Below are 144,179 nucleotides of genomic sequence, written 5' to 3' on the forward strand. Positions count from 1 at the left end.
ACACATCACATGTATTGATAGTGAGTGATGTCATCTTTGCAGAAGGATACCCTGCCTGCTGTTCTAAACAGATCAGCATTAGGTAAGCAGACGATTTTAGGGCACCTTTTCTAGCCATTCCTCACACGGAGGTGAGCAATGTGGTCCTTAAAGGCTGCTCAGACACCCATGGGGCTGCTGAATCTCACTACTGCTTCCAGTGAGAAGGTGACCTCATGGCCTGGACCTCCTATGTGGAAAGTTGTGACTACAGCTCCCAGTGTATCTGCACCTGCAGCTTCATCATTTGCCTGTCACCACAAGACTTTGAGATAAGTAAAATGGTAAAATTGTAGGAGTGATGTCTTCTGATTCATGCATAAATTGGTTTTAAGTGAGTCAGAGCTTCACAAAGTTTTTGGCCTAACTCTCTCTTCCAGAGTCTCATCATACTTCCACAGTCACCACACAGGACAGAGTCAAGATGACGAGTGATGTCTTGGTCTCTTCAATGTCTTCTTGGAGCCACAGGTAAGTGTTGGGTGGATCAGGTAGAGACCAAAGATGGAAAATAGCCCCAAAAAAGGCTCAGTTGACCTCATACCAGAGGTACTAGGCCATAGGTCCTTTTCTTTTTTTATCTCTTTGGGGTACAGACCTAGTAGAGGTACTGCATGGTCAAAGGCTATACATGATTTTATAAACCTTGGGGCATAGTTTTAAGTTGCTCTACACAGTGGTTGAATTAGTATACAACTTCACCAACAGTGTATTAGTTTCTCAACTTTACTACATCCCCTCCAACATTTATCATTTTCCTTTTCTGTCATATTAGCCAATCTGATAGGTGTGGGGTGGTAGCTCAGAGTTGTTTTAATTTGTATGTCTTTCATCAGTAGTGATTTAGAGCATTTTTTTCATATGACTATAGATGTCTTTGTTTACTTTATCTGAACACTGCTTGTTTATATCCTTTAGCCATTTATCAATTGAGGAATGATTTTTATTTCTATAATTTTGACTCAATTATCTATATATTTTAAAAATGAGGTCTTTATCAGAGAAACTTATTATAATTTTTTCCCATAATCATGATTACTGTGTATTTCCTTCTACCCTATTTTCTACCTGTTTATCTTACTCCCTCTCTCCTTTCATCCTGTCCCTTCTCAAAAGGGTTTTGTTTCTGACTTTTTTCCTCCCCCATTCTACCCTCCTTTCTATCAGCCCCACCCCTTTCTTATTCCCTTTCCCTTCTGCTTTCCTGTAGAATAAGATAGATTTCTATACCCAGCAGAGTGTGTATGTTATTCTCTCTTTGAGCCAATTCCAATGAGAATAGGGTTTTCTGTTCCCACTTCCCCATTTTCCCCTCGACTGTAAAAGCTCCTTTGCACCTTTTTTATGCAGATAATTTATCCCATTCTACCTTTCCCTTTCCCCTTCCCCTAATACATTCCTCTTTCTTACCACTTAATTTTATTTTTTAAGATAATCATCCTATCATATTCAACTCACACTCATGCCCTCTGTCTTTGTATACTCCTTCAAAGTGCCCTAATAATAAGAATAATTTTAGGAGTTACAGTATCATTTTAACATGAAGGAATGCAAGCAGTTTAATCTTATTGAATTCCTTATGATTTCTCTTTCCTATTTATCCTTTTTTTTTCCTTCTCTCAAGTCTTGTAAGTCAAATTTTCTATTCAGCTCTAGTCTTTTAATCAGGAATGCTTGAAAGTCCTCTATTTCATTGAATATTCATTTTCCTCCAGAAGCATCATACTCAGTTTTGCTGGGTAGGTGATTCTTGGTTGTAATCCTAGTTTTTTTGCCCTCCAGAATATCATATTATAAGTCCTCTTATCCTTACCATAGAAGCTGTTACTTTTTGTTCCTGACTGTTACTCCATTATATTTGAATTGTTTCTTTTTGGCTGCTTTCTATATTTTCTCCTTGACCTGGGAGCTTTTGAATTTGTCCATAGTATTCCTGGGAGTTTTCATTTTGGGATTTCTTTCATGAGGTGATTGGTGGATTCTGTAAATCTTTATTTTACCCTCTTTCTAGAATATCAGAGCAATTTTCCTTGATAATTTCTTGAAAGGTGACGTCTAGGCTCTTTATTTTCATGGCTTTCAGGTACTCCAATAATTCTTAAATTATCTCTCCTGGATCTATTTTCTAGGTCAGTTGTTTTTCCAATGAAATAGTTGATATTTTTCATTCTTTTGATTTTGTTTTATTGTTTCTTGATGTTTCATAAGGTCATTAGCTTCCTCTTGTGCAATTCTAATTTTTAAGGAATTTTTTTCCAGTGAGTTTTTGTACCTCTTTTTCCATTTGGTCAGTTCTACTTTTTAAGGAGTTCTTCTCTTCAATGAATTCCTGTATATCTTTTCTCATTTGCCCAATTCCACTTTTGAAGACATTCTTCTCTTCATTGGATCTTTATGACTCTTTTGCTACTTTGTCTATTCTGTTTTTTTAAGGTGCTATTTTTTTCAGAATTTTTTGTGCCTCCTTTACCAAGCTGTTGACTTTTTTCATGATTTTCTATTCATCTTCCCAATTTTTCCTCCATTTTTCTTACTTGATTTTTAAAATCCTTTTTGTGCTCTCCCATGAGCTGAGACCAAGTTATATTTTTTCTTGGAGGTTTTGGATGGAGCACTTTTGACTTTGTTGTCTTCTTTTGAGTTTTTTTTTTTGTTTTCCTTGTCACCATATTAATTTTCTATAGTCAGAATCTTTTTTCTGCTGTTTGCTCATTTTCTAGTCTATTTCTTGATTTTAATTCTATCCTAAAATGGTGGAATGGAGAAGACAATTTCCCAAACTTTAGGGTTTTTTGTGCTGCTGTTTTCAGAGAAAATTCTTGGGACCTGTAAGTTTTTGGCTTTTCCAAAGTTGTATGATCTAGGGAGAAGTGTAATTATTACTCTCTCATGGCCTATGTTCTGGTCTGTGATTGACCAAGCACTATTTTCTGCTCTGCAACTGTGACCAGGATTCCAGGTCCCCTGTAGCCTCAAGTTCTAGTGTGCTAGTGCTCATCTTATCTCTGGGACTGAGACCTAGGACTATGACACAGATGTAAGTATAGGCAATGCAACATAGTCCTGTCCCCAGTACCAGCAAATGGATCCCTGTAATTTCTTTTTGATCAGTTGCCTGACCCCCTTACCCTCTGTGGGCTTAGAGGTCTGGAAACCACCACTGCCACCACCAATTCAGTGACTCTCAAGGTCCTACAGCTGTTTTTTTTCCTGAAATACCACCTGCACTGAACTGAGCTCCACTCTCACTCTGGTGCAAGGGACCTTTCTTTCCAATCTTCTAAATTGTCTAGGACTGTAAAATTGTTTCAGTAAGTTCTCCCACTCTAGAATTTATTTTGAGGCATTATTTAAGGATGTTTAGAGGTGTTTTGAAAAGAGCTCAGGCAAGTCACTGCTTTTTCTCCACCATCTTGGCTTTGCCTCCTTGTAACATCCAAATTATTAAAGGAAAAGTTAAATGAATTGCAGAAGGATATAGACAGTAAAAGTATACTAGTGGAGGACCTCAACCTTCCCCTCTCAGAGCTAGACAAATCTAAGCAAAAATAAGAAAGAAATCGAGGGAATAAATATAATCTTAGAAAAATAGAAATGATAGACTTCTGGAGGAAATTGAATGTGTATAATAACAAATATCTTCTTCTCAGTTTTACATGGCACCTTCCCAAAAAATTGACCACGTATTAAAGCATAAAAACTTTAAAACCAAATGTATGAAAGCAGACATATTAAATGCATCTTTTTCATGCAATAATGCAATAAAAAACACAAATAGCATATATGACAACCAGGTGGGATTTATACAGGGAATACAGAGCTGGTTCAATATTAGGAAAACTATCAGCAGAATTAACCATATCAATACCCCAAAACAATAAAAACCATATGATCATCTCAATAAATGGAGAAAAAGCCTTCAACAAAATACAATAGCCAATCCTACTAAAAAGCCTAGAAAGCATAGGAATCAATGGAACTTTTTAAAAAGGATAAGTAGTATCTATCAAAAACCAAGAGCAGTCATTATCTTTAACAAAGATGGACTTGAAGCCTTCTAAATAAGAGCAAGAGTGAAGCAAGAATATCCATTATCAACACTATTTTATTCAATATTGTACTAGAAATTCTAGCTATAGCAGTGAGACAATAAGAAACTGAGGGAATAGGGTCAGCTAGGTGGCATAGTGGATAGAGCACTGGCCCTGGAGTCAAGAGGACCTGAGTTCAAATCTGACCCCAGACACTTGACACTAACTAGCTGTGTGACCCTGGATGGGTCATTTAACCCCATTGCCTAACCCCCCCCCCCCAAAATTGAGGGGATTAAAATAGGCAATGAGAAAATAAAACTATCACTCTTTGCAAATGATATGTTGGTATACTTAGAGAATCCTATGGAATGAACTAAAAACTAATGAAACAATTAACAACTTCAGCAAAGTTGCAGGATATAAAATAAAGCCACATAAATCATCAGCATTTCTGTACACTACCAACAAAATCAACAAGGAGAGATAAAAAGAGTAATTCAATTTAAAATGACTGCAGATAATATAAAAGATTTTTGAGTCTACTTGTCAAGATAAAGCCAGCAATTTTACGAACACAACTACACAATATTTTTCACACAAAGACAGATTTAAATAATTGGAGATACTAATTGTTCATGGAAAGGCTGAGCCCATACAATAAAAATGTCATTTCTATCTGAGTAAATTTACTCATTCAGTACCATACCAATCAAACTACCAAAGAATTATTTTATAGAACTAGAAAAAATAATAACAAAATTCATCTTGAAGAATAAAAGGTCAAAGATATTAAGAGAATCAAAAAAAAAATTGAAGGAAGACAGCCTAGCAGTTTCAGATTTCAAACTATATTACAAACTATACAAACTAAATTACAAATCAGTAATCGTCAAAATAATCTAAAACTGGCTATGAAATTGAGTGGTAGATCAGGAAAATAAATTAGGTACACAGTACACTATAGTAAATGACCATAATAATCTAGTGTTTGATAAACCCAAAGGCCCAAAGCTTTTAGGGTAGAAACTCAAGATTTGGCAAAAATTGCTGTGAAAACTGAAAAGCAATTTGGCAGAAACTAGGTGTAGATCAACATCTCACACTGCTTACCAAGATAAGGTCAAAATGGATAAATTATTTAGACATAAAGGGTGATACCATAAGTAAATTAGGTGAGCATGGAAAAATGTACCTGTCAGACCTGTGAGTGAAGGAAGAGTTAATGACCAAACAAAAGAGAGAGGGAATTATGGCAAGTAAAACAGATAATCATGGTTACGTGAAATTAAAAAGCTTTGACACAATCAAAACCCATGCAGCCAAAATTATAAGAAAAAGAGGAAACTGGGGAGGGATACAGTAAGTTTCTCTGATAAAGACCTCATTTCCCAAATATATAGAGAATTGAGTCAAATTTATAAAAAATAAGAGCCATTCTACAGTTGATAAATGGTCAAAGGATATAAACAGTCAGTTTTCAGAAGAGGGAATCAAAGCTACTCCTAGTCACATGAAAACATGTTCTAAATCACTACTGATTAGAGAAATACAAACTAAAACAATTCTTAGATACCACCTGACACCTATCAGATTTACTAAGATGACCGAAAAGGAAAATGATAAATGCTGGAAAGGATGTGAAAAAAATTGTCACGCTAATGCACTATTGGTGGAATTGTGAATTAGTCTAACCATTCTAGAAAACAATTCTAACTATGCCCAGAGGTTTATAAAACTGTGCATATTCTTTGACCCAGCAATACCACTACTAGGACTGTATCACAAATAAAATTTTTAAAAAGGGGGAGAAGGACCCATTTGCACAAAAATGTAGCAGCTCTTTTTGTGGTGGAAAATAATTAGAAATCAAGGGGATGCCCTTCAATTGGGGAATGGTTGCAAAAGTAGTGGTATATGATTGTGATAAAATACTATTGTGCTGTAAGAAATAACAAGCAAGATTATTTCAGAAAAAAACCTTGGAAGACTTAAATGAGCTTGATCAAAATGAACTGAGCAGAACCAGAAGAACTTTGTGTACAGTAACAGCCATATTGTAAGGATGATCAACTGTGAACACCTTAGCTACTTTGATCAAGACAATGATCCAAGACAATTCCAAAGCACCAAGGTTGAAATAGTCTATCCACTTGAGGGAGGGAAATTTTAAACTCTGAATGCAGATTGTAGCATATTTTTTTACACTTTATTTTCATCATTTTAATTTATGTTTATTTTTGCAAGATGGCTAAAATGGAACTATGTTTTTATTTCTTTATTTTTTGGTGAGGCAATTGGGGTTAAGTGACTTGCCCAAGATCACACAGCTAGTAAGTGTCAAGTATCTGATCTGGGACTGGATTTGAACTCAGGTCCTCCTGACTCCAGGGCTAGTGCTCTATTCACTATGCCACCTAGCTGACCCAATGGAACTAGGTTTTGCATGACTTTAATTGATATCAAATTACTTGCCATCTCAAGCAGGAGAGAGGGGCAGGAGGGAAAGAAAGATTTTGCAACTCGAAAAATTTTTAAATGAGATTGTTAAAATATTTTACATTGAATTGGAAAATATTTAATGAAATAGACATTTTTTAAAAAAATAAAGGTATGGGGTGGAAAAGACGAAAAACAGATCCATAGGACTAAGCGTTTATAGGGTCTAGCAATTTATTTCACTTCACATGTGGAATTCACTTTAACATAGATCACAGTAACATTATGATTTATTAATAACTAACATTTAGATTTTTTTTAAATCTCTTTTTGTTCCCTTGCCTGCGACTTGACTCCTATAGGTTTGTCCTTGTTTGAAAAGTTATTTAATTATTTCTTCATTTTGCTGATCTTGTCGCTTCACAAGCTTTATTTTGTAACTCACTCACATCCAGACATATATAGTTTTGTGAACTAATTTTCCTAAACTTCTTTCTCCTCTTTCTGATCTCTTAATTGTAACATTAAGACTTTTCATCTCTACTGTTGATTTTGAGCATAATTAGTTTATTTCCCCCTTACATCATTTTGTCTTTTTGGTTTCATGTGACTTGATTTTGATCTTTAGAGTCATTTTGCACCTAGCAGGTGGCCTGTTTTCCCAACTCCCCAGATATCTTGATTTAAAACCAAAATGACCCAGGTAGCTCTTTCTATTAGCAAATGCACCCATACCTCTTCATAACAGTAATTCTGCCTTTGATTTATAACACAGTTGTCTAGTTATACAGCTTAGCTTTGTGTCTGGTTTTTTCCCCATAGCTCCATGTTAGGAAGAAGGCTGCAAAGATACTATTTTGTAGTAACTCCCAAATCTCTCTTCTGATCAGTATTCTGCAGCACCTTTCCATTAAGCTGATATTTCCTTTTTTTTTTATTCCTTACTCCAAAGCTCATTATTTCGCATTTATCTGCAGTGAACTATATTTGCCATCTATTAGCCCAGACACTTAAATGTTCCTAGGCCTGCTGTATCAGACTTTGGTGCTTCCTTTTGTTTACTTTTCTACTCAATTCAATATAATCTGCAAACAAGAAGGGTTGAAGGAATGGGGAGTGCTATCTAGTCTTGTTTGTGTTTTTGTATAGGCAGAAAACAAATTCTTAGGACATTCATTTAATAGAAAGAAAAGAAATAATGATGGATATAGATTTCCTGTCTTTGGCCTTCATGCATTTTTTTTTAAAATCCCCACATCCTGGTTGTAGAATAGTAATAGAATGTGAAGGTGCAAGTGGTAATTATCCATGTAATAAGACATAAATTAGCTCCACTTGATAAACATTGATCTCCATTTCCTGATTGCTGCAGCAAAGCATGAGTCCACATTCTAGTCAATTATCTAAAATATTTTTTTCCTTCAAGTTGTCTATTTGGCAACAAAGTGACATAAAATATTGTGGTATGATTTAGAGTAACATGAATTTTAACTCATTCCAGTAGCACTAAGTAGCACATGTATAATTATTCCCATTTTACAGATGAGTCTCAATGAGACAAATGAATTTTTCATTGTCTTCTAAGTAACATGTCAAAGCTGAAATCTAAACCTAGCCATTCTGTCTCTGCATACAGCACCCTTTCCACTGAATTGTACTGTCTCTCATATCTCCCATCGAGAAAAAAAAAGTTAGATTTAGGGCTTTTTGTGTGTATTGTATATGATCCAGATGGATTAAATGCCATTTCACTGTAAATATTCTTTAATTAAGTATGCATTAACTTTGTATGACACTTTGAAGCTTTTGAAATTGATATTCTATTTTACTCATTTTTAAAAATATAACACCATTTTCTCAGGTTTGAATTCAGTAGTCATCCTAAACTCCTTTTTGTCTTTCACTCCCTTTTTCCAAGTGGCTTTTGAGGCCTGACAATTTCACTTTTGCCATATCTGGAATACACCCACAGCTCTCCTTTGACACTGCCACCACTCTAGGGTAGGCCCTCATCACCATTCACTTAAATTATTGCAATAACCTGTTGATGGGTCTGCCTGGCTCAAGTCTCTCCCCACTTCAAGTCATTCTCCATTCATCCACTAAAGTGATTTTCTGAAAGTATAGGTCTGATTATGTTACAACCCACCATCCTGATTCAATAAACTACAGTGGCTTCCTATTACCTACAGGAGCAAATACAAAGTGATCTGTTGGGAATTCAAAGCTTTTCATAACCTAGGCTCCTCCTACTTTTCCAGTCTTCTTACAACTTACTCCCCAACAAGTACTCTTTAATTCAGTGAAGCTGACCTCCTAGCTGTTCCAGGAATAAGACACACCATCTCTTGGCTCCAGGTATTTTCTCTGGCTATCCCCCATGCCTGGATTGCTCTCCTTCCTCTACTTTGACTACTGACTTCTCTAGGGAAAATAGAAGAGTGGGAGGGTTTAGGGGAAAAGATAATGAGTTGTGTTGTAATGCTGTGTTTAAGATGGCACTAGATACCCAATTTGAGACATCTGAAACACAATTGGAGATGTGAGATTAGAGGTCAGTAGAAAGGTTAGGGAAAGATAGGTAGATTTGATAATCATCACCATATATATGTTAATTAAATCTATGGGAGCTGATGAGATCATCAAGTGAAGTAGAATAGAAAAATACAAGAAAATGGCTCATGACAAAACCTAGTGGGACACCTACAACTGGAAAGCGTAACTTGGATGAAGGATTAGGTTCCAGTAAAAAAGATTCAGAAGTGATCTGATAGATAGGAGAAGAATGAGAAGGAAATGGTTTTATGATAAACAAGAGAGAAGAGAATATTAAGGAGGTGAAAATGATCAACAGTCTTAAAGGTTGCAGAGAGGTCAAGGATAATGAAGATTGAGAAAAGGCTATTGTTGTAATTGGCAACAGAATCAAACCTAGAAGAGTTGTCACTAGTCCTAGGTCACACTGTAAATAGTAGAATCATGATACAACCCCAGGTTTTAGGATCAAAAATCTAGTGCTCTATTGACTATATAATGCAACCTCTCATACCATACTTATTTCATTTCCTTTTTCATCAATATTTTTTGATTGATTCATCTAAAATGTTATGGATAACAGAATCACAAGATTCTACCATTTATAAGTTAGAAGGGAGAATTAGAAACTATGTAGTTCAATTTCCCTCTCATGAGAAGACAGGATCTACTTTCCAAATCAATCTATTCCATTCATGGAAAGCTCTAAATATTGGACAGTTTTTCTTAGATAAAGTCAAAATCTGTTTTACTGCAACTTCTACATGTTACTCCTAGTTTAGTCTCCTTGGATCAAGCAGAACAAGGCTAATGGCTCTCCATCTTATCTAGGCATTTGACAAAGTATCTTTTGATGTCCTTTTGAAATAGATGGACGTATGTGGACTGGATGAAAATAAAATTAGATGGACTAAAAAATAGACGAATAGTTAGATTACAGAATGGAGGTTTTTTGTTTGTTTTAAATGGAATACTGCATGGCTAAGAACTGGAAATCAAAAAGATGTCCATCAATTGGGGAATGGCTAAATAAGCTATGATATATGATTGTGATGGAAGATTATAGTGCTATAAGAAATGACAAGCAGTATTATTTCAGAAAAACCTGAAACGACTTACATGAACTGCTGCAAAATCAAATGAGCAGAACAAGAAAGTATTGTACACAGTAACAGAAACATTATGTGATGAAGAACTGTGAATGACTTAGCTATTCTCAGCAACACAATGCTCCAAGACAATCTCAAAGGACTAATGATGAGCATACTATCTGCCTCCAGAGAAAGAACTGATATTATTTGAATACAGACTGAAGCATTCTATTTTTCACTTTCTTTCTTTCATTTTCTTTTATATGGGTCTTCTTGTACTAAATGACCAATATGGCAATGTTTGACATTATTGCACATGTATAACCTATATCTGATTGCTTACCATCTTGGGGTGGGGAGGATGGAGGGAGGAAAAGAGGGATAGAATTTGAAACTCAAAACTTTAAATAAAACAAATATTAAAAATTGCTTTATCATGTAATTGGGATATATATGTGTGTGTATAATATATATGTACATATATATACATAAATGAAGTAAAAGTCCTCACTTGTAACAATAAAGTTAAACTAAATAAATCTACACATTGGTCACTTCTGGAAAAAAAGTGGAATACCACAAAGATCTGTTCCTTCTCTTGTACTTGCTAACATTAAAAGAGCCCCTGATAATATGAATGTAAACCTATTTGGCACATAATCAAATTTGCATACGACATGAAGGTAAGAATGACAGTTAATGCCCTTAATAAAATCATCACAATAAAAATGTTTTGGCAGCATAGAATGATGGGTCATCATATCTAAATTGAAAGGATATGGAAGGATGAATGTGGAATCCTGTACTTGTGTTTTTTTTAAGTCAATTACACAAATTTGGGAATGTGGATATTTGCCTATAAATAAATCAATTAAAGTTATGGATTTAGAAAAATAGAAAAAAAATAGACAGAGATTATATAGGACTAAAAGCTCAATATGGGTCAACAGAATGTTGTGAGAGACAAATACTCTGTTGGATTGTAGGATGCATTGAGAGAAGGAGTTATTATGGTGGTGCTAACTTTTCTCTGTTTTGATTAGACCCTATCTAGAATACTGTTTTCACTTCTTGGTTCTACATTTAGAAACAGTGACACATTAGAGTGGGTCGAGTGGAAGCCAATAATTAAGGGATTTAAAGCTACACCATCTGAGGATCAGTGGATGGCACTGGGGATATTTAGCTTGAGGAACTTATGTGGAAAATGATATCAATTTAAAAAAATCAGGTTATATAGAAGCAGGAGAAGTTTCATTCTAATTGATGCTACAGGGCATAACTAGAAGCTTTAGGTAGAAGTGGAAGAGAGACAGATTTCAGCTGAATATAAGGAAAACAAAACAAAACAAAACAGAAAAAGACTTCCTAACAGTTAGAGATGTCCAGAAATGAAATAAGCTTCATTGGAAGGTTTTGAGTGTGTCTTCACTGAAAGTCTTCTAGTAAAAACTGGATAACCACTTCTTGGCATATTATATATGTAGATTACAATTATACAGCTAGATTATATTGATAAAGGTTTTAGGTAGAGGTAGAGGCTGGATGATATTTGGAGTTCCTCTATATCATAATCACTATGATTTTACTTTCCCATTAAGATAACCACTTGGATGATCCTACAGCAGCTGGGTTAGTCACCCCTCCCTGTATTGTACCCAAGCATCAAAATTGGAGTTGGTTCCATTCTGGGAAGCCTATCTTTAGTTAAAGGTAGTTTCTTTTCCCCATATTGTCAATTCTTTATTCTCATATCCCATTAACAACCCTCCAATTGTTATCCTTTGATAAGTATAGTAAAAGTTAGTGTCTTTGGATATGGTCTTCCATTCCCCAACAAAGGGCAACTACCAAGACACTCAATGGATAAGGTGAATCAGGTATGTGGTAGGTAATTTATTCCTACAAACAGGAAGCTATTTTTTTAAAATCACAACATGTGTTAATAGAACAACATAAGTTATAATGTGATTTAGTAATGTAACTAATATTATAATTTTCTGGAATGATAATATTTGTATTGCATTAGACCATAGAGCAAATGGCAAAAGTGCTAATTAGACATTATCTATTTCACCTCAACCAGACACCATCCAAGAACTACTAGTATATATCTGTTGGTAAAATGAGTTAGTCAAGCCAATCCTCATTCTGATGTCCATGCTCTCTGATGGAGAAGCTTCCTCTGTTACTAGTCAGTTCTTTGCTTATACCAAGGATCTTCACAACTTTCAAAATCACTGGGTCACCCCAAGTGGTGACATGTCTGAGAGAGAGACAGGATATAAAGAGGGAAGGAAGTAATAAAAGAAGGAAGGGAGGGAAGTAGAAGGGGGAGAGAGAGAGGGGAGAGAGGGAGGGAAGAAAGAACAGAAGGAAGGAAGGAAGGAAATAAAGAAAGAAAAAAAGAAAGAACCTTAATATGGATACTTGGAGACAGGATTAGCCACTGAACCTGTGTCATATGGGTAAGGGGGTAGACCTCTGCTGCAGTATGAAATCAATAATAGAACTTGCGGAAAGTTTGAAAACAGGTGATATTACTTTTTTCCTCCTAAAAGACAGGAAGCCAGTGTTTGCTTGCTAGTGACTGAGAAGTAATTCTTCCAGAAGCTTGGCTACATGACAAACATGAAAGTAGATTTTCCTTTTTCTAAGACCAGGAAGTCATATCTTGAGAATCTTTTTGTTCTGGTCAAAAGGGAACATTTAGGGTTTAAGGTTAAATGCTTTAATATATTTCAGTTATTTAGTAGTTGTTCTTAACAATTTTTTAAAGTGTTTTTTTTAATGATTTCAACATTTTCCCATTTAACATTATATATGTATGTATATGTGTGTATACATATGTGTATATATATAATTACTTCTTTATAAAGCTCTTCAGAAGTATATTTAAATTGTATTAGTTCTGAAGCAATTATTTTTAAATAAGTAAGTTTGTGATAAATATTAAATAATAATCCAAGTGAAAATCATCCAAAGTAGTTGAATAATTTTGCAAATGAGGTCTTGGATATAGGCAGATACATTAAAATACTATAAACATATAAACATATTATTATCAAGTCATTGTCCAATATTCCTTTCTTGCATCATTTTTACCCTACTTTTAGCATAGGACACTGGTTCTCAAATTTTAGTCTTCAGACCCATTTAAACACTTAAAGGTTATTGAGGAAAGCAAAGACCTTTTAATTTTGTGGGTTATATCTATTGATATTCATTATATTAGAAATTAGAGCTATTAATTTAAAATATATTTTATTAATTCATTTAAAATAATACTAAACTTATTATAAATGAATATAAATGATATATTTTTAGATAAACATATTTCCCAAAACAAAAATAAATTGGTGAGATGAATAGCATTGTTTTACATATTTTATAGGTCTTTATAATGCTCAGCTTAATAGAAGACAGCTGAATTCTCATATTTGCTTTTACAGTCAATCTGTTATGATTTGTTGTTTTCATTGAAGTATAAAAGAAAATCTGATCTCACACAGATATTTAGTTGGAAAAGGGAGCATTTTAAATAAACAAATTTATTTACTTATAACAAATAAAATTATAAAAATAGTTTTTACTTCCCTGATTTCCCTTAAAGGTTCTGAGGAACCTCCAGAGGTCTGTGGACCACACTTTGAAAACTACTGATATAGAATATGCTGAAAAAATATTATACATTTTTCCCAAAAGCACTCAGTATGTAAATAACCTTCTCCCCAAATACACTTTTCATCAGAATAATAAGGACTTAGAAATTCTCCCTCATTACCCCAGAATATATAACATAATGTAAAAAAAACCACAGAAATACAAAACTCCACAAATTGATGATGTGTTTAATAACCTTTAGATTTAGAATGGGTGGGTGGTAAGTTCATGGGACTCTTAAATAGAATTTATTGGTTTTACATAAATGTTCTTTCTTACAATGACTAAAGATTATTACAGGAATGGCATATCCAGAGCTGGAAGGGACCTTAGAAGTCCTGAAGTCCGACAATGTCATATTAGAATTAAGGCCCACATAGACTGTGACTAACCAAGGTCACTCAGGTAATAGCAGGATTTGAAACCACATCTTGGATCTCTAAATTCAACCTCCTCTCTTTCCACAGTATCATTTTGGAAAAGACTAGTTTTAGTCAGTGTGGATCAAGACTATCCACAAACAAGATAATATAAATTGCTTTTCAAATCCTATAATACTATAGTACAGTATAAAAAATACTGACTTGTCAGTATTTTTATCATTGTAATTCATTTTATTTTCTCAACTTTTATTTTAATGTAGTTAGCTTCCTGGAGCATCATTATCATGCTATTATTCTTTTACATAAAAATGACATTTTGATGATGATGATGATGATGATGAAATATTTCTCATATTTTCAGTGACACACCACATTATTTTTCACTTTTTCCTAAGATGTTAAGGCTTAATAATAAACTTACATCCTAGAAGCATCGTTAGATTTGGGGCATGATAGGATTTGTCTAGTCAGCTGTGTGGATGTCACCAGCTCTGACCAGGCTCTTTAAAAAAAGGACTAATTTTATTCAACCCCTTTTTATTTATATATTTAACAAAATTAAATTACAAATAATTATCCATGTAGTTGAAATTGTTAGAAGATACTATATTTTGAAGCCAATGCATGTAATTAATTTGCTATTTTCCTTTGCCATATTGTCTGAGAAGATAAATTCTCCCTGAAACCATATTTATATGTTTGTGGTGATTGAAAGGGCTGTTCCTTCTGGGATCATAATTTACACATAGCATGTGGCTGTGGATTAAGTTGTATTCCATCTAGTAGATTAGCTCTCCAATTACTCCACAACTTATGGCTCAAGAAGTAGACACTATTGCTCCATTGCCCTTATTACTCATGAATGTCATAGGTGCTAAATACAGAGAAGACCAGAGAGTAACTGAAGGACAAGCTACTTCTCATCAGAACATCAAGGGTCTATGGAGTATCTAACAGTTCCTGGTCCTTCAACCGTCACTGAAGGGAAAATAGAAGGAAGCAGAGATAAGAGAATAGGAAGAGACAGGTTGATGGAAATAGAGTAGTAAGTTCACTTTTGTGTTCTCTTCCCTCATATTAGCCAGTGTCAATTTAGTAGGGCATATTCCAGTGACTTAGCACCTCTTAGTAGTTTATCCAGACCCAATGCTTATGACATTGGCCAGGTGGGAGCCCAAAGGCTATGTCATGGTCATAGCTGTGTCCCTAACTCTTTTTAGCCATTTTAATGTGTCCTCCTAGGTACTAGGCAAGAGAAAAAAGGTAGCTCTGAGGAATACCTTATCACTCTAAGAGTAGAAGAGCATGTGTATATTTTACTCATATTTAACATGTCAAAAGATCTAAAAATCTTCACCTTTACGCAGCAAGGAAATCTACTACATCAGTCCCCCCAGTCATCCCTGCACTTGTGGCCAATAGCACCATAAAAGACATCATGGACTAGGGGCTAGAGTACTGGACTTGGAATGAGGAAACCTGTGTTCAAATGAATCAGTCAACAAACATTTATTAATCATCAGCTATGAATCAGCCATTGTTTTAAGAGAGGATAGGGATATAAATAAATGATAACAATAAATGAAACAATCTTTAATTGGACTCTCAGACAGTAGCTTGTGACCTCAGGCAAATCACTTAAGATTTCTAAGCCTCAATTTCCTCATTTGTAAAATGTTATTTTGAAGCTCAGATGAAATAATGTATGTAAAGTACTATATAGAGGGTAGTTATTATTGTCACTATAAAGGGATAAATAGAAACTGAGACAATAAAAACCTCCATAATATGTTGAATATACAGAATTACTTCATAAGCCACAAAAAGAAAGGGTAAAACGTTTAAAGAGGAAGTGCAAGTTTTACAGGTACACATCTTGGGGGGCCTTGTGCTGCAGTGGTGGTCATTGGCTAAAGTAATGAGCATCACAGTTGGGAATCTTTCCCATTCTCTCTTGCCTGAAGGTCAACAGCCATCTGGTCTGACTCATGCTGGCTCTTCAATTGAGAGAGTGAGAGCAGCTTTTCTATCATGTCCAAGAACAAAGGCCATGGCTGAATCTTCGAAAATGTAGATGATCCTGCTGCCTTCATCCAAGGAGTCTGCATCTCAATTTTCTGCAAATACATTCTTATCACTGACCCCTGTGGTCAAGAGACAGGAAAGGAGGGGCCAGAGAAAAGAGAGGAAAATGCATGATGCACTAGTTTCCCCATAGAGTGGTAAGGCAATTATGATCCCAAGAAGGTTTCGTTTGGGTAATGAATCCAAAGAACAAGCTTTCAAAGATGGAGAATAAATTCTCACCAAGCTCTCTAGTCAATGAGCTGCCCTTTCTTTCTTTGCAAATCCTAGGAAAAATAAAAATGAGTTGCCCACTTCACAACTGCGTTCTGTGAACCTTTTTTTCTTCTTCTGTGTTTTCATAAAGGCAGCCTGACTTACTAAGCCATACGCTGACCAATAGATCAAAAATACATACTATGTGTCCTTTTATATTCCTTGCAGGCCACATGCTGATGCAGCAGCATTCTATCTTTCCCCTTTTCCCAGACACTGTCTAACAAATATTACCTGGTGATAAAACTGTCCAATTTTCTTAGCATAAAAATTATGAATATTAAAAAATGCTGTGCTTATATAAGTTATCTTAGCTATGTTAAATATTCTAGATATATTACATAGCTTTATGCAGTTTGAAAAATGCTTAAAATAGTCAAATGCCAGATAGCTTGTTCATTTCAATTCATATGAAAGATATTAAACATGTTATAATTAATTTCATGTGCTGTATTAAGACATCCCATTTATATGCTCAAAACTACAGGGGTCTCTTTAACAGCACTAAGTAATTCCATTTTGTCAGTAAAAGGGACATTGTTAATGGCAAAAGATTAGAAAATGCAGCCACTTTGATCTTTGCTTTTGAAAGACAGTGTTTCAGATGCTAAGAAAGCATTATTCTCTTAAATGGTTGATGGTTGCTAAAAAAAAAAAAGAAGATTAAATGGAAGAAGTTTATAAGACACCAAAAGAATATCCAATATTTTTTAGCTTCTTTCATTCCAATATCAAAAATATTTGTCTTGGGATTCAAAGAGAGCCAGTCAATAGCCCCAGAATGATATGCCCACATCAATTTTTTGGTTTCTGCTTATATTTGGCATGCTATAGTGGACAAATAACTTGGCCTTGAAGCCAGGAAGACTAGTGTTCAAGTCGTGGTTAGGGAAAGTCACTTAACTTCTCAGTAACCTAAGCAACTCCTGAAGACTATGAATTGCATAGAAGATGCTGACCTTCATTTGTAAGTCTCCTCACCCAATAATTCCCTATATCAAATAAAGCACCGGCTCAGTCCCCATCTCCATATTCTTATAGAATCCTACCCTATGCTTATGCCTTGTAGATATGGCATTTTGCAGCATTTGATATAGTTGATAATATTACATATTAAGTACCTGTCAGATGCTTGAGCAGTTAATCAAATTGGGTTGTGACTTTAAGGAGGGGGACTGAACATTTGTGAATAGAAAATGACTTGGCCTGTTACTTCACATATCACTTGTGGGGCTTGTCACTGTTTGTAACTATTATTATAGTCTTAAGGTCACTACAGTTTGGTTCAGATTAATAACCAATTCCTTTATTGATTGCAGTTCATCAGAGCAGCCAAATGGCGTGGCTGGAGATTTGAGGCCCCAAAGCAAAATTCTCTGAAAGGGCACCCTTACCTTTTGTTAATGTCAAAACAAATAGAACTTTGCCCACTCTCCTTCCTCTCCCCATTGTAATGCAAAGACTATCTGGGCATGGCTACATCCATGGAAAAAGAAATAAAAAAAACAGCTACTGGCAAGGGTTGTCCACCTTTCTCTGACTTCTTTGTTCTCTGTTGTCTTCTCTATTTTTCCCATGTGGACATGCTGCTCAAAAGTATTTAATTCTTCCCTTTCAAGATCAGAGAGTTGAGATGATGCCTCCTCATTTATTGATTCATTTAACATTTTTTATTGAATTACCACTGCAGGTCCAGAATTTTGCTAGTGAGGATGGAAGATAAAAATTGTGTTCTACAAAGCCTTGGGAGTACTTGGCAACTTTCTCCCAAAATTCCTTGATAAGACAATTGAACTCATATGTAGATAAGATGTTATGACTTTGTGAATACTATTTAAAGCCTCTTCAGACTCCACCTAATCCTGTTTCTTTTAAACCTTGTAGCTAAAAGGATATAATGTGTTTCTTTATGAGATCAATCAATTAATAAACATTTGTTAAATACCTGCTATGTTCCAGGCAATGTACAATGTGTCAGGTACTGAGGCTGCGCATACCCACATACAAAGAGAATAATTATAAAACACCTCTTCTTTGAACCTTGAGCACAAACAATTTTTTGGAATGGTCTATATTGGAACAACTTGAATCCCTTAATGTCAGCTATGATTTTCATGTCATTACGCCTGCAAATCAGAGGATAATTTCAGTAACTATAGATTAACCACATTCTGAAAATATTTTTTGGAGAGCTAGTCCTAATATTTGATGGTGAGTATTGCACAAAGATGCTGCTTATAGAAGTTTTCTGGGGCTAAGAGGGACATCAGGAGTGATACTTTACATTGTTCTTGGGAAAAATATTTTGGGAACTGAAATACTATCACAGGGAACACAAAGCTCCATCCATATAGAACTGTATGTCTCTGATAATGATTGGGAAAATATAGTTTTTCAGAATGATTTTCTTAGATAAAAATTTTGCATCAAAGGAACTGACTAGAAAAATCTTTGTTGATGATCAAAAAATGAAAATTTAGGGGAAAAAACTGCCTGAAAAATTTGATGTTAAAATTTCATATATTAAAAAGAATCCGTGGTGTCCATGTTTTATTTTCTAATGACATGGGCTCATTGATACATATTAGCCATGTCTGTGTGATTCAAAATCAAGTGAAATATTTAGTAAAATGGTTCCTTTCCAGTCTCAACCAGTTCCCTGGTATAAAACTGCATATTTTAAACATTAATATTTTCTCAGAAATAGTATATGGTTGCAAGTCTTAGAATGCCACAGTCTTGAAAGAATGAAAGTTGTGAATGGCCCAAAAGGCAATAGAAAAACATATGGTTGGTAAAATTAAATGGACTGCAACATACTTCTGATGATGAGTTACCTTCAAAGTGACATAAGGGAAGTTTATTGGAAAAGGAGGTGGCCCAATAAGGTGGCAAGACATGAGTGGATTGTTTAAGAAGAATTTCACTGGAATAATGTAAAAAAAAAACCTTAAAAGAAGATTTTAACATGGTTGAGTAAATCTATCATGAAGATTTATGACAGAACATGGACAAGAGTTAAATATTGTGAGAAGGCAAGAATGGGTTGTGACCTTCACCAATCAATTCATTTATCCGTTACTTGGCCAATCAATGAATGAATCATAATGTCTTTATCAAATACTTTCTATGTGCCATAAGGGATTGGGATACAATGCATAAGCAGAAACAGTTTCTGTCTTCAAAAAGCTTACATTCTAATGGGAAAAACATATACAAATGCATACAGGATAAATAGAGAGATGATGCAAGGATCTGATGAAGTAACCACATCAAGTGACATCCTGGTCCAATTACAGTTGTGTCCTAATTAGTGCAAATAATGAATCCTCTGAAATCAAGATATTATTTAAACACACTTCTTATTTCCTTCAGATTGGAACCAATGACTATATTGTAAATTATACCTTAAATAGTGCAAATATGAATACATGCAAAAATTTCAGGGAATTCATTATTTGCTAATTGGGAACCAGATTAACTATTAAAGTATTGCTATTATCAGAGGACCTTTGGAGAAATTCAGATTTTTTTCCCCCAACTATAATCCCTACTAATTTGTAAAAGGGATTGAAATCCCACCATTAAAGATTGTGAATGAACAAAAATTCTTAGATTTGATGGCAAAATGAGATAATATTAGAAACAGAAGGTGTTGAATACCATGGGAGATGCCAAGTAATTCTTAGGAGCAAATAGCAGCAAAAGGACTTGGGAATATTTTTACGACCTAAGATAGATACGAAATGATGAACACAATATAGATAATAAAAAGTGCACTTAAAATTTTAACAAAACAATGTGGCTACAAATTTCACAGGTATGGGATGGGATGCATAAATGAAATATAAAAATGGAAAGGAATACCTTGTTCAAAAGAAATAGATATAAGATGGGGATGAGAGAGTAATACAATTCAGGTAGCGACACTCCTTTTCCTGGTTATTTAGAGAGGGAAAGAAGAAATAAGGCTTAGGGAAATGGATTCTGGAATAGTTAGTGTGTACAGCTTACTTATATGTACTTATATGTACAGCTTTGTTAGATAGAATCTATTTGCTAGATGTGGAGAACTAATTAAACATCTAACCCCTGCAGGACCAAGCCAGGTTTTTTTTTTCCCCTGATGACAAGAGATCATCAGAATCAAGGATGAACCACACAAATATGCAAGGCAAATATAACCTAGTTCCCAGAAAATGAACAACCAATATAACATTATTTATCCTAGAAAAGAGAAACACAATAACTTTCTTCAGCTATTTAAAGGATTGTCTTTTGGTAGAGGCAGTAGGTGTATTCTATCTTCTTCCTAAAACTAGGACAATTGGCTACAACTAGTGGGGACACAGATTTAGATTCAACAAGAATGCCCTTTCTATTGATTACAGCTTCCCAGAAATAGGCTAGGTCCCTCACCAAAATGTGAGCGGGGAAGGCTCAGGCCAAGTTTTTAGATTGTCAGTGATGTGTTTGGTGGAAAGTTGAATCAGATATGATCTAAGGTCCATCCCAACTCTAAATTCTGTCATTGTGTCAGCTGCCACTTGAATACAGGAATGGTAGAACTAGAGAAGATGAGAGATCATCTAGTATTACTTTCATTTTGATGATGTGGACCCTGAAGCTCAGATACGTGAAATGACAACTCAAAACCAACATGGATAAGAAGTAAAACTAAGATTTGAACCCAGACCCTCTGACACCAGATCTAGTCTTATTTTTTATAACCTCACAATACTCTATTTGCTCACAAGCTCTAGATTAGCCCCACCTAAAAGGCTGTCATAATTATGTAAATATCTGTGTGTATTATTTACATATGAGTACATGCATAAGTAACCAATCATTCCCAGAGAATATAACAAGAACATACTGTAGAGAAGTAATCCCAAAATAGGTTATTCTGATTTGACCTACCCCCTTTCCTGCTTTGACATTGATTAAAAAATAAATTTTTAAAATTTATTTAATTCACACGTATGCATGTCTTGAGCTACATGTAACTCTCAGGCTATACCAAAAGCCACAGCATTTTTAAATGGTTAAAGCCTTCCCTCCTACTCCTCTTTCACCTCTCCCTTCTCAAGTAGGGAAAAAACTGGGTTCGTATTTTGCATAATATAGATATATAAATGATAAGAACAAATTATGCCTACTATATAAAAAAAATAATAGTTATCATATATGCATTTAAAAACAAACGACAAAAATCGAACCCCTACAAAACATCACTTCCTCTTACATAAATCCAAGCCTATAATATTTTCAAGCAATGTTAAAATGTTTTCTTTCAAAATACAAGACTACAGTGCAATTGGAGGGTTACATGATGGACAATGTGACCACTATTGTCTTTTTAAGTGAAATAATTTTAATATATCTCCTGCAAAAGTAGTTTTTTTTTGTTTTGAAGCTTTCCTCTTTTCCCCATAGAAATATATGAACAATTTCTATTAAAGAGAGTAAGAAAAGCAAGTATATAGTTGACATTCCACAATTCCATGAATTTTCTATAAGATTTTATTTTCCTAACTAATTGTGACAATGGTTTGATTCCCCCACCCCCACCCTCATATAGTCATAATCTCAACCTTCTGAACATTCGGCAGATATAAATCATCTACAGAGCTAAAAAAAAGTCTTTGATTAACAACCAAGGGAATTGCAGGTATTAAAATTGCCCCCCAGAGGGAGCCCATATCGTTCTATGAATGCATTAGACACCTACTTTGAATTACAAAGAAAATTAATTAAAAATATATGTTTATTAAAACTGCACACTCTAACTAGCACGTGTGTCCCTTTGAATATGTGTGTATATGTACATTATATATAGACATATATATAATATATACAGAATTTCATTTTTGAAAATAATGATTACTATGCATTTTACCTCAATACCAAGCAAGAAAAAAATAAAACCAGATGTTATCTAGGGTTCCCTCTGATAGTCTGTCCTGACCGACCAGAATCGATTTTAATATATGACATCAATTGAATTAGGTGCATTTGTGTTGCCGAGCTAGGGAATAGTCTATCGGCTGCCCTATCAAATGTAATTCAATGCAGTTAAGAACAGGAAGGTCGGTTTCCTACTTAGACTTGAACTGCATACTGTATGCTAAGCTGTCCTTGTCATGCCCATACAGCTGCAGCAGAGATGGATGCAATGGAAAGATTCAGCCATTTTGATTTGTAAAGGATTACCTCTCCATCCTAGGCAATTTTGCAGATCCCTATAATGAAACCCACTGACTGAGTCTTTCTATTATGTCAGATCTTTCATGGCCTTAGAGGCTCCAAGAGTATATAGGTCTGGAGGCAATAAAAATGTTATGACATCCCACACTTCCCCATATTTTGTTTATTCCATATATATCTCATTTTGTTAGCTTTTTGTGCTTTTTTTAGACTCTCTGTGCTTTTTCCTCTTTAGTTGCCATGGAAACAATTTCCCTGGTAGGGGAGGAGCCTAATGGCAACCATGAGTGTAAAGTAAACTCAATTTATATCATGGTTTGTGGAATATTGGGGATTTATAATGGTTGTAATCCCCACATAAGGCAAATCAATCTCTCACTACAGTACATCTATAAATATTGATAGCTATATGTGAAAGGTAGAACTACATAGGACTAAACATTACAACCACTGGTGTGATAATCTTAAAAACCTCCTACATTACATTTTCCCATTATATCAAATAAAAAAAATTTGAAAGGGCCAAATTTTGCTATTTGGGGAATATTCATTTCTATTTAAATTTTGGGAGAGGTTATTCTTCGTAAGGTATAATTTTGTTTAATTCTATGAATTAGGAAGTACTGAATTAAACTACTTTTTATTATAAAGAACTGATATATGTATGTACATACTTGCACACATAAATATATGGGAATATTCATATATATACAATAAGCTAAGCATATATTAATTCATATGCATCCATGCATTCATCAGTACATACACATCCATGCGAACTTAAATTCATACAGTTACATACATGCATATACATTTTTATATATACATAGTTTTATAACTTGCATAACTTTTATACCAAACACATTTCGCTCTATGTGTAACTATATATTTTTGTGTATCTAATATAGCACAACAACCAGGGCTCTCTTCACTGTCGCTTCTGTCATTTGCACTACGAGTCTGGTGGTATTTGGACAACCATGCTAATTCAGAGAATATAGGCTTTAAAAGTGTGTCAAAATATGTGTGCTTCACAGTAGCAAGTATGGTGATTGCATTTTTAGATTTTTAAATAGGCCAGTTTGACCCCCTCTCTCTTACTAAATTCATTGATTTGCTTCCATGTGCTTATTTTGCTTACTGTTTTCCTCCAAAGAGCTGTGAATGATGAGACAACAAAATATTGGATTATTTGTACTCTTGGAACAGCTGCTACCTAAGTTGTGACAGGTATTCTGAGTATAATATTCTGCATTCACTCAATGCTCTTATTTGAATGATTCCAAATCCTGGGCATATATTTGTGAATTTACCACTGAAATGAATCATCTCTGGGGTCTAAAGAGCATCCAGGAATAAAAATAGAATGTATTATGCTCATGAAATGGAGAATACTGGCAAAGAGGAGGTAGAATTGAAGCTAATAGTTTAGCTATAACTAATGTATGCAAATGTATGTATGTTTGTGTATGCCTCTATGTATGTATGTGTATATATGTATTTATGTATGTATATATGGATAGATGGAAAAGGATGGGAAGAAGAATGGGGAGAAACTAACATAAAGTTGAATATTTTACTTAAAAACTATATGTTATGCTATTTTAAAGAAGGGGAGAAGGGCTAGAGTAGCTAACATTTTGTAAATGTAATATCCCATAGACATATCCCATAGCCAACATGGCTCCTTCACAAGTATCTCACCATCTCATGAGCTTGCCAGTTACTTCAATGGAATTCAGAGTATCATGATTCTTTTGTTCTACTTGAAGAGGTCTCTGTTTTTGCCATCTTTTAAAACTGAGAGGTGAATCTTTAGGAAGGCAAGAGGAGCAAAGAATTAAAAAGATATTTCTCAAACATGGTTTTTGATTTGTTTGTTTTAAGAAATTTGAAAGCAATGCTGTTCCTGATGAAAGTAGCATGAGTACAAGTCCAGTGTTTATGTTTACAATGTTTAAGGAGCACACTGAATCATACAAGAACGGAATAAGGAAGGAGTGATGAAAAAGACTTCCACTTTTCTTCTTCCTGTCTTTTCTCCTTCTGCCCTTCATGCTTCCTTTCTCAATTACCCCTTTCCCCCAGTAAAGGCTGGCACAATCTGTCTTCCATTGCTTTATTTGGAATCCGTGAGTGGGTTTTACAAGTGCCCCTAACCAAAGAGCTAATCCAGTGGTGGGTTTGCTGTAAAGGTAAGAAATATAACACGCCCAGAGAGCAAGTTCAGAACAAGGTCTGCATTCTGAGCAGCCTGGAACAGCGAATTCTCACACAGAGGAAGTCCTGAGGCTTTGCATGAAGCAGGAACTGCATTGCCCTGACCAATGCATAGGAAACAATCTGTGCCACTGAAGTCAGTTATTATACAATTTGAGTGCTTTGTTACCCAATTCACCTTTTACAGATGCTTGTTCCAGGGAAGCTGGAAAATAGTAATAAATGTGCTTGGCTGGCCAGCATCTCTATTGGCAGAAAGAATGAGCCTTTTCTCAGCATGATAAGGTCTAGCACAGAGATAGCATAAAATCCTTTTCTTTGTTGATTTTAGAATATAGATTTTGAAATAAGAAAGCTACTTTTTGTCTATTTTCTTTTTCACCCCCTCGATTGGTTCCAGTGTTAGAAGAAATTTCCTTGTATTGTTGTCTTTCCTCATCCTCTCCTTGGCCTGCTTTATTTTATATTCTTCATAAGCATGAACTTACTTCCTGGAGCTGGGAAGAGGGGTGTTAGGAGAGGGGTTGGTGTAATGACTGTTCCAAAGACCGAAAAGACTATTTGTCTCCCTCATTGGTATGTGCCAACTGTAGCAGCTCAAAGCTTCTTTTGTCTATTCCATAATATACCTGTTGCCTTTAAGGAGTACCTTTAAAATTAGTGAAATTAGTCTGGCCTTTATAGTGGTAAATGCCCTGTGGGTCTAAGTTGATTTCAAAGCACAGTTACTATTGGTCTTCATATGCTAATTACTATGAATAACAATGAAGTAATGTTAAGCTAGGACAGGATGGTAGATACTATCTGGATCATGGAGAAGATATGGGCTTTTATACAGGGAAAATGTGAACAGTCTTGTAACAGGTAAGAGCTAGCAAATCAGACAACTAAGAAGGAGATTATAAACTAGATAAAGTCTGCAGAGTTCTCAGGTTCAGTGCTTTATTTCAGATGGGATCAAAAGGACAGGGTTACAAGGGGTTTAAGCTGGCTTCGGACAGGATGAGTACAACTCCGAACAGGTTCAACCAAGAGTTCATCCTCTTGTTCCCAGTCCCATGCCTCCACCAATAGGGATGGGGAAGTGCCCTCATCAGGCAGGAAAGGGAGCTACTTTCCTTTTAAATTTTGTAGTCATTCAAGTTATAGAATCATAGAATCCCAGAAAGGAAATGGGCCACAGAGCTCCCTTAGCTCAAACATTACTTCAGCAATAACGTGATACATAACATCCCACAATATGGTCATTTAGGTCCTGCTTAGCATCTCTAATGATAGGAAACCCACTATCTCAATCAATTGATCAATCAATCAATCACCAAAGCTGTATTAAGTTACTCCTGCAGCCAAGTGTCTCAGTTGATAGAATACTGGATGTGGAGTCAAGCAGACCTGAATTCATGTCTATCCTCAGATACTTACTAGGGCAAATCACTTAAATTTTGCCTTTTTCAGTCTCCTCAACTGTAAAATGAAGCAAATAATAGCACTTACTCTCAGGTTTGTTGGGAGGATAAAATTAGATGGTATTTATACAGAACTTTTCAAACATTTAAAGCAATGGATAAATGCTATTAATTATTAGGTAATTTTTTATTACTATGTGCCAGCCACTGTATTACATGCCTCAGTTTAAAAGACAAAAAATTAAACTGTCTCTACCTTCAAGAAATTTACATTCTACTGGAGACAACATGTACATCTATAAGTATGTGCAAAAATGCATACAAGATTCTTCACAAGAGATTTCAATGCCTGTTCAAAGAGCTGTTCTTGCTTCTGTTTTGTTCTTTGTGTAATTTTCAGTTCCTTTCTCCTTGTCTTGAAGGAATCACATTCCTTTTGGAATATCCATGTCTTCCCATTGTTTTTGAGTAGTGTGGAAGGAAAGAGAAACTTCTTGTCATCATAAACCATTAACTCAAGAATAAAAATAAAACTTACCATATTAAAAAGCACTTTAATTTTTTTTATCAGATAGAACTATGAAACACTTAACTAACCTATGACAAAAATGAGAACAAAGAATATTGAATAGAATAATGTTTTTATTCAAATATTGTTGAGGAGTTCATTATTTTTCAGATATATGTTGGATTAGAGGGTCACATAGGATCATTCCATTCTGGAATTCTGTGAAATATCAAAATCAAGTAAAGTCAACAAGCATTTATTAACTACTTACGATATGTCAGCACTGTGCTATGTACTGGAGATAACAACAAAGGAAAAAATGATCATCTCTGTGCTCAAGAACTTACATTAAAATGGGGGAAGCCTTGAAATTTAGAAAGGAGGGTCATTAAGGGAATGAATGATGGCTGGCCTGAACATTTCCTCAAAGTGGAGTCCCCAGGAGGATCTCACCAATAGAAGGAGAGAAAGATAGAAGGAATCTTCCAAGATGAGAAAACATGGTGACTAAGTTTTGTGAGTGGGATGAGAAAAGTATGGAGAGTCAAAGGGGAGTAGGTGGGAAATAAGAACAAAAAATTTATTTGATAAGTAGTTTTTAAGCAAAGCCTAGATGACCACTCATTGAGTATATTACAGAAGATATTTCTGTTCAGGGATGAGTTTGAGTAGAGGACTTAAGAAGTCTCTTTCAGCTCTGAGATTCTATGAGTTGAGTATTTATTTATAAACAGTTATAGTTCCATGTAATGGGTATTTCAGGGAGTGGTACTATTAATTAAACATGTATTAGAAGTCAAAATATAAACTGTTCACAGCTGTTTAGCTTCTCTAATCAGTGTATTTTGGAACACTCAGTTCTGAATGTGATATCCAAAGCATCCCTAGCAAAAAATATACTCCTGGTTATAGAATCAGTCACTGACCAGAGAAATAACATCTCAAAGGATTGGATAAAGTTAAATCAAAAGCCGAGTCATACACCTAGGTTGAAAGCTCTCCACCATTTAGTCTAAAGAAAACCTATAATTCCACTAAGATTTCTGGAAATGTATTCCCAAAAGCAAAACAAACTATAATATTTATATTTTGGAGAGATTATGAGAGATCTCCCTGATTGATAGGTATAGGATTTTCTCAATCTGTTTCTACCTTATGAATAGTTACATATCCTTAGGAGCACTTGTGCAAGTCCTGATAGCTGCCAAGATGGAAATGGTCCTGTGACTCATCTAGTAAATTTATTGACTGTAAAGCTGTTTGGGAAGACAATGGATTTGGTTATATTCTAAGAAGTCAGCAAAATAAAAAAGCAAAAATGGCTCATGTCATAACCTAAGGTAGTGGAGAAAATCATTCTTTTAAATGCCTGTATATTAGGTACCACTTTTTATCCCTAGGGCCTAATTTGTTAAATTGGATGAAGTGTCATGCTGAATTTCTGAGTACACTAAATTGGCCACAGGACCAGAATTCTCTTACTGTAACACAGAAGTGAAAGATTGGATATAAGTGTATACAACTCCTGGTTTCACAAGCATATATTTGCTGCAACTAACCACCTAGAAACATAGGAAAGGATCATCAGTTCATAGTTGTAGATCTGGAATGAACCTCAGAGACCACCTCATCTAACTCTCTTATTTTGTAGTTGAACAAACCAAGTCCAACAGAGATTAAATGCCTTGTCCAATGTCATACAACTAGCAAGTGTCTAAGATTGGATTTGAACCTAGTCTCTTGACTCCCAGAGCCAATGTACTATGGTTCCAGCCAGAAAAGGTGCTGAAGGAATCAGTGTTTCAACAGAAGAGAAAGGGCAGAGGGAAGAAAAGAATGATATTTAGAAAAAAAATGAGACTTCAGAATGTCAAGTTGTGAGCCACGGTTGCACTATCAGTTATATGGCAAAGATCTCCCTTTCTTCTTTCAATAACTTTCTTTGTCCTTGGATAAACCATTTAACAATTCTGGGATCAGAGACACCTGCACTATAATAGCATTTGTGAAGAAACCTGGAAATATTATGGAATGAGATGAACAAGTTTCTTTTAGGTGACTCAAAATCGGGTTAAGTGAAACAGAACAACAAAAGAGAAAGATAAAATAAAGTCCTTCAAAGTAATTCCCATTGGGATAAAACAGAAATAGACTAGGATCAGGCTATGAGCTCAATTGCGGACCTGTCCTGCCTACTTTGGGCACCATGTTATAGACTCAATGTGGTAGCAACTTCAGTGATTTCATAGATTTATGTGGCTAAAATCAGGTAGAAGGGTTCAACCACCTAAGGCCTTTAACAGATACACTAGTATGTAGTGTAACCTTGGGCATTTCCCCTAGGAAGCAATTCAAAGAGATATTTTCACTTTTCAATAGGAAGGGAGGTCAGGAGCAACTTCCACAGGAAGGGAGAAAAGTGGCAGCATCAGAGAGATAAGAGAAATTAGTAAGAAAACTAAAGTTCCTAACACAATGAAGAAAATATAAATTCTATAATAACCATAAGAATAACCTCAGAAAATAGAATGGACCGGCTTAACAAATCCCCAGAATTCAAACCCCTAGGTTCAAAGGCCTATCAAAAAAATTGTTGAGAGATTAAGAGTGACATGAAAGCTTTTAATTAAAAACTCAAAAGGAGAATAGATAGCTTAAAACAGAAATTGAAAAACTTATCAAACCATAGATGCTAAGAAAAAAGAGGAAACAAAATTCAAAATTTCAATGGTACAACAAAGAATTAGCAATACAAAGCCAACAATCAGCAAAATTGAAAAAGACTATTTGAGATATCTATTACCCCAAAAATTTTCCTTGTAAATAGAGTGTAGGGACATAATTTAAAAATCACGAACTACACAGATAAAACAAAAAAAGCCTAAATAGTGTGCTTTAAGAAATTGTTTATTTTAAATGGTCAGAAGTATTAACTTGAAATCAGAGAGCAAAGGACAGATATAGAGAATCCATTGGTCATCACCAGAGAGATAGTTTAGATATGGCACATCCAGAAATGTGTTTGACAAGCTTCCAAAGCTCCCAGGTTTGAGGAAAAAACAAACAAACAGTGCTGCAAGTATGACACAGAGCAGGGAACCAAAATCTTCTGTTAAAATTTAAAGCCCTTAATTATTAACTGGGTCTGGGTTACATTTCTGATTTATTATACAGTAGTCTCTTTTATGAACTCTATGTTCCTGATAAACTGGACTACTTACAGTTGCATTTGTGAGATATTAATATAACTCCCATCTCCATGTCTTTGCACAGGCCAATGTCACTGCTTGCAATGCATTCTTTTCTGAACTCCTCCCTTTATAACCTCTAACTTCCTACAAAACTCAGCTCATGTGCCACCTCTCATAAGGTCTTTCTTAATTCATCCAGATGGTGTACCCCTTCCCCAAATACCTTGTATGTGATATACATATATACATATACATATATATAAAACCATATATTACATATAAGCTACAATATATGCTGGATTGGCTAAGTGGCACAGTGGATAGAGTGTCAGACCTGGAGTCAGGAAGACTCATCTTCACGAGTTCAAATCTAGCCTCAAACACTTACTAACTGTGTGACCCCACACAAGTCACTTAACACTGTTTGCCTCAGTTTCCATATCTGTAAAATGATCTAAAGAAGGAAATGGCAAACCATTCTGATATCTAGCCAGGAAAACCTCAAATGGGCTCATGAAAAGTCAGTCATGAGTGAAAAACAACTTCACAAACTATATATGCTACATGACATATGTGATACATATGTATATATATACACACATATATACGTACATATATATATACATATAAGCTACTATGAGAAAGAGATAGAGAATATAGACTTGTATACATGTTGTTTATCCTGAACGCCTATAGGATGGAACCTGGCTCACTTTTATTTTTCTATCTTCTTTGTCTAACATAATTTGGGGCACATAATAAGTGTCTTTAAAACTTTTTTGGTTAATTGAGACAATGTAGTTCAGTAGAAAACAAGCACTGATTCTTCATTCAGAGGACCTGGGTTCAAATCCTACCCATGATGCTTATTAGCTTTGTTACCTTGGGCAAGTCACTTAACCTACATGGACCTCAGATTCCTTACTAATAAAGTGAAGAAATTCAACTAGGTAGTCTCCAATGTTCATTTCTGCTTTAAATATGTGATCCTATGATATATAAATATATATATATATATATGTCACTGTCAATAACACTATAGAAATTGTAATCAATATGGGAAATATGAACAAAGGACTCAGAATTAGTGAAATAAATATAATGTTATTCTAAAAAGAGCAGCTAGGTGGCACAGTGGATAGAGTGCCAGGCCTGAAGTCAGGAAGATGCCTAGGCAATAATTTTACCCTGTTTGCCTCATCTTTAAAATGAGCAAGAGAAGGAAATGGCAAACAACTCTAGCATCTTTGCCAAGAAAACACCAAATGACTTCATGAAGAGATGGACACAACTGAAAATGACTCAAAAAAACAATAAATACTCTAAAGAATCAGTGAGTCAGAGAACAAATCATAAAAAAATATTAAATACAATAATTAAAAAAACCATAAAGTAGTCCCAAATGCATAGGTCACATATAAAACTTTCTTAGGGGATTTTTTTAATGTCTGAACTCAAATAAGAAAGAAGGATAGCACCAAAGTGGATATACAACTAGGAGCTACCCCCCCCCAAAAAAAACTAGAAAATCACTCAACCCATGATACCATGACACCAAAGAAGCATGAAAATTGAAATCCTGAAAATCAAAGAAGAGATAAAAATAAAAATAAAAGAATTTTAAGATGATAAAAAACTTAAGACTTTTAAAAAGCTCAATAAAATATCTAAACTATTATGCAATTGCATGCAACATAATAGAAGATGAAAATTACTAAAATTTAAAAAATACAGAATTCAAAAGAAATGGAGAGGAAATAAACAAAATTCTATCTCTGGTCATGCGCCAACAAAACCAAAGATACAAATGAAATAGATAAAATGATTACAATGAGATAATATTTTCACACAATGGGAAATAGGGATTCTAAATAACTCAATAATAGAAATAGAATTTAAGTAAGTCACAATAAACTCATAAAGGGTAAGAAGGAGAAAATATTTTCTAGATGGATTTACAAATGAATTCTGTCAAACATTAAGTTACATAAAATTCTTGACAGAAAGAGAGACAAAAAGAACACCATCAAAGTTTTCCTATGAGATAAATATGGACCTGACATCAATACTAGGTTAGAGAAAGGGGAAATTAAAAAACTGCAAACCAATATTGCAAATTAATATTAATATAAAAGCACTCAATAACATGTTAGCAAGGAGGTTACAACAATATATTAAAAAGTTACTCACTGTGCCCATGTTGGATTTATGCTAGTGGTATAAAAATAGTAAAACACAAAAAAAATAATATTAATAACCAAAATTTAAAGAAAAACACACAAAATACCTTATGATCACAGAAATATATATAGTAAAAACTTTTGATAAAATACATTTCTCCTTCACAGCAAGAGCACTGAAATCCAAAGAAATAAAAGGACTTTAATTTGATCAAATGTATCTATTAAAACCAAAAGCCAGTATTATTTGCTAGAGTGGAGAAACACTAGAAGCATTCCCAGTAACATCAGTGATGATGTAAGGATGCCCATTGGCTCCATTCTTATTTATTATAATGCTAGAACAGCCAGCCATAAAAAATTTTGACAAGTAAAAAGAAATTGAGGCAAACAGAGAAACAAGAAATATAGGCAAAGAGGAATGAGAAACTATCTCTATTCGCAGAAGATTTTATGATGAATCCCGAAGGATCAATGAAAAATAATATCTTTAGTAAAGTGGCAGAATATAAAATAAACCTTCAAAAAATCACCAGCTTTTCTATATATTATTTTTAAAATGCTGGAGAAATAGGAAAAGAAATTCCATTTAAAATACAAATATTAAATATTTGTGGCTTAGCATACCCAATCATGTCCCCTCCCCCACCAACATCATATCTTAGACAAATACAACTAAAATAAATTTTTTATAGAAATTCAAGAAGACCTAAAGCACTGAAAAGGTATACATGTTAATCATTGCTGAGTCACATAAATATACTAAAATGTATAGCCCAAATTACTTAACACATTCCCTGCTATAACAATCAAATTAACAAAAGAATGTCTTAATGAAATCAGACAAATTAGTAATAAAATTCATTGAGAGGACAAAACCAAAATGGAAACATCAAAGTATAGAATGAAAATCAAGGAAAGCAGAAACAGTTCTTGTTAGTACCAGGGATCCATTTATGCTATAAAGCATTAATTAACAAAAAGCTGTATGGAACTGGAAAAAAAGAAACAAAAGTAGATCAGTTGTATAGACTAAATGAGGATGACTTAGCAATAAATATAGCAGTCTAGTGTTTGGGAAACCTTGGAACATGAAATGTTAGAGAAAGGATTCCTTGTTTGACTTGAACTAGGGCCAAAACCAGAAAGCACTTTTGTGAAAAAAATAAGTCTTAACTCAGAATCTTACATCTATCACAATAAATTCCAATGTATATGTATCATATTATGTATAATATTAATATCATTCCAAATTATATTAATACAACACATATTAATAGATTCTATTAACATATTAATATACAACATGGGCATATATATATAGTAACACTGACTACCTTGGTCCCCACTGCCTGAAAGCCAACTATGTTACATTTCATCCATATGCTAGGGTGCACTAATCAATCCACTTTAAGGGAATGAGGACATATCTAGGCTCTCTGCAAATGACTCCATCCTCCACTGCTGATGTTCTCCCAATTTTAGGGGAGTAAGCCCCTATAATCTTATTCCACTTAACCACTTACAGTAGGACTGGCTTTAATAGAGAAATACTTAACTTCAAAACGTATAATACAAATATACAAACAGTTTAGCTAGTCCCTAAAGAGCAAAGTCCCAGTTCCATGATCAAAACTCGCCCTAACCTTGAGTCCCAGGTACCTCAACTTTTCAGGGCCCTCTACTTTGCTGAAACATCCTACTTGAAATCCTGGCTCCAAGGTCATTATGGATCTTGGATCACCACAGGTACCTAAGACTGAGAAGGACAGCTGAAGCAATACAGAAACAATTGCCCATTTGTTGCAGCCAGAGAAAAGGAGAAAGTAGCGCCTCTTCCAATTCAGTTAATGGTTCTCGCTGTGGAAGAAGCATGTGTAATCTTTACCCTCTGAAGGCAGTGGAAAGAGAGAAAATGTCCCAATCTGATCAGATATAAAGATGCATTTTATTCTGGCTATATAACCAAATCAAAGGAGGTCACTCCCAACCACATATTAGGGAACTCAGGGAAGCAGTGTGCTTCCGTGTTAGGTAATCTGGACAAACACAGGTTAAGCTCCCTAACACACACACACACACACACACACACACACACACACACACACACACGACAGTTCTAATTATAATACTGATATTTATAATTTATATGGTTTTCTCATATTACATTCACAGTAGCCCTCTGTTATTAGTAAGATGGATATTATTTTCTCTACTTTCTGTCTTAGAAAACTAAGATTCGGGGGCAGCTAGGTGACGCAGTGGATAGCGCACCAGCCCTGAAGTCAGGAGGACCTGAGTTCAAATCTAGCCTCAGACCAAACACATGACACTTACTATCTGTGTGACCATGGGCAAGTCACTTAAGCCCAATTGCCTAAAAAAACAAAAACAAACCATAACATTCAAAGAAACTAAGTGACTTGCCTAAAGTGACACAGCTAGCAAAATTGTCAGAGACTTGAATCCAGTTATTTTCCACTCTAAATCTAGGACTATTTTCACTATACCCAACTGTTCTTTTTTTAAAGGTAATATGATGACTAATTAGATAAGACAGCTATATTTACATTGGTACAGAAATCAATACATTCATCTATGTTCAGAAACACACAGTCATACAGTAACCAAAAAAAAAATAAAAAAGAAGCGGAAGGTTATATCATAGAAAGATCACTGGCTCTGCCACTAGAAAATCTGGATTCAAATTCCACAGCTATCACTGTTGTATCTGACAGACACTATCTGTTGTACCTTGAGTCACTTAATCTTCCTCAGTTTCTTCAGCTGTAAAATTGATGGGATGGTTTCTAAGAGCACTTTAACATGATTCAATGATCAAAGGTATAGATAGGGGGAAATTAATCACAAGGCAATGGAAGAGTTCATAAAATATAATAAAGGTTTTATCATATACAAATATATGTATGTATGCATATTTTAAAGTGTTTTTTTTACAAACAAATCAACCATGTAAGAATCAGAAGAAAAATATATGGATGAGAGAAAATATGCATTAACTCTGATAAAAGATTGACAGCTAAAATCTATAATTAACTGACAAATAAAATAAAGAGCCATTCCCAATAGATTCAAATTACCAGTAATCACCTGACAAAAAGTCCAGATTCACTAATAATTATAAAAGTGCAAATAAAAACACACCTGAGGTGACAGCACATGCCCACCAAACCAGTAAAGATGCTGAAATATGGGTAAACTTAGTTTTGAAGTGGCCATAGGAAGGTTGGGACACATTCACTACTGGTAGATTTATAAATTGGGTCAATCATTCTGCAAATCATTTTGTAATTTTGCAAGAAAAGTTATTAAACTTTTCTTACCCTTTGTCCTCCAATTCCCATTACTAAGGAACTTATCAAGAGCAAGAAAAGAAAGACCTATGTGCATAAAAATATGTTCATAGCAGCAGTTGTGATAAAAATACTAGGAAAAAATGACACTGCGCTTCGGTTGCCTTCTCACTCCATGACTACAGCCCTCCTTCTCTCATCAATCATTTGCTCCCAGAATCTCCATCTTGAAGAAGGACCCAGAATAGGGTCCTTCATTCTTTGGTCTCTTCCCCCATGCCCCTGAACATGTTGTTCCCCTTCTTGTTGTTGTTGTTTAGTCGTTTTTCAGTCATATCTGACTCTTTGTTACCCCTTTTGGGGTTTGTTAGTAAAGATACTGTAGTAGTTTGTCATTTCTTTCTCCAGCTTATTTTACTGGTGAGGATGCTGAGGCAAACAGGGTTACGTGACTTGCTCAGGGTCACACAGCTAGTAAGTGTCTGAGGCCAGATTTGAACTCAGGAAGATGAGTCTTCCTAACTCCAGGTCTAGCATTTTATCCACTGCAAGACCTAGCTCCCCACAATGTATTATCTTTCCCACAGCTCCATTTTCAGCTCCTCTTTATGCATTAATTTTTATTAGAATGTAAGCTCCTCCATGGCAGGGCCTGGTTTTCTTCTTCTATTTAGTGAGATCCCACATATTTAGCACAGTGTCTGACACATAGTAAGCTCTTAATGCTTGTTATTATTGTTGTTGTTGATTATGATATTAGTAATGATAACAAAAATGATGATAATGATATGTCCTCAGTATGTGGGAAATAGATAAACAAATAGAATATTATTACACTGAGATTAAATATTATCATCATCATTATTATTATTGTTAATTACAATAAAAATAGATAACATTTATATAGCACTACAATGGGCCAGGCACTATACTAAATACTTTGCAACTGTCTTATTTAATCCTCATAATATCCTGGAGGCAGGTGCTATTATTATTCTCATTTTATCTATGAGGAACCTGAGGTAAACGGAGGTTAAGTAACTTGTCCAGGGTCACACAACTAGTAAGTGTCTGAGGTGGAATTTGAACTCAGGTCTTCTTGACTCCAGGCCCTGCACTCTATCCACTATGCTACTCATCTACTCCATTTATCTAATTATTAATATAAAATTAATATCCATAATCTGAAAAATACTTTGGGTAAGAGCTATGTGAAGAGGCATAGCCTGAAGGAAGCAGAACCAAAAGAATCATATACAATATAAAGTTTGTGTGGAGAAGGAAAAAAGGAAATTTATGTTAATAATGGATATAATCATTCTGATATTTGCATTCGAATAATGTTTTATGGGCACAAAGTACTTTAGATTACTCTTTTATATAAGTCTCACAATAGCCTCTTGCTATTATTAGGGTAAATGTTATTATCCCCATTCTATAGACCAGAAAACTGAGGTTCAGAGACTTTAAGTGACTTGGCTAAGGCCACTCACCTAGTAAAAAAAGGCATGAGAGATTTGAATCTAGATTTTTTTCACTCCAAATCTTGGATTGTTTTCATTCTCTTCCATTTTTAAAAAAAAATTGTAAACATTGATTAATTAGACAAGATAGCTACATTCATATCCTGTACAAAGATCAGTGCAATTGTATTTGCATGCTTGAAAGAGAGTAGTGAATCATGAGACATGTATATTGTGAAAAGGTCGGGGTCAGAGCACAGGGTAAGGGATGTGATCACCTGTCTATTGTCTTAGGGCCTGTGATCATGCCATTTTAATACTTCATATGACTTGTGATACTAAATTAATTTCCTATAAAAAGAAGAAAAACTGCTTGATGTTTTCAGTCCTTTGGTTGGTTGATTGGTGTCAGGAAGGTCTTCCTTGATGGGACCTTTGTATGTTCCTATACTTACTCTATATTCTATTACAGCCTTGTTCAGCCAGGCAGTATCTTTGAATTATCATGGGTATGTGTTTATTTATTAAATTTATTAAAAAAAACATGCCATTGCTTTAGGGCCTCTGATGATGTGTATGAAATACAAATTCTACAATTAAATTAAATTAAATTAACTCCAGCAGCTGTAATTAACCCTTAAAAAGAGCAATCAGAATGCACTCTGTATAAGAGAACGCCATACTAGACATATTATTTTTGTGCGATGCCTTTATGCCTTTAATTTTAATGGTATAAATATTAAAATACTCCAATATAAATTTGAAAGTAAATGAGAAACTTTAGCATTTAAAGTATACATTCACTATCACCATTAGTTTCTTTTTTCTTTTTTTTTTCTAATTGGGCAGTACTTGATTCTATTAATATGAGGACATCAGACTAATTTTGTCCATGATGCTAAAGACATAAGGAATGTCGTTCAGTGGTTCTGGGCACTGATAGTGACTGCTTGCAAAAGCTGAAAATTAGCAAAGAAAAAAAAAGATCTCTGTTAACACAGTATGTAGGTTACTTGAAAAATAACTATATTACATTTATTATTTCATACAGATGACCTTAGTGATTAATTTATCCTTGGGAGTTATCGTTGAGTCTAAATATTTGTACCCAGCCAGAATCTCCATTGTAATGTACTCCTATTCCCCTCCCCCATTCTTTTAGTTTCCTCAACTCTTTCACACCACTAGGGTGCCATTTAATCAATTACCCATGCAATACGTTAAACAGGCTGCTTCTGGCCTGCAAGTAGTAAGGCATTTCCCAATCTCCCTAATGCATAACCAGAGACTAATTTATACCCAGTGAGATTCTGGCCAGTGTGGATTGTGCTATATATGGTAAATAGATTTACTTGTTCCTGAAATTTGTTTTTTTGTTTTTTGTTCTTTGTTTCTTCGGCAATACTATTGAAGTTGGATGTCAGCAGGCTTGGACTGTCCCCAGATCTGACACCAATTCATTCAGTAAACATAAGCCTGCCTCAATTTCTTTTTCTGTTGTATGAGCATAATGGACTAGATGAGTACTAAGGTTCTTTTTAGCTCTAACATTTCATGATTATGCAAGTTAAGGATGATAATTGATGTTCTCTTTGTAAATGTTAAAATTGAATATAGGGTAGAAAGCTGACTGGGGAGTGGTGGTGGGGAGGAATATGTGGGTTCAAATCCCATCTTTGACACATACTGTCTGTGCGAACATGGACAAGTCACTTAATCTCTCAGTGCTCCAGAGAACCCTCAGAAACATTAAATTACAGAGATGGTGCCAACCTACATAAGTAGAGCTTCAAGAGCTTCCTATACCGGTGAAATCATGGGTCTTGTATAAATGCTTGTACACACTTATATATACATACACATATACATATATACATGTGTCTGAACATGCACACATATACACATACACACATGGTGTTCCAAAATTCTTAGTGATGTTTTAAGTCAAATACACTTAAAAGTCAGGGTAGTTTTAAACTTCAGTAGCTTAAAACTGAACTAAGACTTTTGGGACATTGTATGTACTTGTGATTGTAATACTGTGCAGAATCTGCCTTAAGAACAGCAAGTATCTTGTGGATGATACCCCTGTCCTCTCAGGCTTTCACTTCTATATTGTTTTTTTTCCTCCAAGCAACCAAATTACACCAGGTCATCCTGTAGAAGATTAAAAAGGATATGCTCATTGACTTAACCATTTCCTTAGAGTAAACAAGCTTTTACTTGCATAAAATGATCTTTCAGTTCCTTCACTGATACCATTGGAAGTTATCAGACCTCTCTGCTCCCTGAGAGTAGTAGCTGGCATGAAGTAAGTTGGGCATGAAAAACACTCCCTTTTTTATTTTTTTTGTTTAAATTTGAGTCTTATTTGATAAAACATGACTATTGCTCTAGACTGCTACATGGTTCTTAAAATTGGCCCTTCAAAGGATATTGACTAAATTTTCCACCATTTCAAATGGAGAAATCTTTCATTTTTATGCATGAGAGTCCCTGGTGGTTGAAAGCAGGACTGAGCTATGAATCGCTTACCCCACCAGAGCAGAAAAAGTATTTTTTTTAATAAAAAAAGGCAGCAACCAATTATCATCTTAAATGATGTCTGAGTAACGATCCTAATCTGTTTCACCAAGGCATACTGAAGGACTTCTTGGAGCACCCTCTTTTGGCCTTGTGCTTATGTTTTACTGCCTTAAGTATTCCACTGATTGCTAGACTTGTTGACTGACCACATGCAGATTGTGGGTTGTCTTTTAGTTGGTGGTGTTTTAATTAAGCAGAAAGACCAATCGAGCTAAGAGATGTGTGTGTGTGTGTGTGTGTGTGTGTGTGTGTGTGTGTGTATGTACGTGTGCACCAAGGCAGGTGAGAAATCATATAGGCTCTTCTTAAAACAATTACTTGATGTAGTCTGTCAAATAAAATTTAAGCTAAATCTAAATCTTTTTTTTTTGGTAAGGCAATTGGGGTGAAGTGACTTGCCCAAAGTCACACAGCTAGTACATGTCAAGTGTTTGGTCTGAGGCCAGATTTGAACTCAGGTCCTCCTGACTTCAGTGCTGGTGCTCTAACCACTGTGCCACCTAGCTGCCCCCTAAACCTAAATGTAAAGCTTCTTCACTGAAGATAATGAGAAACACTTTTAGGAAGAAGAAGATCTGGCAGAAATTAAATTATGGATGCTGATATTGACAGGGAGTCTTTTTAAGCACCAACAGAAGAGGAATTAAATTGTTCTGTTCAAAATTTTGGAAAGATATATTATTTAATTATGTTTTAGGGAGATTGGGGTTTCCTTAGTGCTGGGCTACTGCTGATGATAGTGGCTGTCGAGGTGGAAAAACTTGACTGCTAACTCAGGCCCAAGCTTCTGATGAGTAAGCCAGAACCTAGGCCTCACTGAGTAAAAGGTCCCCTGGAAATGGTAAAATTGACATTTTTGTTTATAACCCAGGAACATCTATTTCCTCTTTACTCACTGTCTCCTAACCTGGCAAGGGAAAAGAGAAATAACTTTGTTGTCCATTACATTATATGAACAAAATAGAATATTGTTGTACTGTAAGAAATAACAAAGATACAAAATTCAGAAAAGCATGGGAAGATGTATATGAACTGATACAAAGTGAAGTAAGCCAAACCAGATAACAGTATAAAAAATGGTTACAATGTAGATTTAAAGAATAAATAACTAATAAAACTGAATACTATATAATTCTAATGACTAATCTTAATGCAAGAGAATAGATGAGAAAATGCACCTCTCTTCACACTGTAGATGGACAATGGGTATGGAATATTGGATATAATTTAAGATACGGTTCATGAGTTAATTTTACTGAACTTAAAAAATAATTCTTTTATAGATATTTGTTAATCTTTTATAAAGGAGGCAACATGGAACAATGAATGGAGCTGTGGTTTTGCATTCAAGAAGAAGTAAATTTTTCCCCTTAACTCCTGTGCAAATTCAATTCAATTTAATAAGTATTTATTAAACTCCTTTTATATACAAGGTACTATCTCTAGATTCTGAGGCTATAAGACATAAAGATACAATATAAAAATAAGAGTTGCTGTCTTGAAGGAGCTTACATATATTTAAATGGTGTTTGAGGGATGTCATATGACATGTATCCACTACATATAAAATAAGGTACAGTGAGGGCAAAGCAAAGAGGCAGGATTGAGGTCCCCTTTGGCCTGTGTATCAAGAATCATTTCTCTTAGCTTAAATAAAGAAAGTGAGCCTGATATATTCATTCACTTGCATTAACATGGTTATCCACACAACACAGTAGATTAGTGGATTAGATGAAGGAAGAAGTCAGACCACTTTGTAAGTTTGAGCACTGCCATTTCCAATTGAGATATTCAACATTCAGCTAGGGAAGTTGAGAAAAATGGAAAAAAAAAAAGAGTTTGTACCTATGCCTATGTATGTGAGTTGATCACACTTTCAGCATTATTATCCCTTTTTAGAAGTGTGATAGGCAGCTCCAGGCCATATTTCAGTCTGTGGTGACATATAGATAATATTTTCTGGGAAAACTGGAATTTTCTCTCTACTTCTCTCGGATTTATTCTATGGTTAACATGACCCATGGAGAAGACAGACAGAGAAATGATTTTAATGTGTTTGTGCTTCCCCATCCATTGAGCAGCTCATACACTGTGGTTGGCCTTAGTATATGGCACTGAAATCAGGATTATTTCTATTGTATAAGAAGTTCAGATTCAGCAGCAGGCTGAGTAAATGCTCTAAGACCCTCGCTATCCCTGTCCCTATTTCCATCCACAACCTGTTCCTATCCCCTAGTGGTATGGAGCCTCAAATATATCCATCTGGTAACCACTTGTAGTCATGCTCCCAACTGCTTGGTAATTAGTAATTACATTTACTTTAATTCATTCATTCATTAATTTGACAGTGATTTATTAAGCGCCTACTATATGCCAGTTACTCTGCTAGACATTGATGAGACCAACTAAAAAATGAAACAGTACTCACCCTCAAGGAACTTACAATCTAATGAAGGGTACACAGATGAATAATAATGAAAGAAACACAAAGTATTACAAATTAAACACAAAGTAAACACGAATTAAATACAAAACAATTTTTTATATTTCAGGATATTTCATATATTTATATTCAGAAATATATAAATATATTTCATATATTTATATTTATGTAACACCTATTCGTGTAAGGAAGATTGGAATTGGGAATAAGAGAAACTATTGAGAATATTGCCAAGGATTCATCATAAAGGTCTGCCCCCTTCATCCAAGTATTATGACAAATCACTTTCCCATAGCCCCACTGCAACTCTATCACATTTAGTCCTACATTTCTCAAAACCAACCTGGGGTAGGATTAAGTTTTCTATGGTCACACAGATGTTAATATGCACAGGGTCCTTGTCTTATATAACACATATTAATTACTTATGTTCATGTTTAGCACTTTACCACTTACAAAGTGCTTTCCTAGGAACAACCTTTTAAGGAAGTAGAGGATAGCAGAGTATGAGACCTTGAATCCAAAGATCCGTATTTGAATCTCAACTCTGACACTTACTAAATTGGTGACTATGGAAAAACACAGAAATTCTCTGAGTCTTAAATTCCTTGTCTGTGAATGGTGAATGGATGATATACTATATAATTCACAGTATTGTCATGGGAACTATTTGTTGAAAATTAAGAATTGCAGACATCTGAACTGCCATTTAATAAATGGGGGAAAAACTCAAGGGGATTAAGTGACATACTTATGGTTACATGGCCTTAAATGGTGAAACTAGGACTTAAACTTGTGTCTTCTAACAACAGGGTTAATGTTTTGTTTTCTTTTATTTTTCCACTGTTCTACACAAATGCAATGTGCAGTTCCCCCAGTTCCATAGGGTGAGTATGGAGAACTGGTTCTTATTTTCTTCTTCAAGAAGTAAAAGCAAAACAAAGCAAGAAAAGCCAAGAAATGATTGTTTCTTGTTTCCCATGACTAATATCTATGTTGAGGAATTCTTGGGATCTGTCAAAGGAGGAAGAGTGAGAATGCCTAGAAATATATTGCTTAAAGATAGCCAGGCTAGAACTACTCATAGGAGGTCACGCTTCACTACTCTGTTCGAGCTCTTTGCCTATATTACTGCCATGATAGATAAGGGAAATGCAGTGGATGTGCTATACTTAGATTTTCAAAAAGCATTTGACAAGGTTTCACATCGGAGATGAATATCTAAAGCAGGCCCATGGAATAAGAGGCAAAATAACAGGTTAGGCAGAAAAACTAATTTAAGTAGACAAAAGGCAGCCATAAAGGAAAGCTTCCAGGTTTGAAGGGGTTAGGAATATAGTACTTTCAGGAGCTCTGAGAATAATACTTATGTATTTGGGGACACATATAGAGAATAGAGATCATTGAGTTTGTTGGTGATGCTAAAATTGAAGTCTTAGCAAATAATATGGCACAATATTATCAGATTGAAAAGGATTTGAATTGTTGGGTGATTAAGGAAGAAGATGCCAAATGCAGTTCAGGTGCAAAGATACAAAACAATCAGTATAGGCTCAAGGAGGCAATTATGCAAAACATACACCCAGGAAGGGATTTGGAGGATGTTGTGGACAAATCTGCAAAACCATCAGCACAGTGCACAGCCGCATTAGAGGGAGCAACCTAGATTTAAGAGATTATCTTCAAAGGGGACAAATATGAAGAAAGTGAGCGATACTATAGATTTGTAAGGTATTTATTTGATTCCATCTTTTCCATCTTGGATATCCTGTCCACTATTGGACTGTAGGCAATAGGAAAGATAATAGGCTTTGGGAAGGATGCAGCAAAGGAAAACACTGTAATTGGGAATAGACAGGAGTTTAGTCTCACTGGGGACCAGAGACTTTACAGTGGAGTTTTCAACTCCAAAAGACATTCATAAAGCTGGAAGAGAAACTAGTTAGTCTATAACAGTTCTTAAGGAAAATTTTGGAAATAAAAAGTTGGACAACTGACAGTTATAACTTTCCTCAACTTAAATCTCCCTTAAAGGACTGCATTTAGTGTTCAACTGCCTAATAGCAGCTTAGTGCTTGCATATGAAGGTATGAAGTCTAGATAGATCCCAGGGCAGAAAACAACTCTTGTGGAAGCATTTAATGTTACATATATGGAGGGTGGGAAAGAGGACAAGACCATCCAGGAAAAGCTGCCAGAAGCAAAGTGTGCAAATGGATCAAAGAGCACTTAGACTTATTTTGGGAGAAGTCAACTGAAAGCCATTGTAAAAGCCCATCCACCCAGGAAAGAGAAAAGTAAAATAATTTTCGAATAACCAGATGTAACAGGACATCTGCGCTAGCTTTCCTGATTACATAGCATTCTAATATAGAAATTCAACAAGAAGCTGGTAGAAATGTACCTTGAAGTTGTTTGTTTGTTTGTTTATGGATGTGTGTGTGTGTGTGTGTGTGCTGACTTTAGGATTTTGCCTTAGGAAATATGGATCTGTATTAATATAAGCAGCCCAAGTTCATCCAGCTAAATTTATAATCCTTTCTAACAGATTGATTCTGCTGACTGGAGGGGCATAAATGGGCAGAAAATAAAGTTCTGGCTGTGTTTATACATGGTAAAGAGGAGAACCCGGGCAATTTTCTAGGTGACAGAGGCCAAATTGCCCCCAGCCAATTTGCCTGAAATATCCACAGGATTGAGACAAAATGTGATATTTATTCATTCTCCCTTTGAAATGGCTAGAAAATTTTAATTCTCTACTTCATTTTGCATACTAAAACAATGTAGGTCAGGAATTCTGCAAAGCAGGGGAGGGGGAAGCTCTGAAGTTGGAGTCACAGGGTCTAAGGAACAGGATGCCACATATTCCTGGGGTGTCCTTGGGCAAGACATTGAACCTCCATGGCTCTCAGTTCTTTCAACTCTACAATGAGGGATTGGATTAGCTAACATGTGGGGTCTCTTCTTGTCCTAAATCTGTGTTCCTATTATCTTAAAGAGCATCTAGTCCATCCCCTTAATTTTACTGATGAATAAGAAAAGGTCCAGGGAAGTTCAGAGAATTTTCCTAGACCAAATAACTGGTTAATGCAGAGTCAAGATTAGAACCCGAGATTATCCCTCCCTTTCCCCCCAATTCAATCCAGTATAGTTTAAACCAATTCATGCTAGCCATCAGCTCCATTTTGTTCAGCATAAAGACCAAGGCTACTCATTTAATGTTGAATGTATCCATCCAGTTACCTTTTTCTTCATATCTCAATTCACACCATTCCCATAGCAGTAAAAAGACATAGGAAGCAAGTCACTGTTGATTCTGAGTGAAGATAGGATGGTCTTTACTCATTCTGAGCTGTATCTATGATATTGTTGTCGCTGTTAAGTTGTTTCAGTCATATTTGACTCTTCACAATTTCTTTTTCTTGGCAAAGATGCAGGGGTGGTGTATCATTTCCTTCTCCAGCTCATTTTACAGGTGAGAAAACTGAGGCAAATAGTATCAAGTGACTTGTCCAATGTCACACAGCTAGTGTCTGAGGCTATGTTTAAACTCAAGTCTTCCTGACTCCAGACCTGGCATGCTATCCACTATACCTCCTAGTTCCCTCTCTAGAGCATCATAACAAAAAGACATTGGACTATGATTGAAAAGATTTGGATTCTCATTCTGGCTCTGCTACTGACTTAGGCAAGTCATATCATCTCTGTGGGTCTTGGTTTCCTCATTTGTAGGATGGGAGTGTTGAGAAAAAGGATTTCTAATGTTCCTTTCAGATCCATGAGGACTAATCTTGGGTAAACATATTCTTAGTAGAAGCACCTTCCAGATTGCATCCTTCAAGGTGTATTTCCTTGAGGAAACATGGTATAGCAGGTAGGGAGGCAAACAGCATAGGGAAGATTTGGGTTCAAATCACACCTTAGAAATTTTCTACTATGGCCCTAGGTGAATCACTTAATTTTTCTTTTTCTCCATTTCCTCATCTGTAAAATGGGCGACTTGGACTTGATGACCTTTAAGAACCCAAGTAGCACTAACTCTATAATCCCATGAGTTTTTGAGGTGGAGCCTTGTACAGCTGGGTCCCAATTCTTACAATTAGTGAATCCCCTGAAGTGGTCACATTATTTAATTTTATACTGCGTATTTCCATTGTATTGAAACAAATTGTCATATCTTGCATAAGTATAACTTTAAATAGTGAAAATTCTAATACATACAACCATTTGAGGAGATTCATTATTTACACTAATTGGGCCTAGACATGTGGTAGAAAGAACACTGGCTAGGAGACCTGGCTTCCATTTATATTTCTTAAAGAGGGTATCCCCAAATTTTAATGCAATTTTAAGCTAGAAATGCTTAAGACCTGTGGAACACCCTTTTTTTTTTTTTTTTGCTGTCTAGGTGTCCCTAGGCAAAATAGTATAAACTCTGTGAGCTTCAGCTTTTCCAACTCTAAAGTGGAGACATATACATACACATATATACATATATGTAAATAATTCATTTCAACAGACACATTTATTAATTACTTGATAAATGCAAGATAATATGTTGCACACAAGAAAGCTTTTTTAAACTATAAAGTGGTATATATGTAAATTATTATTTTTATTCATAACAATAACTTGTATTGTTGTTAGTAGTAGTAGTGCCAGTTGTTTAGAGGTGCCTAGATGAAACTAATGTCAATTTTTAGATTTGAAAGTCCATTTGGATCTCTAAGAAATAAAAATATCAATGTTAATGCAAATATAAAAGGTAGACTTAACAGAACAACTAATATTACTTTTTAGCATTGTACTGTAACCATCATTTTTTTTCTCTTACAGATTCTTTAAAAGTTCTACCAGTAGGACTTTGCTTTTGCTAATGAAGATCTCTTCAATTATTCAAATAACAGATTGGGATAAATTTTCAAAGCATGGGAGAAGGAGTAGAAGCTTACAAATGAAGTCTCATTATTTGTTAATGGATTGTGTGCAACTACAACCTCTGCATGACTTTGAACTTCACCCCATTTTGACTTGTCCTCTTTCCCATCCTAGGCAGCTTGAAATCCCTGCCTTCAGAGATCATGATAAGATGAGCAGCAAAGTCATGTGAAATTCTCTTGTGCTAACAAGCTGTCTACATCTGGGACTGTGTCTACCACTGGGTACATAAGAATGAATGGCACATTTTATCCTGTAACATTTTTGAAGACCGCTAAAGGATTTCACAAAATATTTAGGGATTTATGCCTCTTGGGCAATGTAATCTGAAATTAAATAGGGACTACTATAAGGCCTCACAGCAACCACTGTAATCATTTTTTCTCTGATTTTAGGAATTTAAGAGTCAAATCTTGTAGTACCCGCTGTTGCTAATGACAACATAAAAGTCATTGGACATTCTCCTTTATTTTCACACAATATTTTTCCCCTTTAATCTATGTTACTAGAGATGATGTTTTAGATATTGCCTGAGGGAATTTATTACATACTTTATGCATGGATGGGTTTGTATTTACCATGCCTACAGGAAGAAAATTGCCCCAGGACCAATTCAATTCAATTCAGTGCAATTCACTTATATTATAATTAGTTCATGATGTCATAGACTAAGAAGTGGAAGCAACCTAGTTTCTATCTAGGTCAGCCCTCTCATTTTATAAACCAGAGCCATTAAGTGACTTGTGTGAAGTTACATAGGTAATATGTGGCAGATCAGGAATTTGAATGAAGCTCTTTTACTTCAAAAACAATACTCTTTCTACTATACTACACAACTCCCTTGTTTTATAAATAAAGAATACCAGGCCCAGAGAAATTCAGTGACATATTCAAGGTCATGTAGTTGTTAAGTAGATCAACCAAGATTCCACCTTAGGTACTCAAATTATAAATCTTTAATTTTTTCATCAAAATCATTTTTTTCTTCAATTAAATTAAAAAAACATATATTGAATATAAGATAATGGTGGGAAGTTTATATCTCTACCACAATTAATGTAAACAGTAAAAGCCCAATCAATCAAAGACATAAATTAGGTGAGAACAATTCTTTAATCAGTTGGGGAAAAGTGAAGGACTTGGATGAAAACAAACAACACTATATGGGACATAGTTTGTGACTGGTTAAAAAATCAGACACATTTCTGGGTCTATGTATAATTCAACAAGCCACCTTTGCAGTTTGCAGTCTAGCATTGAAGTGGTAAGGCTTAGGGAGCTTTGGGGTTCAGGAGCATCTTGAAGAGATTGACCCTTGTATCTATACCAAAGGGCAGTTCAGGGACATGTGAATGAGTAAGCCTAGTGAGAATTACACTCCCTCCCCCGTTGACAATGTCATCAGACTACACCAGTGAGAGACAGTGTATAAAACTGAGAATAGAGAGACACTGAGGAAAAACTAAACACAATAATAGGGGTAGTTTCAGGAGTTGCCATGGCAGAGAGCTACAACTAACTGAAACTTTATTTATGTAAGGTCTCCATAAAGGGATAGAATGACTTCCAGTAATCTGGAGCTATGAATTATCCTTTTGCCACATATATATCCTGCATATGCCATTTACCATCATTTTGCTCTAAGTTTGAGCTCACTCTCCCTGAGGATCTTTGTATATTTTAAATAATGCAATATCATAAAAATAAATTGAATAAGCTATGAATGATTTTCCAAAAGAGAAAAAAAAACTTGAAGACTAAATGAATAAATTCTATCAAATATTCAAAGAGGAATTAGTTCTTATACTACACAACTTGTCTACAATAATAAAAAATAGAAGTTGCCATTTCAATCTCTTTCTATAATGCAAATATAGTCTTGATACCTCAACCAGGGAGAGACAAAGCTGAGAAAGAAAACTACACATCAATATTCTTAGTGAACATTGATGCAAAAATGTTAAATAAAATATTGGTCAGTTGTCTACAATAACATATTAAAAATTATACACTCTGAATAGTTTGTGTAAGGAAGAATATACATATGATTAGCAATGTTAACAATATAAATGATGAAAACTATATGATTACCTCAATAGATCTTTAAAAGGGTTTAGACAAAATCCAACATTCAATTCTATTAAATTCTTTAGAAATCATAGGAATAAAAGGATCTTTCTTTATGTAGCAAATCATATTTATATAAATTCAAGAACAAGCATTTTTGTAATGAAGAAAGTTAAAGAACTTTCCAATAAAATCAGGGATAAAGGTCATATAGTCATTGTCACCACTAGTATTTAATATAGTGCTAGATGTACTAGCTCTAGTAACACAAAAAGAAAAAAAAGGAAATTGAAGAAATAAACATATTATTAAATTTTCAAATGATATGAGGCACATAGAGATCCCTGAAGAGTCAACTAAAAGTATATAATAACATATATATAATACATATAACAACATTTCTGTGCCTTACCAACCAAACCCAGCAAAAAGAGAAAAAGATAAATTCCATTAATGAAACTTTAGAAGCTATAAAGTACTTGGAAGCATATCTTTCAAGATTCATACAAGGGGAATGTGAATCTAACTATGAAATACACTTTACAGAAATAAATTCACCTAAATAATTAAAGAAAGGTTGACTGCTTATGGATAAGTCAAGTCAACATAAGAAGAATGCCAACACAGCTAAATTAATTTAATTATTCACTTATCAAAATCCCTTGAGAATATTTTATAGAGCTAGAAAAAGTAATATGAAGGAACACAAGGTCAAGAATGTCCAGGACAACAATGAAAAAAGTGTGAAGGAAGGGGGTCCATCAATACCAGATCTCAAACTGTAAAAAGCAGGAATCATTAAAACTCTGGTACTGGCTAAAAAAAAAAGAGGGAGAGGAAAATAGTAGAACAGATTAAGCACATAAGATTCACATGCAAACAAATATTGTAGCTTAGTGTTATAACTAAAGACCCCAGTTATGGGGAAGGATGCACTCTTTGACAAAAACTTCTTTGAAAACTAAACATTAGCCTGACGTAGTCCAGCAGAAATTGGATTCAGAGCAGTCTTTCACATTATAGGACAAGTTTAGTTCTAAATGAATACAGAACCATGATATAAAAGATCATATTGTAAAAAATTAGAGAAGCAAGGAAGAAGTTACCTTTCATATCTATGGATAAAAGAAGTGAGAGGATCATGACAAAATGGATAATTTTGATTATTTAAAATAAAAAGGTTTTCACAAAGTAAATAAAATATATTAAAATTAGAAGGGAAGTGGGTAATTGGGGAAATTAATCATTGCAACAGGGTTCTCTAATAAAGATCTCATTTGTTGTATATGTGACAGAGGCTGCATTTAAACTCAGATCTTCCTAACTCTAGGCCTACCTAGTACTCTATCCACTATGCCACCTTTCTGTTTCTATGATGGACTGCTATCATAAAAGTACCAATCTGACTATTGTAAACATGGTCTGGTGACAATTTTTATTAACCAGATTGACCGAGGCAGTGTTCTATTTTAGAAGAATTACAGGAGGGGCAGAGCCAAGATGGCAAAGTAAAAGCAGGGACTAGCTTAAGCTCTCCCCCAAACCCCTCCAAATATCTGTAAAAAAATGACACTAAACAAATTTTAGAGCAGCAGAACTCACAAAAAGACAGAGTGAAACAAATTTCCAGCCCAGGACAACTTGGATGGTCAAAGGGAAAGGTCTGTTGTGCTGGGCTGGAGGAGGAACACAGTTCATGATGGGCTGTGCTAGCACAGACCTGGCCATAGCAAACCCAAAGCAGGCCTCAAGGGACTGAATCACTGGCAGCTGTGGCAGTTTCCTGACTTCTCAACCCACAAATGCCAAAGAAAACTTAGCAGGTCAGTGGGAAAGGTCTGTTGAACCTGGGTGAGAGAGGATTGCATTCCAGCCTCAGTCTTAGCACAGCCCCGGGACAGCAACAATGGTGGCAGCAGGGACTGCTTGCAGAGCTCTCAGTCCACAGAAGGTAAGGAGATAGAGCAACTGATCAGAAGGAGATTACAGGGATCTCTTTGCTGGCACTGAGACAGCTTGTCTTCTGTTGCTTTGTCCATACTTCAATCTGGGTTGCAATCCTGTGTGGCGGTCCTGGGGTGAGGAGGAGCATTGGTGTGGAAAAGGTTATGGTGGCAGTGTAGAGGAAACCCTCCTCAAAATTCCAGGGCAGAAAAGAGTGCTTGTGGTCACTCACTAACCAGAGCACAGGCCAGGAAAGGAGTAAACATCTCTACTTTGATCATACCATCTTGGAAGAACTGAAAATTTACAGATCCCTAGAAGTAGCTCTGAAAACAGCTGCACACAATCCCTGAAGCTTGGAACAGTACATTCTCCACACTGGAAGCAGAGCCCTACCCTAACAGAGTTAAAAAGTCAAGTAACTGGCTGGAAAAATGAGCAAACAGCAGAAAAAACTCAGAATATGGAATCTTCCTTGGTGACAAGGAGGATCAAAACATACAACCAGAAGAAGACAACAAAATCAAAACTCCTATATCGAAAGCCTCTAAGAAAAATACCAATTGGTCTCAGGCCATGAAAGAGCTTAAAAAGGATTTTGAAAAGCAAGTAAAAGAAGTAGAGGAAAGATTGGGAAGAGAAATGAGAGTGATACAAGAAAATCATGAAAAATGAGTCAACAGCTTGCTAAAGGAGACCCCCCAAAACACTGAAGAAACTAACACCTTAAAAATAGACTAGATCAAATGGAAAAAGAGGTCCAAAAAAGCCAATGAGGAGAAGAATGCTTTAAAAAGCAGAATTGGACAAATGGAAAAGGAAGTCCAAAAGCTCACCAAAGAAAATAAAATTAGAATGGAGCAAATGGAAGCTAATGACTCTATGAGAAACCAATAAATTTTAAAACAAAATCAAAAGAATGAAAAAAATAGAAGACAATGTGAAATATCTCATTGGAAAAACAACTAAACTAGAAAATAGATCCAGGAGAGATCATTTAAAAATTATTAGACTAGCTGAAAGCCATGATCAAAGGAAGAGCCTATTCATCATCTTTCAAGAAATTATCAAGGAAAACTGCCTTGATATTCTAGAACCAGAGAGTAAAATAGACATTGAAAAAATCCACCAATCACCTCCTAAAAGAGATCCCAAAAGAAAAACTCCCAAAAATACTGTAACCAAATTCCAGAGTCACCAGGTCAGGGAAAAAATTTTGCAAGCAGTCAGAAAAATAATTCAAGTATTCTGCAAACAAAATCGGGATAACACAAGATTTAGCAGCTTTTACATCAAGGGATCAGAAGGCTTGCAGTATGATATAATGGAGGTTAAAGGAGCTAGGATTAAAACCAAGAATCACCTACCCAGCAAAACTGAGTATAATCCTTCAGGGTAAAAATGAACATCCAATGAGATAGAGGACTTTCATGCATTCTTGGTGAAAAGACCAAAGCTGAATAGAAAATTTTACTTTCAAATCCAAGATTCAAGAGAAGCATGAAAAGGTAAATGGGAAAGAGAACTCATAAGAGACTTATTAAAGTTGAACTGTTTACATTTGTACATGGAAAGATGATATTTGTAACTCATGAAACCTTTCTCAGTATTAGGGTAGTTGGAGGGAATATATGTATATATGTATATGCATGTGTATATGCATATGTATATATATATGTGTGTGTGTATATGTATATATATGTATACATATATAAATATATACAGAAGGCACAAGGTGTGTTGAAAATGAAGGGATGATACTTAAAAAGTAAAATTAAGGGGTTAGAGAGGATTATACAGACAGAAGGAGAAAGAGAATGTAGAATGGGGTAAATTATCTCTCATAAAAGGCAAGAAAAAGTTTTTACAGAGGAGGGGATGAGGCGGGAGATGAGAGGGAATGAGCGAATCTTACTCTCATTGAATTTGACTTAAGGAGGGAATAACATACACATTCAATTTGGTATGGAAATCTATCTTACCCTACAGGAAAAAAAGAGGAGGAAGGGGATAAGGTGGGGGGGATTATTGAGGGGAGGCCAGATTGGTGGAGGGAGTAATCAGAAGGAAACTCTTTTGAGGAGGGACAAGGTCAAAGGAGAGCACAGAATAAACAGGGGGTGGGATAGGATGGAGGGAAGTATAGTTAGTCTTTCACAGCATGACAGTTATGGAGGTGTTTTGCATGAGTGCACATATATAATCTATATCAAATTACTTGCCCTCTCAATGAGGGTGGGTGGGGTGGGAGGAAGGGAGAGAATTTGGAACTTAATGTTTTAAAAACGAATGTTGGAAATTGTTTTTGCATGCAACTGGGAAATAAGATACACAGGCAATGTGGTATAGAAATCTACATTACCCTACAAGAAAACAGAAGTGGATAAGAGAAGGGGGTCGTGGTGATAGAAGGGAGGGCAGATTGGGAGAAGGGGTAATAAGAGTGCATGTCGTCATGGGATGGGGACAGGGGAGAGATGGGGAGAAATTTTGGAACTCAAAATCTTGTAGAAGTGAATGTTGAAAATTAAAAATAAATAAATAAATTGAAAAAAAAAGAACGACAGGAATTTCCAACAAGTATCTCTAAATTAGTAATGAAGCTGACCAATTTTATTCATTTCACATATAGGTCATATTTTGAAAACTCCAGCTAATAAGTGCATTCACTCTCTGTTCGATGATATTATTCAGCCAATATTAGCCTTGAGTATAATTGAGACTTTAACTGGACTTTATTCATTGCACTGCAGAGTGCTCTTTGAAACATGTAAGTGGTACAACCCAGTGAAATAATTATTTGCCATGTAAAATGGCAAAGAAGTAAGCAGTAACTACTATTTTTACCAGAAATTTTTCCTAAGTTTAAACCACTCTTTCCTAGGTTTCTGTTAATATTATTTTTACTAGAAACTATGGGACCAAATATAACCTACAAGAATAACAGTTTTGCTTCAGTTGCTTCACCTACACTGCCAGGGGGATGGATTTAATGATCTTATAGGCCTTTTCAACCTTTGTAATATTTGTGAAATGGCAACTGTCAATGTTGAGCAAGAAACTGCTGAAATAGCATAACTTTTTAAAATGGTAATATCTCCTACGACAGGAGAAAAAAGAAATACAAACTGCCACAAATCTCATTGGAACTTACATCTATAAAATGAGTTCTTACTCCACCCACTAGTTAATAAACTAATGCCAGCCTAAAGAAAATTTAACTGTGAGTATTCTCAGGGACAACTATTTGAAAATCATGCTATCACACACTTCCACTTTTTAATAACTTGGGTGTAGTTAATATTGGACACACGTGTCGCTCTGTCAGCTGACATCATGAACAGAACCTATTGCCATCGGATTATTTCCCACCCATTGCAACTTATTACTTGAGTAGAAGGACACTAACATGAACTAGGATAATTATAGAATGGGTATGACTAAAACTGGTGGCAACATCCTTTTTTCAATCTCACAATAGTTTCATCTTAATTTCTCATTGCTCTTCAACTGACTGTGACTATTGACTGCTCATATCAACATTAATTTTCTTTGCTACCCAAATCTCTTGTCAATAAGCTACTTATATGTAATTAATACCTAAATAGGCAAGTTCACTCTTCAGATAAATTCTCTGGGGACTCCTTTTGTAAAACAAAGTTCATTCATGATACCAGACATTATGTTGCCATACCCAAGACTTTCCCTGAAACAAAGATTCATCTTTTAAGTGCTAAATTCTGTTGATTTTTTTTGTTACATTAACATTTAATGAATTAGCATTGGAGATCACCCAAAGAGCAATGAAGAAGTGCAAGGTAGTTGTAAAGAGACTCCAACATATTTCAAATGAGAAATTAGGTATGGTAAAGCATATAGAAGATCATTAGTAAAATGTACCACTGCAAAATAAAAGTAGACCATTCATGTAATTAGAGTGAGTGATCAGTTAATCAACAATCATCTATTAAGCACTGACTCTATTCTAGGCACTATGGTAGACAGTGCTATTAGTACAAGTGCTTCATTGGGATAAATATAATGCCAAGACAGAGAAAAGCTCTGAGAATGTTGAGTGGACCTCATAGAGCAAATGGGTGGAAGCACTTGGAAAAGTGTTAGACAGGATAAGTACTCATTGAGGGGTTGCTGTCTGCACCATTGGAAAGAGTGACCACATTGATGAGATCCCGTATTTTGGGGGATGTATTTGGATTGTTGTATATTGAATTTATTTAAATCAAGGTAAACCTGTGTCAGGGCAGCTAAGTTACACAGTGGATAGAACACTGGGCCTGGAGTCAGAAGTCTTAACTTCATGAGTTCAAATCTGGCCTCAGACACTTACTAGCTGTGTGATCCTGAGCAATTCACTTAACCCTGTTTGCCTCAATTTACTCATCTGTAAAAGGAGCTGGAAAAAAGAAATGGCAAACCACTCCAGTATCTCTGCCAAGAAAACTGCAAATGAGGTCACAAAGAGTCAGACATGGCTGAAATGACTAAACAACAACAATAAACCTGTTTCTTAGTGCATTTTCTGTTTTTTGTTTTTTTTTTTCCAACTTTAACAATGAAAGTTACCTGTTTGTATCATTTGCTTTTTTTTTCCCTTTGGCACATGCTTTCTGATCTTCTCTCATCATTAGTTAGAGCCTGAGGCACTTACTAGAAGGAATTAAATTGAATTCCTTTTGTTAATAGCAGTGATTTTGTGAGTCAGATTACTGCTTCTCAGTCAATTGATGAAGGAGATCATTATTTTAAGTAGAAATGTGAGTACTATTTAGGATAAAATGAGCCATGTGTTTTCTTCAGTTTACTTCTGGCTCACAGCGTAATTTAAGAAATGACAAAATAGAATGGAGAGGCACAGGAATGGAGAGTTTGGGTAGAGATTTGGGGACAAAGATTTAGTTGGAGTATGGTTAGTGTTAAAGGGTAGGAAAGAAGCTTCTTGAATTTTGTGATATTAACCAAAATTTCTTTTCTTTTCTTTTGAGTGTCACTCCTTACATTTCATCATGATCAGGGTCAGGACTAATGTAGAAGAAACCAGAATTTAGCTGAATTCTTTATTGGTCTTGATACCTTCAGTGAGCAGCAGTTGAGACCAATATCACAATGCACTACTTAGATAAAAATACAACTTCTCCCAGAAAAAGATTTCATATTAACTGAGGCAAATAGGTCTCTTTTCCCATATTGATAATTCATATAAGCATCACTCCTTCCTCATCTTCCCTAAATGCCCAAAAGGGCCCAAGATGTTCCTCAATTGTTGTAGTTCTTCTTATTATAAAATCAATGGCAAAATCCTGCGTTTGCCCATTTGACACTTTGAGGAACAGATTGCCTTGTTGCCTTGGCAAAAATTTCCCAATTTTTACTTCATTTTCCCATTGTTATGCTGAGAGGAAGCCTTGAATTGGCAGTGCTATGGCCTGGTCAATTCTAACTCCTTTTCGGTGCATCTCAAGTCTTTGAATATCAATGTCATTTGTATTAGTATTTCTTAAGATGAAATCTTTGCCCAAATAATGAGGGTATGGACAGTCCTTGAGATTAGAGAAGTTAAACAAGAGCAAGTTCTTAAACTGCAGAGCACCATCCTTTCTCTGGGCTAGCTCTCTGCCTACTCTATCTCTTTTCATTTGCTCCTTTTCTTCTGACAGCTTCTCCTCTACTTTAGTGCCCTTGCTTTCCATGACAATGACACTGAAATCTCCCAAAGTGGATTTTTGCTGCTGTGAGATTAACTATTGTGACAACCACAAATATAAAATACTTCATTTTCTTTGATAGCTCTGTGGCCTTTGACACTGTTCTTCACCCTCTATTTATTAATACTCTATTTTCTCTAGGTTTTCAAAACATCACTCTTTTCTAGTTCTCCTCCTGCCCATCTGACTCTTTTTCAGTCTTCTTTGTTGGATCCTCATCTAGATCACATCTTCTAACTGTAGACATCCCTCAGGCATCTGTCTTGGGCCCTCTTCTCTTCTCCCTCTATACTACTTCACTTGGTGTTTTCATCACCTACCATAGACTCAATTACTATCTCTAAGATGATGATTCTAAATCTACCTCTCCTACCCTAACCTCTCTGCTGATCTCTAATCTTGTTTCTCCAACAGCTATCAGACATCTAGAACTAGATGTCCAGTAGACATCTTAAACTTAACATGTCCAAGACTGAACTGGTTATATCCATCTTGTATCTGCTTTCCTAAATAGTTCCAATTCCATGGAACAAGATGGCTCCACAACAGATGCCCAATGGTGTTATAGTCTCTTAAATCTTACCTGCCAGATACTATTTGATCCAGTGAAATTGACCTCCTGGCTCTTTCAGAGATAAGACATGCTATCTTGAGGTTCCAGGTATGTTCTTTTACTGTTCTCCATGTTCCTCCTCAACCCTCATTTTGTACTTCCCTGGATTCCTTTAAGTTGAAAATAAAATCTCATCTCTTAAAGGAAAGCTTTACCAACCCCCTCTTAATTCTAGTGCCTTCCCTTTATTAGGTATTTTCTCTTTACCCTATGTACAGTCTGCTTGTAGAAATTTGTTTCTATGTTGTCTACTCCATTAGATTGTAAGCTCCTTGAAGGTAGGGGCCATCTTTTGCCTCTTCCTTTATCCCCAGGATTTAGCATAATGCCTTGGCACATAGTAGGCAGTCAATAAATATTTTTTATTGATTGATTAATCATGAATAAAATTCAAAGTTCAAACTTCAAATAGGTTTCTTTGACCCAGTACCTACATTGTTGAGCAAAGAATGATTAGTTTGTCTTCAGTTCTATTAGTTGAACATTTGTGAATTTGTCTCTGGAGTCATAGATGGTTCAGAAAGTTTTAGACAAGTAACACTGTTGAAGAAACCATTGACATTAGCAGATGTCTCACTAGGCAATACTCAAGTTTATAATTTTACAGTTTTTAGCAAAAGTGTTAGAAAAATTGGTTTATAATCAATGACATGTTTATGCGATACAGCCAGAGAAACTTCAGACCAGATACAACATATGTGAGAAATACTAAAAGTAGGTTTGAATGCATTTGGGGAGGGAATAAGAAGCATAGATTCATCTTGGAAAAGGAAAACAATTAAAAAAAATGCATTATTTCCTATTCCTTTAGCCACATTTTATTCCTTGCTTTTTTCAGGGACAAAAATGATTTTCAAAGTGTAAAGCTAAGCAAGCAGACATAGTTTAGAGAGCTGAACTGCCATATAAGATAATTATTCTTGAAATGTCATAGAACCACAAAACTTGAGAGCTGGAAGGAATCTTAGAAGTTCTAACTCTAGGAAACGTGTTTCCTTTCTATAATATCCACAACATCCCTAGCATGTGGTCATCTAGCTTAGGCTTGAAGATCTCCAGTGAAAATAATTAACTATTTCTCAGTGTAGTTCTAATTGCTGGCAGCTCTAATTGTGAGATTTATTTTTATAGTAAGTAAATATCTGCTTCTCTATAATTCCCACATTTGGTCCTAGTTCTTTGATTCGTTCTTTGATTCCTTCTTTCATTATTTCTTTCTTGTCTTTTTCACTCATTCATTCACTTACTCATTTATCCATCCATTATTTAATTAATCAAACAAATATTAAGTACAGGTATATAAATATACAATATGCAACATATAGTAGGAAATATCCAATATGCTTATAACTATAGGAAATAAAACTTCACATATGACCCAGTGCCTGCCCTAATGGAGTTTGTGGTCTACATGTATAAAATTGACACAGAGATGAAAATAATCCACAATATTATATGCATGTCATCCCCAATAAAGATATATACCGATCAAACTGATATAGTCAACAACACTCTTTTCTTATGGTAGTTTTCAATATTAATTGAACAGAAATGCGCACAAACATTAAAAAAGGGGAAAGGTAACCTTGGATTTAACATAAACTGTTCCAGAGTGAGGGTGAGGAGAGAGGCAGGAAAGGTACAGAAATAAATCAACAGTATCAATCCCCTTGGTTGAAAAACTCAGTACCAGCTGGTCCACTCAGACAAACCTCTTGTCATTGTCATTGACCCCAAGCTGTTCTTCTACCCAGGGTGGATCTGGATGGCAGCATCTGTGGCCAAGATCCAGTGACTGTCCAAATGCCAACAGCATTACCCTTATCTTTACACTCTCCAGACTTTGTCAAAACTTTTCTGCAGAGCACCTGATATCACCCTTGAGCCCCCCACATCTCCCTTTTTTATGAGAACTCTTTAAGAGGAAGAGGAAAGTCACATTTTCTTTAAGATTTCCTGCCTCTTTAGACAGTGCATCAAAAGCAAACTAGATTTCTGTTGGCCTAATCAGCAGGCTTCATCACAGCTGCTCCAAATCTTTCTGTAAAGGTTGTAGGGAAAAAAGTGGGGGGGGGCATACCAGGAAAGTAAATGTGAACTACATTCAAGACTTAGGTAATATAACACATATTTTAATATATGAAGGAGTATGAAACAAGGATTGTATATTTTAAAATTCTGGTTGGCAATTTTCTCTTCTTCTCTCACAACCAAAGAATTTGCATCCAGAATTTAGCTCAGTATCTGTCATATAGTAGGGATTGATAATGTTTGTGGATTGATTGATTCCAGGTAAAAATGAAAATATTTTGTATTCATATAGTTCCTTAACTTTAGGGGGCAACTAGGTGACACAGTGGATAGAGCACCGGCTCTGGAGTCAGGACCTGAGTTCAAACCTGGCCTCATATACATAACACTCTCTAGCTGTATGACCCTGGACAAGTCACTTAATCCCAATTGCCTCACCAAAAAAACAAAAAAACAAAAACAAAACAACAACAAAAAAAACTTTTGAAAAAAACTTTATATGTCTTATCTCTCTAGAGTATTTCAACAACTGTGCAAGGGAAGTACTTCTACAGCTAAAGAAATGGAGGCTTAGAGAAGTTATATTGTTTGCCCAGGGTCTCACAGCTGGGAAGTATCTGAGGTAGGTTTTCAATTTTCAATGAACTATGCCATGAATTGTACGTTAATTGTTTTTGAGGAGAGGAGTGATAGAAACTGATCTATGTGTAAGAATGATTATTTTTCCACTGTTATGAAAAGCATATTAGACAAAGAACAAAAGTAGCAGTGATAAGATGGGGAGGAGGTAACTATAATAGAATAGGTAAGCAATAATGAGAGTCCTTAATAGGGTGGCAGAGGTAAGGACAGAGAGAAGGAAATAATGTGAGAGATGTAGAAATGAGATTGACAGGATTTCATACCTTATTGAATATGAGCGATGAGGGAAGGGGAAGAATTAGGAAGATTCCTGGACTATGAATAGCAGAGTCAGGGTGGTACTATAAACAGAGGTTTAGAGGGAGAGATAATAAGCTAGCTCCGTTTTGGATATGTTGAATTTGAAGTTGCCCAAGGGGAATTAAGGTGGAAATGTCCTGTAAGTAATTAGAGATGTCTAATAAGTAATTGGAGAAACAGGTTTGAGGTTAGGATATGAAATGCAGAGTGGATTTAAAGTTTTGGAAAGTATTTGTATATAGGTAATATTTGAAAAAGTGAGAATGAATATCATTCTCAATGGAAAGAATATATCGCTATGTATCTTTCTGTCTGTCTGTCTATCTATCTATCTATCAATCAACCTATCTAGAGAGGGAAAGAGAGAGAGAGAGAGAGAGAGAGAGAGAGAGAGAGAGAGAGAGAGACAGACGGACAGACAGACAGACAGACAGGCAGGCAGACAGAATGAGCACTGAGGAACATCCACACTAAAGTGATGGTCAGATAAAGAGACACTGAAAAAAAGAAGCAGTTAATACTGTAGGAGTAGAATCATGAGGTTGCACATGTTTTGAAAGTGAGGTAGGTAGGGAGTAACCAACAGTGGAAAAAGTGTCAGGATAATCAAGGAAGAAAAGAACTGAAAAAAATCATGCCCAATGGCATTATGAAAACAGACATGGTGCTTTAGATGTAATCACAAAACTACAGGATTTCGAAATTGAAAGGTAACTCAATGGTCATCTAATGCCAACCACATTATGAAAAGAATCCTCCCCTAGAATTACCTGACAAGTATTAATCCATTGGTCACCTTTTTTAGAATATAGTCTCAGTGGAATAGTGGAGTTGATGTTGGGGTCAAAGTCAGAGGGGTTAAGAAACCTCTGCCTTTAATCCTTGCAAAAGGCCAAGCGAAGGATGGATGGTGAAGAATATAGAAGCAGTGGGCCTTACAACGTTTTCATTAAGTTTTTTAGTGACAGGGATGAGGCAGATGACATTATCACTAGAAAAGGATGACAGAGGGGAGAGAAGGCTTTTGGAGGATAGATGAGATTTGAGTATATTTTAGATGTTGGGAAGAAGTAAGAAGAAGAACACAGTTGAGAGGGTGAGGATGACTGCTGGAGCTATGACCTTGAGGAAGCAGTAAAGAAAGATAACTAGGACCTAGATGCAAATAAACATATTGAGTCAGTCAACTAGCCTTTATTGAGCACCTATTATGTGCCAGGCACTGTGCTAAATTCTGGATGTAAATTCTTTGGTTGTGAGAGAAGAACTTAATATATAATTATATATATACATATTATATATAATATATAATATATAATACATAATCCTTGTCCCATATCTCTTTATATATCAAAATACATATTCTATTCCCTAAGTCTTCTTTTCTCTAAGCTAAATACCTCCAATGACTTCAACCAATTTTTGTATGACTTGGCTTTGAGGCCTCAGCATCTGTGTTGCACTCTTGAAAACATTTTCTAGCATCTCAATAATTATTCCAAAATATGGTAACATCAAAATGGACATGATTCTTTAGATGTAATCACAGATTTCAAACTTGAAAGGGATCTCAATGTTCATCTAATGCCATTTATGAAAAGAATCCTCCCCTAGAATTACCTGACAAGTATTTATCCACCTTTTACTTTAAAATCTCCAATGAGGGGGGAATCATTTAACTTTTGGGACAGCTTATTTAGCTTTTGGATAGCTCTAATTGTTAGAATCCCCCCCCCACACACACACATCTTCTCCCTTTGCAAATTGTGGGTACTCTTGCTAGTTCTTTCATCAGGGACCAAATAGAAATAAACATGATCCCTCTTCCACATGATGAGTTTTCAAATGTTTGAAGAGAGCTTTAATGTCCTCCTGAATCTTCTCTTCTGGTTAAAAACTCTTAATCATTTCAATTGCTTTTCATAGTGAATGACATCATGATCCCTTCACCATTGTGGTGACCCACCTATGTACTTTCTCTGTTTTAATAATATTCTTTCTACCGTTTGGTGCTCAGAACTCAATATAATATTTCAGATGTGATCTGACTAGTGCAAATATGGCACAATGTGGCTATCACTTTATTCTTGGAAGCTATGCTGTCAACAAAGCACAGGATTGCATTACCCATTTGGAATTTCATATCATACTATTGAACTAGCATTCCACTAAAATCTATAGATTTTTTTTCAGACAAAATGCTTTATAACCATGCTTCCCTCCACTAAAAAACTAAGATTTTACATTTATCCACATCATTTTGAAAATTCTTTTTTATTTTGAATGTATTTAGCATTGTTGTATATGAACATCTATGTATAACACTAAGAGAACTGCAAACTGAAAGAGCCTAAAGGTTTTAATTCATACTCTGCAAATTGTTAAAGATGACAAAAGATTTGATATCATTAATATTGGAGAGTAAGTGTTGGAGAGATTATGCAAAAATAAGCGCATTGATACATTGTTAGTGGAGTTGTGAATCAATGAGACCGTTTTAGAAAAAGACTTGGAATTATGCAAATAAAGTAACTAAAATGTCCATAATATTTGACACGGAGTTTCTATTTTGGGGCTTATACCACAAGTAGGATGGTGATAAGAAGAAAGTTCCTATATACACCAAAATATGCATAATAGCACTTTTTGTGGGAACAAAGAATTAGAAACAAAGGAGATGCCCATTGTTTGGGGAATGGCTAAACAAATTTGGTACATGATATAATGGAATATTATGGAACTATAAGAAACAAAGAGTACTACCCAATAAACTCCTTGTTCAGTCATTTCAGTCATGTTCAACTCTTCATGACCCCATTTGGGTTTTCTTAGCAAAGATACTAGAAGTCATTTGCCATTTCCTTCTCCAGCTCATTTTACAGACGAAGAACTGAGGCAAATAGCATTAAGTAACTTGCCCAGTGTCACACAGCTAGTAAGTGTCTGAGACCAGATTTGAACTCATGAGGATGAATCTTCCTGTCTCTAAGCTTAGTATATCTGAGGTTGGATTTGAACTCAGGTCTACCTGTTTCTAGTCCCAGCCCTCTATTGATTGCACCACCAGCTGCCTCCAATGAAGTCCAGTGACTTTCTATTGCCTTCAGGAGCAAATACAAAATGCTCTGTTTGCCACTTGAAACCTTTCATAACCTAGCCCTCTCATGCCTTTCCAGTCTTCTTACACTTTACTCTCTAATATATACTCTTTGATACAATGACACTGACTTCGCAGCTGTTCCAACTAACAAGACACTAACTCGTTGCTCGAGGTATTTTCTTTGAATATTCCTCATGACTAGAATGTTCTCTCTCCTCACTCTGGCTAATGGTTTCTCTAGTTTCTTGTAAGTTCCAACTAAAATTTCATCTTCCAGGAAGCTTTCCCCAAACCCTCTTAATACTAGTGTCTTATCTCTGTTAATTATTTCCTAGTTATTCTCCATGTAGATTGCTTGGTATATATTTGTTTCCATGTTGTCTTCCCCATTAGATTGTAAGCTCCTTGAGGCTAGAGACTGTCTTTTGCCTTTTTTTGTATCCTCAACACTTAGCAAAATGCCTAGATCCTAAGCCCTGCCACGTAGCAGGTGCTTAATAAAAGTTTATTGATTGGTATAATGAATATAGAGAACCATGGAAAGGTTTACGTGATTTGATACAGAATCAAATAAGAATAGACAAAAAAAATCCATGTGACATGAATTAATAGAAATAGAAAAAAATGCTGTCAAAAGTGAATGCTGTAAAATTACTAAGAACAATCATTACTATAAAGAGGATATGTGAGAAGACACCCTCCTCCACTACACACACACCATACTTGTTTGTACAGGTGAGAGTTCTATGGTTGCAGTACATTACATATACATGTAAACTTTTCTTAATGTAATTATTAGTTTTATTGGTTTTTGCCTGTTCCTCTTTTTTTTTCTTTAAAAATAGTATTTGTTAAAAAGAATAGCTTTGGAGGACAGGTAAGGGAGGGGATATGGGAGAAATTATGGTGACATAAAATCCAGAAAGTAATAAATTATTTTAAAACAAAAATCTAACTATAAGTCTTTACATTTATTCACATACTTTAAAGTATTTTTATTACAAATTTAATGAGCATTGACAAATATTAATATTTATATGTGACACCAGATTTATATGTGATGCCTTTCCTTCAGAGACTATAGAGAGTCCTATTATCTTTTAATATGTACTTAGGAATCTTAAAGAGTCATTTTGGAGAGACAAGGAATGTTGATTACTTGAAGAAAACCTCTGAGAAGACAGAAAAAATCTGATAAAGAGAAAGTTTTCCTAGAAAGAATTGTTTTAAAGTTTGACTTGCAAAGATGATGAAGAGAATTATTGAGGAGAGTTGTCCTGAGTGAATCAAATATTATGACTGTTGTTTCTGGAGTGACAGTTAGCTATGACTCTGTGATCTTTCACCCAGGTGAAACATTGTGAATAATCATTTATATTTGTGTTATTTATTTCATTCTTAATAAATTGTACAGTCAGTATGTTCAATACTTAAATCTAGGAAATTAGGGGATACAGATATATACATACATACATACATATGTATACACCCATACTATCTATACACACACACACATACACACACATACACACACACACACATATATGGAGAGAGAGAGAGAGAGAGAGAGAGAGAGAGAGATAGAGAGAGAGAGAGAGAGAGAGAGAGAGTTTATGGGAGAAGTGGTTTATCTCATTTATTAAATAAGAATATTTGATAATATCTCATGGGAGTTGCCTATTTAATTACAGAGAAAGATATTGCAATTGCAATTTTAGTTGTTGATAAGAAAATGTCCAAACATATCCCTAGAACATACTTTAGAGCTTGATGTGATGAGAATGTATATTTCAGTGAATCAAGTAACAGGCTAAAGGTGACTGAAGTTACCGGCTATTTTAATCTGTAAGTGTGATTATCGGTACCAAAACTTTATGGTTAGCAATATTCAAAGAACACAAAAAAGGATTATGTATTTAATTGTAAAATTATATTATTTTTGTTTAAATATATATTAAGCGCAACATGATAGTAATAACACTCTCTTGCTTCCCTGTTCCTTCTTCTAAACTGCCTACTTCCTTCTCTGTATTTTTTAAATATCATAGATGATTTTTTTCCTTCTCCCTTTTTTTCTTTTGTTTTATCATCTATCACTATCCACTGATTTCCATTGACCTGTATATACCTCTAATGAGGCAGCTAAGTGGTTCAGTGGATAGAAACCTGGGCCCAGAATTAGGAAGACCTGAGTTCAAATTAAGCCTCAGACATTTATTAGCTATGTGACCCCGGGCAAGTCACTTAACCTCTATTTACCTTAATCCACTGGAGAAGGACAGAGCACATCACTCCAGCATATTGCCAAAAAAAGCCCATGGACATTATTGATGTGCCATGGTCACAGAGTCACAAAGAGTTGGACGCTAATGAACAGCCACAATACCTCTAATAGCTAGCATTTATATATTGCCTTTCAGGTTTGCAAAAGGGTTCATAAATATTATCTCACTTTATCCTCACAATATCCCTGAAAGGTATGTGCTATTATTATTCCCATTTTACAGATAAGAAAACTGAGGCAGACACATATTAAGGGTTTTGCTTAGAGTCACACAGCTAGTAAATGTCTGAGGCTGAATATGAATTCAGGTCTTCCTGACTCTAGGTCTAGGTCTTTAGCCAGTGAGCCACCAAGCTTAGTCAAGAGATGGGAAGTATGTTTCATCATCATTCCTTTGAAGGCACTATTATTTGTTGCATTTATTAGAGTTCTCAGGTCTTTCAAAGATGATTTTCTTTACATTATTATTGTCATCATGTAAATTATTTTCCCATTTCTGCAAAATTCGTTCTGCATCATTTTGTACAAGTCTTCCCATATTTCTCGTATTTGTAATATTCTTCATTTATGTTACAACAATATGACATTAAATGGATAAATCACAATTTTCCCAGTTGTTACAAAATTGTTGTGTACCTGTTTCATTTTCTGTTGTTTGTTATTACAAAAAAGCACATATATGTGTATATACATTTATATATGTATGTATGTGTGTATATACACACATATAATTTTTTCTCTCTGTTCTTAGTCTCCTTGGAATATACGTATGTCTAATAGATATATGAACGATACAAAGAAATATATAGACCATATGAAGAAATATATAAAATAATTAATAATTAAATAAATGCAAATTAAAACAATTTTGAAGCTCCAATTCCCATTCATCAGATTGGCAAAGATGACCAAAATGGAAAATAGCAATTACTTCAGGCATTCTGTGTGGATAGGCACATTAATGTGCTGTTGGTGGAGATGAGAATTGGTTCAACAATTCTAGAAAACAATTTATAACTCTACCCACTAAGTCACACTTGCTGACTTAATGATTGCTTAGGTATAGCTCAACCTAGATAATCTCCAAATTCCCCTACAAATTAGAATCTATTAACTTATATTCATTTCCTTCTCTTCTGAGCATAACTATATAATACAAACATAATAACTATACACTGGCCATGTCAAATCTGTTTAGGACATAGGCAGACTATAAATAAGAATCAAAATGAAATACTATGTGTTAGTATATATCTATATACAATAAATTATGTATATATGTATGTGCATACAGGTTGTCTCCAACACAAAATGTAAGCTCTTTGAGCGAAGGGTCTGTTTCATGTTTTTCATTTTCCTCGACTTGCTGGCAATGTTGTAGAGAGGATTCTTGTTCAGGTACATGTTGCATTCTAGGAAAAACTTAAATCCTTTCCAGCTCTGAAACTCAAGGAAGTTCACTTGTGAGATAGGTTTCTGTCTGGTAGTTGATGGAATGCAGGGCTTTTGAATTGGAAGAGGCCTGGATTCAAATTCAACTACTTGTGATTAATTTCTTTTGTGTCCATTGACAAGTCACCTGACTTCTCTGAACTTTTGTTTCCTCATCTTTTAAGTGGGGGGGACTACTACCTGTTGCATCTTTAAGCAATCAAAAAGTTGCTTTCTGGAAGAAATATAATAATACGTGTAACAATTTTTTTTCTAATCTGAGGGCATCAGAAATTCTACTTACGGTTATTTTTCTGAGAAAAAGACTGGCAGATAAGCCAAGACCTTAGGGAGTTATATTCAGAACAACCATCCAAGTTATTTGTCCTTTTAAGTTTGCCCACTAGCTACATTGCCACATTCTGGAGTTTATTGGGATCAGAGAAAAAGCTACTGAAGCTGCAGTTGGTCAATCTTGGGGATTGTTTCTATGGCTTCTCTCACTATTCTATTAACACTCTGTAATGCCATTCATTACATTTGACTTGAGGCAGTCTTTTTCTAGCCCTCTCCTAGGCAACCCTGAATCCATCACTGTCATCACTGGCCATCTGAGCATGAGGCTGTCCCATTACTGTTCATGTGGAAAGGGACTGTCTCCCATTTTATAGACTTGCTTGAGACCATCTCTGATGACTCAGGGGAATACAATGGAGGGGTTTTTATCAAAAAGCCCACAAGTCACAGAGTCCCTAACTACTTGCAGTTTCCCAAACAGCCAAGCAGGTGACAGCCCAAACCATCTTTTTTTGCAGTGTATCCATTCTCTTACTCCTCAGTTCCCCCTTGAACTTTGAAAAACCTCAAAATTGAAATCCAGGAAGGAGATATTTGAGAGATTGACCATTGATCACTATCTAGAAAGAGAAGGGGATGGGATGACACCTTATCATGCAGTGTGCTAAGCACAGTTTGTGAAAAATTTTGGCTCAAGTTGAAAACAAAAGAAATAGCATAGGTGGAAATTGCTTTTAGGGATTTGCAGGCCAAAAGTTTTTGGTGGGGAAGCTGCTTCTGGAATGATTATCTGATATAACTTCTCTAATATTATTGAAGAGTGTCCATAGATAACATATTGTATGGCGCTTAAAATCCTATGAGTACAAAGTTATATACTGACCTTATAAAGGCTATCAGGAAACCCTCACACACTTTGGATTCAATCTAAAATGTATTTAGAGTGTGGAACTTCTAAATCTTTGAAAAATTGGTCCCCCAGACTCCTTTCTCACCCCCTGCATTAATACACCTTTACACAGCTGCCAAAATAAACTAAGAGGGTATGATCATGCCACTTCCCTGCCCAAACATCATCATTGGTACCCTACTATCTTCAAGATAAAATATATACTCCTCAACCTGGCATTCAGAACCCTCCCACAATCTGTCTGCAATCTATTTTTCCAGTTTTATTTCCTATTACTCCTTTCACACACTCTTATTTTCTAACTCTCTGATTAGAGTTCCCTTTGAACCCTGATCCTAGAGCATGAAGAGAGTTTATTGTTATAATAAAATAAACTAAAACAAAGTTGATCTGACAGATATCTAATGATATGCATAATTATACTTGTGTTCCATGTTAATTAGGCATAAAAGAGTGGGAGAGCAGGCAAGCTGTTGTAATTGCTATTACCTTCACAGCCAGCCCAAACATCTCTTTGGTCAGCTGGGAGGATCAGAAAAGAGGGGAAATAGTAGAGTAGGAAGCTTCTCTGAGAACTCTTTGAAGATCCCTGCATCTATAAACCAAAGTGAGATAATTTAAATGTAGAAGGGTGGGCTAGCCTAAATGAGATGGTCCTTAAAGTGTTTGCAGATAATTCCCTTCCTCATTCCAGTCTAAGATACCTCATTCAAACTTGAGGGAGAAACTATTTCTGACCATGTGTAACTGAGTGATTGGCATAGTATGATAATGAAAAGTCTTCTAATTGGCTGAAGAACTCAAAGGACTGGTGACTTGGAGGTTGCTGAACCAGAAATAAGTGCATATACAAAATCAGTGACCCATTTTTAAAAATCACATTCTTTTGTTTTCAGCTGTGAGAAGTCAGGATTATTTTGAGACTTTTTTATCCCCAACATTTAGCACAGTGCCTGTTATGTAGTAAGTGCTTAATAAATGCTTTTTAACTTGACTAAGATGTATTTGACTTGATCTACCTCCTGGAGCCAGGTAGAAGGTAGGGTGGTAGCCCAAGCTTCCTGTGGACCATGGTGGGTATGAGCACATGTCTGCCTCAGGTCTTTATGCTAATTCTTTTCTGTTCTCAAGCAAATAAGTGTTCCAAAATGGAAGTACCCAGGCAAGCTTCTATGTCCAGGAGATCCAAAGTTTCTCTAACAAGAAGGATCCTGAATGGTAGCTAAGGTGTCTATCCACAAGAGAACGAGGGACCAAGGTCAGCAACTCAGTAGCTACATCCACTGAGGACAAAAGAACATAGATTGATAGTCACCAGAGAAAAGACAACTTTATCCCTCCTGGTGGGGAGAAGAGTTTACTATAGACTTAATGAAGGCCTGGATCTATGAGGCTTAGCTGGGCTATCTTCCCAATAGGGAGTTCTACTTAAGGGTAATTTCATGAGGACATTGTAAAGGGAAGAAAGGACTTTTCATAATTAGGACTTATGAGTTATACCTTTGCCACTTGTGGTCTCTACATATATGCCTCACTAGCTCGGTATTGCAAGTTTGAACTCACTCTATCCAGAGACCTTGTATACATGAGGGGAGAGGGCATAACTGGCTGGTGGGGGGGAAGATATTTTGTACCAACTGTTATTACTATATCTGCTTAGTCAAATACCTTCTGTAAAAAAACTAATTAAATCTGACTGGGAAATTATTAATAGGAAACATGCTAGCATAGAGGATACTTGAGAGTTACAACCTTAGAAGTATAGCCTTCCCCTAGGCTTACTCTTAGCACCCTTGGAGTAGTATCAGATGTCCCTCTGGGGATTCCAACTTGTGAGCTGGCAGAGTGAGCCTTATAAAGGAATGGTACACAATGATAAACTATGAGCTTGACAATGAATAAGCCCCACCCCCCCAAAAAAAACAAAGAAATTCTATGGCAAATTCTTTCCTCAGTCAATGACAGTATAGCCAACAAATTTAGACTCCAACATTAGACCTACAATCAGCCAGAAGATTTTAGTCTATCCATTCCCTAGGAAAAAAAAGAAAATAATACATATTTTCCATACTATAATATGAATTTGGATGTATAATCTAATAAAGATCACCTATAAATACATAAATATAGATCTCTGTATATATGTGTGTGGGTGAAATACTATAGATAATAACAATACCAATCCTAGCACTAGCTAATTAATGCTAATTCTCAATAGCATTTATAAAGGACTTGAGATTTTCAAAGTGCTTTACAAACCTTATTTCATCTGATATTCCAGATACACAATGAACCAGGCCTGAAACTAAACAGGAGTTGGGGAATGGTCTGGAGTGCCTCTGGGAAATATTCCAATGTTCTTAATGACCCTAAGATTCTTCCTGAAATAAAGGCCCATCTCTGCTTTGATTTTTTTTTTAACATAGTGATTCTTCTAGGGATGCTGTGCATTGCCAACAGAGCAATACGGTCTCTCTGGAGATGGTAAAAGAACAATAGAAAGATGCATGGTAGAATATATGTAGCTAAAACATAGTACGAGTAAATTTTATTGAAGGAATGACCTAATGGAGATCACCAGTATAACCAGAAAAATAGGTGGGAACAGATAGTGGCATGAGAAAGGATAAATAATGAATAGCCCAGGTTCCCCACTGACATCTCCACAGTGAGACAGAGTTTAGGGGAAGGACCTCAGGAAGAACCTCATAGGGCTCCCCATGATGGCTTTACATGGACATGGAGAAGAATCTCATAGGATAAGGAGACATTGGAAGGGTTGTAACATGTATCACTAGAGGGAATACCCACATTAATGAAATCAAAACTCATTAAGCTATACAGGTTCTGAATATTTTCTTTTTTAAAAAAAAAATCTCATCATTCCAACCTGTCAAAATGATTTTTGATTGTCCCTCTATCATGAATACCTTTCCATTTCCATGATAAGTGTGCCATCTCTGTCTACATTCAAATCTTTGATTAAAAAAAAAAACATGCTGCAAAGAACAAGGTCAAAGATAGATTATTGGGGCACTCCACTGAAGACCTCCAAGTTGACACTGATCTATTTAATCAGTACTTTTGTACCACTACGTAGTCACTGTGTAGAATCAGTTTCCTATTAGGAGCTACAGGGAATGGATCACACTTTTACATTTTTTCCCAGATACAGTTATCTTCTGAGGTAAAAACTACTTCATATATTACAGTCAAAATAACAGTGATATGATGGCTATCCGAAGAAACTCTATTCTAGTGGGAAAGTATAAATTATCTTAATTATACATGTTAGGATTTGTTTGTTTTTAATGTAAGTCCTACTCCAACGTCTTATCAGGAGTCGGAGGCGACCCTGTAGCTATAGTAATCTTTCCTGATGAACCCAGTGTGCCTGCCCTCATTTGACCCAGAGAGATCCCATTGTGGTCCCATTCTATTTTAATAAGTCTATAAATAAATTAGCAATTCAATCCCTGATAATGCAATGACCAATCATGATTCCAGAGGACTGATATTGATAATCTATGCTACACACCTTTTGACAGAATAGTGATGGCTTCAAGATACGAAATGGGATATACATTTTTGGATACGGCACTTTCTTTTTCTTGACTATACCTATTTACTATGAGCTTCTTTTTATTTTCTTTTTAAATGCAGGGGGAGAAGAGAGAGAAAAATATATACTTGTTAATTGAAAAATGAAATAAAATTTACAGAAGAAAGAACCCTGACATTTTCCCAACATTTTTTCTTTTGTTTACACAATTCCTGGAAGTCCTCTGAAAGTGGCTTTATTTCTTCTTTTAAATATTTTAAAACATAATTGAAAATAGTTGTTTTTAAAACAAAATTATATGGCTATTTCTCCACAGCTACTTGAAATGCTACTGTCTCAATCCTAAACTTCACTTTATCTACTCTCCCTAAACCACTTCTCTTATAATATGAATAACTCATGTCTGAGAATCACCTCATTTAAATTGTGGCCTTCACCTTCTTTTGTCTATTTAATTATAATGCTTAGTCTCTCTTTTAAGCAAACATGTATCCCAGTGTGAAAGTTCACTTACTTCAAGACTGTAAATTTGGAAAACTTATAATTCCTCTACTTTGTAGATTCAGTTGGTTTAAAATTCTGTGTTTTGATTTTTCTTAGCATGGACACTTTTTAATTAGTTCCTGTTACAGTTAGTTATCTGCTGAAGATGCCATGTGCATAGAAGAAGAAAATGGGCCATTGGATGGAAGTGGGAGGAGAGGTGAAGCCTAAGGGAACCGACAGAACTCAAAAGTCAAGACAGGAAAGAGTCTGGAATACAGACACTCAGGTAATTTAGGGCAGAAAATGCTGCAACCAAAACATGCCACAACAAATCAACTCTGATTGTGTACTAGAGACTGTTTGCCCTCTTCTATTTTTCATTCTTCCTGCTGGATGTTAAAGGCCCTAGATCTTTAAGTGCATAACCACAGCAAACAGGGACATTCATGTGCCTATCATATTTTGTCAGGATAAGAAGCAAACAGCCTAGGATGGTGAAAAGATCTTAACTTTGAATCAGAATCTCTCAATGTGTACAATTCTGCTATATATATCATGTGGCACCTACCTACATACAAGAGGAATAAGGCAACATTAGACTTGGGACCCTACTTAGCTTCTTTATTTTTCCTTGCGAGTCATTTCGCAGAAGAGATCAAAATCAGGTCACCTGAAGGAAATGACATAATCTTTTTTTAAGAGACACTTAAACAGAATATATTATCACCACTCACTGCAAATTAATAAAGTGCTACAGTTTACGACATTTCTCTCAGTATAAATTCAAATAGCAAGTGATATTCAGTTATTTTGGGAAACTCTGCTCCAGCTGAAAAAATGTGATTGGTGTTAATATATGAGTGCATTATCTGTGTTAAATTAGCTTTCACCATTTCTTGTATTTGAGTATTAGCTGAAAGAGTAGTGAGAAGGGCAGTAGGATCATGTAGTTCTGACTTTACCACTTGGACTCGTGGGGCTAGTTTAAGATAGACTGTTTGGATAAGAGGAGCCTTAAAATCCTTAGCTCCCTGGAAATTCTAAAAGGTCAATAATTCTATGCATAACTGCCCCCATTTTTCAGTTTAACATTGTACATGGAGACCTTGGGAAAATTCATTTAGTGGATTCATTTAGTTTAAACTTGGTGACATTGTGAATAGCACACTGGACTTGGAATGAGGAGATCCTGAGTTCAGATCCTGACACAGACATGCTCTCTGTGTGACCCTCAGCAAGTATCTTAACCTTTCTCAAAGGTCAAGAAAGGTAAAAGTCTCATGATTCTCAGCCACAATTTCTTCATCTATAAAATAGAGACCTGGAAAATAGCACCCCTCTGACAGGGTTGTTGTGAGAATCAAATGAGATAATATATGTAAAGTGCCTCGACCTTCATCCACCAGAGAAATATTAGCTATCATTATTATTAGTAATAAAAAGGGGACCACAAATTATTATTTAGTTATAGGTCTACCAAATATAAAATTCTGAAATTAGGGTGCATGTGAAATGTCAAATAGATAAAGTTTAGAAACTACATCTGAAGTCATCAGTTCATTTGAAAATAACAATACAGCTAACATTTATAATGTTCCATTTTACAAAGGGTTTTCCTCACAGCTTTTCTTTGAAGAACATGGTTAATTCTTCCAATGTGCATAACCTTTTAAGGTTTGCAAACTATTTTCCATGTCACAATAATGGTATGAGGGACATAGTGTGTTATTGTTATTTCCATTTTATAACTGAAGTTCAGTAAGATTAAGAAAATTATCCAATATCATATAGCTACTAAGTAATACTCATAATAGCTACCATTAATATAGTATTTAAAAGTTTGCAAAACACTTTCCCACTTTCTAATTTGATCTTCACGATAACCCTATATGATGGGTTATTATCCCCATTTTACAGTTGAAGAAACTGAGGCTGATAAATTACTCACCAAGGATCGTACATCTAGTGAGTGTCTGAGGCAAGATTTGAAGTCAGATCTTCTTGACTACAGGTCTGGTACACTATTCCTCACAATACCTAGCCACTCTCCAAATGCCATAGCAGAGAATCAGACACATGTTTTCTATTCCAAGTCCCAGCACTGATTTTTACACATAGGAAACTGACTTGCTCACTGTAACATGGCTAGTCAGTGCCAGATCTTGGGTTCAAATTCTTCTAACTCCATTGAACATTGTCAAACTAGGTGAGGAAATGCTAATTTTTACTTAGGTAAGTCTTAAGTTTGTCATTGTGTATTTTAAGAGTAAATGTTTAAAGGAGAAATAATAGAAGGGTCTGAGAAAAGACCAACAACACATACACATATACAGTTTAAACATTGTGCTTGAAAAATCCTGGAGCATATCCTATGTAGAAAAACACAATCAGCAAAATAGCAATACTGAAGTGGCCCCAGCTCTGTATTGGAGGACACTAGAGGCAACCAATATATTCTCATACCAGAAGAAATTTTACCTAACTCAGCAGCAAGCATTGATTGTGATGTTAGGTGTATGGGTCCTGGAAAGTCATTACAAAGAAATGTTCTCCATAGATTCAAGCGAAACATTTGGTTGTCTTTGACTCAAGGGTTGCCAACACCTCCCAGCATCTAAAGGTAAATTTCATTAGAGATTTGATTCATCATAGATTTAGTTTTCTTTGATGTAATATGGTATGCAAGTGATCCTATCTCCCAGTGTGAGTAGCATATTGTATTCAGAATCAAAATGCACTGCATTAAATATTTATGTAGGCAGCATGATGAGGTGGTTAAAGCATCAGGCTTAATGTCAAGAAGTCCTCAGACCCTTACTAGCTGTGTGACTTTGGGCAAGTCACTTTAACCTCTGTTAGTTTCAGTTTACTCATGTATAAAACAGTGCTAATAATAACACCTACCTCATATGATAGTTGAGAGGAACAGGTGAGGTAATACGTATATAATGAGCTTTGCAAAGCTTAAAAGACTATATAAATGCTTATTGTAATTAATGGCCACATTACTAATTCCAGGTAGGGATTGTAAAGGAAATACAGATCATATGCAACATAGGGAGTAAGTATTAATTGACTAATGGGCTGAAGTATGAACATGCCAATGATTCCCAAGAGGTGAAGTTGTTTACATTTTCTCTGTCCAAAATTATCAGTCCTTGTATTCAAATATCCTAGGATAGTTTAGAGGTGAATGGGAATCTGCCACAATTCTGGTATCTGAATCCTTCATCATGTAGGAAAGTAACCAGAGATTTGGGTGCTTGGAATAAATAGGAGTAAGAAGGTGGGATGAATATTAAGTACAGAGGGGAAATCCTCCAAAGCCACTTCTTGAGATTCTACTTCCAGGAAAAGGAACTGGGGTGGGCAGGACTAAGGAAGAACATGAGGTATGGGGAAAATAAGTTCCCTTCATACATACTATGTTCCAAGCAAGCTGAATAGCTAGCTGTTCCTCAAACTGGTCACACCATCTCCCACCTCTTTACATTTGTAGTCATCCCTTTGTACCCAATAACCATTCTTTACTAATCCCTGCCCTCTCAGAATTATTCGTTCCTCTTAAGGCTCAGTTTAAGATTCACTTTCTCAATCTTTATTGATTCTTAGAGAATCTTTCTGGAATAATACTTCCTACAGATTAATTTGAAACAACCTTCATTCCATTGTCTTTAAAACTGTAAATAAGTGATCATTTAGAATCACAGAATTTAAGAGCTGGGAGGGACATCAAAGAGTATCTAATCCAACCCCGTTATGAATATAAGCTATCCAATAAATTACCAAGTAGATTTGGAATAAAAATCTCCAAGAAAGGGGACTTCGCCACCTCCCAAGGAAGTCCATTACATAATTAAATAGCTCAAATTGTAAGGAAGAATTTCTTACCATGCAGCCTGAATTTTACTCTGCAACTGTTACCTATTGTTCCTGATTCTGCCCTCTGGAAGCAAACAGAACAATTTGAATCCCCTTTCTACATGGCATAATTCCAGACACTTGAATACAACTCTCATGTCTACCCTGAGTTTACTCTTCTCCAGGGCAAACATTTCTACTTCCTTTAACTCATCTTTATATGGCATGTACTCATGGCCCTTCACCATCCTTGTTGCTACCTTTGGCAACTGTCCAACTTATCAATTTCCTTTTAAACTATGTTGCCTAGAATTGATGACACTTTAAATGTGTTTTAACAAGGTAAGGGTACAGAGGTACAATGACTTCCTTATTCCTGGAAGGCATGCCTTTCTTAATGTAACCCAAGACCACATTAGCTCTTTTGGTTACCATATTACATTGCTGAATCATGCTAAGCTAGTAGTAGAGTAAAAGTTTAAATCTTTTTCAGACATGCTACAATCTAACATGACTGCCTAGCCATATTATCATTTTTTGCTGGTGATGTTGATGGTTTGTATGTGGGAATAAGACTTTACACTGAGGGGCAGAGCCAAGATGGTGGAGTAAAAGCAGTGACTTCCTTGAGCTCTCCCCCAAACCTCTTCAAATACCTGTAAAAATGACTCCAAACAAATTCCAGAGCAGTAGAATCCACAAAAAGACAGAGTGAAACAAATTTCCAGCCCAAGATTACCTGGATGACTGATTCGAAAAGTCTGTTGCACTGGGTTGGGAGAGGAGCACAGTTCAGTATGGGTTTCAAAGGCAGAGATGGGCCCCAGTGAAACTGGAGCAGGACTCAGGGGACTGAATCACTGGCAGTTGTGGCAGTTTCCAGACTTCTCAACCCACAAATGCCAAAGACAACTTAGAGGGTCAATGGGAAAAGTCTGTCAGACCTGGGTGAGAGAGGAGCACAGTCTGGCCCCAGCCCTAGTGTAGCAATGGGGCATTGACCACAATGGCAGTAGTTGCTTCCTGAGCTCTCAGCCCACAGATGGTGGGGGGGGATTGAATGACTGATCAGAGGGAGATTGCAGGAAGTAGAGGAAAAATTGGGAAGAGAAATGAGGGTGATGCAAGAAAATCATGAAAAAGAGTAAATATCTTGCTAAAGGAGACCCAAAACAATACTGAAGAAAATAACACCTTGAAAATAGACTAGATCAAATGGAAAAAGAAGTCCAAAAAGCGAATGAGGAGAAGAATGCCTTAAAAAGCAGAATTGGCCAAATGGAAAAGGAGGTCTAAAAACTCACTGAAGAAAATAATTCCTTACAAATTAGAATGGTTGAGCTTTAGACTAGTCAGAGATCCTGAGTCTTTCTAAGTTGTTTGTCTTTATAATACTATTGTCATTGTATCTCCTGATTCCATTTCACTTTTCATCAGTTCAAACAATCTTCCCAGATTTTCTGAAACCATCTTTTCAATAATTTCTTATGATATAATAATATTCTATCACATTTATGTACAATAAATTGTAGTGCTCCCCAATTGATGGTCACTTCCTCAGATACCCACTCTTTTCCATCTTAAAAAGAGCTTGTTAACAACTTTAGAGTTTATTTTGCTTAGAAATAAGTCTTCCCTTTATTTCTTATTGTTATTCAGTCATTTCAGTCATGTCTGACCATTTTTGACTCTTTTTGGGGTTTTCTTGGCACAGATACTGGAGGGGTTTGTCATTACCTTCTCCAGCTCATTACAAATGAAGAAGTCAGGCAAACAAGATTAAGTGACTTACCCAGGGTCACACAGCTAGTAAGTGTCTGAGGACAGATTTTAATTCAGGGAGATGAATCTTCCTAACTTCAGGCCCTGTACTCTACCCACTGTTACTTCCTAGCTGTCCCTCCCTTTATTTACTCTCTTGCTAATTCTCCCTCTCCCCTGTCTTTGCCCATTTTTCTTTATAATATTTCTGAACCCAACTCTCTCTCTCCATCTCTGTACATGTGTGTGTGTGTGTGTGTGTGTGTGTGTGTGTGTGTGTGTTCTTCTTTTGTCTGACCAACTCAAAAGAAAGATGAGGTGCACACATTTAGAGACATCTCTACTCCAAACGTTCATATGGACTCTTTTGGCTCAAATGGTGGTCAGGCATTCTGATCTTGTATTGGTCTCATCCACCACAGTCAGAAACACCATACCTTGGCCCCAACATAGCAATGTCATTTTGGTACTTTTCGAATACAAAGGATAACAGCTAATTAGCTCAGAAGACAGTGAGGCTCACGTGTCAGTTGGTTACCCTTTTTCCCCTCCTTGTTTATATAGACTTATACTTTTGCACCCTGATTCTCTGAGATAATTTTCCTCAAATTTCCTGTCCATTGCCCTTTGTGGTAACTAAGTATGAATCTGGATTCTCTTCTTGCCTTGTTGCACATCCTCTCCCTAAACTTGAATTCTTCACATGATGTACTCCTGGCTATTCTAAGGATCTATAGGCTCTAAGTGTGTTGCTGTAAAACAATCTAGAGTGGAAAAAATTTACTCTATGTGACTTTTCTTGGATTTCCATATCAAGATTTGGTCTGGGGTATTTTCTAGATCTTTTTTTTTGGAAGAGTTTTCTTTTTTGGGATGTGTGTGCTTGGACTTCTTTGTACAATTCTATCCCGACTCACTCTATTCCCTTTAAAAAATGGTGCGTCTTTTGTACTTCTTCACTCTCATGCTACCTCTCCCATTTCCCATGATCTTCAAACTTTTACTGATAATGACTGAACACTCACATCCACAAGTACATTCAGGGCTTGAAGACATAGTATAGCCAAGAAAGTTAAATTGACTAATGGTGATTAAGTGCTCTCTATTATGTTATGTCATCAGGCATCACCTCCCTCTTGAACAAACATCTTCCATATGCTATTATCAACTCCCTTATCTTTCCCTGACTCAATGAGCAAGCATTATACTTTTTCACAGCATATGATAAAATTATGATAAAATTAAACATTATCCAATACATGGATAGATAAAACTCATTTATGAAGGATTCAATGAACAACAACAACAAAATATGAAGATACAAAATCAATTCTGGGACTATGTAACAAAACAAAAGGATTCAGGAGATAGGTCACAAGTCTGTGGTGTCATGGTATAGTCTAGATATTGTAGACTTCATTAAATAGATATCTAATGTATCTCTTTCTCTGACAAAACAAAGCAGTAGATAAATTATTTTCTTGCCTTAATGACCATTTTATCTCTTAAAATGAAGAAAGGAAATAAGCATTTATTAAGCATCCCGTATATGCCAGGCATTGTACTTTACCAATATTATCTCACTACAACAACTCTGTGAGGTAAGTGCCAATATTATCTTTTTACAATTGAGGAAATAGGCAAAAAATAAGTGACTTACCCAGGGCCACACAGAGTATAAGTGCAGGAGGTCAGATTTGAATGCATATCTCCTTGATTCCTGACCCAGTCCACATTTATCCACTCTGCTACCTAGCTACCTACTTCTCAATCTAATTTTCAATGCAGAGTAACTAGTTGCTAGAGTAAAAATGATGAGAAACCTAAGTCCAAGCAGACACATCCTGAAAGCAGATGTCAAAGGTTTCAGTGAAAAGGAAACTAGTATTATGGCTGTTTGAATGAGGAAAAGAGAGGATATGATTGAAAAGACTTTGCAAGCCCTTGGAAAGGAAAAATGAAATAGCAAAAATGATTCCATGGTTTTAAACCTTGGGAGACCAGAAGAATGGAAGTGTTCTTACCAGAAATAAAGAATCTATATGGAGGCATAAAATTGAGGGAAAATATCATGAGTTCTAATGATAATGTTATTATTATAGGGATATTCTTAAAGGAGCTCTGAAAGGCCAAAAAGCCTACAGAAACCTCAAAAACATCTTTGATATATAAATTATTTTTTAACTTTCATTTTATTTTTCAGTGAATGAATATTTATTGAAGGGAGGGCAGATGGGGGAGGGGATAATTAGAAGCAAAACACTTTTGAGGAGGGACAGAATGAAAGAAGAGAAAAAATAGAATAAAAGGAGGGAAATACAATTAACAATAGTGATTGTGAAAAAAATTTTGAATAAGTTTCTCTGATAAATCCTCATTTCTCGAACACATAGAGAACTGAGTCAAATTCATAAAAATAATAACCATTTCCCAATTGACAAATGATCAAACAATGAAGTAATCAAAGCTATCTATAGCCATGTGAAGAAACACTCTAACTCTTTATTGATTGGATAAATGCAAATTAAAATAATTCTGAGGTACTACCTCATAACTATTATATTGGCTAAAAGGACAGAAAAGGAAAATGACAAATTCTGGAGGGGACTTGAGAAAAATGAGACATTAATGCTCTGTTGGTGGAGTTGTGAACTGATTCAAGCATCCTGTAGAGTCATTTGGAACTATGCCCAAAGGGCTATAAAACCATGCATACCTTTTGACATAGCAATACCACTGCTGGATCTGTATCACAAAAGAGATTTTTTTAAAAAAAGAAAAGGACTTTGTGTACAAAAATATTTATAGTAGCTTTTTTTTTTTCTGGAGACAAATAATTGGAAATTGAGGGGATGCCCTTCAATTGGGAAATTGCTGAACAAATTATGGTATGTGATTGTGATGGGAAAATATTGTGCTATAAGAAATGAAAAGTGAGATGCTCTCAGAAAAACACAGAGTTACATGAGCTGATTCAAAGTGAAATATACTATGTACAAAGTAATAGTAATATTATAAGATGATCAGCTGTGAATAACTTAGCTATTCTCAACTATACAATGATCTAAAAAAACTCTGAAGGACTTATGATGAAAAAGGCTATCCATCCCCAGAGAAAGAACTGATGGCATCTGAATACAGAATGAAGCATTAAAAAAAACCTAGTATTTATTTTCTCTCACTACCACTCTATCCCAAAATGAAAAGAAAACAAAAACAAAACCCTTGAAACATACTTGTATAGTCAAGAAAAATGAATTCCCACATTGGTTGTGTCCAAAAATGTATGTTTCAATTCAGTTCAATTAAATAAAATTGTATTGAGTGCATCCTATATATTGAGTTCATTTCCTTTATCAGGAGGTAAGTAGCACAAGTGCACTGAAATTTACATTAGCCTTTGCATTTATCAGAGTTAGTAAGTTTTTAAAGTTGTTTGTCTTTACAGTAATATTATTATATGATTTTTCCTCTCAATTCTGATCACTTCACTTCATATAAGTTCATATAAGACTGCCCATGTGTATCTGAAACAATCCCTTTCATTATTTCTTATTATTTGTTTAGCCATTTCCTCATCCTTTTGTATTCCACTTCTTTGTGGTTAAAAAAATAAAAAGAAAATGATGATGGTGAGTAACAATAAAACATTCCCGTACTTATTGGTCCTTTTCTACTTTCTTTGACATCTTTGGGGGTATAGACCCGAGAGAGCTATTGCTGAATCAAAATTTAGTAGCACACAGTTTAGTAACTTTGGGGGCATAGTTTCAAATTGCTCTCCAGAATGGCTGTGTTAATCTACAGTTCTACTAAAAATAAATTAATGTCCTGTTTCCTACAGCCCTGCTAACATTTGTCATTTCCCTTTTTTTGTCATCTTTGCTAATCTGATGTGTGTAAGTTGTAACCTCCAAGTTGCTTTAATTTGCATTTCTCTAGTTATTAATGATTTAAATAATTTTTATATGACTATTGAAAGTTTAGATTTCTTATGAGAATGCCTGGTCATGTGAATTGGCCATTTATTAATTCAGGAATATTTTATATTCTTATTCATTTGAATCAATTCCTTACATATTTTAGAAATGGGAAATTCTTATCTAAGAAAATTGAGGCAAATATTTTCTCAGTTAACTGTTTGCCTTCCAATTTTAGCTTCATTGATCTTGTGTAAAAACTTCTTTTTAATTTTTTTGTAATCAAAATTAGCCATTTTATCTTCTGTGATCTTCTCTAGCTCTTGTTTGTTCATAAACTCTTTTCCTATCCATAGATCTGAAAGGAAATGTCTTCCTCATTCCATTAGTTTATTTATGATGTGACTTTTTATGTTTGTCTTCTATTCATCTGGAAGATAATTTTGCTTTTTGAAGTGAGTTGTTAGTCTAAACCTAATTTCTGTCAAACTGTTTTATAGATTTTCACCAGGTTTTATCAAATAATGAAACCTTTCTCCAGTAGCTGGAGGTCTTTGGATATGTCTACACAAGTCTAGAAGATGGAGAGAGAGAAAAAGAGAGACAGACACAGAACCATAGAGAAACAGAGACAGAGAGAGAGACAAAGACAGAAGAGACAGAGACAATGAGATAGAGAAAGTCAGAAAGAGAGGTGGACAGATAAAGAAAAAGAAATAGTGAGAGTGAAAGACAGAGACAGAGATATTTTGATTAAAAAAAAATTCTGTCCCCTCTCAATCATTTTGAGTTCACATAGTTGCAGCTATATAACAAGCAATAATGTATAACTGAATTCCATTCACAAGTTTAGCATCTAAAAAGAAGGGCATTCTTCCTGAGAAAAGAGCTATTTGAGACCTGAGAAATGGCCTTAATTGCATATATGCTTTATCCAAGCTTTGACACTGGCACTCTTAGTAAGCTGCCAACTCCTAATCTTGGTCCAGCAACTGTTGCCTGTCCTGATGCAGGTAGCCTTTTAACGACCTTCTAGGTAAAGATAATTGACTATTTGCATGCTTCTAAAGCATTCTGTTAAAAAGTATCTCAAGGAATAAACCCCATGTATCTTGGAGTGAATATATTATGGATGCAGATTAACTGTCACATAAGCTCCCACATTAATGAAACTCTGAATGTCCTGACCTGTGAATATGCCAGGTGAATACACTATTTCCCCAAAGCCTTTAATAAGAAATCCCAAGTTTAGGCAGGCCTAATTTGCCAATGGGGAAGTCAGAAAAGCTGTAATGCAGGTAAAAGTGAACCTGATATCTATGTTCCTTAAGTTGAATACCATGACCTCCAAACCATATTTCCCCCCTATTTTCAAGAAAAAGAATGCAAGGCATTGTGAGGAAGTCAGAAATGCTGCAATATAGGTAAAAGTGTGTCTGACATGTATATTTCCTTTTGGTAAGTATCACAAACTCCAAACAAAATTTTTGGCCTATTTTCAAGGAAAAAATGCAAAGGGGCAGGTAGGTGGCACAGTGGATAGAGCACCAGCCCTGGATTCAGGAGGACCTGAGTTCAAATCTGGCCTCAGGCACATAACACTTACTAGCTGTGTGACCCGGGGAAAGTCACTTAACCCCCATTGCCCAGCCAAAAAAAACAAAAAACAAAATAAAAAGAAAAAAAAATGCAAGGCAGTTGAATGAGTCTTTTCTTCTTGAATAATACTGATTATTAACCCTTGAACCCATCAGTCATCATTTAATATCTATGTGTGACGAAGCTTAATGTGAACCCCTCACTTTCCCTGATTGGGTTATTTTAGAACCTCTAAAAGAATCAACAGCAAGTAGTGAAGGTTACAATTAGAATCAGAGAGTAATTTGTGTTTGGGAGGATTTTTCTGGTGGGCGTCCCCTCTGGTACTTTTCTGCATCCATATCTCTATGATATGATAAATGGTGATTATATTGCTGCTGAATATCTCTGAGAAGAAAAAAAGGTCTCTGTAAGGGTAATCAAGGGCCTGGGCCACTTGGTCTCTAATATCCATTTCACCAGAAAGTGAGCAACAGAAGACTATCACATTCTTATCTACTATTTGTCATTTCAGTGGAAGTGAACACGGATGAACACAGGCCATTAATTCCAATATATCAGCAATGAAATTCATGATCTGATCAGCAATCAAACATTATTACAGTAACACAGGGGAAGAATCTATATTTGTTTTCTAAATAAAGCACAGAAGACTATTATTTAGACCATCTCTAAAAGTCCAGACACAAAATGATAGCATGTTAGTCCAAGGAAAGAACATAATGTTTGCTCAAATCTAAATTGAATAAACTAACTAAGGTCTCATAACTAGTTGTGACGAAGCTGGAGTTTTTTTCCCCAAGCTCCCCTAGAGCTGTATTTATCATAAGGTAAATGTTTAATAAACATTTCTTGAATTACTCGCCATATTTCAAATAACTCAGAACTTGCATTAGAATTAGCGGTGTGCTGGAACCAACTTGTAAAAGCTAGAAAAAGTTGATGATTAAATTTCTAGTGTGAACATTTACACCTCAGAAAACAGCAAATGTGATAAATAAGGGTTTAGTTTATTGTTTTGTTGATTGTCTATACTTAAAGTGATGGGAAAGTGTTAATAACGCAGATAAAACTTAAAACATACATCCTTCCCTCCTCAAACCCTCCCAGTTGTAAAATATTTACCAACACATTCCTGATTAGAATCCAGGACTTCTGGCTTCCAGGTCCATATTCTTTCTACTATACCACACTGACCCTTTGGATTCTGTGATGTATATACCACACATATAATTGTTTGAGTTGCAAACATTCACTAATCAAACAAATGCTCCTTTTAAAAAAAAAGTCTCCTTCTAGTATTTAATGATGGTAATGATGATGATTGATGATGGTGATGACAATGATGATGAATAATAGAGGGACCTAGCCAGGAATTGACTTGAATTTTTAAACATTTGAAATTTGAAAAAGCTTTCTATATCTTACTTTAATTACTTTTTCCATATCTTTGCTATCATTTGCTATATTCCTTAATATTCTAATGACTGCAGATCACAAAATAAATAAAATTTATTGTATTGCCTTGGACCTAGGAATACTATTATTACAACTATACAAAAAGATCAAAGAAATAGGTAAAATAAGTAAAGGGCCTATATGTAGAGAAATAAAGCAACTATTTTTGTGGTGTCAAGGCAAAGAACTGAATATCAAGTGGGTGTCTATCAATTGGGAAATGGATAAATAGATTATTTTATGCAAATGTGATGAAATATTATTGCCTACTAGGAAATAATGAAGAGATGTGATTAGTCCTGGACTGCTATAGCCCCTCTCTACTTCCTTGGACACTCCTCTTTTAAGACTACCAGGGCAGGATGAGTGGAATTTGTGAGCTTTCACTTCACTGTTGACTCACATTAAATTTATTGTGTATTAAAACTCTATCATTTTTAAACATAAAACATTATTCAACTATACCTCTTTTACTTTACATTTGTTCAACTGATTTTTGAACCCAAAAGTAGGCTTTTAGTTTTCTTCCCTCTCCTTTCCTCCTTCCTTTTGTGTCCCTCCTCCTTTATACTTCCACTAAGCACAAATACAATTCCAACACCACATGGATTTACATACATAAGCACACACATATACATATATACATAACTATTCCCTTGAAATGTTCGGGCAAGTTGCTCCCTTTTCCAATAAAATGAAAATCTTGTAATGAGCTCCATGATACTTTCTGGTATTCATTGATAGTTGAAAGTATTATTATAAAACAAAAATAAACAACAAAAAAAATCCAACCTTTCACTGGGTAAATATGAAGTTTTCTTTAAAGACTTCCTTTAAAGACTCCCCAGGTCTTTTCAACTACTGAATTCATGGGATATAAAGAACATGATTCTTGCCAACAGTAGAAGTGTTTAAGATGCAATCAGTTAATTTTTATAAGGCACTTTGAAGATGAAGTTTCTACATGAATGCTAAACCTTTTTATTATTATCTTACAGTGCTAAATATATGAGCTATGCTTCCCTCTGAATAGTTAATTTGCTCATTTTTTTCTGGAAATCAAATAAAGAAATGGTCCAGTTGTTGAAAGCTTATTAAACTTTGGCAAAAGGTTACATATAAAGTAAACTTTACAACCATCAGAAATGAAATTTTATATATATAAAAAAACACTTCAGAATTCCAAACAAACCATGGGAGAGATAAATAAGCAAAATAATTTCTTAACAGTGCATTTTATCAAATAAAACATGAGCCTGGTAGGCACATTTATGTCCCTTATTCAAAGAGATACAATCTTCAATGGAAAATGGTTTACATCTTTTGAAGGCTTTAGCTCTTTTACCATCATCTATATTTTTCTGCTTATAAAATCTTCTGTGTGCTAACATATTTTAAGCTACTTGGTTGCATTCTGAAGTTTCTGCCACAAAAGCCTAGTGCTTATTTTTGTGCCTGGCTGATTCCATGGTATGTTTTCAAGGTGTTCAAGGAGAAATACCAACAAATCCTGTTAGCCCTTACAGGTTTTATTGGGTATTCTTCCTATATACCTGCATGAAAATAACCCTCAGAATTGTGCCTCCTTTTTCAAGAGAAATTGCCGTGAAGGAAATTGAGCTGGCTTCCCCCTCCCTACCAAATAGTCATATTCTTCATTCACATGGATCTAATGAATTTCAGTCACATTCTACTTGGCTTGTTCCATATATTAACTTGTTGGCAATGAAATGAGGGTAGATCAGCTTTTAATTATATAATATATTAATTTTATAATAAATATCAGCATCTAACCTACCTTTCCTTCCAAGATGAAATATTTCTTCTTGATCAATTAACCAATAAATGTTTATTGGTCACCTGCTATGCTAGGTATTTTGATGGGCATTTAATACCTGGTATCAAATCTGGTCTTTGACCTTTAGGATAAGCAGGGAAACGGTGCATTATGAGTTAAAGAACAATGCAGGAAAATAGTACAAGAAATGTGACAAGGAAGTACATGATTCAATAAACAGTTACCAGACTTGCTTTTGTACTGGTCATTCCTTAACCAAGGACTGTACTTTTTCCCTACCTCCAACTCGAGTCCCTGTTTTTCTTTAATATACATCTTAAGCACTATTTTCTACATTCCTTTTCTTTCCACCTTCTTGTGCCCTTCCTCCAAATGACTTGGTATCTAACTAATTATGTGATTTTATTCTCATTTATTCATTTTATATTTATGCTGTATACATTAACATATACACTCATTTCCTACTAGAATATAAGCTCCTTGTGAGTGGAGATTGTGTCCTTTTTTTCTACTTTTTTTCCAGGACCTAGCACGGTGAGTGGCATGTAATACCTGCCCAATAAATACTATTAATTGATGGCCAGAATCTCCTAGTTCTGAGTATTTTTTTTTCAAACACTTTACTTCTTTCTTGCAATTAGGCTAAGCATTGATTTATTATTTCATTTCTACTGAAAATAATCCTGTAGCTTCTTCTCTACTATATGATGACCTCTTGACCATGGCAATCCACAAAACAAAGAAAAATATAAAAGAACCGCTAGTCTTGCTACAACCTTTTACCTCATCTATAATAATAGTGGTAGAGTGGTGGCAAAGAAGGCAGGGAATGCTAAGAATCAGTGACAAGGCCATTTATAATATTAACTTAAATACAGGTACAAATTGGATGTCTATTAATTGGGAAAGGCTGAACAAATAATGGCATTTGAATACAATGGAAGAACATTGAGTAAGAGGAAATAACAAATAACGAAGAACACAGAAAAGCTTGGAAAGACTTATGTAGATTGATGGTGAATGAAAGACAACAGAACTTTGATCAACATAGCGAAGAACTTTGAATGTAAAAGCTAATGGTGACTCAAGTGTGGAATTAGGCATAATTCATCAGGCACGTTTTGATAAACTACATTTCTTTATTTTAAGGGAGAGTTCTTCAAAGAGTACAGTGAAGATGTATTGGAAAATAATATGAATGTACAGAAAAAGAAAAATCAATACCACACAAAATATGAAGAAGAGGGTCAGGAGGCTCTGTACATGGAAAGTACTAAATTATATCCTCAAAATTAAATAGTTTATATATGTATGTAAAAGGGGTGTCCTATATTCCTCAACCCCAATTACTGTAACTAACAAGGTGCTATGGGCCCTAATATATCTGTCTGGTAAAAATGGCTCTTTGATTGAATAACTCAATCAATCAACTGTGTAAACAAGGCTTGAGCAGGCCCAGACTTTTGAAGTGAATCAATCAATCCAAAGGCATTCTAAGTGTGAACAAGTCCTTAATCAACTTGGAGGAATAAAGTGCTTTTGAACCATTGCATGAAATCAGATGATGAAACACAGGAATTACATTTGGACTTGAGGATTAGTTAAAAGAATCAGATACATCTCTAGGTCTGCTAAAGCCCAAAATTCCTGCTTCCCTTTGCATTTTTTTCCAATATAGTGTCTTGTCTCTAAATCAAGACCCACTGAAGTTAAGCTGATCAAACAGCTATGATTTTAAAGGTCTAACCTTTAAAATAAAAATAAAAAAGCAACAATGAATCTTATGTAAAACTAAGGATCTGGGGCGTCTTAAGAATTCAAAATGCCTCCAAACCTAAAAGGAGAGGAGAAGAGAAGGGAAGAGAACAGAGGTGAGGAGAGGACAGAAGAGAGAGACACAGAGAAAGATTGAGATAAACAGACAGATACACACACAGAAAGAGAGAGAGAGAGAGAGAGAGACGGATGACAGACAGACAGATAGACAGATGGACATAAACAGAGTAAGACTTGAGAGAGAGACTGAGAGAGAGCTCCCCATTTCCCTCTACACTTGCTGCTTTTGGACTTCTTAGAACTCTTCACCATACTTTCCTTTCGTAGGAAAATCCTTGGGAAATCTCATTATGCTACAAGAATGAAACTGTGTGAACTCTTGTCTCATCAATACCTTCTTCCCCTCCTTTTGCCTGGAGGTATAGGGACAGGGCCTTCAGCTTCTGGACCTTGATTTAAAGAGGAAACTTGGCACAGTTTTTCTCCCCATTTGCCACAGCTATATTGCTTTTGGATTTCTTTGGAACTCTCCGTCATGCCCCTAGACTGGGAGCCTTCTCATGCCTCCCCCAGTTTTCTGTTTCCTTTTGGTTTTCCCTCATTAGATTCTAAGTTCCTTAGGGCAAGAAAATATACATATATATATATATGTTTTACATTTTGCTTATTTGCATTTTTATCTCTAGTACTTAGCATAGTACCTGGCACACAGTAGGTACTAACTTAATGTTTATTGACTGAGACAGACAGACAGATAATCTTTCCAGGGTTATTCCACATCATTCTTTTTAAGGAACACTACAATCTAGCTAAATTGTTCTACTTGTTGATCCCCAGACTTGCTACCCCACATTCCTTTGCCCATATTGTCTCCTAGAATGTATGACTAGAAGATACCCTCTTCACTTTTTCCTGTTGGAATACTTACTTTCTACACCTTTTGTGCCACCTCCTATGGGAAGCTTTTCCTGATCCCAGTCCTTGTTAGTGATTTTTTCTTGTCAATAATGAGCTTGAATATACCAATCTTTATAAATACTGTATTGCTTGAATAGAATACAAATTCCTTGAGGTCAGGGACTGATTTTCATTTGTTTATAATTTTTGTATTTGTAACCCCTAGCACATTGCTGTGCATATAGCAGGTAGTTAATAAATAAATTGGATTGAATAATAAATAGGAATGAATTGAAAGCCAGCTTTAACACTTACTATTTCTGTCATCATGGGCAAGTCACATAATTTTCTTGAGTATATTTTCTCATCTGTAAAAAGGGAGGCAATAATTCTTTTATTACCCAATTCAAAGAATTTTTGTGAGGAAAGTACTTTGGAAAACATAAATGCTAGAAGGCTGTGAATTTTTAATGAAACAAAGTTCTAGAGTCTTACTAATGTGTTATAAATATGTGAATCTAAACCAAAATTGTTTCAATCTAGAAATACATAACTTACTTATTTTTCATATTTTATATATGATTACTTTGTTAAATATTTCTCAATTACATATATTTTTACATTTATTTTTACATTTTTTGTTCCAAATTCTCTCCCTCCCTCCAACCCCTCTCTCCTTCTTAAAAAGGCAAACAATTTGATATTGATTATATGTGAAATCATGCAAAATACATTTCCATATTATCCATGTTGCAAAAAAGAAAAGAAAAGAAACAAGAAAAATAAAGGAAGCAAAAAAAAAGATGCTTCTATTTGCATTTAATCAGTTAATCAGTTCTCTCTTTGGAGGTGGATAGCATTTTTCATCATGGGTCTTTTTGATTTATCTTGAATCATTGCCTTGATCAGAGTAGCTAAAATTTCACATTTGATCATCTTTATAATATTGCCATTACTATATATGTACAATATTCTTCTGGTTCTGCTCACTTCATCAAGAGTTTATTTAAGTCTTCCTGGGGTTTTTTTTCTGAAACCATTGTGTTCATCATTTCTTATAGCACAATAGTATTCCACCACAGTCATACACAGTGTGCCACAACTAGTTCAGCCATTCTCCCCAATTAAATTCTTTGCCACCACAAAAAGATCTGCTATAAATATTTTTGTACAAATAGGCCCTTTACCTTGATCTCTTTAGGTTATAGATCTAGTAGTGGTATTGTTGGGTCAAAAGATATGTACAGTTTTGTAGCCCTTTGAGCATAGTTCCAAATTGTTCTCCAGAATGTTTTGATCAATTTACAACTCCACCAACACTGTACTAGTTTCCCATTTTTTTCCATATCTCCTCTAGCATTTGTCATTTTTTTCCTATCATGTTAGCTAATCTGATAGGTGTGAGATAGTGCCTCAGAGTTGTTTTAATTTGGATTTCTCTAATAAGTAGTGATTTAGAGCATGATTTCAGGAGACTATTGATAGCTTTGATTTCTTCTCCTGAAAACTGCCTGTTCATATCCTTTATCAACTGGAGAATGGCTCTTATTTTTATAAATTTGACTCCCTATATTCTTGGGAAATGAGGTCTTTAACAGATTTCTGTAAAAAACATTCTCCCAGTTTCCTGTTTCCCTTCTAAGTTTGGCTGCATTAGTTTTGCTTATGCAAAAGCTTTTTAATTTCATGTAATCAAAATTAACTATTTTACTTCCCATGATCCTCTTTATCTATAAATCTAGCAGGTACATTTTCTATGCTCCCCTAATTTATTTGTGATATAACCCCTTATGTCAAAATAATTTATCCATTTTGACCTTATCTTGGTATGTAATATGAGATATTGGTCTTTGCCTAGTTTCCTCCAAACTATTGTTCAGTTTTTCCAGCAATTTTTATCAAATGGTGAATTTTTACCCCCAAAGCTTGGATCTTTGGGTTTATTAAGCACTAAATTACAATGGCCATTTTCTACAATGTATTGTGTACCTAATCAATTCCACTGATCCATGACCTATTTCATAGCCAGTACCAAAAATTTTTGATAATTTCTGCTTTGTAATATAGTTTAAAATCTGGTACTGCTAGGCCACCTTCCTTCACACTTTTTTCCCCCATTGATTCCCTTGATATGCTTAACCTTTTGATTTTCCAGATAAATTTTGTAATTATTTTTTCTAGCTGTGTAAAATAATTCTTTGGTAGTTTAGTAGGAACAATATACAATTTATACAAATTTCACTCAATTCAACAAAAATTTATTAAAAATCTTCTACGGTCAAGGTACTGGGCTTGGAAATAGGGTTAACAGAACAAAAATGAAATAAGTCCAGCTCTCAGGGAACTTCTACAAACCACCACTTGTTATATCAAGCATGTAGATAGACAAATAAACAAAAGAAAATTAGAAAGTAAGACAACCCTGTTGACTGAAGGAAGATGAGGAAAAATGTCACATAGGAGATGGCTCCTGAGTGGAACATTGAATCCAGCTAGTTATTTTCAGAGATAAAGTTGGGGAGGGAGTATATTTTTAGGTATGGGGTACAACCTATACAAATATAGTAAGTCAAGAGATTGAAAATTGACTTTGGGGACCATCAAGATGTTCAGTTTGATAGGAATATGGAATATTATGAAGGGTTATAATCTTAAATATCTAGAAGTATAGGTTAGAATCACATTATGGAGAACTACAAATGTGAGGCTGACCAATCAGGAGGTTATTGTAATAGTCTAGGATAGAAGCGATGAAAGTTTGAAAATAAATAATGGCTGTGTTTTTGGAGTGAATGAGACAGATTCTAGAGATGTTATAGAATCAGCATGACTTGGTAAATGATTGGTCATGATGGTGTGAGAGAAAGGAAAGATTCAAGTATTAATTCAAGGTTAAAAAGCTAGGTTAACTAAAAGAATAGTGGTACTTTCAAAAGAAAAGAGATGGGTTTAAAGAAGGAATTCAGTAAGTTCTACTTTGGATAAGTAGAATTTGGGATGCTAATAGGAGATTTGTGTGAAATATTCAATTTACAGTGCAGGATAATATTTCAGGTGAGATTTGGAATCATTTGCAGAGAGATGATAATTGAACCCATAGGAGAACATGAGACCACAGAAAAAGTATATAAAGAGAAGAGACTCCAGTCCATATCTTTGTGAGATACCTCCTCTGAGGGAATGGGGGACCACTGATAATTAATTTTAGGAGGATAATAGATAGTTATCAAGCTGATAAGAGAACCAGAAGGGACAGCAGTCATAGAAGTCAAAGGAAATATATATTTCTCAGGAGGAGATGGTGATTAGTATCAAAAATTAGGATTGAGAAAGCGCCATTCAATTTAACACTTAATCAATCTAGTGGGAACAATATCCAGATTAAACAGAGTTTGAGAAATGAGTAGGAGGCCAGGAAGTAGAAGCCATAAGTGTAGATTACTTTTCTAGAAGTTTAGTTGTGAAAGGGAAAAGAGTGATTGATCAATGTCTTGAGAGGATTAGAAGATCAATGTAAGCTTTTGTAGTTTTTTGTGTAAACTTTTGTTTCTAAGAAAGGAGCTAGTAAATAAGGAGAGAACAATGATGACAGAAAAACAGAATAAATGGGCATAGACTCAGGAAGGCCTGAGTTTAAATCTGGCCTTAGACATGTATTAGTTGGGTGACCTTGGGCAAATCACTTAACACTACTTGCTATTGTTTCCTCATCTGTAAGTGAGTGGGAGAAAGAAATGGCAAACCACTCCAGTATCTTTGCCAAGAAAACTCAAAATGGGGTCACAAAGAGTTAGACACAACTAAACAACAAAGGAAAAGAATTGGATTAAGGAAAAGGGAGGGAGTAGGATGATATCAAAGATGTAAGTAGACACCCGTTATTACTTCGACTGCCTCTTCTTTAGAGACTAATGAAAAGATGGGGAAATAAGGAACAATGTAAAAGAGTTCTGAGGTATGGAGTATGGGAATGTGGCAGATGATCTCAGTCTACTAAAACTAAAGCCATGTGTTTAAAGGTAATGAATGTTTAAAGGTAAGGAAATGAATCCTCAAATTCCAATGCAATTCCTGTGTTCCATCATCTGATTTCATGCAATAGCTCAAAAATACTACATTTGTCTCAGTTGATTAACTGTATTTGAACTCCTTTTGTCCAGTTTGCATGGGGCATAAAGGGGACACATAATATTGGGAAGGGTAGACATCAATGCTCTAACTTCTGGAGAAAGCATAGTCTATATGAATTGTAGATGGAAAGAATATGAGTAGAAGAATATGAAGACTTTATTTAGAATAGAAGAGGAATTGCAGAGGGCACAATGGAAGGAAAAGACAGAGGTTAATATGGACAAAGGAGAAATAAGATAAGGTTAATGGCAATGAAAGAGAAGAAAATACTGCCAAAGGAAATGATTCCTTGAAAGACATTTCTGAATCACAGGGAAGTACTAGAAGTTTGCCAAACCCATCTGCTTCTTATTTGTCATATTCAATATTCTGTTTTCTACCTTCCTATCTTTTTGTAGGCTGTCACTATGCCTGAAATGCTCTCTCTCCTCTTCATCTCATTTCATGTGCTACTTTTGGTACATGACGTCTCCAGGCATTCTTGATCCCTTCAGGCATTAATGCTGTCCCCTTAGTATTTACTTATCTATATGTATGATGATTCCTCTTAGTAGGATGCAAATTTGTTGAGCACAAGAGAGTATTTTATTTTTATCATTTTATCCCCAATGACTAGTATAATGCCTAGTATATAGTACCTGCTTAATAAATAGCTAACAAGGACTTCCGCTTTGGAGCCAAGATGGTGGAGTAAAAAGATAGTCACTCTCACCCTCCCCTATCAACCTCTGAAAACCCAGAAAATATCACCCCAGAAAAAAACCTGGAACAGCTGAACCAGAAGAAAGACAGGGTGCAGCAGTGCAGTAGCCCAGGTAGCTAGAGGGATTAATGGGAAAGGCCCCTCTTAACCTGGGGGAAGAGGAGCAGTACAAAACAGGAGTCACCCAGCCAGCTAGTGGAAAGACCCACTTTAGCACACCAGGAGGAGATTCTGGTGCCTTGGCATTCTACAGCAAATGAGTCTCCCAATGCCTCAGCAAAAATAAGGGAAGCAGCACTACAAAGGGCCCCAGGCAGATAAGCACCAGGCAGCATTCATCTGAAAGGAGCTGAAGAAAACAACCAAGAGGTACCAAAAAGTTCCAGCCTTGTTGATTCCAGTCCAACACCAGGTAAGCTGTCAGAACCCTAAAGCCTCCAACTGCCAACCAGGAGGAGATCCTGAAGCCCAGGTAGTTGTGCAGGCAAACGCCAACAGCTGTACCTCCGAGTGCCTCAGTGACAGTGGGGTAACCAGTGGAAACCAGCTCAGAAAACCACCAAGTGCCTCCGCATTCTACAGCAAAGATGTCTCCCAGTACCTAAACAGAAATAAGGGAGGCAGCACTGCAAGGGGCCCCAGGCAGATAAACACCTGGCAGCACTTATCTAAAAGGAACTAAAAAAGCTAAAGGAAAGGAAAAGCAGGCAACCTAAATTTACCTGAAACTCCCAATCTGGCTGATTCCAGCCCAACACCAGATAAGCTGCCGGAAACCTACAGCCTCCAATTGCCAACATAAGAGGCCCCAGCACACAAAGCCAGTGACCAAGACCTAGGCTCCCAACACAAAAAGCTTGGGTCAGTGCCCTCTGATCCCCAGCAGGAGAGCTTAATCTCTTTAAAGGCCAGGGAATAAAGAAACACCATGAGTAAAAAGAAATGTACGATAGATTCCTAGTATGAGAAGAATGAAGATCAAGACAGAAATTCTGGAGAGGACAACACTGTCATCAAACCCACATCTGCAACATCAAAAGGGAATATGAACTGGTCTGAAGCCCAAAAATCCTTCTTAGAAGAACTCAAGAAGGATTTTAAAAGTCAAATGAGAGAGGTAGAGGAGTCCTTTAAAAGTACAATTGGCCAATTGGAAAAAAAAAGTACAATGAAGAAAACAAGTCTCTAAAACACACAATTGGCCAAATGGAAAAAAAGTACAATGAAGAAAATAAATCCCTTAAAAATACAATCGACCAATTGGAGAAGAAAGTACAAAATCTAACAGAAAAAAACAATATGTTAAAAATTAGAATTGAACAAATGGAAACTAATGACTCTATGAGAGAGCAAGAATCAGTCAAACAGAAACAAAAAAATGAAAAAATAGATGAAAACGTAAAATACCTCATGGGTAAAACAGCTGACCTGGAAAATCAATCCAGGAGAGACAATTTTAAAATTATAGGCCTACCTGAAAGTCATGATGAAAAAAAGAGTCTGGACAATATCCTTCAGGAAATCATAAAGGAAAACTGCCCTGAAGTCCTAGTACGTGAAGGTAAAATAACTATAGAAAGAATCCATTGCTCCCCGCCTGAAAGAGATCCCAAATTGAAAACACCAAGGAATATAATAGCTAAATTCCAAAATTACTACATAAAAGAGAAATTACTGCAAGCAGCCAGAAAGAAACAATTTAAATATCATGGAACCACAGTCAGGATTACACAGGACCTTGCAGCCTCTACATTAAAAGACCGTAGGGCATGGAACATGATATTCCGTAAGGCAAAGGAGCTTGGAATGCAGTCAAGGATTAACTACCCAGTGCAAATGAGCATGATTTTTCAGGAAAGGAGTTGGATATTCAATGAAATAGGGGACTTCCAAATGTTCCTGATAAAAAGACCAGAGCTCAACAAAAAATTTGATCTTCAAGTACAAGATTCAAGAGAGACATAGAAAGGTAAATGATTTGTTAATAGGGGCAAAATGTTTACATCCCTACAAGGGAAGATGACACTTGCAACTCTTGAGAACTATATTGTTATTACCATGTTGAAAGAGTATACATAAAGGGGGTGGATGTAAGTTGACTTTGATGTAATGATAAAAAAAAAATTAATCAAGTGGGTTAAATGGATCCAAGTAAGTGGATTAGTCTGAGCTAAGAAAATGTACTGAGAAAGGAGGAGGCAGACAAGGGTAAATTACATTACAGGAAAAGACACAAAAACCTATTAGAGCAGAGGTAAAGAAGGGAGGAGGATGAGCATTGTTGGAACCTTATTCTCATCAGATTTGGCTCAAGAAGGGAATAACATAATCAGTTAGGTATAGAAATATAACTTGTACTATAGGTAGTAGGAGGGGAAAGGGAAAAGAAAAGGGAGGGGGGATAGAAGGGAGGGAAGAAGCAATAAGGGTAAAGGGGAAGAAAAGGGAAAGTGATAATAGAAGGGAGGTGGGACCCAAGGAGGCGCTGGTTAAAAGCAAAACACTAGTGGGGGGGCAAGAAGAAAGGAGAAAGAAAAGCATAAACAGGGGGAAAAAAAGGATGGAGAAAAAGACACAGATAGTAATCACAACTGTAAATGTAAATGGGATGAACTCTCCCATAAAACAGAAACATATAGCAGATTGGATTAAAAACTATAATCCTACAATATGTTGTTTACAGGAAACACATTTGAAAAAGAGTGACGCATACAGTGTAAAGGTAAAAGGCTGGAGCAAAATATATTATGCTTCAGCTGAAGTAAAAAAAGCAAAGGTAGCAATCCTGATCTCAGACAAAGCAAAAGCAAAAATATATCTTATCAGAAGAGATAAGGAAGGAAACTACATCCTGCTAAAAGTTACCATAGACAATGAAGTAATATCGTTACTAAATATACATGCACCAAATGGTATAGCATCCAAATTCTTAGTGGAAAAGTTCAGGGAGTTAAGAAATAGACAGCAAAGCTATATTAGTGGGGGACCTCAATCTCCCCCTCTCTGAGCTAGATAAATCTAACCACAAAATAAACAAGAAAGAAGTTAAAGAGGTGAATAGAACATTAGAAAAGTTAGGTATAATAGACCTGTGGAGAAAACTGAATGGGGACAGAAAGGAATATGCCTTCTTTTCAGATCATGATGCAATAAAAATTATATGTAACAAAGGGCCATGGAAAGATAGACTAAAAAATAATTGGAAACTAAATAATCTAATCCTAAAGAATGATTGGGTCAAAGAACAAATCATAGAAACAATCAATAATTTCATTCAAGAGAATGACAATAATGAGACAACATACCAAAACTTATGGGATGCAGCAAAAGCAGTTCTTAGGGGAAGTTTTATATCTCTAAATGCTTACATAAATAAAATAGAAAAAGAGGAGATCAATGAGTTGGGCACACAACTAAAAAAACTAGAAAAAGAACAAATTAAAAATCCTCAATTAAACACCAAATTAGAAATATTGAAAACTGAAGGAAAAATTAATAAAATTGAAATTAAGAAAACTATTGAACTAATAAATAAAACTAAGAGCTGGTTTTATGAAAAAACCAATAAAATAGATAAACCTTTCATTAATCTAATTAAAAAAAAGAAAGAAGAAAACCAAATTACTAGTATCAAGAATGAAAAGGGTGAAACTACCACCAAGGAAGAGGAAATTAAAACAACAATTAGGAATTATTTTGCCCAACTATATGCCAACAAATTTGACAATCTTAGTGAAATGGATATATATTTACAAAAATATAAATTTCCCAGATTAACAGAAGAGGAAGTAAAATACTTAAATAACTCCATCTCAGAAAAAGAAATTGAACAAGTCATTGATGATCTACCTAGGAAAAACTCTCCAGGGCGAGATAGATTTACATGCGAATTCTATCAAACATTTAAAGAACAATTAATTCCAATTCTATATGAACTACTTGGTAAAATAGGTAAAGAAGGAATCTTACCAAATTCTTTTTATGATACAAATATGATGCTGATACCTAAACCAGGAAGAGTCAAACAGAGAAAGAAAATTATAGACCAATTTCTCTAATGAATATAGATGCAAAAATTTTAAACAAAATATTAGCAAATAGAGTACAGCAACTTATCACACAAATAATACACTATGACCAGGTAGGATTTATACCAGGAATGCAGGGCTGGTTCAATATAAGGAAAACTATCAGCATAATCCATCATATCTACACCAAAACTAACAGAAACCACATGATCATCTCAATAGATGCAGAAAAAGCTTTTGACAAAATACAACACCCATTCCTATTAAAAACACTAGAGAGCATAGGTATAAATGGAGCCTTCCTTAAAATGATAAATAGCATCTATCTAAAACCTTCAGCAAGCATAATATGTAATGGGGACAAGCTAGAAGCATTTCCAATAAGATTCGGGGTGAAACAAGGATGTCCATTATCACCACTGTTGTTCAACATCGTATTGGAAACGTTAGCTTTAGCAACAAGAGAACAAAAAGACATTGAAGGCATTAGAATAGGCAAAGAAGAAACAAAGCTATCACTCTTTGGGGATGACATGATTTTATATTTAGAGAATCCCAGAGAATCAAGTAAAAAGCTACTTGAAATAATAAACAACTTTAGCAAAGTTGCAGGTTATAAAATAAACCCACATAAATCATTGGCATTTCTATTTATTACCAACAAAGCCCAACAGCAAGAGATAGAAAGAGAAATTCCATTTAAACTTACTGCAGACATTATAAAATATTTAGGAGTCTACCTCCTGAAACAAACCCAGGAACTCTATGAACACAATTACAAAACACTTTTCATGCAAATAAAATCAGATCTAAATACTTGGAAAAACATCAGTTGCTCATGGGTAGGCCGAACTAATATAATAAAAATGACAATTCTACCTAAGCTAATTTACTTATTCAGTGCCATACCAATCAAACTACAAAAAAATTATTTTATAGAGTTAGAAAAAATAATAAGAAGATTCATTTGGAAGAACAAAAGGTCCAGAATATCAAGAGAACTAATGAAAAGAAATGCAGGGGAAGGTGGCCTAGCAATTCCAGATCTTAAATTGTATTATAAAGCAGCAATCATCAAAACTGCTTGGTACCAGCTAAGAAATAGAGTGGTGGATCAGTGGAATAGGTTAAGTATGCAAGACACAGTAGTCAATGACTATAGTAATCTATTATTTGATAAACCCAAAGACCCCAGCTTCTGGAATAAGAACCCACTCTTTGGAAAAAAACTGCTGTGAAAACTGGAAAAGAGTATGGCAGAAACTAGGCATAGACCAAAATATCACATCATATACCAGAATAAAGTCAAAATGGGTACATGATTTAGATATAAAGGCTGATACTATAAGCAAACTGAGAGAGCAAGGAATAGTTTACCTGTCAGATCTATGGAGAACAGAAGAATTCATGACCAAACAGGAGATAGAGAACATTACAAAAAGCAAAATAGATAATTTTGATTACATTAAATTGAAAAGTTTTTGCACAAACAAAGCCAATGCAACTAAGATTAGAAGGAAGGTAGAAAATTGGGAAAGAATTTTTACAACCAGTCTCTCTGATTAGGGCCTCATTTCTAAAATATATAGAGAATTAAGTCAAATTTATAAGAATACATGTCATTCCCCAATTGATAAATGGTCAAAGGTTATGAACAGACAGTTCTCAGATGAAGAAATTAAAGTCATCTATAGTCATATGAAAAAAAATGCTCTAAATCACTATTGATTAGAGAAATGCAAATCAAAACAACTCTGAGGTACCACATCACACCTATCAGAATGGCCAACATGACAAAACAGGAAAATGATAAATGTTGGAGAGGATGTGGTAAAATTGGTACACTAATGCATTGTTGGTGGAGTTGTGAAATGATCCAACCATTTTGGAGAGCAATTTGGAACTATGCCCAAAGGGCTATAAAAATGGGCATGCCCTTTGACCCAGCAATAGCACTTCTAGGGCTGTATCCCAAAGAGATCACACAAATGGGAAAAGTACATACATGGGCAAAAATATTCATGGCAGCTCTTTCTGTGGTGGCAAAGAATTGGAAATTGAGAGGATGCCCATCAATTGCGGAATGGCTGAACAAGTTGTGGTATATGAATGTGATGGAATACTATGTTACTATAAGAAATGATGAACAGGCTGACTTCAGAAAAACCTGGAAAGACTTGTATGGTCTGATGCTGAGTGAAGTGAGCAGAACCAAGAGAATGTTGTACACAATAACAGCCGCATTGTGTGATGACTAATATTGATAAACTTAACCCTTCCTGGCAATACAAGGATCTAAGACATCTCCAGAGGCCTTGTGATGGAAAATGCTATCCACACTCAAACATAGAACTATGGATGCCGAATTGTTATTTTTTTTTCTCTTCTGTTGAGTTTTGTTTCCTCTTTCTGATGGTTCCTCCTATTGGTTTTAATTTCTACTTACAAAATTACTAATGTGAAAATATGTTTAATATGAATGTAAATGTATATCCTATATCAGATTGTGCACCATCTTGGGGAGGGTGGTGGGGCAGAAGGGGGAGAAAAATTTTAAACTCAAAAGCATATGGAAATGATTATTGATCAATCAAAATAAATTAATAAAAAATTAAAAAAATAAATAGCTAACAATAGTAATGATGATGATGAAGATGATGATGAATTATATAGCACTTTCAGCAGTGATTATTTTTTTTTAAATATACCAAGATAATAGTAGGTGGGCCTGAAATAAAAGATATCTTCTATGTGAAGTATGCACTAGCCTTCTGGGTGGGCCAGTGTTCAAGTCTTTGGTTATAGACTAATACCTAGCACTAAGATGACAACTCTCTAGGGATTTTATTGTTATGCTGGATTGAGACATTGTTACTTCCCTTAGATAATTTACTGTAATGGGTAAACACAGGTAGAGTTTCTACATATGCCAATAATCAGGGGTTGAGAAAACCCTCATATCTGGTTCCTTAAGCAGCTACATGGCATGATGGATAGAGTACTGTGTCTGGAGTCAGGGAGACCTGAGTTCATCCAGCCTTGGATGTTAATTACTTGTGTGATCCTGGACAGGTCACTTAATCTCTGCCTGCCTCAATTTTCTCAGCTGTAAAATAAGGGTAACAGTAGCACTTACATCTCAGGGTTGTTGTGAAGGTCAAATAAGATAATATTTGTAAAGTGCTTAGCATAGTGTTTGGTACATAGAAGGCACTTAAAATGTTTGTTTTCTTTCTCTTTCCTTCCTTTTCTCCCTCCCTCCCTCCCTCTTCTTCCCTTCCTTCCTCCCTTTCTTCCTCCCTTCCTTCCTTCCTCCCTTCCTTCCTCCCTTCCTCCCTTCCTCCCTCCCTTCCTTCCTTCCTTCCTTCCTTCCTTCCTTCCTTCCTTCCTTCCTTCCGTCCTTCCTTCCTTCTTTCCAACCATCCCTTATCTACCAGCTCTAATGATGGCAAAAGGAGGAGGAGGCTCCGGGCAGGAGTTTAATGTCAGAAGTGACCTTCATATATCTGGGTGTTCAGTGGTAATAGAAGGCTACATTGGCATTTTTCATTGTGGTGATAAAGGACAGAGTAGGTAGAGATTCTGGATCATATCCTTAAAAGGCGTTGAGATGCTATCTAGTCTAACCTGTTAGTTTTTTAAAAAAAATTAAATTAAACTAAATTTTATCTTTTCTAAAAAGACTAGAAATCTGCTTATCTCACCAAGACTAGAAGTATAGAGACCAGTGGACCATTTGCCCCTCCATAGGAAGTCTGGTGGCCTCCCACTCACCACACTGGTGTTATATTGAATGCAGACCCCTGTTTGGCTTAGTCTACTACAGCTTACACAACACTCAGGCCAATACCCTAATTTTTATATTGGGAACTGAAGGACAAAGAGGTTAAACGACTTGCCTAAAGTCATACAACTAGTAAGTTTCAGAGACAGGAAGTGAATTCAGATCTTCTGATTCCAGAGCTCCTACTCTTTCCATGGTACCCCTGGGCCATTAGATTGGTTAGCGGGACCTCAAACTCAGATCATCTTTCATTCCCTGACTTCTGGTTGGGTGGCCAGCTCTACAGCAGTCAAGTAATAGATTTTCCTATGTTCTGTGTGATGACCCATGGTTTCCTGCCAGAAAACTATTTATACATTGGCCCTTGCTACACATGGTGCTAATGATATTATAGTTCACACCAACAGAGAGGGAAGGGCCATTTCATCACAGCTTGCCAAATTCTTTTCAGAGTCTGAATAAATTAAAATTAAGGCAACACATTGTGTCAGTAAGCTGAGAGTCCCCAGGTTTCATCTGAATAAGCATTTCTAAAGAGCAGTTTCTGTCAAATTGTCAAGATTAAGATAAAGTAGCCAAGCCTAGTATTATGGTTAACTGTTGGATGCTGATCATTCTTACATATGATTATGTTCTAAACTCCCACAAAATAGTTGATGAGTGGGAAATGATACTTCCTAGAGCTTTCAAAAGTATTTCACATACAAGAACAAAACACTATAGATTTGGAGCTGGTAAGTGCCTTAGAGGTCATTTTTCAAACCCTTTTATTTTATGGATGAGGAAACAAAGGAGCAAGTTGATGACATGACTTGTCTAGGGTCATACAGCTAGATAATGTCTTAGGCAGGCTTCAAACCTGGATCTTCTTGATTCTAAATCCACCACAGCTGTGGGGTCAAACTCAGAAATGGGAACCACTAAAGAATACTGCTGAGCCACCTATTGACTTAGAAATCCATACATTAACATTATCTACATCAGACCTGTACAACCAACAACCCATGGGCTGTTTTACGGCACACCAAAGATTTCAGGCGGCCCATGAAAAATGTAGAGGAAAGCAAAACCTGTGGGCCACAGGTTATGCAGGCCTGATCTATATTCTTTTGTATTTTTGTTTGTTTTATTAAATATTTCCCAATTACATTTTAATTTTGTTCTCACAGAAGTGGGGCTGCTGCTAGTGTTCATCACCTTTACACTTCACATTAATGCCTCATATCTGCTGCTTTGTTATTTGTTACTCTTCTTTCATTTTTTTCAAAGAGTACCAATAATATTATAGAGTCATCAGCCTCACTCTCTCTTCCATAATCAATTGAAATCCAATGGCAAGACAAAAGTCAAGATAACTGGCAATGGCCCAGCATGCAGTAGATGACCTTGGTGTCTTTGATGTCTGACCAGGCTCTAAGTGTTCTACAGTGTCTGCTTTAGCCACCTTTGTGGTCATTGGAATGAATTGTTTTCATCTGCCCATCTTCACATGCTTGGGTTAGACCTCTCCCTAACTCATTGATGGGTTTGAGGCCTGTTGGTTACTTGCAACCTTGTTTAGCTCATCACCAAGACAGTTTTACTTGTTGCTGCTGTGTATGTTAACGGCTTCTTAGAGTCACAGGTGTGAGTCAGGTGCCAGGTGGACACCAAAGGTGGATGAGCAGCCCTGAAAAGGGCTCAGCAAGCCCTCACACCAGAGGTGCTGGTCCTCTCTGAATACCCTATGCACCCCATCAAAGCAGAAATCATCATTTTATTGCAATTCCAACCCACCCCTCTTCAAAGTTCTCTATTAAGGTTGACGCAAGCATTGCCAGAACTAGCTCAGCATTTGAGAGACTCTGAAGGAAAGTGTGGGAGAAAAGAGGTATTAGACTGACTACACCAACTAAAGGTCTACAGAGCAGTTGTTTTGACCTTGTTGTATGCCTTTGAAACCTGGACAGTATACCAATGCTATGTCAGCAAACTGAATTGCTCCCATTTGAATTGTCTTAGGAAGATTCCAAAGATCACCTGGAAGGATAAGATACCAGACACCAAGGTCCTTTCTCAAACCAAATTGCCAAACATTCAAACTCTACTGCAGAGAACACAACTTAGATTAGTTGGCCATGTTGTTCTAATGCCAAATGTACACTTGCTAAAAAGACCATTTTATAAAGAACTCATACAGAGTAAATGCTCACATGCTGGTCAGAAAAAGTGATACAAGAACACCCTCAAAGTCTCTCTTGAGAACTTTGGAATTGATTGTGTGATGTGAGAGATACTGGCAAATGTCCTCCCAGTATGGTGTGCCCTCATCAGAGAAGGTGGTTTGCTATGAGCAAAGCAGAATTGAAGTGGCTCAAAAGAAATGTGAGATGAGAAAATTTAGAGAATCCACCCCAAATGTTTACATGGAATATTTGTGCCTGACCTGTGGTAGAGCATTCTGAACTCCTATTGGTCTGATCAGCCATAGTTAGGCACACTGTAACTTGACTCTAACATAGTATTGTCATTTTGGTCCCTTTGGAGAACAAAGAACAGCAACCATCAATATTGAGGGAATCACCATCCTTCCAGTCACTTGGGTTCCTGCAACCTCTTTGTCATCTTCAACTCCTCATTTTCCTTCACTTTTCTCTCCTATTCCCCATCAATTGCCAAATTTTGTCACTTCTAAATCCACATTTCTTAATCTGCCTCTGTTCTCTCTATTCAAACATTCACCAGTCTAATTCAGACTCTTTTCAGCCTCTCTCTTGAGCCATAACAGTAATCTCTAAATTCTCAATAACTCTTTTCTCAATTCTCTCCCCTTACCAATCCTTCCACTATAGTTGTCAAGTGGATTTCCTGAAACACAGGCTTGACCATGTCATTTTGCCACTCAATAAACTCTAGTGGCTTCCTATTATTTCCAAAATTAAATATTGCTTAATCTTTTTTCTTTTTAAAAAATATTTTCATGTAAGTTTTTGAGTCTACATAATTATAATGTGGTGGTTCATGAATATAACTTGCAAATATACATATATTAAAGAAGATACTCAATTTTTCCTTCAATAAATTGAGCATCAAAAAAGTAAATCATTTAATTTTAATTAAAGCTCATCTAGTCTTGTTCTTTTTTCAAATGAAGAAATTGATTCCCAAAGAAGTAGACTTTTCTGAGACCACAGAGGAAATCACTCCCAGAACTAGAGCAAAAACTCAGATTCTTGACTCCCAATGCAGCCCTTTTTCAAAACGACATTTCTCCATTTATTTATTAAGTATTTTGTTACTTCTGTATTTATTATGTATGTATATATGGTGAGGTATTGTGGTAAATGTTTAACATCTAAATCTCAAAAAAATAGAGCAGGAGATAGACTTTCAAGTTTAATCTGTATTACTAAATTTTTTACAATATTTTCTTAAGTGCTGATAATCAACAAAATAATAAATTCAACCCTGATTTGTAGCTGGTTTCCTGATTTCCAAGCTATAAGTGCTCACACTGAAAATTCAACAATTAGTTTACTCATCTTCTGAATCTTACTGTAGCACACCCCTGTATTTATGTATGTATGTATTTTGCCCTTGCTGCTTCTTTGAGCTTTTGGAGGTTTTCAACCTGAATTATCAATATAATTGTAAATTAAGTTACAAAGCCCATTAGTATGAAAGTCTCTCCTTATTGGTGGAGCAGAGTTAGAGAGAAATGGAGAAATATGAGTTCTGCCCTCTTCAGACTTTCTTTGTGTCTCTTTAGTCTCTTCTCAAAGTCTCTTCAAGTAACTTTGAGTTCTTCTGGGTGAAAGCTGCTGGAGGGAATATGACTCTGGGAAGAAGATGATTCAAGAGGATAAGGCAGTCTCCATCATATCCTTATCCCAAACTTGCTGCAACAGAGTCTTTGGGCAACTTCCCCCTGGGTTATACATAAGACTCTTTCTCTGGTTAAACTGAATTACCTCACTTACAGTGGGAGAGCTCATTAACTCTGTATTGTCAAGTGCACATTCTCCCATGTATACTTTCTCTAATTTCTGTTTTGCCATGTATTTGGATAAATGTGTTTCTTTGCTAATTGTTATGTGTATTCATTGTTGAACTGGTATTTGTTGGGAATGGAGTTGAGCCTAGGATATAAAGCTTGGGGTCCCTCTTTCTCCATTAATAAACAGAGATCAGAAGTTTAGCTTGAACTTGAAAATCACATTCCCTAGATTAACAATATTTAAGGTAGCCTATAGGTATAATTCTATTCTGGCACTCCTTCTCTCTAGGGAAAGCCAAGTGGCCAAGCTCCTGGCCCTAAATTCTTCCTTCCTTTCCTGGTAGAAATTAACTTCTCCCTTGGAGCAAGATAGAGGGAGGAGAGACTAGAGAAATCTATTCTGACTCTATTCAAGCTACGCAATGACACACACCTACTACATGTTGGAGGCAGCATCTAGCTACCTACTGTTTGTTTTTGTTTTTTGTTTTTGGTGGGGGGGTTGACATGGAGGAGGCAGAAACTAGAGATTACTTATGGAAAGGCTATGCAACAGTACAATTCACAGATAATTAATCATCATCATCACCACCATCATCTTCATCACTTATATGTGTGTAATATCTTACACTAAACAAATATCTGTTTACATGCTTGGTCTCATTGGATATTGCTAGGCAAGTAGGGCATGTATTTCTATCTCATTTTACTTTTGAGGTTTAAATCATTAGTTGTGAATAGAAAGAGAAATGCATTATAGGAGCCCTATTGTATTCTCAACTATTTTCCTACCCTTTTTTAGAATTACAGAATTTGAATGATGTAGACATTGAGGCTTAGAAGACACCATACAAAGCAGATTGTGACACTGATAATTTATTTTCTATGAATTACATTCAGTGAGAGACAGAATGACAAAAATGATAAAGGGTTAGCGTAAAAGTCAGAAAATCTTGGGCTTAAGTTCTGCCTCTGAAAATCTCTGTCACTAAACAAGCCTTCATTAATTATTTATTAGATCCTAGGCACTGTACATAGGATATAAATAAAAGTACATGTGTTATAATAGCTGTTTAACCATGATCAAGTCACTTAACCACTTTGATACCTTAGATCAATGACCTCTGAAGTTTGGAGGCTCCTGGGAGGATGTAGTATGGGGAGTGGTATGATGTGATTTCAAGAGGTGTATAAAAAACATATCAGGGTGAGAAAATAGGTTGAAGCCTACCCTCCTTGTAATAGCCAATTGTGAGGCTTATTTGCAAACTAATCATGCCCATCTTTCAACCATTATGCCCCCAAACTGCCAAATTTCTCCCTCCCACTGATAGACAAACTGCCAACCTCCCTTCTGTCTGCCTTTCACATCCTAACCATCACCTACCCTGCCCCATAACAGCAGATGCACAAATGCCATTTGAAAAATTTCCCCTTTCCATTATAGTCCCCTGGGCCTCCAGATCATCTTATGGCTACAGGTACCCTTCTGAGGGAAGGCTCTGAGCTTTGAGGCAGTGACCAAACTGTTTCTTCCTCTTACAGTTTTGGGTGGGAATGGAAGGAGTCACATAGGAGTGCATCACATAATTTGTACATATGTATGTATTGCAAGTTAAGACATCACCCTCCTGATGTCATTGGTACTCTTTGAGAACAAAGTACAAACAGCAATGACAACAACAATACGTATATATATATACATACACATATATGTATATGCATGTGTGTATATTAGTCCCACATTAGTTTAAATTTGATATTACAATGAAATTAGACACTCATAAGTCAGCCAACAATTAATGAAGAGATTTCCTTAGTCATAGCAGGTGAAGGATATTTAGCAAAGACAGGCTTGGAGGACACCTGAGTTGATTCAGATAAGTGAGTTTGCCTATTTTACTCATCATGACCCACCAGCCAAACATCATAGCACACTTGGACCTCCTCACAACTGCTTTCTACTTAGACTATAGTTAACAGTCTAAACCCTTAGTCTATCAGACCAATCAAGTCTTAAGGAATGTCTCATAGCTTTTAAGAAAACACTAAGTTAACTCATTAAAACATGCAATTCTTCTTTTAAGAACTCTGTTTATATTGCTAGGTTCTCCTAGTAGCCCTCTCCTTCCTCTTGCCAGAGAGATATCCCATATAAAATAGTATTTTTTTAAAAGATGGAAAAATGGGCATCACTGATCAATACTTGTTGATTGACTGGTAGAAAGAAAAGAGCATTGGGTGGAATGACGTGGATTCTAGTTCCTGTAATGTCACCAATTGAGTATTCTCAGCAGGTCATTTCATCTCTGTGAATCTCAGTTTCCTTATCTTAAAGTAAGGGGGCTGGATAACATGACCATTAAGGTCTCTTCCAACTCTATGAATGTTGTACCGCTTTGGGAATACAACAGTCAACAAGGAGAAAATGGATATTGTTTTCAAGTACAGCCCCTAAACTCCTTCAGATTGTCAAGCTTAAAACAAAGGAGTAGGGCCATGAATTTGAATGAAGACTTGGAAGTGAAAGAAATGTGTCAAAATGTATTGTTCCACTAAATCCTTTGCTAAAGGTGTAAATTGTGAATTTGACACAACTGCCATTCTGAGCTACTCTGTCTAATAATGAGTTGAAACAGAAAAAAAATTGTACCAGAAGGCAAGAAAACAGATGGGCCATCAACTCCTAGATTTGGGAGCCCACTGAATGATTTGCTAAGACAAGACATTTTTGTCCTGCTATCAACTGCAAAACTGGAGGAGAAATGTTCAGGAAGTTGTCAGCCAGCAATAGATTATGGGACTTTTTCACAAACTAAAGTGTATTGAACAGTTCTTATATATCTTCATAGATAATTATATGAAACAATACTTCTCTGGAGAAAACATGCAAAATAACTTTTGTTTATCTCATAGTGATCATTTACTCTACCTGACATAGATATTGGTGGTTTATAATAACTTAACAAACTTTTCATGCATATAGCGGATATTAGGACTCATAGACCTGTAACTAGCAGCCAAAATCTGAAGGCAAGAGGGAAGGCTTTGCAACTGAAAATTTAAGCAAAGCAGAAAGAATGCTAGATTGAGAGTCTGAAAACCTGGCCTGAGTGCTATTCTCACTCTAGGTAGCCCTCAATAGCTTTTTTTTTTTTTTTAAACCTTTGAATAGTCATTTATCCTTCCATTTAGCCTTTGCCTCACCATCTGGAAAATGGGGTTTCCTGGCCTGGATGAACTATCTGCAAGGTACCTGGAAGATTAAAAAATGCAATAATTCTATTTTTCTGTATTAGAAAAAAGCTATTTTGCTGTGCAGCATAGAAGATCAGTAGAATTCAACAGATATGAAAAATAAACTTTGAAATACTCCATTATTACAACTATCAATTGACCAAGAATAAAGAAAAAATTTTATGCAATAAAAAATTGAGAGTTTCCTATGCCCAGTTACAGTAGAAATTAACTGAAAAATAAAGTTCAGTTATATCTTGGTCCTTTTGCATGTGCACTCACACATACACATATATTCCTGTCTTGTTCAAAAATTATCATCATCAGTCCCCTGGAAGTCATAGTTGAATTTTTCATTGATCATGGTTCACAAGTCTTTCAAAGTTGATTTTCTTTATACTGTGTTTATATATGTATATATAAACACAACATATATTGTTCACCTCATTGTGCTAACTTCATTTTGCATCAGTTCATATAGGTTTTGCCATTTTTCTCTGTGTAATGATGACTATTCCAGAGCAAGGCCTAATTATCCTCCGCAGGTGGTTGGTCTTGAGGGATTGATGGTTTTATCTATCTATCTATTATATAATGCTAATGGCTTGAGTCTCTGTTCTGGTGTGTTTCTCCACCCCAACCCCACTGCGAGCTTCTAGTGATTAATGGTCTTTTTAACCAATTAAGATTCTTTTGCTTTTACAAGGTGATATTTAATTTGAAGGCAATTTTATTTATTTTATTTTATTTTTATTACATTAATACATATTTATGAAGGTAAAGACGTACAAACAGTTCCTCCCAACAATGTGAACCTAAATAACCCCATACCACCTCAATCCTTGAAGACAGTAGACTCAGAAAAACAGTTTCTATATATGATAGGGGTTTGGCTGCCAAACCCAAATAGACACACAAACACACACTAATACACTAAAAGAAACACATGCACACACATGTATATGCATATATGTGTATATATGTGTATATATACATATACATATATGCATATATACATATACATATACATACATACACATACATACATACACACACACACACACACACACACACACACACACACACATATATATATATATATATAATTAGTACCACCAATTTCACATCCAAAAGTGGCATAGCCATTGGGTGAGTCTACATCTCAGGCAACACTGGGCTGGGTCCAGTAGGTCATTGCTCAGACTCAGTTCTGGACTTACTGGCTGTAAAACTCTGTGTGGATTCTGATTCCATACTTCTTGGTGGCTCCGTTTCCTGATCTGCATGAGTTCACAAGGTCTTAGGCAAAGAACAGTTGCTCCATATTCATAAGCCATATGTTGGTCTCAGATGTAAAAGGGCCTGGAGCCTCTCTCCTTACACCCTTTTTCACTGGTATAAAGCCAAAAACAAAAAAGATTGACCAAAGATAAGGCCTGGAATAACTAGTGCCTTTTTAATACACCCTTATTCTGGCTAGAAAGCCAACCAAAAAGGTTCTTCTTCATTATATGTCCAGCAGAATGGAAACAGTTAAGAAAATCTTTGAATGCTATCAAAAAGCAGGCAGTTCTATTATATATATTTGATGTAGTGGACTGTGCTAGTCTTCCTACTCCATTACTTCAGAAACCATCTACTTTACCAATTCTTATAATAATATTCCATTACATGAGTATAGCCTAATTTCTTTAGTCATTCCTCATGAAATGGTTTTAGCATTAGTATTTAATTCTTTAATACTACAAAAAGAATTGTTAAAAGTATTGCTATACACATGGATCCATTTCCTCTTTCTTTGACCTGTTTTGCATATATTAATAAGGAAAGTGAGGCAGAAAAAGATAAAATTACTTGCCCAGGGTCACACAACAACTAAATTCTAAAAATGAATTTGAACTAATCTTCTAGGATTCTAGTTCCAGCAATCTATCCCCTATAGGATTCTATTCTGTTTTGTCAGAGAGATAATTCATGGTTTTATTTTTTTAATGATATATCTTTTTTTTTGGTCAGATATCTTTTTCTTTTTTTTTAATTGGAAAAGGAGGTGTATTTTAATAGGCAAATAACATCTTATCATTGTTATGAAAATATTTTTCACATCATGGATCCACTGGCAGGATCTCATGAATTCTTAGGACCTTGTAGACCCCACTTTGAGAACTGCTGGTTTAGTCTATTCTCCACACAGTTGCCAGATTAAAGTCTAATCATGTCAAAGAAGCTTCAGTGACTCCTCATAAAGTACTCTACTTGGCATTTAAAGCCCATTATTCACAATTTTGCTTTGGCCTATCTTTCTAGACTAATGTCACACACTCTTCCTTTTCCTTTTTCTTTGTTGTTGTTTTTTTTATTAATTTGTTTATTTTTAGTTTTTCATATTCACTTCCACAAGGTTTTGAGTTCCAAATTTTCTCCTCATCTCGTCCCTCCCCCCATCCCAAGACAGTGTGCATTCTGAATACCCCTTCCCCTAATCTGCCCTCCCTTCTTCCCCTCCCCCTTCTCTTATCCCCATCCCCTTCTATTTTCCTGTAGGGCAAAATAGATTTCTATACCCCATTGCCTGTATATCTTATTTCCCAGTTGCATGTGAAAACAATTTTTAACATTTGTTTTTAAAACTTTGAGTTCCAAATTTTCTCCCTTCCTTCCTCCCCACCCACCCTCATTGAGGAGGCACACAACTTGATACAGGTTATACATGTATAATCATGTAAAACACTTCCATTGTAGTTATGTTGTGAAAAACTAATTATATTTACCTTCATCCTATCCCACCCCCCTCCATTTATTCCATTCTCTCTTTTAACCCTGTCCCTCCTCAGAAGTGTTTGCTTCTGATTACTCCCTCCCCCAATCTGCCCTCTCTTCTATCATCCCCTTGCTCTCTTATCCCCTTCCCCCCTATTTTCCTGTAGGGTAAGATAGATTTCTGTACTCAATTCAGTGTGTATGTTATTCCCTCCTTAAGCCAAATATAATGAGAATAAGATTCACTCATTCCCACTAAACTTCCCCCACTTCCCCTCCACAGTAAAAGTCTTTTCTTGTTTGTTTTATGTGAGATAATTTACCTCATTGTACCTCTCCTTTTCTCCTTCTCCCAGTATAATCCTCTCACCCCTCAATTTTATTCTCCAGATATCACCCATTCATCTTCAACTCACCCAGTGCCATTCTATGTATGTATGTATGTATGTATGTATGTATGTATGTATCTGTCTATCCATCTATCTATCTATCTATCTATCTATCTATCTATCTATCTATCTGTCTGTCTGTCTGTCTGTCTGTCTGTCTGTCTATCTATCTATACGTATAATTTTTCCGTCCAAATACCCTAATACTGACAAAAGTCTCAAGAGTTACAAATATCATCTTTCCATGTAGGAATGTAAGCAGTTCAACCTTAGTAAGTCCCTTATGATTTCTCTTTACTATTTACCTCTTCATGCTTCTCTTGAGTCTTGTATTTGAAAGTCAATTTTTCTACTCAGCTCTGGTCTTTTCATCAAGAATGCTTGGAAGTCCTCTATTTCACTGAATGTCCATTTTCCCCTTGAAGGATCATACTCAGTTTTGCTACGTAGGTGATTCTTGGCTTTGATCCTATCTCCTTTGCCTTCTAGAATATCATATTCCCAGCCCTGCGGTCCCTTAATGTAGAAGTTGCTAAATCTTGTGTTATACTAATTGTGATTGCACAATACTTGAATTGTTTCTTTCTGGCTGCTTGCAGTGTTTTCTCCTTGACCTAGGAACTCTGGAATTGGGCTACAATATTCCTAGGCATTTTCCTTTGGGGATCTCATTCAGGAGGTGATTGGTGGATTCTTTCCATTTCTATTTTACCCTCTGGTTCTGGAATATCAGGGCAATTTTGCTTGATAATTTCTTGAAAGATGATGTCTAGGCTCTTTTTTTGATCATGGCTTTCAGATAGTCCAGTAATTTTTAAATCATCTCTTCTGGATCTATTTTGCAGGTCAGTTGTTTTTCCAATGAGATATTTCACATTGTCTTCTATTTTTTCATTCTTCTTTTTTTTTTTACTTGTCTTGATTTCTTACAAAATTAGTAACTCCCAATTGCTCCATTCTAATTTTATGGAAGTATTTTCTTCAGTGAGCTTTTGGACTTCCTTTTCCATTTGACCAATTCTGCTTTTGAAAGCATTCTTCTCTTCATTGTCTTTTTGTACCTGTTTTGCCATTTGGGTTAAGCTATTGTTTAAGGTGCTACTTTCTTCAGTATTTTTTTGGGTCTACTTTAGCAAGCTATTGAATTGTTTTTCATGGTTTTATTGCATCACTCTCATTTCTCTTCCAAGTTTTTCCTCTACTTCTCTGACTTGCTTCTCAAAATCCTTTCTGAGCTTTTCCATGGCCTGGGACTGATTCATATTTTTCTTGAAGGCTTTGGATGTAGGAACTTTGACTTTGTTGACTTCTCCTGGTTGTATGCTTTGATCTTTGTCACCAAAGAATGATTCTATGATCTGACTTTTTTTTGCAAGGTTTGATCATGTTCCCAGTCAATTACTTGAGTTTTAAACTCTTTGTTAAGGTAGGGATCTGCTTCCAGTGTGGAGAATGTATTGTCCCTTGGGACAGTAGGGGTTTTGTGCAGCTGTTTTCAGAGTTACTTCTAGGGACTTGTAAATTTTCATTTCTTCCAAGGTGGTATGATCAAGGGTGAGGTGTTTACTTCTTTCCTGGCCTATGATCTGCTCTATGAGTGACTACAAGCACTATTTTCTGCCTTGGAACTGTGAGAGGGATTCCTTCTCCACAGCTACTATAAGCTCCACCATGCCAGCACTCTTCCTCACCTCAGGACCACCACCCAGAACTGTGACCCAGATACAAGTACAGGAAAAGCAAGAGATTCCTGCAATCCCTCTTTGATCAGTCACTTGATTCCCCTCAATCTGTGGGTTGAGAGTTCCGGAAGTACTCATCATCCCAGGGCCTTGCCAGGAGTGGGACTGTGACTGAGCTTCTCTCTAACGGTGGTCACCTACCTTTCCCACTGACTTTCTAAGTTGTCTTTGGTGTTTGTGGGTTGAGAAGTCTGGAAACTGCCACAGCTGCCCATGATTCAGTCCCCTGAAGCCTGCTCCAGGTTCACTGAGGCCTGGTCTTTGCCTGCATGGCCCTCCCTGAACTGTGCTCCTCTCCCAGCCTAGTGCAATAGACCTTTCCAATCAACCACCCAAGTTGTCTTGGGCTAGAAATTTGTTTCACTCTGTCTTTTTGTGGGTCCTGCTGCCCTAGCATTTGTTTAGAGCCATTTTATAGGTATTTGGAGGGGTTTGGGGGAGAACTCAAACAAGTCACGGCTTTTGCTCTGCCATCTTGGCTCCCTGTCCCCCATATATCTTTTTCTAAACTCTTGGTGGCTAGCAAGTCTTATGTGATCCCGATTATAGCCACTTGGTTCTCCTATTTTCTTTTACAGGTACTTGTAATATTTTTTCATTGATCTGAAATGGCTAACATTCCAGGAAGGTTTCATTTTAAGATTTCTTTCAGGATGAGATTGATGAACTCTTTTGATGTTCACTTTGCCCTCTGTCTCTAAGAGATATGGACAATTGTTGATTTTTAAATCTTTTATTTTGTCATGATTTTCAGGTAGTCTTGTCTTAAATTCTCTCTCCTTGATCTATTTTCTAGGTGAGTTGTTTGTTTCATTTCTTTAAAAAAATTCTTTTGTAATATTTCTTGTTGTGTAATGAACCATTGCTTTCTATTTGTTGTTTTTATTGTTCAGTTGTTCAGTTTTGTCTGACTCTTTGTGACCCCATGGACCACACTGTCCATGGAATTTTCTTTGCAAAGATATTGGAGTGGCTTACTATTTCCTTCTCCAGTGGATTAAGGCATTCAGAGGTTAAGTAACTTGTCTAGGGTCACACAGCTAGTAAGTGTCTGAGGCCAGATTTGTACTCAGATCTTCCTAACTCCAAGCCTAATGCCCTATCTACTGAGTCACCTAGTTGTCTCCTTACTTTCTCTTTGGACTATTCTAATTTTCAGGATGTTCAATTCTTGTATAAGATTTACTACTATCTGTTCTGTTGTATTAATTCTTATTCTATTGTGTTAATCCTTTCCTCCCTAGATATCTAATTCTTTTGTTTAATTTCTTGCAGATACTGTTATATTCTTTGTGGCCAGAACATTTATTTTTCTCTGAGGATCTACCTAGATTTATAATGGAATTAATCTCTCCTCATGGTTTACCCCTTGGACTTCTCTCAGCCCAAGGCCTTTCTTCATTGTGTTCATCATTTTCTTCTGCTTACTGATATCTTTAGCTTCAGTTTCCAGATCAGGGGTTTGTGATTAGGCCTAAGTCTGATCTTGTCCTGCTGGCTAATGTGGATAGACCCTGATTAATACCCTGAGTTTAGTGGCTAAGACTTTTCCTTATCTTTGACAGTACTTGTCTGGCCTTGTCTACTTCTGTGGTTCTAATCTAGAAGGCCTACATGCTGGGTCAGATACAGACTAAACTGGTTCTGTTCTGGCCCTGTATCTACAGATAGAAGCCCTGGATCCCCTTTGCTGGGCACTATTCTATCACCATCTCCAAATATGGGATTGGGCTGATTTCTATTTCTCCTTCCACCTATTGTGCATCATTTATGTTCTCTCCTTCCACAAAATTATCGCAACCTTTTTTTGCAGGCCTGGAGAGGAGGGAAGAATTTGAAACTAATTATCTTTGGTTTATTTTATATTTATCTTTCTGGTGAATTTTTAGAGCTTTACCTGAGTTTCACTAGGTCCTAACATACTAGCATCTTTCAAAACAGATCTGTAACATTTCTGCAACTTACAGTCATACATGTTTGCATGGGGAATAGAGGGATTAAGTGACTTTTACGGGCTTATACATGTATGATGTTTCAGAGATCTTGAGAACATGCTGTTCATACTTCAATAACTATTGAAGTTAAAACTATTATATAGCAATGCTTTTCAGTTTAATAATAATAATAACAATAATAACATTTTTACATCATCTAATGTTTATAATACTTTTTATATGTTTAACTCATTTGATCCTCAAAACACTGTGAGGATCCTCTGTTAAAGGTACTATTATTATCCTCAATTTTATAGATGATAGAAAGTCGCAGAAAGGTAAACTGACTTGTACAAATTCACTCAGCTAGTAAGTGTCTGAGGCAGGATTTAAACTCAGTCTTTTTGGTTATAAATCTCACACTATCCATTGCACTACTGCCTTAGGTCAGTGCTTATAATCTAATTACTTGTTATATTTATGCAATGCTTTCTAATTGCACAGAGCTACCAGTACAATGGAAAGACCACTGCATTTGGAGATTACTGTCTGTCAATTACTATTTGAATAATTTGGGGCACATCAAAATGAAACTGTGTCTCACTTTCCTCATTTATGAATTGAAGAGTTTAAATTAGATCACCTTACCACCTCTCAAGTAATGTTCAACCCTATATCTGTGAATATATGATCCTCCATATATATATGTTCTTATTTGAATGTCACAAAATCTCATACAGTAGGCGGGGAAAATATAGATAGAGATGGGGATTGGGCCTGCTATTTCTTTGGCATAATGAGGTCCTTGTGAAGAACTTCTTCTTCTGATATATGTCAGTACAATTTCTGCCACTTATAGTCAGAAAATAGTTAAAGGAAAATGAAATTATATTCCCAAAATCACACAATCAGAATATGCCAGTGGTAGGACTTAATATAATATATGATTCAATAAGAAACAATATAACAAACATTTATTAAGAGCCTATTATGTGCTGGTCACTGTGCTATTCACTAAGAATACAAATAAGAAAAAGAAAGAGAGTCCTTGCCCTCAAGTGGTTTACAATCTAATAGGGGAAGACAATACACAAAAGGAATCTGGAAAGTGGGTACTGGGTACCTGACATGGGGTCACCATGTTCTATGGAGTGCAAAACAAGGAGAGCTGAAGATGTAAACCAGATAATTAGCTGAAAAGTCTAGATCTCTGCCCTATTGTTTTTGAGAGAAGTTTAGTGCTCTACCCTTCAGTTTTGTAATCAGAAGGGAGAGGAGGCAGAGCAATTTGGGAAGATGTTGAGTATCCACAGCTGAATTAAAAGCATGATGATGAAATTTCAGGTGAATAATAATCATAATAGCTAGACCCAGGTATTGACTACTACATCATGCTCCCTCTTAGGGGGAAAATCATCATTATCATCAAATCTAATAAGAATAACTTAAAGATAAATTATAAAATGCTTTGTTATATTAATGAGTTGAAGTCACTTGACCTAGGTAAACTACTTTCTCAGTTATTAAAAGAATTGGCAGATGGAATTCTTGAGACACTGGAAATGATTATCAAAAAATCATGGAAAAAAAAACAGAGATTCTATGGGAATGAAGAAAGGCAAATGTCCTGGTTTTTCAAGACCAGATGAGAATGGAGTTTGCAAAGTCTAGTTTGGTGAGCTTAACTTTGATGCTTGGCAAAAAAAATCTTGGACACAGTATTAAAGGGAAGGTTAGAGAAATCTAAAAAAAAGAAATGTTCTGAAAAAATCAAGGGAATTCTGTAAATATATTGTGCTTAAATTTTAGTGAAACATTTCACAAAATCTGTCATGTTACTTTTATTGAAAAACATATATGCTAAATGCAATTAGGTCTGTTCAGAATAGGCTGAAAGACTGAACTTAAAAAAAAAACCGTGATTAATGATTAAAGGTCATTTGGAAGGAAATCACTATTACAATATCCCAGGAATTTGCTCCTGGCACTGCACTGTCTAACAATTTTAGCCATGATTTAGTTGAACAGAGAAAAGGTCCACAGCAGCAGAGGATGGGTTTCAGAACCAGAAGCAAGGGAACCATGGTGTGGATGAATCAGAACTCCTCACTGTTCCTGATGGATGGAAAAAACCCCATTTACAAAGAGTAACAACTGCAGAGGACTGTTAGAAGAAAGCAATTTTGCAATTGTTTTTTCCTGAAATACAGAGAAGCCTACCTAAATGAATCTTTCCTTTTGGTGTAGAAAGCTTTGCAAGAACATCACATAAATGCAGCACTGGACCTAATTGAAGGTAGCATGATTGTTTGCACAACTAAGAAGACTTTTGATCCTTATAGCTTCATCAGGGTCAAGGACTTAATAAAGCTTTTAGCAAGAAGTGTTCCATTTGAGCAAGCAATACAAATTCTTGAGGATGACATTTCATGTAATATCATCAATATTGGTTCTTTAGTAAGAAACAGAGAGATTTGTAAAAAGAAAACAATGGCTTATTGGACCAAAAGGCATTGGAACTGTTAACAAACTGTTATATCATGGTTCAGGGGAATACTGTTTCAGCTCTTGAACCATTTAATGGCTTAAAAGAAGGTCAATTTATAAGAATATGAATCATTCCCAAATTGGTAAATGAATAGGCAGTTTTCAGATGAAGAAATTAAAGCTATCTATAATTACATAAAATGCTATAAATTGCTATTGATTAGAGAAATGCAAATCAAAAAAATTCTGAGGTACCACATCACACCTATCAGATTGGCTAACATGACAAAAGAGGAAAATTATAAATGCTGGAGAAGATGTGGGAAAATTAGAACACTAATGCATTGTTGGTGCAGTTGTGAACTGATCCAACCATTCTGGAGAACAATTTGGACTATAAAAATGTGCATACCCTTTGGCCCAACAGTAGCACTTCTAGGTTTGTATCCCAAAGAGATCATACACAAGGGAAAAGGACCCACATGCACAAAAATATCTATAGCGGCTCTTTTTGTGGTAGCAAAGAATTGGAAATTGAGGGAATGCCCATCAGTTGGGGAATGGCTGAACAAGTTGTGGTATATGTATGTAATAGAATACTATTGTGCTGTAAGAAATGATGAGCAGGCAGACTTCAGAAAAACCTAGAAAGACTTGAATGAATTGATGCTGAGTGAAGTGAGCAGAACCAGGAGAACATTGTACACACTAACAGCCATAATGTGTGATGGCTAACTTTGGTAAACTCATCTCTTCTTACCAATGCAAGAATCCAAGACAACTCCAAAGGACTCATGATGGAAAAAGCTATCTACATCCAGAGAAAGAACTATGGAGTCTGAATGCAATCAAAACATATTATTTGCTCCCTCTCTCTTTTTCTTTTTCTTTTGTTTGTTTCTTCTTTCTCATGGTTTCTCCCATTGATTCTAATTTGTCTTTACAACATGCCCAATGTGAAAATAGGTTCAATATGAAAATATATGTAGAGCCTATATCAAATTGCCTGCTGTCTTGGTGTGGGGGAGGGGAGAAATGGTGAAAAAATTTGAAACTAAATATCTTATGAAGTGAATGTTGAAAATTAAAGATAAACAAATTTTTAGAAGATCTTTTTTTAAAAAAGGTCAAAAATAGCTCTAGATACTATAAAAATATTCATTCAATCTATAACATCAAAACATTAATGATTAAATGAAAGGTCTCAGAAGATGTTGAATTAAGATCACAAAACTGGGAAAGATTTTTGCTGCAGTTCAAACACAAAAATTTGAATAAATACAAGGAATCAAAGGGAAAAAAAAACTATTAAGAATGAGTATACAACATTCTTGCCTCCACAGCCAGAAAGTCAGATTGATAAAGAATTGGCTAGTATTGAATACCTTTTGAAAGAAAGTCAGAAAAAGCAACAAAAATGGAGCAAATAGAAACTAAACAAGCTGAATCAGTCAGTAAGAGACAAGCAGAAAGAAACGAGGCTTTTATCCCACCTAAAGAAAAACCAGTTATGAAGCCTAAGAAAGTTTCTGTTGAAAAAATTTGATTTATCTGTTCTCAAAAAAAGTGAAGAAGCCAAAAAAAAGAAATTAGGAGTCCCTTACTACCAAGGAAGTAAAGCTAAGATGGAAGCCAATGAAAAGTGATGGAAGAAGAAAAAGTGAGAAGTTAAAAAAAATGACTTGAATTAGAAGAGGATTTGTGTTTTCTTTTGGAAAAGATTTTTAGGCCTTGACCTTTGTTTATGCATCAGAAAAGTGAGGCTGTGTAATGTGACACTTTTGATAATTTAAATGAATCTTGTTTCATAGAAAAAGGTTTTCTCCAAATACAAGCTGTTATTATCATTTACATATTTACTAACAAAATAAATTATGAACTAAAAAAGAAAAGCATGTTTTTAACTTATACAGATTAAGGCAGTTCTGTTCCAGGAAGGTTCAGATGAAAATGAGTTTCCATTCAGTTTTATATCAGGTAGAGCAAAAAACATCTGAAATGTGCTAACCTGTTTTGCTATCAAACTTGTCTTGTAAAAGTAAAGTAATTTGTTGTTACTCATTATTCCTAAAAACATATCTTGTACTAATGCTTAGCTTCAGTGGAAGATATGTTATATTTTCTGTGTATCTAAAACTCTTCTATTTTCCTTACCAAAAATACTACCAACTACATTTTTGGTATAACCATAGCGAATCATATTTTAAATTTGCTGTTTACATTGTTTAATTTCTTTGTTGACGTAATTGCTATCTTTTTACTCTTGCTCAGATACATTTTATAACCCAGCAGAAACAGGAAACCCTTTTTGTCTTAGCTATTTCCCTAGCTTTCTAGCTAAGATTTGAAATTGAAAGACTGAGAACTAAAAGAGAGAAAAAGTTGCTTTCAAAAAATTGTTTTTTAGCCACAGAAACCTGGGGAGTGAAGGCAAGTTAAGTTTGAGATTGCAGAAGTCTTCTGATTCAATCCTCTAATTTAATTTTTTTAAATTAACAAGTATTTGTTTTCTCTTCTCACCACACACATGCCCATGGGGGGAGTAGGACTCTTCCAACAAAAATGCATAGAGAAGCAAAACAATGGCATGTCCAAAAATGTACATCTCATTTTGTATATCTTTAGTCCATTGTATTTCCGTCAGGAGGTGGGTAGCTTTCCTCATCACTGGTCCTCTGGAGATTACTGGAGATTACCAAGAATCAAAGTCAAGCTCACTTACTTAGACTTTGCAAACTCTATTCTCATCTGGTTTTGAAAAACCAGGGCATTTGCCTTTCTTAATTCCCATAGAATCTCTGTTTTTTTCCATGATCTTTTGATAATCATTTCCATTGTCTCAAGAATTCCATCTGCCAATTCTTTTAATCCCTGAGAATGTAGTTTGCCTAGGTCAAGTGACTTCAATTCATTAATATAAGAAATCATTTTATAATTTATCTTTAAGTTATTCTTATTAGATTTGATGATAATGATGATTTTTTTCCCCTAAGAGGCAGTGTAATGTAGTAGTTAATTCCTGGGTCCAGCTATTATGATTACTATTCACCTGAAATATCATCATCATGCCTTTTTTTTTTTTGCTTTTTGGTGAGGCAATTGGGGTTAAGTGACTTGCCCAGGGTCACACAGCTAGTAAGTGTCAAGTGTTTGGTCTGAGACCGGATTTGAACTCAGGTCCTACTGACTTCAGGGCCGGTGCTCTATCCACTGCGCCACCTAGCTGCCCCCTATTATTCCTTTAATTCAGCTGTGGATACGCAACACCTTCCCAACTCCCTCGGCCTCCTCTCCCCTCTGATCACAAAGTTGGAGGGCAGAGCACTAAACTTCTACCAAAGCCAGTAGGGCAGAGATCTAGACTCTTCAGCTAATTATCTGCTTTACATCTTCAGTTTTATTTGTTTTGAACTCCATGGAACATTATGTCCCCTGTCAGGTACCTGGCCCCCACTATCCAGATTCTTTTTATGCATTATTTCCTCTATTAGATTGTAAACTCCTTGATGTCAAAGGTTGTCTTTCTTTTTTTCCCATTAGGTTGATAATTGCATTTGTCAGAGTTCTTGAAAGTCTTTTAAAGCCACCTATCTTTGCCATATTGTTAACTGCATAAATTATGTTTCCTGGTTCTGCTCATTTCACTTTTCATCAGTTCAAACTGCTTTCTTGGAAACTATACTCTTTATCATTTCTTATGGCGCAGTAATATTAGATTACATTCAGGAGTGTGCTGGAAACAGCTTTGTACTGCTCCCAAGAGCTGTTCATTTACAACTGAGAAATTAGCAAATGCTACAAATCAGGGCTTGGTTTATGGTTTTGTTGATTATCTAGACTTAAAGTGATAAAGAAAATGTTAATAATACAGACTAAATTTAAAAGTAAAAAAAAGAGAGGCTTCATTGGCATATTTAACACATTTGCAGTTGATGCAAAGCTGAAAATTTTATCTCACACACTAGAAGACAGAATTCAATAACAACGAGGGTTTGGACAAATGTGGATTAGCATCTCCTGTAGAACTTATCATCTTACACATCTACCTGAAGCACTGAAATGTTAAGTGACTTGCTGAAGGTCATTTAGCTATTATAAGTCAGAACCTGGACTTAAACTAAAGTCTTCCTTAGCCATTCCCTCTCCTTCTAACCTTCAAATTCTCCATTTCTTCCTAATATAATCAAATATCTTCCACCTTTAAGAAACTTCATTGGGCCCCTACCAACTTCTCAAGCTATCATTCCACACCTATTGTTGCTTTCTCAATGCAACTCCTAGGGGAAAGAAATTGTTTACATTCATTGCTTCAACTTACTCTCCTCTCACTTACTTCTCAACCTATTCTAATTTGGCTTCTGACCCCATGAGACAATAAGGTTGTTCTTTTCATAAGTTCATCTTTCTATGCAGGAACGTAAACAGTTCAACCTTAATAAGTCTCTTATGATTTTTCTTTTCTGTTTACCTCTTCATGTTTCTCTTGAGTCTTGTATCTGAAAGTGAAATTTTCTATTTAGGTCTGGTTTTTTCATCAAGAATGCTTGAAAGTCCTCTATTTCACTGAATTTCCATTTTTTCCCCTGAGAGATTATGCTCAGTTTTACTCAGTAGGTGATTCTTGGTTGTAATCCTATCTCCTTTGCCCTCCAGAATATCATATTTGAAGCCCTGTGGTCCCTTAAAATAGAAGCTGCTAAATTTTGTGTTATCCTGATTGTGTTTCCACAATACTTGAATTGTTTCTTTTTGGCTGCTTGTAATATTTTCTCCTTGACCTGGTAACTCTGGAATTTGGCTACAATATTCCTTGGAGTTTTACTTTGGGGATCTCTTTCAGGAGGTGATTAGTGGATTCTTTCCATTTCTATTTTAGTTCTAAAATATCAGGGCAGTTTTCCTTGATAATTTCTTGAAAGATGATGTCTAGGCTCTTTTTTTGATCTTGGCTTTCAGATAGTCCAATAATTTTTAAATTCTCTCTCCTGGATCTATTTTGCAGGTCAGTTGTTTTTCCAATGAGATATTTCACATTGTTTTCAATTTTTTTATTCTTTTGAATTTGTTTTACAGTGTCTTGATTTCTCATAAAGTCACTAGATTCCAGTTGCTCCACTGTAATTTTTAAGGAAGTATTTTCTTCAGTGAGCTTTTGGACTTCCTTTTCCATTTAGCCAATTTTGCTTTTGAAAGCATTCTCCTCTTTGGCTTTTTGGACCTCTTTTGCCATTTGGGTTAAGCTTTTTTTAAGGTGTTATTTTCTTCAGTATTTTTGGGGGTCTCCTTTACCAAGCTGTTGACTTGTTTTTCATGATTTTCTTGCATCACTCTCAGTTTTTCCTCTACTTCTCTTACTTGCTTCTCAAAATCCTTTTTGAGCTATTCCATGGCCTGGGACTGATTCATATTTTTCTTGGAGGCTTTGGATGTAGGAGCTTTGACTGTGTTGTCTTCTTCAGGTTGTATGTTTTGATCTTTGTTACCAAAGAAAGATTCTATGGTCTGACTCTTTTTGCACTGCTTACTCATGATCCCAGGCAATTACTTGAGTTATAAACTCTAGTTAAGGTAGGGGTCTGCTTCCAGTGTGGAGAATATACTGTTCCAAGTTTCAGAGGTTTTGTGCAGCTGTTTTTGGAGATACTTCTAGAGACCTAAAAATTTTCAGTTCTTCCAGGGTGGTATGATCAAGGGTGAGGTGTTTACTTCTTTCCTGGCTTGTGCTCTGGTCTATGAGTGATCACAAGCACTCTTTTCTACCTTGGAACTGTGAGGAGGATTTTCTCTCCACTGCCACTACACACTCCACCATGCTAGGGCTCCTCCTCATCTCAGGGACTGCCACCCAGAACTGTGACCCAGATCCAAGCACAGGCAAAGCAAGAGAATCCTACACTAGCAAAGAGATCCCTGCAATCCCCTTCTGCCCATCCATTTGATTCCCCTTCAGTCTGTGGGCTGGAAGCTCCTGGAGGCTGCCACCATCCCAGGGCCAAGCTCAGGGAATGGGGCTGAGGCCCCTCTCAGAGTAGACACAGACTTTTCCTACTGACCTTCAAAGTTGTCTTTGGTGTTCATGGGTTGAGAAGTCTGGGAACTGCCACAGCTGCCTGGGATTCAGTCCTCTAAGGCCTGCTCCAAGTTCACTGAGGCCTGTATGCCCATGCCAAACTTCACTTCTCTCCCTGTCCAGAGTGATATACCTTTCTTATCAACCTTCTAGGTTGTCTTGAGCTGGAAATTTGTTTCACTCTGTCTTTTTGTGGGTTCTGCTGCTTTAGAGCCATTTTTTACAGGTATTTGGAGGTGCTTGGAGGAGAGCCTAAGCAAGTCACTGCTTTTACTCTGCCATCTTGGCTCTGCCCCAAAACCTAGGTCTTCTAAATGAAAATCTGATGCTATTTAACATACACTAGGTGCTCTCTAAATCCTTACTGGCCATTTATTAAGTTTCAAAGTAAGTAAACCTTAGGACTATTAAACAACTCCTGGCTAAATACATGATACAATTTAGATACAATGGTGATTTGCATCCATCAAGGACAAAAGTTATGTGGACAAATAAAAATAAAATTGAAAAACAAAGATAATAATAAAAAAAATAGTCATTAAAAGGGGCACAGTTGAATTTGGTAGTGGAGAAAAATGATCATCCCTCAACCTTAGGCAGAGCAATATGATAATATTTCACTGGGTCAAATATAAATTGGAACAGGTGTGAAAGAAGGGATGTTGCTAAAATTTCACATCTAAAGTTGTCTTTTTAAACATGGTGGAACATTTGTTGTCTTCAGAAAGATTCTTCATGTTCTACTGCATGTCCCTAATTAGGTTTTTGGTGCTAAAAGAGCTAATTAAAACATACCTCCACCCTGAATGGAACTGATGCATGTGTGCTCCATGATGAATGTGCTGTGCACACAGAATTGTCATTATTTTCAAACCCCAAAAGAGTAAAGATTCAAAACTTTGCATTCTAGATGCAATCCCAAAATGGCAAAAGGAGTAAATTAAAATGCAGACTTACATGCTAAAATCAAAATGGAGATGTCATTTTTCAGGAAAACAAAACTTACCAATGTGCACACTGTGAAGTAATTTTAGTAAACAGCAAGTGGCCTTTACAGTTTTAATGTCTTCTTATTTTCATTGATATAACAGAATCTCTGCATTGTACAGGAACTGAGAAGCCATCTAGTCCAAGTCTTAAATGACTAAGAATTCCCTCTATTGAATCCTAGATGACAAGTGAGTCATCTAGCCTCTGCTTAAAAACACCAAGTGATGAAAAAACCATTTCCTATCAAAGCAGCTCATTAAAATTTTGTAAAGTTTTAATTGTAAGAACATTTTATATCAAGCCAAAATCTAGCTCTCTACAGCTTATGTTATTGCTCTTAGTTCTTCATTCCTTGGCCAACTAAAACAGAAAATAATTGACCATGGCAAACATGTTCACTCTTCCTCCCACTGCCCCTCTCCCTAATTCTTTTCTCCAAGCTAAAAATCTCTCACTTCCTTAATCCTTTCAGTTTACTGTAGAAGTTAGAGGGTCAGTATTGGAATTAGGAAAAGAGGGGTTAAATTCCTGCCTCTGAAACAAGGTAGTGTTTGACTGAGGACAAGTCCCTTAGTTTCTCTAATATCTCCGTGTTTAGCAAATCTCTCAGCCTATAAAATAGAATTGTCAATCTGAATTTCCAACTGAGGAGTTTTCTCTACCAATGAAATAATAGGTATAAACCCCTCTAAAAGAGGGTTTGGAATTCAGATATTTGAGTCCATATACTATCTTGGTTTTTAAATAATAAGTTAAAGTTGATTCTTATGTACATTCAAGTCATTCCATGTGGATGAAATATGGTAGGAAAGTATTCCATTTCACAACCTGAGGATATGCAATCTTTGAAGACTTCAGGGGAACAATCTTTTCCACATCCCTTTCACTATTTTATTCTGGATCCAAGCTTGATGTGGGTGTTGCATTAGGTATAAGTAAGATGAGAAAGGTATGAGTCAGCATTCAATGTGATAGTATTTTCCTTGCATGAAGCAAACCTTTATATAGAAAGTACCACAACACAAAACTCAAAGTTGCCAAAATGTCTTTACCCTGTAGCTTTTAAGCCACCAGTCACTATAAACTCAACAATAATATTAGGTTTTGGTATAGCTATCCACAGTGGGGAGAATTCTAATTTAATTGAACCATTTTGGAAAGTAATAAGCAATTGCCTAGGAAGGGTTACAAACTGATTGATACCTTGTGACCCATAAATCCCACTATTGATTTACCCCTAAAGAGGTTATTTGTAGGAAGAAAAGATGTATTTGTACAAAATATTCTAAACAGTATTTTTTGAAAAAATACATTTCATTGATTTTTTTTTACATCACAACAATTTCTGTAAGTATCTTTTCTACTCCTCTGATATAATCATCCTATATAACAAATAATATTTCAAAGAAAAAGAAAAGAAATAAGAAGAAGAAGGTTTTAAAAATTGACCAATACATTTAACATATCTGAAATATATGTGTATATGTATGTATGTAAACATGTGTGTATGTGTGTAAAATGAACCACACTTATGGAGCTCTCACCTCTATATGTGGTGTTTTATGTATATATGATGTTATGTGGCATCAAGATGTTTCCTCATATCTTTTTTTGAAAGGTCATGTTTATTCTTTATACTTATATACAGTTCATTGTGATTGTCTTTTGTTTTTTAATTTTTTTATTACTTTTTTATTACATTTTATTACATTTTTTATTTATTTACATTGTTGAGGTCATTGTGTATATTGTTTTTTTGTTCTGTTTACTTCACTATGAATTAGATCGTGTCATCCATAAATCCCTGTATTCATCATAATTGTCTTTGACATTCAGGTATCATAGTTTGATTAGCAATCATCTAATCTAAAAAAATGTTCATCTACTTTGTTTCCAGTTCTTTGCTCTCAAAATAATGCTGCTATGTTTTGGTATATATGGGTCTTTTTATCAGTGATCTCAGGTTATATGTCTTGTAGTGGAATCTTTAGTTCAATGGTGCTGGACATATTAGTTATTTTATTTTCATTATTTCAAATTATTTTCCCAAATTGTACTAATTCACAAGTGTGTGGTATGTGTGCACATGTTTATGTGTATATACGTAATATACATTAACTGTATATGTATATGCTATTAAACTGTTCTCATAGAAAGCTTATATAAAGATTTTTTCCCCATCTGATTGCTTTACTTCTTATTCTAGATGGATTCATTTTGTTTTGCTGAAGTTTTTACATTTCATGCAATCAAAGTTATTTAATTGCCAATATTCCTTGTTTTGTTAAGAATATATCTATTACTTATTAATGAAAAGGAATTGATTGGGAGGAAAAGAGAGTCCTAGCCTCAGTATTTATAGCCATGTCAAAAACAGACTAGATAATAGCAGAGTCAAGGATATACAAAGAGCCCATTGAAAAACTGTACATTGACTAAGAGGAATATCTTGAAGAATCCAAAAAGTATACTTCCAAGAGTTACATCTTTGCCACATGTGTTATTTAAGTCTGTGTCTCTTTCCTTCAAGCTTACTGTGTATGTAATTGTGAGAGAAGGTGCAAGAGGCTTTTCAGAGGATGTTTCTGTCAATGACTCTTACTCTAGGATGTTAGTAAAATCCCCTTGTAAAAGATAATTAATTCTGACATCAACTGATAATCATGTCAGGAAGTAACATAAATAGAACTTATGAGATATTGTACTAGAAAGATGACTGCCAATCCATTAGGTCTTCACTTGGCATCCTGAAGAACCATGGTACCCATTCTGTGGGGACCTAACTTTTTATCATGACTAGTAGTTGGAATAGTAGCTCTTAAGTTATCAAATTGCTTACTGTCCCAGGAAGGAGAGGAAAGGAGAAAATTTGTAACTTGAATTTTTAAACAAATGTTACAAAATTTTTAGATGTAATTGGGGGAAATAAAATATTTTTAAGTTTATAGGCATTGTTATAAGAAAGAATGGGATTAAGTGAAGAACAGAACCTTGAGATTATCCAGGAAAGAATAAGAGAGAACATATGGAAAGTTAGGAGAAATAAGAAAGATCAATTTCACATGAACTCAAAGAGGAAAACATGGTCAGAAATTTCTAATTCCTCAGAGAGGTCAAGAAGAATCTTACCTGATAAAAAGTGATTGGATTTGATGATTAAGTGATTATAGTCAAGACAGAAGAAAGAACTGTGTCAATGTCTAGGGCCAGAATTTTGCTTTAGAAAAGATGAGAAGATATATAGACTTGACTCTTAAGGTCAAAATTTAGCAATTTTATTCTTGTCTACGAAGAGAGGGGTGATGGTGGTTGGAGAGAAGATTGAATTCAGATTGTTTCAAACCAGACAAACAATAGGAAGACAGTGTTGTTGTTGTTGTTTTTCCTTTAGTAAGAGAAATATAATAAGATTTGATGAAAAAGGAAACACTTTACAATTGTTGCATTGAAAATTAATGGATTAAACTTACCCATAAAAAGAAAGAGTGATAAAAATGTCAAACTTGCAGCCTATAAAACCCCTGATAGTGTCCTGAACCAGATTAAAATACAATTGGGGAATTTTAAACAAAATAAATAAAAATACAAAATAACATAGGTAATATTACTTTGTCATGTTCTAAGTCAAGATGTAACCTACACAGATCCTTGTTCCATTTGTGTTTGATACCACTGAGTTAGAAAACCACAAAATATTGCATGAAGTATTTCAATCCATCCTGTGCTACTACCAAGAATACATAACAGAAATACATTAGGCTTAGAATCCTAAAAATTCCAGTTTTCATGAGGCCCTGGAATATATTCAAAACAGAAAACAAAAATTCTAAATTGAAGGTCTTGACTCAGAATTCTCCCAAATGGATCGTAATTGTTTGATCACCTGTTTCATCTATAACTAGCTATTCTTAAACTTGGAGAATACTTTGCTTACAACTCTGTTTTCCCTGAAAATAAAATATTCTCTCAAGGTTGTTCTTCAAAAATATACATTCTGCATCCTTGGGGTTGCGCAAAAGTTTTTGATGCATCTCATGATAGCCTGAACAGTAATAAGTAAATATGTACTCATCTGTAGATCTTTTTGAGTTTTAACTTCCTGCTTTTTGCTTCACTTTTGAGAATGACCCCTGTACCTTCCTGTTATAGATAACACTTACATTGGCTGATACTCCTTTGATTTCTGTGGCATGTGGAGATGTAAACCTCTCAGGATAGAGCTATATTTTGGGGTGTTTTAAATCTAAATTATTGTTCAGTCAAAAGGTACCATTGGATGCTTCATTATTCTATCCACATAAAAGGCAACATGTTATCTAGGAAATACTATAATTCCTAATTTTAAGACAGATGGTATAGTTCTGCAACATAGGCCAAAATATCTTCACCAGGAAGCTAATTATTTTTTGTATAATTTAATTTCCTAGACAATTATTAATAGTACTAATTTTGCTTCCTACTGCTGTTGGAGACAGTGGTAGACTTGGAGTGAGGAAGACTTCAGTTAGATTCCTGCTTTAGACACTCAATAGCTATATGACCCTGTTGAAGTCATTTAACCTCTCTAGGATTCAATTTCCTTATCTGTAAAACAAGGAAGCTGGACTCAATTGCCTCTAAGGTCCAATCCTACTAAATTTATGATTCTGTTTTTTAGTCTCCCGGACTAGCAGGGGAAAAGAATTAGATTAAATAATTAGTAGTGTAATTGGGTATACATAATTCATTCAACAAGTTTTTATTTAATATCTATTATGTGCCCGATATTGTGCTAGGCATTGTGATAAAGGACAAAAATGAAACACTCCTTCCTTTCAAGGAAATTAAATTTTATAGACAGAGATCACAGAAAAAAAGTGGAATCTCAATTATTTTCTTTATCATGAGAGAGAACATAATATGGTGAGCAGAAAGGAAACTGGATTTTGAGTCAAACAACTCAGGTTTGAAGGGGTTCAAACTTTCTAAACTTAATTTAGAACTTAACTTTCTAAATTTAGAAAGTTAACTTTTAAAACTTAATTTCTTTACATGAAGAAGTTAGGTTGCCCAATAAAAAGTATGAAAAGTTCTCAAAAGAAGAACCTCAATTAATAGTCACATGAAAAAATGCTAAAAATGACTAACAATATAAATGAAAATTAAAACAGCCCTTACTTAAACTTATTAATTTAATCCTTCATTTTCAAGGATTACCAATGATGTCGGGGATGATATCTTGACTTGCATATGAATCAGATTTAAGTAAGGCAGAGTTGCACAAAGTCCTCAAATTGACTCTCTCTTCCAGAGTCATCAAAGTCCAGTAGCAAGGCAAAAGTTAAGATGATTGGTGATGCCTGGGATGCAGTGGATGACCTTGGCAGCTTCAGTGTCTGATGAAGCCCCAAGCACTCCACAGCACCTACTTCAGCCACCTTCATAGCCATCAGAAAAAATTGTTCTCACTCACTCATTCCACTGGAGAAAATCTTCACGTGTTTGAGGCAGACATCCCTCTAATTCACTGACAAAGTAGATATTCTATAGTTGGGGCACAGCTAAACAAAACACGCTTTCACACTTTTATACATGAGTGTAATGGAATATTGTTGTTCTATATGAAATTATGATAGATGAATACACAAAAACATCAAAAAATTTCAATAAACTAATACAGAATAAAGTATGTGGAGACAGTAAAACTGTACAAGTGTGGTTGTATTATATAGTTGTATCTCTATATATGTGTACATATTTATATATAGAGAGTTATAACAGCATGGAAAGAAAAACAACATTTTGAAAAGCACGAATGAATGTTATGAAATTGTAAATGACAAATAGCCCCAGAGAAGAAATTGAAAGCAGTTCTGAAGAAGTTGGGGTCCATGTGTGTAGAATATTGCACATATCTGTTTTTAATGAGTTGATCAGTTTTTAATGATATTTGTCTCTTCTTCCTTTTTTTTCTTCCTAAAAATGTCTTTATTATAAGAGATTACTCTTAAAGGGAAAAGGAAAGGGAATGAATAGAAGAAATCTAGGTGATAGAAAACCAAAAGTTATGAGTAAAATAAAAATAGCTAGCAAATATAGCAAAATTTGCATTATTCAAAACACTTTTCATGTATTTTCTCATTTGCTTGTCACAACAATCCAATGAGGTAGGTGCTTTTGTTATCCACATTTTACAGACAAGAAAACTAAGACACAGAGAAGTTAAATGACTTGCCCAAGGTCACATAGAGAGTAAGTGGCTGAGGCAGGATTTTAACTTGGATCTTACTGATTCCAAATCCTAAACTCCATTCACTGAAATACCTAGTTACATACCTATATCTATATATCAATCTATCAATAGATAGATAGATAGATTTGCTTCTTGCTAACTCTGTAACACCTAGTCAGAAAGACAGTAATATCTGTGATTACAGGTGTATATGCATACATGTATGTGTGTGTATATATGCATAGATCAATATAGGTATTTAAATATCAATATTCAGGGATATATAGAGATATATCCTATTTAAATATTCATATGTTATATACAATCCTATTAGTGTGCAAGATGAAATTTAAGGTCTCTTCAAACTCTAGATCATAGTTCTAACCAACCCTGAATCTTGCGAATATGAAACCTTGATTATAGCCTACAATGATGCTCTTTGCATCAAAGACTCAGCTTAAGTCATATTGGTTTCCTCAGACTTAGAAATAACTTCCTAGCTTTCCCTCTCTCAACCCACTCAACATCCACAATAGATGAGTTCAAGTCAAATATTCTTACTGTTAAAACTATATCTCAAGGAAGCCATATTCTAACATTGACACAATATAAGAGACTAACTATATCACTAGCTAAGCCCCTAAGACATACAGGATATAGTGGCCAAGTACAGCAATTTTCCCTCTCTTCCCACTGAAGAGTTTCTTTCAGGGTGGTTCATTTGAGGGCTGCTCCTTGAAGATCTTTTTTTTTCTTCTTCTAGAAGAGTTAGTACATTGCCCAATGGCTCAGTTCCATTGCTAGATCCTGAGGACTGCTGCTCCTACACCATTGCAAATAGCCCCAGAAATCACAGTATCACAGCAAAAGAGCAGAAAGCAATGACAAATTCCATGGAGTGGTGGGGCTCCTAAGTTTTCCAACATAGTGAAGGGCCACCCTAGGAGAATAATGAAAAAAAAAGGGGGGTGGGGAGTTGAGCAGACCAGGACCTAATACATCTATATTAGTCTCCTCTTCATATGAGAAAAACTCAGCTTTCTATAGGTTTCCTATTCTAAATTTCTGCACTATCCATGTTTCTATCATGGCATAATGGAAAGAAAGTTCCATTTTAAATCAAGAAGTTTTGAATCCCTTCTCAGACACTTATTGATTTTTAAAAAATGTTTTAAAATATATTTTATTAATTTCATTAAATATTTTCTAACTACAGGGAAAAATTAACATTCATTTTGAAAAAAATGAGCTTTAAATTTTCTTCCTCCAAACCAGAAAACCACCTCCCTTTGAGAAAACAAGCAATATAATATTGATTATAATTGTAAATTCACACAAAAACTTTTACCATGGTAGTCATGATGCAAAAAAAACAAAACATAAAAAATAAAAAAAAATTATGCTTCAGTATGCACTCAGAGTTCATCAGTTTTCTCCAGAGGTGGATAGTTTTTTCATCATGGATCCTTTTGAATAGTTTTGGATCATTGTCTTGATCAGAGTAGCTAAGTCTGTCATAGTTGATTGTCCTTACAATATTGCTATAACTGTGTACAATGTTCTTCTTGTTCTGTTCACTTCAATTTGGATGAGTTCATATAAATCTTCCCAGGTTTTACTGAAACCATTCTGTTAATCATTTCTTATAAGACAACAATATTCCATTCCAATCGTACACCATGACTTGTTCATCCATTTCCCAGTTAATGGGCATTCCCTCAATTTCCAACTCTTTGCCACCACAAAAGGAGCTGCTATAAATATTTTTGTGCAAATAGGCCCTTTTTCTTTTTGCAAAATCTCTTTGGCATACATACCTAGTAGGAGTATTGCTGAGTCAATGGATTATATGGACCTTTGAATGTAGTTCCAAAATGTTCTCCAGAGTGGTTAGGACTGTTCACAAAAACCAATGAGCAATGAATATTTCTCCAGTTGTTTAGTTGTGTCTTCATTTGCGTGAAATGTTTTGTAACTATGATCATATAATCCCTGGGTTTGTCTTGTAAGGTAGGTAAATACATAAGTATTTTATATTGTCTTCAGTTATTTTTAATGAAATTTCTCTATCTCTTCCTGCTTGGTTTTGTTGGTATTATATAGAAATGCTGATGATTTATGTGGGTTGATTTTATATCCTGTAACTTTGCTGAAATTGTTCATTCATTCAGTTGCTCTTTCTATCTTCTAAACAAATTAAGCAATGGCTTATCTATTTTATCTTATTTTTTCACCATAAAACCTGCTCCTGTTATTATTTCTTAACTTATTTTTTTTTACTTATATTGTTATTAATCTCTTAGTTGATTTTCAGGATTTCAATTTTGGTGTCTAATGGGGATTTTTAATTTGTACTTTTTCCTTTTTTATTTGCTTGTTTGCTGTTTTATTTGCTGTTCTTTCTTCCTTTTGTTAATGCATATGTTTAGAAATATGTGTTCCCCTAAGAACTTTTTTGGCTGCATGCCATAAATTTTGGTATATTGTCTCATTTTCATCATTCTCTTTATTTGTTTCTATGACTTGTTCTGTTACTCACTCCTTCTTTAGGATTAAATTATTTAGTTTCCAATTAATCATGATTTATGCTCCCTATACCCTTCACTGAATGTAATTTTTGTTGCATTTTGATTTGAAAAGTGTGCTTGCTTTTCTGCATTTGATTTTGAGGTTTTTATGTCCTAATACATGGTCAATTTTTATGAAGGTACCATGTACAGCTGAGGAAAAAAAGGTTATACTCCTTTCTATTTTCATTCAGTTTTCTCTAGAGGTCTATTAAATCTAACTTTTCTAAGATTCTGTTCTCCTTTACTTCTTTCTTATTTGTTTTAAAGTTAGATTTCTCTATCTCTGATAGGGAAAAGCAGTTATCTCCCACTAGCATAGATTTACTGTCTATTTCTCCCTGTGATTCATTCAAATTTTATTTTAAGAATTTTGATGCTATGCCATTTGGTGCATGTATATTTAATATTAATATTACTTTCTTGTCTATTGTGCTTTTTAGCAAGATGATGTTTCTCTGCTTATATCCTTTAATTAGGTCTTTTTTTTCTTTTGCTTTGTCTGAGATCATGATTACTGCTCCTGCCCTTTTTATTTCAGCTGAAGCATAATAGATTCTGCTCCAGTTACTTATTTTAACTCTGTGTGTGCCTCTCTATTTCAAATGTGTTTCTTGTGAACAATATATTGTTGGATTCTTGTTTCTAGTCATTCTGCTATCTGCTTCCATTTTATCAATAAGTTTATCCCACTCACATTCACAGTTATGATTACTAACTGTGTATTTCCTTCTATCTTATTTTCTTCTATTTATACTTCTCTCTTTCTTTTTGTACTATTGCTCCTATAAAATGTTTTGCTTTTGACCACTGTCTTCCTGTATCTACCCTTCCTTTTATCACCCCCACTTTCTATTATCCCCTCCCCTTCTACTTCCCTGTTGTGTAAAACAGATTTCTATACTCAGTTGTGTATTTGTGTGTTGCCTCTTTGAACCAATTCAAATAAGGGTAACATTCAAGTATTGCCCATCCCCCTCCATTTTCCCTTCCACTGTAAAAACCCTTTCTTTGTGCATCTCTTTCATGTGAGATAATTTTCCCCATTTTTCCTCTCCCTTCCCCTTCTCCCAGGGCATCCCTCTTTCTCACTCATCCATTTTTTTTACATCATCCCAACATAATATATTCACTCTTGTACCTTCAGTATATGTAGAATCCAGCTAATTGCCCTAATAATGATAAAAATCTTAGTTATATGTTTTATTCTTCCATTTGGAAATGTAAACAATTTTACCTTACTGAGTCCCTTATGCATTCTTTTTCATGTTTTACTTTGTATGTTTCTCTTGATTTTTATGTTGAAAGTCAAATTTTCTATTCAGCTTTATTCTTTTGATCAGGAATGCTTGAAAGTCTTCTATTTCATTAAATTTCCATTTTTTCCTTTGAAGCATTATACTCAGTTTTGCTGGGTAGGTTATTCTTGATTGTAACCCCAGATCTTTTGCCTTCTGGAATATCATATTGCACTCCCTTAACACAGTAGCTGCTGAATCTTGTGTGATCTTGACTTTAATTACATGATATTTGAATGATTTCTTTCTGGCTATTTGAAATATTCTCTCTTTGACCTGAGAGCTCTGGAATTTGTCTATAAAATTCCTGGGAGTTTTCCTTTGTGATCTTTTTCAGGTGGTGATCAGTGAATTCTTTCAACTTCTATTTTACCCTCCTATTCTATGGTATTGGGACAGTTCTCCTTTGCAATATCTTGAAATACGAGGTCTAGGCTCTTTCTTTGATCATGATTTTCAGGTAGTCCAATAATTCTTGAGTTATTTCTCTTCAATCTACTTTCCAGGTGAGTTGCTTTTCCAATTAGATATTTCACATTTTCTTCATTCCTTTTATTCTGTTTTATTGTTTCTTGAAATCTCATGGAGTCATTAGCTTCCATTTGTTCAATTCTGATTTTTAAGGAATTATTTTCTTCAATGAGCTTTTGAACTTCTTTTTCCATTTGACTAACAATGTTTGTTTAAGTTGTTATTTTCTTTAGTATTTTTGGTACCTCTTTTAGAAAGCTATTATTCATTTTTCCTGTAATTTTCTTCCCTTCTTATTTCTTTACCCATTTTTACCTCTATCAATCTTGATTTTAAAAATCACTCTTTAGCTCTTCCAGGAATCCAATTCAAATATTTTTTCCCTTTTTAAGGTTTTACTTATAATTGTTTCGACTTCATTGTCTTCTGAGTTTGTGTCTTGATTTTTCTTGTTGCCATACTATTTTTTTATGGTCAGGTTTCTGTTGTTATTGTCTGCTCATTTTTCTACTCTATGTCTTGATTTTGAACTTTATGTTAAATTTGGCTTAGGACACTGATCTAAGCTTCAGAATTTTTTGCATTGCTGTTTTCAGAACTATTTCTGTGGGTTGAGAAGTTTTCAGTACTTCTAAGATGGTGTGATCTGGGGAGAGGTGTGGTCACCAACCTCCTGGTCTCTGCTCTGATTCTTACCCCAATACCTTGGGATAGCAATCAATGGGACCAGACATGATACTTTTCCTCAGGTTGCCTGATCTCTCTTGAGTAAAAGTGTTCTCTGCTGTTGAACTGTGACCCAGAATTGAATATATATTCAATGGAGTTGATAAATGGCACCAATTTCTTCACTTAGTGCTACAATAGGGATCCCCTGTAATCTCTTTCTGACAAGTTACTAGCAAGCCTTACCATCTCTTAACTTGATAGCTCCTGAAGCTGCTATTATTTTTTGTCACCTAGGCCCACCACTGGTATTTCAACTATATGGGCCCTGAGTAAGCATCCACTCATGTCACAGATCTCTCCTTCCAGCCTCCTAAGTTGTCTTGGGTTGGAAGAAGGTCTCACTGTGACCTTTTGTTGTCTCTGTCACTCCAAAATTTGATATGAGGAATTATTTTAAAGTTATTTGGAAGGGAATGTTGGGAGAGTTTAGCTGAGTGCTTCTTCTACTCAGCAATCTACCTTTACCAGTTTTCTGACCACCACATGCAAGTCATTTAAGTGACCACACTTAATCACTCACAGCCTCAATTTCCTCATCTATAAAGTAGGGTTTATAATACTTGCAGTACCTTTTTCATAATTTTGGATAAATATTAATGGACTATGGAAATGTTACTGGCCATGAATCTCTAGTTTCATTTAAGGCTCAGTTCATGCATCATTTTTTGTATGAAGCCTTTCTTGATCTCCAGCTGCTAGTTCCCTCTCCCTAAAATTATCTTTATATTTCTCATAGAATTATATATGTAGTTATTTTCTCTCCTGGATATGTATGTACATGCTGTCTCTCTTTGCTAGACTGTATACTCCTTGAAGGCAGGTATAACTTCACTGTTGTCCCTGTATCCCCAGTGTCTAGCACAAGGTATATAACATAGGAGACAATGAATCCTTTTTATTTGATTAAATGCCTTACTATTTTTGTGTGCCCAGGCTCATTTTAACTAAATAGAAAAATCACAATTATCTTCCAAATCTATCATTTTAATAGTGTGTTTCTGTATAATTCTTTTTCATTATCTACATGTATATATTATATACATATACATATACATATATTATATACATATACATATATTATATATATATATATAGTCAACAAGACTTCACTGTAGATACATGACACATATTTTGTGGTGGCTTATATTTGGCCCAAAACAGTATGAATTGCTGTCATTTGCTCTGTCTGGTACAATGTTCCACAGTCCAGGTAATAAGGGGCCTCCTTTCCTCTTCCTAGGTCCTTCCCCTCCAATTTATTTCTTTCGGTCAGTCTCTCCTATAACACATTAATTATCATGTATGACTATTGCAGCTTCTTCCTTATTGTACATTCTTCACTTATTCGTAGTGAAGATACTTTTCCTGCACCTGACATATTTGTATGTTTTCCCTATGTTTTTTACTGGTCTCTTTTTGAATTGAGAGTGTGGTTAAAACAAGTAAGGGCCAAAATTTGCCCAAGTCCTTTTATTTCTTAGCAGAATCTGTATCACAATTATTTTAAATTGTCACAAGAAAACCATGTAGATGTCTTGCTCATTCTAACCTATTTTTACTCTCACCCAAAGATCTTATATTTATTTCTTGTTGATCACAATGGGATCCTGATAAATAAAACAATTTGGAAAATAGCAGGTAGAGGGAACGTGCTCTCAAGTTTTGGTGGTAACAGTTCCTCACTGGAAAATAAACAGACCTTGTTCTTAGAACAGCTGCTTTGGGGAATACTGTTGAGCTTGATGTTAGCCAGATTCCTAGCATTAATATCCTGTGAGACTTTCACCCTACCTTAGAATGAACAAAACTTTGGGAAAACAAAACACAGATTGTGCTTTGTTTCTTGAGATCCTATGGGCCTGAAATATGTTTCCTCACTACCCTTGCTTCACGGGATATGATCATTTAGTAAATTCATGGAGCTTTCAAATTTATAATTCTCTTCTCTGATGACTTTCCAACATTTTCACCCTTTTACCCAGAACATAGCAGCCAGAAAGAATAATGAGGCTGTTGCTATGTGTCAAGCCTTCTCTGCTGCTATTCTTTCTTGAGCCTTCCAAAGCATATTGGAATACACTGATACACCATTTATGAGACCATTTTCATGGGACCTACTGAGAGTGCTAGCACTGAATAGACAATAGTAGGAATAGAGGAAATAAAGATTCATGGGCTAGGCATGGGACTCTAATGGATCAAGGTATGGAGAAGCACAGAGGATAGAGAGAATAACAGGATGCCTTATGTTCATGTGCTCCTTTTTGCCATCTATCCTTCAGAGATGGTCACATGCCAGGGAGTGGCTAGGATTATCAGAATATTTTGATCTGAGAGGTTGAGATTGAATCACACTTATGGTCCATCTGGGTATTTGGTAATAAATAGTAGCAGCACCTATTCAAAGACACACACCACTTTTTTGGCTGCCTCTGAGGATCATGAGTAGCTCCTCTAAAATTCCCATTTCTACCTAATGCCAAGTGGGAAATAAGAATTGTGGTGAGAGAACAAACAGTATAACTTCAAGGGTCATAAAGAGCATAGAAATATACCCTTCCTATATCATTGATTTCTGCTTAAAAGCTTCACTATCAGAAATGGCAGTGATGATAGAAAGTCACATTTATAGAGGGCTTTGTGCTTACAAAGCACATTAAAGAATAAAAGCAGCTGTCATTTGCAAAGCCTTCAAAATTTGGTATGTTCTATCATTTGTTCCTTATAACAGCCCTGTGAATTGTTTTTTTTTTTTATGAGGAGATTATGAAGTTAAATGACTTGTTCTGGGTCACACAGATTGTGCTTTATAGAGCCGGAAATCACCTCCTAGCCCCCTAACTTTGATTATAGTGCTCTTTCTTTGCTACTAGGCTGTGGTCTATATTTAGCATTCAAGTTAGAAATTATACCTATGATTTCATTATAGTCCAGTGTCACACAACTAGTATGTGACAGTCATGATTCAAACCCAGGTTTCCTAGTTCTGATGTCCTTATCCATTGCACTTAGCATCTATCATCCACAAAAGTGAACCTTCTTGCCCGTATGTTGACCTGGATATAAGATGTGCCATGTGAGAGGCAGGCACTGAGTGAGGAATATTTCAATGGGAACTGTGTGGGGATACCTAGAGTCACTTATACCATGAGACCCTAAAGCAAAGTATGAGTACAAAATCTTATTAGGTTCATAGAAATTTGTACTTCCAGTAATTCAACTCTACATACATCTTTATATAGAACTCTGAACATGGTCTAGGACCTAGTTCTACTGAATCATTTTCAAGTTAATCTCTACAAAGTATTGCATGGAGCTCATGGGGATTCCGATAAACCTTGGCTTAAAGACATGGAAGAGAGGAAAAACTATTGAAAGACTGTCTGATATACCTTCTCAGGGAAGATAATGAAAATCTAACTAGCCATACTTGCTTCCATGTCTTTGAAATTTTTCCTGGTTTTCCTGTGCTCAATCCCTAGAACATTCATCTCCCTTAGCCTTATTTTAGGTAGAATTATCCTGCAGAAAAAGCTGTAACCATGTTATTTATCAGGCATGGTCACTCATCTTGAAAACCAGTGTCTATCACAGTTAGCACTGTGATTATTTTGTAGTTTTTCAAATTATAGAGGATTAAAATTTTCTTCAAATATTAATCTAGAAGGTTATCCCTTCCATGAGAATCCCGTAAAATGTTCATAGAATAGCTTTTAAAGGGCATTTATTTGAAGGGCAGCTAGGTGGCACAGTGGATAGAATACCAGCCCTGGAGTCAGGAGGACCTGAGTTCAAATGTGACCTCAGACACATGATATTCACTAGCTGTGTGACTCTGGGTAAGTTACTTAACCCCAATTGCCTCACAAAAAAAAGTGCCTTTATTTGAGGGAGAAAATACATATTTATGGTTCTCAGTTCTGGGATGATATTTTCATTAGTCATGTAGACAGTGTTATTGGAAACTTATGTGTGCCTGTGTGTATATATATGTGCACATGTATATATCTTCTACATGTTCACAGATTTATCCCATGAGAATTCCCTGAAATGAAAATTTAAAAAAATCTCTAGTTTTTCACAAACTATAATTACTTTAATTACAGGATAATTGTATAAATAATGCATTTGAATGTGGGTTTCATTTTTTTCTTTGTTTTCTAAATATTATCATCTTTCAGTGTTTTCAGTCATGTAAACAGGAAACATTTAAGTTTAGATGAAGAGCAGGTGAACTGCCATGATACAAGTAGAGACAATCAAAAGATGATTAGGCTATTGAAAACTGCCTAACTAGGCACTAATTTTTAAGTAAGCAGGTGTACTTAGTCATTATAACTTTAAAATGAAAAATATATTGGAATTAAACTCAAGCCCCCATCCTGACATTCAAAAAACATTAGAGGTCTGGTTGGCACTGACTAAACTTCATTAAAGCAGGAGGGAGGTAGCAATTCACTGTTCAAGAAACACCAGCTCATCATTGAGCAAAGACAAGAGAAGCCTGAGCTGTAGGCCCCAAAAGCAATACTGGACCTATTAATAAGACAACAGGCTGCTGACTTGCTTTAAACAACAACCCAAACATCATTAACATGGTTAACATGTTAATATTTTATTCATTGTTCAAGGATGATTACATTTGAGAAGAAATTGCTCAAAGTAGGAAAAAATTGCATAATTACCCTCCCCCTGCATCAATTGATGCTTTTTACTTCCTCAGTTGAGTTGTTTTCTTGTTGGAGCTTAAATGTTTCAATGTACTTCTATATGCTCACATAGGACACACAAAGGACTTGCTTGTAAGACAACCAAAAATAGTAGAATTGTGTCTAAAGTGCAAACAACCAATTACAAAATGGTGTACTATATATTATACTAATTTAATTCACATAAGATTTCACCTGAAGTCAAGATCTAACTCTCATCAGAATTACTGCAACTATTTCTATACTGGAGAGTCTCTTTAAACTGATAAAACCTTATGTAGTAGCCAGCTGGTGGCTACTAAAGATTATGTAATATTTCACAATATTTCTAGGTAGTACATTGTAGTCAGGACGGCTAATAAAGTATAAATCCATGTTTTAGTGCATACAATGGTTAATTCAAGTGACCCAAGGGAGCCCACACTAAAAGTAGCTGATGTGTTCTCATAAGGAAATGTTTTTTTCTTGAAGAATGTGACAAAATAACATTAAAATAAAATAGTAAAGAACTTGGATGACCCAGGATTTTGATTCTACTGAGACTGTGATGTTCTTTGATTCATAATCTTATTCCTTCCCATTATAGATAGAGTAGTGGTGTTAAAAGTACAGATAATCCAAAGATCAATGGAAAGATATTTGATGGATATGTGTAGGGTACAATATATTGTCAAAAATTTTAAAGTGGCAATTCTAAGATATGTAAAATGTAATTTATTGGCCAGTTACATGTTTTTTATCCAAAGATCAGTCTAGGTAATTTGGAGAAGTTTATCGTCAGTTTGACAAGAGAATTTTATTTTTACCCTTGTGTTATGGATCAATAAATAAATATAGTATTCTAATATAGTATATATATATATATATATACTATATATATATATAAAATATAGTATTCACCCTTGTGTTATGGATCAATAAATAAATATAGTATTCTATATTTATTTGTGAATTTTTATAATTCCACAACAATTCTATTTCTTCTATCTATATATCCAGATAGACAAATAGTTAACAGAGTTTTTAATTCTCCTAATGGAGTAAGAAATCAGGGCCCACTGGAAGAAAAGAAACACTCCCTTAATTGTTTTGGTGGGATAAAAGGGATTGAGCATGTTATAGTCTGATGAAGACAGTGAGATCTTACATGCTCACTTGGGCTTCTGACAAGAATTTTGATATAGTATTGAATGAAAATGGAGTTTAATCAATAAAACATTACCTTTTTCCAAAATTCAATACTCCAATCTTTGTATTGTGTTGTTTATGGCAAATTTTAGTTTTCTTTGTAGCAACAATTGCTAGATATGTTTACTTTATCTTTTGGTCATTATTTCATCTTCAAGAAGATCTATACAACACTGTAATCAATAAAAACCTCTCTGGATGCCATATCTCTCTGAAGGCTTTTATTTATTTTCTAAGGATTAATTCAACTCTCTTCCAGCAATAGTTAATCAGTTCTTGCATTTATTTGTTTGTTTGTTTGTTTGTTTATTGCTTTCAACAACAATTCTGTGGTGCTTCAGTACAACTGATCAGGTTTCATTGTAAGTTTGAATTATACTTAAAATACTTGACTTTGCCAAACCAACAACTGCTGAAATACTTGGAACATTGAAGTATATTTTTAAGAGCTGCAACTTTTGCACATTTGTTTGAAGTAATATTTATTCTTCAAAACTGTAGAACTAAAAACATAAGAAAAGACAGTAATGGAACATGTGTATGACAGAAATTCTAAGATTCAACTGACAAAGAACTAACTGAAGTGGGAACACCAATTCAATTCAGTTTCATCTAGTCAAAGTTATACATTTTAAGTCAGGTCAATGTCAGCAGAATCACACATACATGACTCTTGCTGTTACAAAATTAAATCATATCAAAATTATTATATCACCCAAGTAATTAACACACCATTGAAGAACACCTCATCCTAGCTGAAGATTTTTTTTTTCATTGACAAAGGGGAAATATGATATAGAATTCTACCATTTAGACTCTTTAACATTGCCTTGCTGACCAAGTTAAGAACTCAATTGAGAAGATCTTTGGTAGATTAGGAAAGAAAAAGAAGATCTAGATTGAATTACATTTCTTCAACTCTGTGGCCATATTCAGTTTTCTATCAGGCTATGAAATGTGGATTAGCTGTGAATGTTCCCACCATACCTTGTTAAATTGTTTTATCAGCAACACTGGAAAGCTATTTTAAGCTATTATACAGCATAACAAAAGGCATTAGGGAGGGCCTAAAACTCAGCCCATTGACCACCATTAAACATATGCTTGTTTAATTCAACTATATTTGAATAGAATAGACCTAGTGGAGAATGGTTTCACAAGAAGAAGCTGAACAGTAACAATAATAATAGAGCTTAAATGGGTGCAATGCACTTTATATCCACTGTCTCATTTGATATTTATAATAACTCTGTGAAATAGGTGAGGCTATCTTTATTTTAGAGATGAGAAAAGTAAGACTCATAGAATGACTTGCCCAGGGACACACAGTTAAGTGCC

The 144,179-nt window shown here is 35.4% G+C and overlaps 1 pseudogene; it reads left to right on the forward strand.

Moving 5' to 3' along the window:
* The first annotated feature begins 473 nt into the window (after positions 1-473).
* On the forward strand, positions 474-120,272 carry LOC114053834 (annotated as a pseudogene).
* The last annotated feature ends 23,907 nt before the right edge of the window (positions 120,273-144,179 follow it).

This window comes from Vombatus ursinus, unplaced genomic scaffold (genome assembly GCF_900497805.2).
Source record: "Vombatus ursinus unplaced genomic scaffold, bare-nosed wombat genome assembly UNPS02014812.1, whole genome shotgun sequence".
NCBI classification, from domain to species: Eukaryota; Metazoa; Chordata; class Mammalia; order Diprotodontia; family Vombatidae; genus Vombatus; species Vombatus ursinus.